We start from the raw sequence: 144,179 nt of genomic DNA, 5'->3' as shown, positions 1-144,179 counted from the left end.
TGCTGTCTGCCTATAAAGGGAAGATTCCTCAAGACCAAGACTTTTTCTGTACATCGTCGGGCAGAGCCCTGGGCCCCTCTGTGCCACTTGAACAGAGCCGGGGAGAGTGACTTCCTGAGTCTGTCCATGTTGGATTAAGACCAAGACCTCTTTGCCCAGGCCAAAATCAGCTGTGTGGTCCAGTCTGTGGTACTGGTCAGTTCTAGTAAAGTTACAAAAGAATTTTCTTGCCACACTGCGAGTAACATTCAAACACACACAATAATTCTAAAATTAAATCACCAAGCAGCAGGGCGCAGTGGCTCACACCTGTAATCCCAGCATGCTGGGAGGCCAAGGTGGGTGGATCACCTGAGGTCAGGAGTTTGAGACCAGCTTGGCCAACATGGTGAAACCTTGCCTCTACTAAAAATACAAAAATTAGCCAGGCAAGGTGGTACATGCCTGTAGTCCCAGCTACTCAGGAGGCTTAGGCAGGAGAATTACTTGAACTCAGGAGGTGGAGGTTGCAGTGAGCCGAGATCACACCATTGCACTCCAGCCTGGGCAACAGAGCAAGACTCTGTCTCAAAAAAAATAAATAAATAAAATAAAATAAATCACCAAGCAATATAGTTGCTAAAAATATCGTCTAAGCTTGGAAAGAAGAATTTAAAGTAGTATGTAAACTAAGATTACGACTGTGTAAAATATGTATTCATGTAAACAAAGAGAAACTGAAAAGCATAAATGGCAATTTTCTTAGGGTAGATGGACCATAAGACATTAAAAAATAGTCTAATGATATTATTTATAGTAAATAAAATATATATTGTCTTGATGTGCTGTTATTTCTAGGTAATTATTTTCCTTAATAGAAAGCAACATGATATCCTGTCTTTTCCATTACGGCTACCATTTGATGAATATCTCTGTCATCTGGAGTAGCCTGTTTGTTTAAAGGAAACCACATATTAACTTTTAATGATACACGGTTTATGTTAACAATGCGGCTAGCCTTGTGTCCACGCTTTGGTTCTAGCAGCTGTGTGTACAGAATCAATTAGTCATTTGTCAATAGTAGGGCAGTGAGGTCACTGCAGCTTCTAATTTGGTCCTTTTCCTGCTGTCACAGTTTTGCTGTCCTCAAAATATTTGCAGTAGGCCTTGAAATCTACCTTATTTTACTGAAATACTGAAACCCACGATGCCTAAAGTTGTCAGTAAACAAGAAAAGAAATTCCAACTCGTGAGTGGAAGTCAGGTCTTGATTTCATGTTTGACGGTTCACTTGAAGCATGCATCACACTCCCGTTCATCCACTGGAAACAAAATGAACAGCACACTTATCTGTAGACATTTCTCAGAATTTAGCACTTGAACTTCCACCTTCCCTGTTCACTGAAGGACGCCATATGGTACAGTGGGTGGTTGAAGCAATAAACTAAGAATCAATGAGAAGGTCTGATTCTTGGTCTGTCATAAGGAAGCTGTGAGATCTTGGGGAATAACCATGCATTGCAGAACCTCAGTATTTTTACCTAAAAGATACACTAGTTACATTAGATGGCCTCCAAAAGTAGAGGCTTTTTAGGCTGCCTAGCTTATTTGCAAAGAGTGATGCCAAAGAATCCAAGAAGTCATCCTCAACAGAAGATCCCTCTCCTTGCTATCAGTCACCTCAGCCATCTCTGTCCCAAGTGCACAGCCCTGGCTCAGGAGTGACGGGCTCACCATGGGGCTGCTGCAAAAACAGCCTGAACTGCAGGTCCTACCCATGCTGCAGTAACAGCTGGGTCTTTATACACAAAGGAAAGCATGTGCTTGTTGGAAAGCATGTGCTTGTTGGAAAGATTGTCTTAAACGAATCTCAGTGCTCCTTTTTTATTTAAGATAGGAGAAACAAGGCACAGAGATAAACCCAGATGTAATTTACTTCAAAAGTACATTTCTGAATAACACAGTCAAAATAAAGAAAAAAAGAGGAGGAATATTTCCTACCAGCTATTGACATAGTATCAAAACACTGCAGCATTGGCAAGAGAACAGACAAGTAGGCCAATGGAACTGAATAGACCCAGAAGAGAGGAGGAGGTGTAAGTGGGAACTTAATATACCATAAATCAAATGGGCAAGAAAGGACTGTTTCATAGATTCCATTGGGAAAACTGGCTCGCTATGGGGGGAAAATCAAAATTGAACACCAGATGAAAAGGTGGATTCCAGATGTATTACAGCTCCAATTGTGAAAGGTAAAATTACAAAGTAATAGAAAAAAAATAGGAGAGTATCTTTTTACCTAGGGACAGGAAAAGTCTTCTTGAAAAATATTTGAAAGAACAAACACAAAGGCAAAACAACAGATAATATTATGGCATCCAAGTTAAAGGTTTCTGTTCAATAAAGCACAATTGTGGGTAACTGAAACATGACAGGATGAAAAAAGATATCTACGATATCTAAAAGTGATATGCAACTTCCAGTGTCTGGTCCAACATATAAAGATGTTGAACATCATCCCTTCTGTCTTCAGAATGAGGAAAAAGCTAAACAAATGGAAAATCAACAACTTTTCTTAGCTCCATAAGAGAATTGAGGTAACAGGACAAATTGCCACATTGAAAATTGAAGAGACAACCAGGCAGATACAGAGAATCACAGCTTTCTGGGAGCAGAAGCTGTCACTGCAGCCTACAGCTAGCATATGGAGCTTGAGTGTGGACTAGCTTGAGTGACAGGATCTCCTGGGGACCTAGGCTTGCTTTTGCCCCTAGAAGCCCCACCAGGTTATCAGGGTGAAGGTAGAAAAAAGTCCCCTCATGCTCTGGCAGAGGAGGGAAAACGAACTGAGTTGAAACCCACCCAGAGCATTCTGTGCTCCTTCACAAAGACCTCCTGCAAGAAAAACCATCTTGACAAAGCCCAAACCACCTGGGTTTTGCCAGTACCTAACTAATGTGGGGTGGGAAAAAAAAAACCACAAACAATTCCAGCCTTGTCTAGCCTTCAAACTGAGAAGAGGAAAATGCTAAACACCATATCCCTCTAGCCCTTCTGTCTGCCTTCAGGAAGAGAAAAAGTTGAGAAGCACTTGTGAAGATCGCAGTCCAGGGACACAGGCTCATTGAGAAACTGAGACTTGATGACAGGTATGTGGAATTATTCTCTTCCACTGCACACTCTCCTACCACAGCAATGGGTTCCTGCATAACAACAGGGATGACAATGGAGGAGCTGCAAGGCTAGACTCAATACTTAAGAAGTCTTTAGAGAATCCCAAGACAACAGGGGAGACAAAGACATGGATGCTAGAGGAAATTTTGGCCTCTGACATCTATAGCTACTTAAAGAGTAAACACAGCCTAACTCCTAGCCGTGAAGACACTAAAAACCTATGTACCTCAGTTCCTTTTGCCTAATACATCATTTCTAGCTCTCAACCAAAAATTACACAGCATGCTAAAAGGCAAAAAACTCAGTCTGAAGAAACAAAGTAAGCATCAGAACCAGACTCAAACATGACAGACATTTGGGAATTGTCAGACCAGGAATAAAAATAACTATGATTAATATGCTAAGAGCAAATGGAAAAAGTGGACAACCTGCTAGAACAAATGGGTAAGGTAAGCATAGAGATGAAACTGCTAAGAAAGAATAAAAAGGAAATACTAGAAATTAAACACATGATGACAGGAATGAAAAATGCCTTTGATAGGCTCATCGGTAGACCAGACACAGGTGAAGAAAGAATCAGTAAGTTTGAAGATACATCAGTGGAAACTTCTCAGAGTGAAAAGCAAAGACAATAAAAAGAAAAAAAAGAGAGAGAAACGGAATATCCAAGAACTGTGGGACAATAACAAAAGGTGTAAAACTGATACTAAGTTGCTATCTAGAACATAAAAGAAAATTCTGCAAATCAATAAAACAATAAAAATAATAAAGTATCAATCTCTATTTTTAAGAAACTGGCAAATTATAAGAACTAGAAATACAGAAAGGGAAGATGACACAAACAAGAACATGAAGAGAGGCCCAAATCCATTAGTCGTCACTAAAATTGAAATATTTTTAGATGAAATATCACAGTATTTACTAGATTGGCCAAGACTAGAAAGCCGCATAATGCCAAGTGTAGGCAGGGATGTGGGGATGTAGAAACATTCATGCAGGAATGGAGGAAAGTGGACTGGTGCAGCCATTCCAGGAGTGAGCTGGTGGTGCTAAGTCAGATGAAGAATATACGTATCACACATATTGTACTTTTACTTATACATACCAAAGGACGCGAAAGGACATGAGGTAAACGTGTATAGATATTTATTTCAGCATCAGTGTGATGGCAAGAAGGAAGCACAACCTGAGTGACATCATGGAAGAGGGGACGGGAAGACCTCTGTCTACATGTCATGGAAAGCCAGCGTGAATCCCACTGAAACAGAACACAACATTGCCTACCTAAATGAAAAGCCATGACCCCCCCATGCACATTCTTCAAGACACATACAGATAAAAATGTACACATTTACCAAATGAGAGTGGCTGATCCTGAGAAAAGTGGGAGTTGGCAGTGGGGAATGGAGGTAAAAGAACATTTTACAAAAACACAACAGAAGAGGACCTTCAAGCATCAATAATGATAATGTGGACTAAGATTAACTCGTCCATTTGCATCTGTGTTAAAGAGAAAATAGTTAACAAAAAGTTCATAACCAAGGCCAGTGAATACAGGGAAGGCCCCTGAAAGTTACTAGGGACTTGCAATCTAGAACGGAAACTGGGCTCAACTGTGTGTATCAATTCACATCCTTGTCCTCATTTTTTATTAAATGGGCCAAAATCACTCCTAGTGGCTATACTTGAAAAGAAAAAGATTAAAGGTTTCTAAAATTCAGCTGTTAAAGTAATTCAATTCAATTCTGTCTCAATTCCAAACACATGTTTCCAAAAACCTACTGGATGTTGTCACATGGATGTCCTGAAGGAACCTCAAATTCAATGCTCCAAAAATTGAACACATCAGCTCCCCTTCAAAGTGCTTTTCCTCCTGCTTTGGTGTGCCTCACTCACTGAGGCTCCCCTCTTCTTCTCCCACGTGCAATCTGTCTGCTGGAGGTCACTGAAACCTCCCTTCCTCTGTTCTCTCTGGCCCTCCCTGAAGACTCTTCTCTGGATAGCTACAAGAGCACCCATACAGGCTTCCTAATGACTTTAGAAACCACATTCACTCTTGTCACACCCCTACTTAAAAATGAGCTCCATTGCCTGTGGGCTCTTCAGCATATCAGAAAAGACTCTGTGATTTGATCCTACTCCCCTCCATAAACTTGCTCCCTCATTGCCCATCATACAGCCCCAGGGTGAAGGGAAGGGGAGCTCCCTGAAAACACCACACTCTCACATCTTTGTGCCCTCTGTCTGCAGAGAGGATGAGTCAGGGTAGACTGGGGAGCCAGGCTCTGCCGAGGCAACAAATCTCCAAGGGTTATAAAAACAAATGGTTTCCTTCCCACTCATGTCTCATGTCCTTCATGGGTCAGCTGCCACTCTGATTCCTGTCACTTTCACTCTAGAACAATGGCTGATGGAGCCACCTCTCTGACCCTTTTTAGTTAGAGAAAATAGAGAGTGTGGCAAGCTACAAGGTGGCTACTAGCACTTTCTTCAGAAATGCTGCATGCCATCTCTGCTTGCACCCCACACGTCCAGTCTAGCATTCATGAGATAGGAAGAAAGTCCCACCCCTGCCCCACGCCAGGAGGGGAAAGCAAATACTGGAGATGAATGGACGCCTATTGCACAAAGGTGATTTCCTTCTGACTGCAGTACTCTTCCACACTTACCTCTGCCTGTGAACACCTAGGCTGCATATTTTAACCTTTCCTTCCTCTGCTGCTGTATGTCCAGCTTTGCCAGGTAAAGAGAACTCTTTTATTCCTCTGTGTTCCTGTAGCATGTGGGATGTGCTTTTACACTAACATGTGTTCTGGGGTAATTGCATATTTCTCATGTTTGTCTCCCCATTCTGATTTTGCGCTCTGCAAATGTAAGCATGCAGTCTTTATCATTTTTGTGTTGTGAGCATGTGTCCTTTCATGTGGGCAGAGCATGGCACTTGGTGCCTAGTTGCTCAATAGTTGATTATTGTATTAATATTTATCGAACACTGTAGTAGCCATGAGAATGTGTCTGACAGACTTCCAACTACAGATGGTGTAACTGACCCAAGGACTTTTTCTGATGTGCTCTGAAATTCATGGCTGCAGTACACAGAGGCATACCTCTTATGGACGGCTCCCAGCCAACAGCTCAGTGCAGCAAGGATGCTAAGGCAGGCCCATTGCTGGGAGATGCAGGACTTCTCTGAGGAACTCTGCCTCGAGACTCCCCAGTAGCCTCACAAAACCTTCCAAGAATGGCACAGCATATGAGGAGGCTCCCAATCTCTCTTTCACCCAGGGTAAGTCTTGGATCATGGTCTGCCCATACTCCCAGCCTCTCTGGCCCCCGTCCCCAATTTCTTTCCCTGATGTTTCCTCCTAATGAAGTTCTTGCACATTTAATCTCCACTTGGCATCTGCTTCTCAGATGACCCAGCCTAACATAAGATTTCATTATTATAATTGCTACTGGTAGAATACGATAAAACTTCAGTGGGGGTTTAAAAGTGAGAGCTAGAACAATTGGTTAAGGAAATCAGGAAATTGCTTCATGCTAGAAGTGGATTTGAGTCAGGCTTTGCAACATGGATGTGACACTGGTGTTGGCAGGATCTATATTGGAAAGAGGAGGAGAAACTAGCAAGAAATGGGAAGGGGAATCATTCCAGACTTAAGCCTTCTTTCATTTACACATAATAGACATTATATTTTTTAAATCTCCAGACTCAGATTTGTTTTTAACATTGGGAAGAGAATTTTCTTTTATATATTAATTTCTTTTCTTTATTTTTCCCTTGAATTATTGATTCTATTCATTTTGTTTAGCTTTCTCCTTTGGGAAGACTAACTACTCAACATTCAGGTTGTGCAAACTTTACTCCCCCTCTAATATCTTTCTCTGTCATCATTTTCATTCATTCGCTCCATGTTCTGAGATTACTTCCCAGTTTCTTCCTTACATCAACAATATGACAATCTGCAGGGTCAATAACTATTCTCTCTTTCCAACAAACACTTTAATTTGGGTCTTATGATTTTGGTTTTCATGGAATCTCTTCTTTTCTCAGCTCAAAGTTGTTTTTTTGTAAGCATATAAAACAAATATATGTTAAATTTTTCTTCTGTTTCCTGCAGCAAATTTATTTCAGAGAAAGTTTTTCTTTTAAGTCCTTAAGTATCGTTCCACTTCTCTTGGGTGGTGGATCTTTTGCTGTTGGCCTGCTCTGTGGTAACTTGGCCCTGCCCTACCAGTGATTGAGGTCTATTGCTCTGGACCTGGGCTGAGATGCAGACAGGAGGAAGCCCCGCTTATTCACAGGCCTCAGTGCATGAAGACAAAGGAAGGGGAAACCTTTGTTCCTGTGGAATAAGCCTGTGTGAGAAGTCAAACAATGAAATGGGAGACCCGTGAGAGGAGTGTGTGATTAGGAGCCCAAGGGACAGAAACCAGATGAAAAAGCATCAGAGGTGGAGGCAGGGCCTGGAGAGCTCTCCTCAGCCAAAGAGTCTGTCAACAGTGACTTTTCACAGAGGGCCAGCAGGCTTGGCATGAACAGGAAGGAAGTGATTAGGAATACCAGTCCGGTCTAGACATGCATGTAGATCATTAGGCTTATTTATTCTGCCATGAAGAGAAATTCTTTCAGGCCACTTTTTTTTTTTTTTTTTTTTTAACAGTCATCATATATTGAGTCTCCTTAGCTCCCTCACAGACCAGCAGGTGTGGGTGAGGCCCTGGCAAGTAGTGACCAAATGTCAAAGGATCTTTCAAGCCCTGCAGACAGGCCCACTCAGATTTAAGCCAGGAAAGGGATAACTCACTACAGCAGTACTGCAGTTCAGCGGGACAGGAAGGCAGAAGAACATGTCATCCAGCAAAACCATGTCGAAGAGCTCATTCAGTAGAGCCCAACCACCAACCACTCCCACCCCACCTCTTATTCCCAAGATGCGAAAGGGCAAAGGTGTGCTTGATCCTGATGGGATTCCCTGGGTTCTTTCCCCCATTTGCCTCTCATTTCTGCCTTCCACCTCCTGTGTTCGTTCAGCTCCAATAATCAAAACATGGGTCTGTCTTTATACCCACTGCCTAGTATTCAGATCACTTCAGTTCTTTCCCTTTTAAGGAATTACAAAATTTTAAGAACATTTGCTGCCTTTATATTAATGGCACAGTTTTTATGACACTGGTTTGCAGGCCAAAAAACAGCCCAAAGTGCTGAGGGATAGACCCCTTTGCAAGTCCATGGTGACTGCCTCCCTAGTGGGGGCTGAGGTCAGGAGCTGTGGGGTCAGTCAAGGCTCCTCCGACTTTCTGACTTCACCGCTTTGGCTCAGGGAGCAAAACACATGTTGTCCATTAATGGTGTTTTTAAAATCTGGTCCAACTGGTGATTTATTTAGTGAAATATCCTCCAATTTTTGGTATATGTTGACTATTATCTTTAGTTTCCAATACTGATGCAGACTTTTCCCTATTTGATTTCATGAGTGTTTTAATGAAAACTGGATGACACCTTTTACTTTTATTTCCTAGAATTTGAAAATATTTTTATTAAAAATTTTATTTTAATGAAAACAAAGAAAAATCTGCTTTGAATTTTTTAAAAATGTCTGTTTTTCACAGAACTCTCAGTGCTTCATATTACTATATTACAAACCATTTGAAGGCAAGGGTTGAATCTTGGACAACTGACATGTAATGGAAAGACTTCTGCTCATTAAATTAGGAACACCGATTCTAATCTCTGTTCAAAGGCTCTTAATCTCCTGAGTTAAATAGTAAAAGGAATGGTATAAAGAGCTGAAATTTTATCTTCTAAGTTTTTCTATCAGACTGGCTGTCAAAACAACAAAAATTTGGAAAAGATAAGTGAAAGTTATAAACTGTTTTATTTTTATTAAGCCTCAAGAAGAAAGAATAACCATTGGACAAAATTCAACATTCTTTCATGATAAAAATTCTCACCAAAATAAATATAGAATTTGCCTCAACACAGTAAAGGCCATATATGAGAAGCCCACAGCTAACATCCTACTCAATGATGAAAAATTGAAAGCCTTTCTTCTGAGATGTGAAACAAGCAAAGATGCCCACTCTCATCACTTCTGTTTAACATAGTATTGGAAGTCCTAGCCAGAGCAATTAAGCAAGAGAGAAAAATAGAAGGCATCCAAACTGTAAAGAAAGAGGTGAAATTGTCATTGTTTGCTGATGACATGATCTCATATATAGAAAATTCTACAGAGTCCACCCAAAAACACCGTTAGAACTAATAAATGAATGCAGTCAAATTACAGGATACATAATCAACACACAAATATCAGGACACTAACAATGAGCAATCACAAAACTTAAGATGGGCAAGATGGCTGAATAGGAACAGCTCCCAGTGAGATCAGTGAAGAAGGTGGGTGATTTCTGCATTTCCAAATGAGATACCTGGCTCATCTCATTGGGACTGGTTACACAGTGGGTGCAGCCCACAGAGGGTGAACAGAAGCAGTGTGGGGCATTGCCTCATCCGGGAAGTGCAAGGGGTCAGGGAACTCCCTCCCCTAGCCAAGGGAAGCCATGAGAGACTGTGCCATGAGGGATGGTGCACTCTGGCCCAGATGCTATGCTTTTCCCATGGTCTTCACAATCCGCAGACCAGGAGATTCCCTCGGGTGCCTACACAACCAGGACCCTGGGTTTCAAGCACAAAACTGGGTGGCCGTTTGGGCTGACACTGAGCTAGCTGCAGGAGTTTTTTTCATATCCCAGTGGCACCTGGAACACCAGTGAGACAGAACCATTCATTCCCCTGGAAAGTGAGCTGAAGCCAGGGAGCCAACTGGTCTAGCTCAGTGGATCCCAACCCCACAGCGCCCAGCAAGCTAAGATCTACTGGCTTGAAATTCTCGCTGCCAGCACAGCAGTCTGAAGTCGACCTGGGATGCTCGAGCTTGGTGTGGGGAGAGGCGTCTGCCATTACTGAGGCATGAGTAGGTGGTTTTCCCTTCATAGTGTAAACAAAGCCACAGGGAAGTTCGAACTGAGTGGAGCCCACTGCAGTGCCACAAAGTTGCTGTAGCCACACTGCCTCTCTAGATTCCTACTTTCTGGGCAGGGCATCTCTGAAAGAAAGGCAGCAGCCCCAGTCAGGGGTTAATAGATAAAACTCCCAACTCCCTGGGACAGAGCATCTGGGGGAAGCGGTGGCTGTGGGCATAGCTTCAGCAGACTTAAACTTTCCTGCCTGCCAGCTCTGAAGAGAGTAGTGGATCTCCCAGCACAGCACTTGAGCTCTGCTAAGGGACAGACTGCTTTCTCAAGTGGGTCCCTGACCCATGTAACTCCTGACTGGGAGACACTTCCAAACAGGGGTCGACAAACACCTCATACAGGAGAGTTCCAGCTGGCATCTAGCGGGTGCCCCACTGGGATGAGGCTTACAGAGAAAGGAACAGGCAGCATTCTTTGCTGTTTTGCAGCCTCCACTGGTGATACCCCAGCAAACAGGGTCTGGAGTGGACCTCCAGCAAACTCCAGCAGACCTGCAGCAGAGGGGCCTGACTGTTAGAAGGAAAACTAACAAACAAAAAGGAATAGCAACAATATCAACAAAAAGAACGTCCACACACAAACCCCATCTGAAGGTGACCAACATCAAAGACCAAAGGCAGATACATCCATGAAGATGAGGAAAAACCATCACTAAAAGGCTGAAAATTCCAAAAACCAGAATGCCTCTTCTCCTCCAAAGGATCACAACTCCTCACCAGCAAGGGAATAATGAGAATAATAAGAGAATGAGTTTGATGAATTGACAGAAGTAGGCTTCAGAAGGTGAGTAACAACAAACTCCTCCAAGCTAAAGGAGCATGTTCCAACCCAATGCAAGGAAGCTAAGAACCTTGAAAAAGGGTTAGACGAATTGCTAACTAGAATAACCAGTTTAGAGAAGAACATAAATGACCTGATGGAGCTGAATAACACAGCACAAGAACTTCGTGAAGCATATGCAAGTATCAATAGTCAAATCGATCAAGTAGAAGAAAGGATATCAGAGACTGGAGGTCAACTTCATGAAATAAAGTGTGAAGACAAGATTAGAGAAAAAATAATGAAAATGTACAAACAAAGCCTCCAAGAAATACGGGACTATGTGAAAAGACCAAACCTACATTTGATTGGTGTACCTGAAAGTGACAGGGAGAATGGAACCAAGTGGGAAAACACTATTCAGGATATTATCCAGGAGAACTTCCCCAACCTAGCAAGACAGGACAACATTCAAATTAAGGAAATACAGAGAACACCAAAAAGATACTCTTTGAGAAGAGAAACCCCAAAACCATAATTGTCAGATTCACCAAGGTTGAAATGAGGGAAAAAATGTTAAGGGCAACCAGAGAGAAAGGCTGGGTTACCCATAAAGGGAAGCCCATCAGACTAACAGCAGATCTCTCTGCAGAAACCCTACAAGCCACAAGAGAGTGGGAGCCAATATTCAACATTTTTAAATAAAAGAATTTTCAACCCAGAATTTCATATCCCGACAAACTAAGCTTCATAAGTGAAGGAGAAATAAAATCTTTTACAGACAAGCAAATGCTGAGAGATTTTGTCACCACCAAGCCTGCCTTACAAGAGTTCCTGAAGGAAGCACTAAATATGGAGAGGAAAAATCAGTACCAGCCACTGCAAAAATATACCAAATTGTAAAGACCATTGACACTATGAAGAAACTGCATCAACTAACAGGTAAAATAACCAGCTAACATCATAATGACAGGATCAAATTCACACATAACAATAATAACCTTAAATGTAAATGGGCTGAATGCCCCAATTAAAAGACACAGACTGGCAAATTGGATAAAGAGTCAAGACCCATCAGTGGGCTGTATTCAGGAGACCCATCTCACGTGCAAAGACACAGACACACATAGGCTCAAAATAAAGGGATGGAGGAATATTTACCAAGCAAATGGAAAGCAAAAAAAAAAAAAAAAAAAAAGCAGGGGTTGCAATCCTAGTCTCTGATAAAATAGACTTTAAACCAACAAAGATGAAAAAAGACAAAGAAGGGCATTACATAATGGTAAAAAGATCAATGCAACAAGAAGAGCTAACTATCCTAAATATCTATGCACCCAACACAGGAGCACCCAGATTCATAAAGCAAATCCTTAGAGACCTACGAAGAGACTGAGACTCCCACACAGTAATAGTAGGAGACTTTAACACCCCACTGTCAATATTAGACAGATCAATGACACATAAAATTAACAAGGATATTCAGGACTTGAACTCAGCTCTGGACCAAGTGGACCTAATAGACATCTCAGAATGCTCCACCCCAAATCAACAGAATATAAATTATTCTCAGCATCACATCACACTTATTCTAAAATTGACCACATAACTGGAAGTAAAGCACTCCTCAGCAAATGCAAAAGAACAGAAATCATAACAAAGAGTCTCTCAGACCACAGTGCAATCAAATTAGAACTCAGGATTAAGAAACTCACTCAATGCCAGGCACAGTGGCTCACGCCTATAATCCCAGCACTTTGGGAGGCCGAGGCGGGCGGATCATGAGATCAGGAGATCGAGACCATCCTGGCTAACATGGTGAAACCCCATCACTACTAAAAACACAAAAAATTAGGCCAGCGTAGTGGCAGGTGCCTGTAGTGCCAGCTACTCAGGAGGCTGAGGCAGGAGAATGGTGTGAACCCAGGAGGTAGAACTTGCGGTGAGCCAAGATCACGCCTCATGCCACTGCACTCCAGCCTGTGCAACAAAGCGAGACTCCATCTCAAAAAAAAAGAAACTCACTGAAAACCACACGACTACATAGAAACTGAATAACCTGCCCCTGAATGACTACTGGGTAAATAACAAAATTAAGGCAGAAATAAGTAAGTTCTTTGAAACCAATGAGAACAAAGACACAATGTACCAGAATCTCTAGGACACAGCTAAAGCAGTGTTTAGAGGGAAATTTATAGCACTAGATCCCCACAGGAGAAAGTGGAAAAGATCTAAAATCGACACCTTAACATCACAATTAAAAGAACTAGAGAAGCAAGAGCAAACACATTCAAAAGCTAGCAGAAAACAAGAAATAACTAAGATCAGAGCAGAACTGAAGGAGACAGAGACACAAAAAACCCTTCAAAAAATAAGTGAATCCAGGAGCTGGTTTTTTGAAAAGATGGACACAACAGATAGACCACTAGCCAGACTAACAAAGGAAAAAAAGAAAGAAGAATCAAATAGACACAATAAAAAATGATAAAGGGGATATCACCACTGATCCCACAAGAATACAGACTACCAATAGAGAATACTATAAACACCTCTACACAAATAAACTAGAAAATCTAGAAGAAATTGATAAATTCCTGGACACATACCCCCTCCCAAGACTAAACCAGGAAGAAGTGGAATCCCTGAATAGACCAAGAACAAGTTCTGAAATTGAGGCAGTAATTAATAGCCTACCAATCAAAAAAATCCCAGTACCAGATGGATTCACTGCTGAATTCTACCAGAGGTACAAAGAGGAGCTGGTACCATTCCTTCTGAAAGTATTCCAAACAATAGAAAAAGAGGGACTCCTCCCTAGCTCATGAGGCCAGCATCACTCTGTTACCAAAAACTGGCAGAGACACAACCAAAAAAGAAAATTTCAGGCCACTATCCCTGATGAACACCAATGTGAAAATCTTCAATAAAATACTGGCAAACCAAATCCAGCAGCACATCAAAAAGCTTACCCACCACAAACGAGTGAGCTTCATCCCTGGGATGCAAGGGTGGTTCAACATATGTAAATCAATAACCATAATCTATCATATAAAAAGAACCAATGACAAAAACCACATGGTAATCCCAATGGATGCAGAAAAGGCATTGAATAAAATTCAACAGCCCTTCATGCTAAAAACTCTCAGTAAACTAGGTGTTGATGCAACATATCTCAAAACAATAAGAGTTATTTATGACAAACCCATGGCCAATATTGTACTGAATGGGCAAAAGCTGGAAGCATTCCCTTTGAAAACTGGCACAAGACAAGGATGCCCTCTCTCACCACTCCTATTCAACACAATATTGGAAGTTCTGGCCAGGGCAATGAGGCAAGAGAAAGAAATAAAGTTTATTCAAATAGGAAGAGAGAAAGTCAAACTGTCTCTGTTTGCAGATGACATAATTTTACATTTAGAAAACCCCATCATCTCAGCCCAAAATTCCCTTAAGCTTATCAGCAACTTCAGCAAAGTCTCAGGATACAAAATCAATGTGCAAAAATCACAAGCATTCCTATACACCAATAATAGACAAAGACAGAACCAAATCATGAGTGAACTCCCATTCACTATTGCTACAAAGAGAATAAAATACCTGGGAATACAACTCACAATGGATGTGAAGCACCTCTTCAGGGAGAACTACAAACCACTGTTCAAGAAAATAAGAGAACAAACAAATGGAAAAACATTCCACACTCATGGATAGGAAGAATCATTATCATGGAAAAGGCCATACTGCCTGAGTAATTTATAAATTCATGCTATTCCCATCAAGCTACCATTGACTGTCTTCACAGAGTTAGGAAAAATTACTTTAAATTTCATATGGAACCAAAAAAGAGCCTGTATATCCAAGACAATCCTAAGCAAAAAGAACAAAGCTGGAGGCATCATGCTATCTGACTTTAAACTACACTACAAGACTACAGTAACCAAAGCAGCATGGTATTGGTACCAAAACAGATATATAGAACAATGGAACAGAACAGAGGCCGCAGGAATAACGTCACACATATACAACCATCTGATCTTTGACAAACCTGACAAAAACAAGAAATGGGGAAAGGATTCCCTATTTAATAAGTGCTGTTGCGGAAACTGGCTAGCCATATGCAGAAAGCTGAAACTGGACCTCTTCCTTACACTTTACACAAAAATTAACTCAAGATGGATTAAAGACTAAAACCACAAAAACCCCGGAAGAAAACCTAGGCAATACCATTCAGGACATAGGCATGGGCAAAGACTGCATGACTAAAACACCAAAAACAATGGCAACAAAAGCCAAAATTGACAAATGTGATCTAATTAAACTAAAGAGCTTCTGCACAGCAAAAGAAACTATCATTAGAGTGAACAGGCAACCTATGGAATGGGAGAAAATTTTTGCAATCTATCCATCTGACAAAGGGCTAATATCCAGAATCTACAAGGAACTTAAACAAATTTACAAGAAAAAAACAAATAGCACCAATCAAAAAATGGGCAAAGGATATGAACAGACACTTCTCAAAAGAAGACATTTATTCGGACAACAAACACTTGAAAAAAAGCTCATTCATCACTGGTCATTAGAGAAATGCAAATCAAAATCACAATGAGATATAATCTTATGCCAGTTAGAATGGCGATCATTAAAAAATCAGGAAACAACAGATGCTGGAGAAGATGTGGAGAAATAGGAATGCTTTTACACTGTTGGTGGGAGTGTCAATTAGTTCAACCATTGTGGAAGACAGTGTGGCGATTCCTCAAGGATCTAGAACCAGAAATACCATTTGACCCAGCAATCCCATTACTGGGTATATACCCAAAGGATTATAAATCATTCTACTCTAAAGACACATGCACACATATGTTTATTGCAGCACTGTTCACAATAGCAAAGACTTGGAACTAACCCAAATGCCCATCGATGATAGACTGGATAAAGAAAATGTGGCACATACACACCATGGAATACTATGCAGCCATAAAAAAGGATGAGTTCATGTCCTTTGCAGGGACATGGATGAAGCTGGAAACCATCATTCTCAGCAAACTCACACAGGAACAGAAAACCAAACACTGCATGTTCTCACTCATAAGTGGGAGTTGAACAATGGGAACACATGAACACAGGGAGGGGAACATCACACACTAGGGCCTGTCAGGGGGTGGGGAGCTAGGGGAGGGACAGCATTAGGAGAAATACCTAATGTAGATGATGGGTAGATGGGTGCAGCAAACCACCATGGCATGTGTATACCTATGTAACAAACCTGCACATTCTGCATATGTATCCCAGAACTTAAAGTACAATAAAAAAAAATTAAGACAACAATCCCACTAACAATAGCTACAAAAAACACACTTAGGAATAAACTTAACCAAGAAGTGAAAAACCCATATGCTGAAAACTAAAAAATGTTGATAAAAGAAATTGAAAAAGACACAAATAATTGGGAAAATGGCCTGTGTTCATGAATTGGAAGGATTAATATTGTTTAGATGTTCATACGATCCAAAGGGATCTATCTACATATTCAATGTAATCTCTATCAAAATTCCAATGGCAATATCTTAAAAATATTCTAAAATTCATATAAAACCACAAAAACTCCAAATAGCCAAGTCAATCATCAGCAAAAAGAACAAAAGCTGGAGGTATCACACTACCACATTTCAAATTATACTACAAAGCTATAGTAATTAAAAGAGCACGGTACCAGCAAAACAAACAAACAGAACAAAACAAAACAAAAAACACACTGATCAATGGAGCAGAGTAGAGAACCCACACATGTACAATCAGTTGATTTCTTACAGAGGTATCAAGGATGTACAATGGGGAAAGGACAGTGTCTTCAATAAATGCTGTTGGGAAAACTAGATTTTTTTCATGCAGAACAATAAAATTGGACCCATATCTCACACCATATATACAAATTAATTCAAAATGGATTAAAGACTTAAACATAAGACCAGAAACTATAAAACTTCTGGTAGAAAACATAGGGGAAAAACTATACCACATTAGGCTGGGCAACAAGTTTTTTGGATTTGACCCCAACAAATGCCAGCGACAAAAGCAAAAATAGACAAATAGGATAATATCAAACCAAAACACTTCTGCACAGCAAAGGAAACAATTAGCATTATACAGAGATAACCTATGGATTGAGAGAAAAGTCATACATCTGATAAGGGGTTAATATCCAAAATATATAAGGAGCTCAAACAACTCAATAGCATGAAAACAAGAAACCCAATTTTAAAAATGGGCAAGGAGACGGAATACACATTTCAAAAGAAGGAATAGCAACAGAAAACAGGTATGCAAAAAGTGCTCAAAATCACTAATCATTAGGAAAAAAAAAAGCAAATTAAAACAACCATGAAATACCGTCTCACACCTGTCAGAATTACTTTTATCAAAAGACAAAAAAAAAAACTAAGTGTCAGCAAGAATGTGGAGAAAAGGGAATCCTTGTTCACCATTGGTGGGAATGTAAATTAGTACAGCCATTAGGGAAAACTATATGAAGGTTCCCCAAAAAACTAAAAATAGAACTAGTATACGATCCACATTTCCACTTCTGAGTATTTACCCAAAAGGTTTGAAATCAGTTTGTTTAAGAGATATCTGTCTGCATGGCCATGTTTATTGCAGCGCTGTTCATGATAGCCAAGTTACGGAATGAGCCTATGAGTCCATCATCAACAAGTGAATAGCTGGTCTGTATACACAGCAGAATACTAGACAACCTTAAAAGAGAAGAAAATTCTGTCATGTGTAACAACATGGATGGAAATGGAGAACACTACACCAAGTGAAATAAGCCAGGCACAGAAGGACAAATACTGCATGTTCTCACTTATATGTGGAATCTAAAACGACTCATAGAAGCAGAGAGTATATTAGTGGTTACAGAAACTGCAGGGTGGGAAGAATGTGGAGATGATGGTCTGAGGGTACTAAATCTGTTAGACAGGAAGAATGTGATTTTTTAAGTTCTATTGCACAATGTGATGAATATAGTTAATAATAGAGTACTGTACATTTCAAATTGCTAAAAGAGCAAATTTCAAATGTTCTTACCATAAAAACTGTTAAGTATTTGAGGTGCTGGATATGTTAAATAGCTTGATTTAATTATTCCACATTTTATTCAAAATCATAACATTCTATATCCCTTACATTTACATAGCCTTCCCTTGGTATCCACGGGGAATTGCTTCCAGGACCCTCCATAGATCCCCAATCCCATGGATGCTCAAGTTCTTTATATGAAATGGCATAAGTAGTAGCATATAACCTACACACATCCTCTTGTATACTTTAAGTCATCTCTAGACTACTTTTAATACTTAATACAATGTGAATGCTATGCAAATAGTTGTAATGGTGCATTTTTATTTGTATTATTTTTATTGTTGTATTGCTATTTTTAATTTTTTTCCATATTTTTTTGACCTGTGATTGGTTGAATCTTGGGTGTAGAACATTGTATTGCTATTTTTAATTTTTTTCCAAATTTTTTGACCTGTGATTGGTTGAATCTTGGGTGAAGAACACACAGATACTGAGGGCAGACTGAGCAATTATAAACTGTCAATTTACATTTTACAAAAAGGAAAAGAAGAAAAAGACCATAACCTAGCCTAGTGGTTTTCAAAGTTTGTTTTAAGAAAATCAGGTACGGGAGGAGTTTATGTATTTACTATACTTTTATCATTATTTTAGACTGTACTTATACAAAAAGCCTCAGGCTGATCCCTCAGGAGGTATCTGCGAGAAGGCATTGCTGTCATAGGAGATGATAGTTCCATGCCTGTTATTGCCCCTGAAGGCCTTCCAGTGGGACAAGATATGGAGGAGAAAGACAGTGATATTGATGATCTTGACCCTGTGTAGGCCTAGGCAAATGCGTGTGTTTGTGTCTTAGTTTATAACAAAATTATTTAAAGTAAAAAAAAAAAAACCCAAAAAACTTTAAATAGAAAAAAGCTTATAAAGAATATAAAGAAAGAAAATATTTTTATATAGCTGTACTATATGTTTTAAGCTAAGTGTTATTACAAAAGAGCCAATAAGATAAAAATAATAAAAATGTATAAAGTGAAAAAGTTACAGTAAGCTAAGGTTAATTTATTATTGAAGAAAGAAAAACATTTGTTATAAATCTAGCATAGTCTAAGTTTACTATTTATAAAGTCTATCATGGCCCAGACCTTCACATTCACTCACTACTCACCCACTGACACCCACAGCAACTTCCCCCGCTGCAAGCTGCATTTATGGGAAGCGCCCTGTAAGTGTACCATTTTTTAATCCTTTATATCTTATTTTTACTGTACTTTTTAATGTTTGGATGCACAAATCCTTGGCATTGTGTTACAATTGACTACAGTATTCAGTTCAGTAACATGCTGCACAGGTTTGTGGTCTAGGAGCAACAGGCTATACCACCATGGTGTGTAGAAGGCTGTATCATCTTGTGTAAGTGCAGCCTATGATGTTCACACAATGACAAAATCACCAAACAATGAATTTCTCAGAACATATTCCTTTGGTTAAGCAACACATGACCGTATTACTAATATGTTATTTGTATTTTCCACTCTCATTTTGTCATGAGTGATTGAGGGGGGTTTGCAAAGCCTGCATTATGTATGACATCACAACAGATTGAATGCAAAAGCAGATAGAAGAATCCAGTTTTATTCTGTTAAGCTAGACATTAAAGAGATTTGCAAAGGGCAGGGGCAGTGGATCACACCTGTAATCCCAGCACTTTGGGAGGCCGAGGCAGGTGGATCACGAGGTCAGGAGTTCGAGACCAGCCTGACCAACATGGTGAAACCCCATCTCCACTAAAAATACAAAAATTAGCCAGGTGTGGTGGCACGCGCCTGTAATCCCAGCTACTCAGGAGGCTGAGGCAGGAGAATCACTTGAACCTGGGAGGCGAAGGTGGCAGTGAGCCGAGATCGCACCACTGCACTCCAGCCTGGGGACAGAGCAAGACTCTGTATCAAAAAAAAAAAAAAAAAAAAAAGAGAGATTTGCAAAACTGTGAAACAATGCTACGCTTCTCACTAAATTTTTTGTTTAAAAAATGTAGTTTCGTAAAGAAAATTTATTTTACTATCTAACGGGTGTATTATTGATATTATTTAAATGAATTAATAAATAATTGTTTTAAGTTATCAGTTTTAATTTTAAATATAGAAAATATCAATACCTACAACCCACATAAGGAAAGACCCTTTGGGGTCTCCAGTTATTTTTAGGAGTATGAAGGAGTCCTGAGACCAAAAGTTTTGAGGACTGCTGACCAAGGCTAAAAGGTTTAGAATTAACCAAATATTAGATAGTTATGCAACTTCCAACTCTGAGATTCTAAAAGATCAATGGTCAATTCTTGCCCATTTAAAAAAAACTATTATTCATCAGGCATTATTGATTCAAAACTAATTGTTTATAATAACTAAGAGGGATGTGTTTTTCAGATTGTTCTGAGGCTCTCTATACATTTTTTAAATTACTATGTTATTACTTCCCCCAATAGTTATTACATATCAAGAAATTATATTAAGCATTTTAAATATGTAAACTCATTTACTCTTCATAACAACCAGATTAAGTAGGCAGCACAGATTTCCCTATTGTATATGGGAGAGAGCTAAGGATTAGTATGCTAAAGTGACTTGCCAAAGGTCATCTTGCTGATAAATGGTGGAACAGGGATTTCTTCTAACTAAAGTTTAGTCAATTTCAGTACCAGGTTCTATTTCCACCATCTTATCTTATTGTCTTTCAAGCTAGTATTATTGACTTTTAATGCCATTCATTATTCATGACGTATTTTAATTTCTTATTTATGGTCATCATTTGCCTTTAGACCAATACCGTATACAAACGCTGACTGAACTGAATGTCCTAGCATCATGTTTGACCATGGAAGCATGGGTCCAGCTAATGGCATTTAATCATTCATTCATTCATTTGTTCATTCCATAAATATGTATTGAGTGCTACAACCTACCAGATGCTGATCTGTTTTATTCAAACAGAGCGGACGATAAGCTCCACTTGCTTAGAGAGCTTACATTCTCACCAGGTAAGATAAATAATAAATACTACACAAAAGATAATAAATATACAAATCATATGGGGTGCTGGAAGTTATAAATTCTGAGGAATTCACAGAGCAGGCTAAAGGGAACTATTTTCGTGTGCAGGCAGGGCATGGCGGGGTCAACAACAGGGAGCCTGCGGGTTGAGTGGAGTGAGTGAGGAGGAGAACAGGAGGAGACGAAGTCAGAATCACAGGGAAGCAGTGAACCTGCTGCCTCACACCCATAGGAAGAAAGGCCTTGAGCGAAAGGAGTAGGATTTGTAGATGGCAGATGACATGGTATCACTTACATTTTGTAAGGATCACCTGGCTTCCCTGTTGAGAATACTGTGGACAAAGGTGGCAATTTAGGAGACAGTTTAGGGAGTTAATGCCAAAATCCAGGGGAGGCATGATGATTTGGCTTGGAGCAGGATTTAAATCCAGGGCCAGGGGTTTTATTTCACAAGTGGTGAGAAGGAAAGTAGTGAGAAGTGGTTGGATTCTGGATACATTTGAGAGGTAGAAGCTGTGAAACCAAGTTTCACCAAGGGACAACTCTAGGTATCATAGAGCAATTGACTATTACTAAAGTCATCCTTGTATCGTGTCATCTACCCTAAAATGAAAGTGAAATGACTACTTTCTATTTATATTGTTTTATTTCTAGAATGCTTTGCTTAGAATCCCTTAAGAGTTGCAGGTATGAAAACTCTAGGAGCTGGTTAATAGCTGTCAATGAGTCATTACTACATTATTCATGGATTAAAATGAATATGTGGCTTAGGGCGATTGAGCTCGACTTAAATGACTACCAACAAGTGATTGACAAATGATTTAGGAGACTTCAGTCTGATAAAACGTTTTCCTAAGACTTTAAATTGACTTCTCAGCAATTTTTGCAGCTACTCAAATCCAAGTAAAATTGTTAGCCCTGTCTAGAGAAAGGTCAATTGCTCAAGGTCAAAGGCAAGTAAATACATAATTTAATTGTTCTTGTTTGCTCTGAGTTTTTTAAAAGGGTAGCCTAATATTGATTTGAATTAATTTAATGAGCATGTGCATTTTAAGAGAGAACTAATAGTGTTAAAAGAAACGATTAAAATCCCAGGAAGTTAAACCACCAGGGTTTAATTCTTACACCATTCTTTACCTCCAACACATTATTTAACCTTTGTTTTGGTTTCTTCTTCTGAGAAGCAGAAATAATCATAAGAATAACTATGCCTTACAGGTTTTGAAGTTAAGCGAGCTTATGCCTGTACCAAACAAACAATGCACAATGTAAGTGCACAATAAATGCTATTGTTATTAGAAGGCTACACAGAAAATGTCAAAGAAAACATCTTCATTGATACCTAGTATAACACAGTTCAGTAATGGATCAATGACTTCTAATATCAATCACTATGAGGGCCATAAGGCAAAGGATTTATGGTTTATAGCTAAGAAACCCAGCAGTATTTTGTGTAAAGCAAGAAAAGCAACACTGTGATACTTACAATTCATTTATTGATATCTGAAAAATTTCGCTATCACTAAGAGTATTCCATTCATATATTGGAGAAACAGCACCATTCCAATCATAACTACAGTAAATGTCAAGACAGATATTCCTTCCATAGGAAAAAAAGATCTATGAAACTTAGATAATAGAAAAAAATAGAGGAAAACCTTCCAAAAGCTACATAATTTTCTAATTCATTCTTTTCTATCTAGTTCCACATTTGCCCTCTCTTGGAAAATACTTTTCCTTCACACCCTTGTCAGTTCAATATTTCTAGAGAAAATACGTCTTTACAAAGCAAAAGCAGATTCCTCTTCATATTAAAATTAGTTGTACTTTTAAAACAGTTTTTGTTTTCTGGCTGTGTAAATAATGTTCACCAGAAACAACAGAGAAAACTCTTAATGAGACCACATATTACATGTGTTTGAAAATCAGAAATAGCCCGGAATTTCCTGAGTATGTATTTATGACTGTCTATGTTTCTGCTATAAATACCCAGATATAATAAGTTATAGACATTATGTTGACATATTTATATGTAACATGCCATTGTGTACATGGCAATATTATTGAAATTATCCTTGAAAAATAAAAAAGTAAAACAACTAAACAACAACAGCAAAAGGGATGTTAGGAACGATAAACATGCTTACATGGGACCAAAGACAATTGCAGCGCAGTAAAACCTTGATCAGGAAAGAAAGCACATTTCTCCTGAGCAGCTCCATGAATGTACAACACAGTGGTGGTATCTTCTTTCAATTACTGCTGGTGCCATGAGCCAAAAGATTCTGAGTTTGTTTGAGCAAAGCCACAAAGGAACTGCTGTCAGGAATCAATTTCAGGCTGTGGAGAAAGCCCTCCAAAAGCCAAAGAATTTGGTCTCATGCAGGGTATGGGATTTTGAAGGCATATTTTGTAGTGTGGGAATGAGTTTATCCTGACATGAAGGAAATGGGGAGTAAATGGGAAAGTATTTTTCCTATGAGCTGGCTAAAACTTCAGTAACCTGATGCTTTTATAAATCAATCAGATGCAGCATCCTGTTTCTTCACATGACTGTTTTTCTTAGATGATTAGGCCCCCTTACCAAATGGATTTGAGTTTTAAAACGCAGTAAATGCTAAGTCAATTTGGTTGCAACAACCAGGCTTTTGTGTCTGCCTGAGCTGTTTAGTTAGCCTTGTTCCTTGTTCACTTGTTGAGGCCAAACTCTTTTCATTGTGAAAGACCAACAGTTTGGAGAAGAGAAGCTCAAATAGTACTTTCTTTCACCTAGAAGGTTATCCTTTGAAAAAGTCTTATTTCCAAGAGTAATGGCTCCCTCTGGGTGCAGGAAAGCCTACAGTTTTCTGGACTCTCTGGCTTCCTTCAAGTTTGGCAGACAACCTGGTTTACTTTGCGTCTCCAGTACATATAGGAAATGGAGGAAAGAGAATAAAGTGCTTCTGCCAACGCTGCTGCAAACCAGGGCCACTGACCTGCTGGCCTTGGCTCTGTGTCCTCCAGGGGGTGTGACATATGCATTTCAGTGTGAATGATGTGCAATGTTGTACTGTAAAATCCCCAAAATTTATAGCATGTCTCTCTGACAGTTATACAAAAGTGACCTAGTGTGAAAACTGACATTCAGAGTCATCAAAACGTATGATACTAATGATACTAGTGGCTTTATTTTTTCCTCTTTAGAAGTTCTCAGATATTACACTTACCCAGAGGAGGATTTGTGGTATTAATGTTTCCTGAAACATGTTAGACCACAGAGCCCTTCTTCTGTGGAACATTATGAGACTAATGTCCACAAACTATTCTTTGGGAAACACTGTTACCAGAATGCATGCACTTAAACACAAATAAATAGCAATGCAAAGATGTTTGTCTACATTACCCTTTCAGCAAGTTAGAGAAAATTTTCAAGTGCATTGGTCAAAGCAAAACATATGACAAAGCATTGAGTTAACAATGTAAAACACTCAGTTAAAATATTTCTATTTCCCTTGGGATCCTCTAGAGAAATTAACAATCCATATGTCTACCAATTTTACTTTCAACTCTTTCTCTAATGTCATAAACTGTTTGTGTCTTTTTGTCCTGAGTTAAGATGAAAAATAGAAAATTACTGAATGAGAAAGATTGAGTAGCTTCTCAGGGTGTCTCCACCACACCAAAACCATTAAAATGTAAAGTAAAATATCTGAAGTATCTGAAGGGACATCTTCAATGATAACATAAAGGCACAAAGTAAAAATGTCAGTGTAAAAATGAAAATCAGGAATTCAGTGAATATTTATGTAGAGACATGTTCCTCATCTCGTTATCTTGCATCTACACAGATGTTCTTTAATTTCCATTTAATTCTCGTAAGCTCTTGGAGTATGAATTTATAATCCTGAAGTATTGAATGATTCTTATTTTGTTCTTTCTACTGTTATTCAATTTTTTTCAATAGACATGCATTTTGTATAATTATGTGTAGATTGTATTTCTAAGCACCATTATATAAAATGTAGATTACAACAATTTTCTGTATCTGAATTGGGTACCATATATTTGCAGTTCTCTCGTCCCTAAAGAAGTTGGCAGACCAGAAGGTAAACAGCAGCTCTCTGGGTGGTGGGGACATGGCGGAATTTTGAAAATATTGTAACTCCTTTTAAATTTCAGATTTTATACATGTGTTTGTTACTTTTTCAACAGAAAAAAAAAATTTTAGCTTTCAAATGTATCACAATCATTTTATGAATGGACTATAAAGTCCAGATCGGTAGGGTGTGAATCTCAACTTCTCCCCTTCCTCTCTGTGTGGTCCTGGGCAAGTCACTTAACCCTCTGTATCTCAGTTTTCACATCTGTTAACATGGGGGGGAAATAACAGAATCTACTTCCATAGGCTGTTGTGTGGAATAAATGAATCAACACTTTGAAAGGACCTGGAGCAAAGTCAGTAGTCTGAAAATGTTATCCTTCTTGATAATTATTTTTTAACTGCTGAAGTGTTTTATTGATGAATTTGGAAGTATATCATTGTTAGAAGGACTTTCCCAAAGTAAACACTTAAATCCTGGAGGGGTGTAGTTCCTCAAAAATGTTGTACTGCAGCTTGGAATCTAATTCTGCTTAAATGTGGCTCTTTTGTCCTTGTTTTTCCTCTGACTGTGAGGTGCTGGGGGTGTGTCATGACTGCTGTGCCTACCGTGTTGCACCTCGCATTGTGTATGCAATAAACGTTTGTTAAATACATGGACCCAGGCATCAGAGAAGCCTAGGCATCTTAATCAATGTTTCAGGGAACAAGGGCCTTGGTCTCTGCCCCAGCAGTTCTGAAACATTTGCACACTGCAGCCACTTTCCGTGAACTGGTGGGACTGCAGCAGTGGCTTCCTCAGTGTGGTTCCCCTGTCCTGCAGCACCAGCATCACCTGGGAACCTGTTTAAAAATGCACATTCTCAGGATGCACCCCAGGCTGACTGAATCAAACACTCTGGGGTTGGGGCCTGGCAATGTGTGTTCAAAACAAGCTCTGCAGTTGAGTTTGACCCACATTAAGCCCCAAAGAGTCTGACACAGCAGGTCACTTCAAAGGCCCTGACCAAGCCCTGCTGCCAGGATGGCCACTGTGCCCACCAGAGGGAGGCAAAGGGCAGGGAGCAGAGGCAGGCGGCCACGAGGGAACACCCTGCAGCCCTGGCCAAGGCTGTCCCAAGCCAAGTGCAGATGCAGCCTGCAGATGGGAGGGGATCCCCAGGGTGGAGACCCGATTACTCATGGAAGCTGTCGGGTCAAGCTGGGGACACAGGGCATGGGTGGACCCAGGGAAGCAGAGCCCTGAATGAAGCCCGTAAAGCAAAGCACAGCCTATAAGACACAGTAAAATAATGACTGCAGGGTGTGGGACCCGAGTCAGATTTGCCTGTTTTCTCCTGGGGATCACCCCACCTCCCAGGGATCAACTGTGTTCATAAGCCCAGTTGCAGGACTTGTGTTTCTAATTCTTAACTTGATAGGTAACATCTGGGCTGGGTTTTGAAGTCATGTTCTTTCTCCCGTTCCCTCTTACTGAGTACTTGGGTGTCCAGCAGTGAGAAGGTTGCGAAGAATACAGTGTTGGACTGTCATCTGAAATTCTGCTTTCTACACCTTACCAAGTGCCTCCTCTGCAATCCGGGCAATGGTGCTTTAGTACCGTCATGCTTATCAAATGAGGCATGGATGTGAAAGTCCCTTGTAAACTGAACTTTGTCCAAATGGAACCTATATTTCAACCAGGGCTCTCTGTGACTCAACTTTGCCTCCCCATGTCCCCAAGATTGGTCCACCAATTCTTCTGATGGATGCATTTATTTTGTGAAAGGTGATGTGGTTATTAGAGCAGAAAATAACAGACTCAATTCCACCTTAGCTTCGTCAGTTACTAGCTCCATGACTCTGGGCAGATACTTACCCTCGTCAGCCTCTAAAATAAAGCAGAGATCATAAAATCTAACAGCGGGATTAAGTGGGAGGATAGGCCTGGCACACAACAACACTTGCTGCCTTTCTTTTCAATGACAAGACAACCGAGGTCAAGAAAGAGCTCAAAGAAGAAGCCAGTGATGAAGTTAAAATTTGTGCCGTTTCCCTGTTCGGAGTCCTACAGTGACTTCCCATCTCACCCAGAGTAAGAGCCAAGATCATTAAAATGTCCCTTAAGGCTATTCCCTTAGACAGTTTGGGCTCTGCTATCCCTGGCCCCATCTCCTACTCCCTCCACCGCCCACCTCCCAACCCCCTCAAGGCACTGCAGCTGCACTGGCCTCAACTTTACCCAGCTATCACCCTTGGGGGAGGCCTTCCTTGCTACTTTACCTAAAGTTCTCACCCTCCCCAGTATATATACCCCTCCTTTTTGTTCTGTTTTTCTCTTGCACATCTTTTTATCTAATGCACAAGTTATTTTACTTATTGGTCTTGTTTATTTTCTCCTCCCTTACTACAAGTTCCATTAGGTTGGGGAATTTTTATCTGTTTTCGTTCTTTTATCCCCAGGGCCCAGAATGTTGCTTGTCATGTAGTAGGCACTTATAAATTATTTGCTAGATGACTCAAGATGAGAGCTCTGTCAATTATACTATAAAAGTAACTAAGATTTATATAGCTGTCTGGATTGACAAGTGCTTTACATGCATTATACTGTTCTATCGAAGAGTGGATGTGCAATGATTTTGAACAAGAGTGGGCTAATTCAATGTATATAATTTTCCAAAACAATTCCTGTAAATCCTTGGCATTGTATTGGTTTTTGACTGGAGGAACATGCTTGAATGTTCAGGGATCATTTACAAAGGCTTCTGGTGTCTTAACTTTTGCTGCAGAGCAGAACAGGGGTGCTCTGGAATGTCAGTGTGGATCAAGTATGCTGCAGTGGGAATTGGAGTTCACGTGGCGTGGGCTCCGTCAGCTTAATTCTGAATCCCTAGCTCAGGAACAGCATCAATGCAACATCGCAAATACACTGAAGAGTGAGGAGGCTCAGGGGCACCCACACCTACAATCCTTCATGTAACTCATGAAACTCTACTCACTCTGCTCGACAACAACCATTTAATTTGTTGTTAGAAACTTTAAGTCCTACTTGGCCTGGACACCTATTCCATTCACTCAGAGCCTGTAACATCTCTATGTGAAGGCAGGGCCTGGCCGTTCTGCTGAAAAGCAGTCTTCAGGCAACAAGGACGATTAGCTTATTTTCCACCAGCAAAAACAGTATTATCTATCGTTTTTGCTTTGAAATACAGAGATTTGTTTAACTGAAATATCCCAAAATATCTGACTAGCTTTAATCTTTAGTATTATAAAAAGGCAAAGAAAACAAAGCAAAACAGGCCTCAGGACTCTGAAAACTCTGGCACATGTGACACTAGAAACTCAAAATTCATCACGTGATGGAAAAGTTGTGCAAGATTCCTAAATTAGGGCTCTCTGGCCAGCGGTTGTTTCCTGAGAAATATTTTCAAAATTTCCATTGCTCATTACTACTGTAAAGTCCCACACTGGGATGGTCATCTGCTGGACACCATAAACGCATTCTGAGCTCTCTCTCGCACCGTATCCAATGCCCAGTTAGCGTTCCCAGGCAGGTCTGAGAAGCCAGCTGCCCCAGTTAAATGCTGTGTGTCTAGGTGCTGGGCACCTCAATGGCTGCGCCAAGAAGCGTGCAAAGGAATCAGGTTCTGGGTCAGGCCACTGGGTCACCTTCTTCAGGTCAACATGAAAGAGAATGTGTGTATTTGTGTGTGTGCGTGTAACAAAGACAGCGAGAGAAAGTTTACACTTATTATAGCGCAGGGATCTATTTCCACTGGGAACAGGGTGATCGAGTGCAAGGTTTCAAACTACGTTCCTATCCATTTCTTAGGCCAGGGTGTTTTTGCCGCTTGAGGAGTCTTATCTGTGATCAGGATGTTTCCCACCAGAGATCCCCAGACGTCCATCTCTGCCTCAGGGTTGGCAGCCATTCCTGTCCGTCCACCACTCTCTGCCTCGTGAATTTCTCAGGAGGAGGAGAAATGGGAGAGACTACTCAGTCTGCACCAAGGCACCACATTGCTACCATCACGTGCTGGGTCACAACCCGAGGATTCACTTTGTCCTGTCTGTCTACCCTCCACTAAGCACAGCTGCACTGCGTGACCCCACTGAGTTGTTCGCAGGGTCTCTGGAAGAATGCTAACCCTCACTTGTTCACACCCCAGCCTGAACAAGAGGACCCCAGAATAATCTGTCTGCCCTTCTTATGTTCCGAAATTGTGCCAGGAACCTAATTAGCATGCGGTCCTCATTGGCTATGTTGGCTGCTTACCCTTTTGCTGTCTATCAGTCACAGTTATGAACCCAGGACTTGCGGCAAATTGTTTAATTTTTACATAGCTTTTGATTTATTCATTGTGACACTGTGGAAAATTTGAATAATACAAAAAGGGTAAAAATAAAAGAAAATAAAACAATCAACTACCTAGCATCATTCTTTATTTGGCTACTTTTCCCAATTGCTTTCTGTATATTTTTTGCACAGTTGAAATAATTTAACATACAGCATATTAAATTTTCTTCTTATCCTCATCCCATAAAATGTTTCCAAAGTAAAAAAAAAAAAAATTCTCAGGTACTATTTTCATGGCATCATAATATTCCATCAAGAAGTACTTGATAGTTTATTCAATTATTCTCTAATATAGGATATTTAGCTTGTTTCCAGCTGTTTCTGTGCAAATAATAATTAAATTTGTATTTAATCTTTGTCTGCCTTTCTGATTACATTCTTGTAATATTTTCTTAGAAGAGGAGTTATTACAGATAGGAGTGAAAACCCTTTTTTTTTCTTAGAGACAGCATGTCACTCTGTCGCTCAGGCTGGAATGCAGTGGCACCATCATAGCTCACTGAAACCTTGAACTCCTGGGCCCAGAAGATCCTTCCACCTCAGCCTCCTGAGTAGCTAGGACTACAGGTGTGTATCACCACAGCTGGCTAATTTTTAAAACTTTTTTGTAGAGATGAGGTCTCAGTATGTTGCTCAGGCTGGTCTCGAGCTCCTGGCCTCAAGCAATCTTCCCACTTTGGCCTCCCAAAATTCAGGAGTTACAGGTATGAGCCACCATGCCCAGGAAAACCACTTTAGGACCCTTTTACTCTGTGAAAGCCACTGTGATGGGCACTGGCTTCACGGAGTAAAAGAGTCCTAAAATGGTTAGGCAAAGATTCTCAGCCTCTTGGATACTATGTTCTAGCTAACTAGAAACTCTGTAAGTTTAAAAATAGGTATCTTTAGTGCAGGAGTCTTGCTTAGTGAATTGTGCAAGTTTTATTCAACACACATTTTGGAGGACCTCCTTTGTGCCAGGCAAGGTGTTAAGAGGCCAGCAAAGAGAGAGGCAGTTCGGCTAGGTGTGGTGGCTCACGCCTGTAATTCCAACACTTTGGGAGGCTGAGGCGGGTGTACCACCTGAGGTCAAGACCAGCCTGGCCAACATGGTAAAACCCCCCGCCTCTACTAAAAATACAGAAATTAGCTGGGTGTGCGCCTGTAATCCCAGCTACTGCCGAGGCTGAGGTAGGAGAATTGCTTGAACCTGGGAGGCAGAGGGTGCAGTGAGCCGAGATCGTGCCACTGCACTCCAGCCTAGGTGACAGAGCAAGACTTCGTCTCAGAAAAAAAAAAAAAAAAAGAGAGAGAGAGAGGCAGTCCACGACCTTGGCATTTATCCTCTAGCAGAGGGAGGTGCCAAAGGGATCTCACAAATGCAAGCAAGCTTCCTTGATAAATATGATGCTGAATTGCTGAATTACTGCATGGCGTCAAGGGACTTTATGATGGACGGAACTGACTTAGGTCGGGGCAGTGAGGATTGAATCGGGATTTGAAGGAGGTGGAGGATGTGTTGCCTTGCAGCAGATTTGAGGGAAGTTGCAGAGATGGGGATGCAAAAACTCTGGCCAAAGACTGTGCGGTGAGCATGAGGACAGGACGGAAGGTCACTGTACAGGGCATGAAGTGAGGTAGGGGACACAGCAAACATAGGGCCTGGTGAGAGTTCTGAATTTAATGCACACATTGAGGGTGGGAGCAGGGTGGGCGGAAGTGCATAACTTCCACCAAGGACATTATGATAGGCAAATCAGGCGCAAGACTCTGCCTGCAATTAAACCATTGCCTATCAGCTCCAAACCACCTCTCCGCACTCCGCAGTAGTGATTTTCCGGCAATGTCACTGCCAACTCAATTTCTCCTTTGCGGATTGTTCCCTGTTCGCTTCTGCCACTGGGACACTGGACCAGGCACTGGGAGGCGGGAGGAGAGCCGAGGGGACTAGGGCTGTGGCTCCCTGTCCTTCCTGGTGGGGTCCCTCCGCAAGGACGCTTCGACCCGGCAGCAGCGGTTGGTCATCCTCTTCCAGCAGTTCCGGAAGCAGCGCCTCTATGGCCCCTGAGACGTCTGGGGCCCGCCCTGGGCCTTCAAACCCGAGCGGTCCAGGCAGAGAGAAGCAGACGTGCCGCAAAGCCCACATGGTGAGCTTGACCCTAGGGCGCCCCAGCCAAGGCTCTCAGCCTCCACTGCGTGTTAGAATCGTGGGCTCGGGGCTGGGCGCGGTGGTTCAAGCCTGTAATCCCAGCACTTTGGGAGGCCGAGGTGGGCGGATCACGAGGTCGGGAGACCAAGACCATCCTGGTTAACACGGTGAAACCGGTGAGCCGAGATCGCGCCACTGCGCTCCAGCCTGGGCGACAGGGTGAGACTACGCCTCAAAAAAAAAAAAAAAAAAAAAAAGGAATCCTGGGTTCGGAAGCCTGCAGTCAGAATCCTAGGGCAGGAGGCCGGCCCTGTAGAGACAGGTGGGAGCCGGCCATCGGGGATGAGACAGGGTCAGCCAGGAGCCAGGCCCCCACCATTTAGCTGCCGTCCAGGCACCCTCCGGAAGCTTCCCTGCGCCTGCTTTGAACCCATGGTTGCCAAGCGCGGTTACTCATGCCTGTAGTCCCAGCACTTTGGGAGGCCGAGGCAGGCGGATCACGAGGTCAGGAGTTCGAGACCAGCCTGGCCAACATAGCGAAACCCCATCTCTACTAAAAATACAAAAATTAGCTGGGCGTGGTGGCAGGCGCCAGTAATCCCAGCTACTCAGGAGGCTGAGGCAGGAGAATCGCTTGAACCCGGGAGGCGAAGGTTGCACTGAGCCGAGATCGCGCCATTGCACTCCAGCCTGGAGACAGAGCAAGACTCCGTCTCAAAACAAACACAAAGACAAACAAACAAAAAAGAACCCATGGCTGAGAAATGCCGGCCGAATCTCAGCTCCTCTCGGCCCGCGTGTCCAGAAATCGACACGGATTCTAATCAGGGGTTGAAAGACATGAAGAGCCCACCCCCCTCCATCCCATCTGCCGCCAGCACCAGCCCGCACCGCTCTAGGAGCCGCTAACGCTGCGGCCACCGCTGCGGCTTCCCTCGCATGGCCGCAGGGCCTGGAACCAGTGCGCGCCTCGGATGCAGGCTTCGCGAAGATTCGGCAGCCGCAGGGCCGGGCGCCTGGCCACCAGCCTGCACTGCTCCTGCTGTGTTGTGCCAGCCTCAAGCCAGATTTACGTTGCTTCTGGAAAAGAAACGCGTCATTACTCATCCAGGCTCGGAAACAAGCGGCACTTCAGCCTCGTCGCCGTCCTCTGGCTGCACAGGGCGGGCGACTTGGGCCGGCGAGGCCAGGGCTGGACACGGCTCGGGATGAACGCGCCCTGACCCACGTCTGGCCTGCCGCCCACTCAGCCCTGCATTATGGAAGAGTCACTCAGCGTCGCTGCACGCCTCGGTGCCCCTATTCACAAACCTGCAGCCCAGTCCTGGGCTTCCTCGCCCAGATGGAGCAGGCAGGGCTCCAGGACCAGTCCTGTGTGAACCCCAGGCCAGGGAGGTGCAGTCCTGGCCCTCTTAGGAGGAGAATCCTTAGGATCACCTTCCTCTACTCTGCGCTCCTATTGAAAAACCGCACTGCAAGAGGGAAGTGGTGGGGCAGGGAATGGGGAGGCTTTTCTACTTTGTTTGAAATGGCATTACAGCTTCTCTGATTTTAAGAGTAATATATTATCATCGCAAAAAACTCAAGGCAAAAATAATTTCTGTGATATCAACTTCTAGAGATAATTTCTACTAGTATTTTATTGTATTTTTGAGGTACATATTCTGAAAAGAGAAAGAGGATAGGTGTATTTTAAAACCAACAATGATTTAATCTTTTTAATGATGTTTAAATGCTTTAATGCTATTTTGTTTACTTTATTTCCATCTGCTATAATCTTTTAACTACTGTTTTGTAAAAATACTCACTAAGATAACTCCTAACACCTTTTCTACTTTATATTTTGTGTGTATTTTTTCAGTGTTTGAAAGTTGTATGGTATATTTTAGAGGACGTGGAATAGATTTTTTAAAAGAATATGTATTGAATCAAATGGTGCACTTAATTCAGCCTAATGTCTTCAAGGTTTACCCATGTTGCAGAAATGTGTTAGAATTTCCTTCCGTGTAAAGGCTGAATAATATTCCATTATATGTGTATATCACATTTTCTTTTTATGGTAGTAAACATTTTATTTTTATTTATTATTTTTTAATTGACAGAAAAATTGTTTGTATTTATTATGAACAACATGATGTTCTGAAGTACAGTAGTCTTCCCTTATCTGCAGTTTCCTTTCTGCGGTCTCAGTTACTTGTGGTCAACCATGGTCCAAAAGTGTTAGATGGAAAATTCCAGAAATTAAGAATCAGTTTTAAATTGTGTGCCATTCTCAGTAGTGTGATGAAATATCATACTGTCCCGTCCATCACACCCAGGATGTGAATCATCCCTTTGTCCGGCGTACCTGGGCTGTTATACACTACCTGCCCGTTAGTCACTTAGCTGTCTTGGTGATCAGACTGACTGCCAAGTATAGTGTGTAAACCAAAAAGTATCTGAGAAAGGTCTCCATCAATTCAGAAGTTAATTTTGCCAAGGTTAAGGAAATGCCCCCAAGGGAGGTCTGTGCCTTGCTCCAAAGACGATTCTGAGGGCTTTGGTATTTAAAGGGGAAAGAGGGAAGTTGTGGTTACATGACTGAATCCATGTGTTGCAAGAGAAAAGGAGCAGGTAGGGGAATAGCCTATTATGTGTTCTTCTAGCTCTCAGTAAATCGGCGCTTCACTTAAGATAAGGTGAGGGTACAGTAGCTACCTGTGGAGATGTTTAACCTTTTATCTGTACTACTCTGCTTGGGAATAAAAGGAAGAGCAGCTTCTTGCATGACTCAGCTTTCAGCTTAATATTTTCTTTTAGCAGAGTGAAATTAGGTTCCTAAGTTTTTGTTTTCCTTTCGCAAGTATATGTAGGGTTTGGTACTATGCATGGTTTCAGGCATTTACTGAGGGTCTTGGAACGTATCCTCTTGGAATGGATAAGTAGGGACTACTGTATATATACATTGTGGAATGGCTAAATCTAGCTTGCATTATCTCACATAGTTGTCATTTTTGTGGTGGGAACACTTAACATCCTCATTCAATTTTTACACGCAGGTACTGAGTGTCTACCATGTACCAGATTCTGCTCTGATACTGGGGACAGAAGAGAGACAGGCCACACCCTGAACCCACAGAGCCAGGAGCGATGATGAATAAGAAAACGAACAAAAAAAATTGAGCAAGATGATTTCAAAGTGTGGCATTAGGTAGTAATAAACAAGATGATGAATGAGTAGGCAAGGGGTGGGAGAAGGTTATTCAGATAGGATGGTCTGGAAAGGTCTCTGTAGAGGTTGTGTTTGATCTAAGAGCTGAAGGATAAGAAAGACTCACGGATAGAAGGGACTTGAAATATTACAAGAATGGAAGGGAGGCTAAACTGCTGAAATACCCGTGTGCATGTATGTGTACGTGTGTGTGTGTGTGTGCGTGTGTGTGCATGCGTGTGTGTGTGTGTGGTGATGAAAGACAGATGAGGCTAGAGAGAGCCTTTTATTATTGTAAAATATTATGTTTGAAGAGTTTTAAGCTTACGAATGAGACAACCTGATTATTAGATTTAAAAAGATGGTACTGGCTGCTTTATGAATTAACATTTGTATAAAGTTTTACAGTTTACAAAGTATTTTCCCATTCATAGTCTCATTTTATCCTCATTCCAGACTTGTGAAAAGGTCTTCCTCATTCCCCTTTATTTTTCATTTGTGATAAGAACACTTAACATGAGATTTACCTTCTTAACAGATTTCAAGTGTAGAATACAGTATTGTTAACTGTAGGCATGACGCTGTACATCAGATCTCTATAACTTATTGATTTTGCAAAACTGCAATTTTATATCCATTGGACAGTAACTTCCCCTTCTCCTCTCCCTCCAGCCCCTAGCAAACACCATTCTACTCTCTGCTTTTATGAAATTGACAGTTTTAGATTCCTCATGTAAGTGAAATCATGCAGTATTTATCTTTCTGTGACTGACTTAGCATAATATCCTCAAAGTTCATCCATGTTTTCACATGTTGTAGAATGTCCTTCTTTTCTAAGGCTGAATAGTATTCCACTGAATGTATACACCAAACTTCCTTGATTCGTTTACCTTCCAATGAATATTTAGGTTGTTTCTACATCTTGACTATTGTTAATAATGCTGCAATGAACATGGGAGTATTAATTTCTCTTCAAGATCCTTATTTCAATCCTTTTGAATAAATACCCAGAAGTTGAACTGTTGGATCATATGTTAGTTCTATTTTTAATTTTTTGAGGCACTTCAATACTGTTTTTCATTATAGCTGCACAATTTTACATGCCCACCAACTATGTACAAGGGATTCAATTTCTCTGTATCCTCACTGACACTTGTTGTCTTTGTTTTTTTGATAATAGACATCTTAACAGGAGTAGGGTGATATCTCACATTGTGGTTTTGATTTGCAATTTCTTCGTGATTAGTGACATTGAGCAACTTTTCATATACAAGTTGGCCATTTGTATGTTTTCTTGAAGAAATGTCTATTCAGGTCTTTAGCTCATTTAAAAATTGTGCTACCAGGTTGTTTTTTTTTTTTTTTTTTTTTGCTATTGAGTTTTAGCAAATATTGTAGCAAATATGTTTCTTAAGTATTTTGGAAATTAACTCCTTATCACATGTATGGCTCACAAACATTGGAAAACTGGGAATAAATGTGGCTAACTCAGTGTATGAGTCCATTTTTGTGTTACTATAAAGAAATATCTGAGGCTGAGTAATTTATAGAGAAAAGAGGTTTATTTGGCTCACGGTTCTGCAGGCTGTACAGGAAGCATGGCACTAGCATCTGCTTTTGCTGAGATCTCAGGAAGCTTCCAATCATGGCAGAAGGCAAAGGGTAACCAGTGTGTCACATTGCAAGAGAAGAAACAAAAGAGAGAGGAGGTAGTTCCAGGCTCTTTTGAACAATCAGATCTTTTGTGAACTCATAGTGTGAGAACTCAAAGATGGCACCAAGCCATTCATGAGGGATTTACCCCCATGATCAAAACACCTCCCGCCAGGTCCCACCTCCAACATTGGAGATCACATTTCAACATGAGATTGCGAGAGACAAAACATCTAAACTATAGCACTCTGCAAAGATCACAGTGGTAGGATTGCACCCATGTCTTCTGACTCAAAATGTCTTCAAGACACTTTTGGACAATCACTACTTTCTTTCACATACTTATTTATTTCCATTACAATTTTAGTTATCTAAGTGAATGGACAAAAAATGTCAGTCAGCTGCCTGCTACTTTAACAGAACCATGTTAAATGCTAAATAGATACTTCAGTTCAGATGTATTTCTTGTGCTCAGTCCAGTTGGACTGTAGTTGGAGAGCCCAGACATATTTTCATGTATAATTAATGTGGGACTAAAACAAAAAGCATTAAGAAAGTTACCAGAGATTGTCAAGAGTAATTTTTAAGGAGTTCAGACATGAGGCCCGTTCTATAAAATGAGTACACATTGGACAGGTCATGGGATGAAGAAGTGCATTTTGGGAGATTTAAAAAATTGGTAGCCAAGAATTTAACATCCCCATCCCTACATTCCATACTCATAATACCCACAACTTCCCCCTCCAAAAAACTGAACTGCTGTATAAATAAAACCAACATGCCATCTTCACAAAAGTCCCCAGCTAGCAACCCTCAGTCTTTCCAGTCACAGAACTGTCCCAGAGTCTCTCCTTTATAGAAATTTTGGAACTACTAATGAACAAGCCAGGAATATTTGAAAACAAAAGCACTGAGGTTGAAATTTGTAAAATGCATTTGGAGGATGGGAAGGTAGATGACATTGTAAAACAGGTCGAGAGTGTTGAAGTGTGAGAGGAACATGCATGGAGCTCTGCTTCGGCAAGTTTTAATTCACAGCAGGGAGAATTCAGAATGTCATAGAAACTGAAATCATTTAAAGGGATAAGAGGTTTCTTTGAATAATCTAGGTAGTTAGAATGCAAGTGAAGATGTGAAGAAAAAGGACAAATTGGAGAATCATGTTTGTGGTCATGTAGAATTGAATTGGGAAGGCCTGTCGATTAATGGAGCAACACTCGGCATTCAGTTTTCCTTCAAGAAGAAGGCTACGTTGTCTCATGCTTTATGATGGCAGCAGTGTGTAAAGAACTTGGAACTAGTTCCTTCAAAAACAGGCTCATTTTTTTAAACTTGTTTATATGAGTTAGTTTTATTTTACTTTTATTTTAGGTTCATGTCATAAAGGAAAACTTGTGTCATGGGGGTTTGATGTACAGATTATTTGACCATCCAGGTAATAAGTATAGTACCCGATAGGTAATTTTTTAATCCTCACCCTCCTCTGCCCCTCCACTCTCAAGTAGGCTCCTGGGTCTGTTGTTCCCTTTTTTGTGTCCATGTGTAGTCAGCGTTTAGCTCCCACTTACAAGCAAGAACATATGGTATTTGGTTTTCACTTCCTGTTTTAGTTTGTTTAGAATTATGGCCTCCAGCTCCATCCATGTTCCAACAAAGAACATGATCTCATTCCTTTTTATAGCTGCATAGTATTCCATGGTGTATATGTATCACATTTTATTTATCTAGTCTACCACGGATGAGCATGTAGGTTTATTCCATGTCTTTGCTATTGTAAATAGTGTTGTGATGAACAAATGCATGCACCTATCTTTATAATGGAATGATTTATATTTTTTGGATATATACCCAATAATGGGATTACTGGGATGAATGGTAATTCTGCTTTGAATTCTTTGAGAAATCACCAAACTGCTTTCCACAATGGCTGAACTAGTTTATGTTCCCACCAGCTGTTTGTAAGCATTCCCTTTTCTTCACAAGCTCACCTGCATCTGTTATTTTTTAAATGTTTTAATAGCCATTCTGACTGGTGTGAGATGGTATTTCATTGTAGTTTTGACTTGCATTTCTCTAATAATTAGTGATGTTGAGCATTTTTTTCATGTTTCTTGACCACTTGTATGTCTTCTTTTGAAAAGTGTCTGTTCATGTCCTTTGCCCAGTTTTTCATGGGGTTGTTTTTTGCTTGTTGATTTGTTTAAGCTCCTTACAGATTCTTGATATTAGACTTTTGTCAGATGCATAGTTTGAAAATATTTTCTCCCATTCTGTAGGTTGTCTGTTCACTCTGTTGATAGTTTCCTTCGCTATACAGAAAAGCTCTTTTGATGAACTGGGTCCCATTTGCCAATTTTTGTTTTTGTTGCAGTTGCTTTTGGCATCTTTGTGATAAAATCCCTTATCCAAAATGGTATTTTCTAGGTTATCTTCCAGTGTTTTTATAGTTTTAGGTTTTACATTTAAGTCTTTACTCCATCTTGAGTTGATTTTTGAATACGGTATAAGGAAGGGGTCCAGTTTCAATTTTCTGCATATGTCTAGCCAGTTATCCCACCAACATTTATTGAACAAGGAGTCCTTTCTTCACTGCTTGTTTTTGTCAACTTTACTGAAGATCAGATGGCTGTACATTCATGGCATTATTTCTGGGTTCTCTGTTCTTTTCCATTGGTCTATGTGTCTGTTTTTATACCAGTACCATGCTGTTTTGGTTACTGTAGCCCTGTAGTATAGCTGGAAGTCAGGTAACATGATGCCTCTAGTTTTGTTCTCTTTGCTTATGATTGCCTTGGCTATTTGAGCTCTTTTTTGGTTTAATATGAATTTTAAAATAGTTTTTCTAATTCTGTGAAGAAGGTAATTGGAGTTTGATAGGAGTAGCATTGAATCTGTAAACTACTTTGAGTAGTATGGCCATTTTAACAATATTGACTCTTTCTGTCTGTGAGCAGGGAATGTTTTCCATTTGTTTGTGTCACCTCTGATTTCTTTGAGCGGTATTTTGTAGTTCTCATTGTAGAGATCTTTCACCTCCCCAGTTAGCTGTATTCTTAGGTATTTTATTGTTTTTGTGGCAACTATGAATGGACTTGTGTTCTTAACTTGGCTTTCATGTTGGATGTTGTTGCTGGACAGGAATACTACTTATTTTTGTACATTAATTTTATATTCTGAAACTTTGCTGAAGTTGTTTATCAGCCTTAAGAAGCTTTTGGGCCTGGACTATGGGGTTTTCTAGATATGGAATCATGCCATCTGTGAACAGAGATAATTTGACTTCCTCGCTTCCTATTTGAATGCCTTTTATTTCGTTCTCTTGCCTGATTGCTCTGGCCAGGACTTCCAGTACTATGTTGAATAGGAGTGGCAAAACAGGCTTATTTCTGTAAGGAAACAGACTTTAAAGGAGTAATTTGCATCATAATAGAATCCCTTATAATGTTTCTTAACCAGGATGAGGTAAAAACAATTCATTTTGCTTGAGGATCACTGTGAATTAATTGTTTAGATTATAACTGAGTATTATCAAGTTTTGAACTTCTTGCCAAAATTTAAGACTGAATTCTGCTTTTGAATACAATGACAGACTGATACTTGTTTTCCAAGGACCAAGACTGAAAGACACATTAAACAAATAGTAGTAGATGTTTTTTATAAACATTCAGTGTGGCCTTACCATGCCATACTGACCTTCATCTTTGACCTGCAGAGAAATGTGGCTTATGGTGGTGTGATGCGAAGCCAGAGGAAGCAGCAGCGGAGGCTGTGTGGAGAAGCAACTCACTGTGCTAGAATTACCTGGAGAGTTTTTGAAAAGCAGAGATTCCCAGAACCTACTTGCAGGAGTCCTGCCTCAGTGTGCCTGGTGTGAACCCTGGGCATTGGTGTTTAGAGAAGTTTTGCAGAAGCTTTCTGTGGTGCTGCCCAGTCTCTTGCTCACTCCCCCGCTGATGAAGCTGTCCTAAAGGCCTGGTTTGTAGAAGGAGAAAGTCTCCTTTTATATTTTTCTTTAGGTTTATTAAAACTTTCTATTAACCTGGAATCAAACTAGGCTTTTTTCCTGGAAAAAAATTTGCTCTTTATTCACATGTTTATTCATTCAACAAATATTTATTTAGCAAGCCTTTTTAAAAAGATACAGCGATCACTTTTAAGACTCACGGGTCAGTTCTTTCATAATGTTTATATTCCAGTGGGGGAAGATTCTTTCAATCAGAAAGAATGAAAGGAAGGAAGGAAGAAAAGAAGAAAGGAAGGAAAGAAGAAGGAAGAAGAAAGAAAAAAGGGAAAAGAACAGAGGAAAAGGGAAAAGAATAGAGGAAAAGGGACCATAAGGAGAAATATGGCTAAAGGAGTGTTTACTTTCAAAAGAAATATCTCCTGCACACAAACGTGTGTGTAGGAGAATGGTATATATTGGTGCAGTGTCCCCGAGTGAGAGGCAGCCTGGCTTGTATCATGTGTAGACCTGAAGGGAGGATGAGAGTGTGGCTACTTGAATCCAGAAAGAAGCTGAATCCTGTACAGTCGGCTATTTGTAGAGAAGTTGCATCCTTAGATAGAGGGATAGAGCCTGGTATAAACTGGAAAAAATTATTCCCAGCACATATATCTGATAAAGGATATATATACAGACTATACAAACCAGTCTTGCAACTCAATAATAGAAAAATAACCTAACAAATTTGGCCATTTCCCCAGTAAGTACACAAAAAGGTGTTTAAGAACATTACTCATCAGAAAACACAAATTAAAATCATGACTGATCCATTAGAAAGGCTATTTTTAAAAAAATCAAGCAATAACAGATAATAGCAAGCATGTAGAGCAAGTGGAACTTCATACATGGCAGGTGGGAATGTGAAATGGTACAACTGCTTTGGAAAATATTTTGGCTGTTTCTCCTAAAGTTAAACATACACTTGTCAAAGGATGCAGCAATTCCTCACCAAAGAATTCCCTCACTGCCCCCAAAATGAAAACTATCTCCATATAGAGATGCATATAACTTGAATGTGCATTGTAGCTTTACTTATAGTAGCCAAAACCAAGCATGACCCTAATGTCCACCAAGAGGTGAATAAATATACCATTTGTGGTATAGTCACATAATGTAATACTACACAGCAATAAACATGAAACAAGCAAACTAGTACGGCATGCAATTCCAAGGATGACTTTCAAAAACATTTTGCTGAGTGAAAGAAAACAGACATTGAAAAGCCCTTACATAGTATTTTAATCCACAGGACAGGATAAAGTCTTATAGGGAGATTATGTAGATAGGGAAGAAAATGAGTCCAGTATTAATTTTAGAGTTTCCCAGTACTTCCAGGCCAAGCAGAAAAAGATGATCCAAAAAAGGAGGCTATGGAGATACAGCCCAAGGGATAGGAGGAAATCAGGAGGGAGTGGCACCACTGAAATCAAGAGCAGAAGGAAGTGGTGGCCGTCCTTGTCTGCTGCTGCTGAAAGAGCAAGTGAAATCAGAACAGGGAAGTGACCACTGGATATAACAAAACGGGGCACATTGGTGACCTCCACAAGAGCTGCCTCATTGAAGAAATCTAGTCACAGTGTGACTAGAAATGTTAGCAGAGGAAATGTGATGAGAGGAAGTGGAAATGGCAGCTCCTGACAACACTGGCCAGCCGTTTTGAATTGAAGGACTGCGTAGAAATAGGCACAAGCTCCTGCGGAACAAAGGGAGGTTAATTTATGTATTATTAGCTTGTGTTTTGCTTGTTTGTTCATTTTAGAATTGGAGACACCAGCCCATGGTTGTATATGGGAATGATCTGGCAAAGAAAGAGAAAGAGAAGTAGATGACTCAGAAGAAAGTATAATTGCAGAGGGAAATAGAATGGAATTGCAACAGAATGAAGTTAATTAAAAATACATAGTGTCCTTTTAACGTATTGCTTTCCAATTAAATATTTACTTTTTAATACAAGTATTACACCAAAGTCCCCTTATCAATCATCTTCCAGAAAACTTTGATCTCAGTTACCTTTGGTTTATTCATTGTATAAACACCAATTTGATTTTACTTGCTGCAACAAGTAAGAGGGAGAGTTGGAAAATGAATTGATGCAAGGGCTCTTATGGAATTAAGAAAGAACAGGAAAGAACACTGCCAGAGAACTAAGTGACAACTGTCTTTCTCAAGGCAACAGGGAGATAACCATGAAAAAATCAGATAGAATAAACACAAGAGACAGCTACACTCATGTATACTTTAGCAATGATCACTTGTATAATATTTATAAATAACCAAAATGCAAGAAGATTGGAAAGAAAATAAACGTTTAAATAGAAAAAGCAAGCAAAGGCAAATTTAAAAGGTAAATGACAAAAAAAAAAAAAAAGAAACAACATGGTCCACAAAGGGATAATAAACTTGTAAAAGCTGTAACAAGTAAATAAGAAAAAAATGGATTCAATGATTGTTTAATGAATAGAAACGTGAAATTACTCATAAAAAAGAAATAGAAATAGTATGAAAAGGACCTTTTATTTACTACTGATGGAAGTGTAAGTTTGGGTGACTTTTCTGTAGAACTAATTACTACTATAAATCAAAAGCCTTAAAATGCCCTTAAAAGTTGACGCAATAATTCAATTTCAGGAGTTTTCCTGGAGAACTAATCAGATCTATCTATAATGATTTTATGTACAAGAGTGTCTGCTATAGGAAAAAAGGGAATAAATGTTCCAAGCATTCAATATGGTAAGATTCTACAGGAACATTATAAAATTATACTGTGGTGAAATATTCATGCCCTGTTATGAAGCAGAAAAAGGCATTTCACAAAGCAATATATGCAATATTATCTCATTTCAATGTATTTTACATATGCTGGTAGCAATGAAAAGTATATGTGACTAAATATTCATAACAGTTATTGCTGTATTATGGAATACAGTTAATTTTTACTTTTATTGTGCTTTCATATTTCTCTCCAAAGTGTTAGAATCATAAAAAATGCCACTTTAAAAATATTAACTTGTGTATCTATTTTTAAATCCAATATCTCAAATAACTATTGAATTAAGGAGGAAAAATAAAAATAATGAGAAAATAACATACTTTTTAGCTTTCACTTTGCCACAGTCATAGATGTCTTTATTATTCTGAATAAAAGGAGGAAAATAAATAAACTGCCCAACCAAGAAACAAGTGTCAACAAAGACATTTTTAAGAGAACAGGAACAAGAACATAATAAACCTAAACTGGAAATAATTCAAATAAACACAACATATGTAATAATTAATAAAAATTTACTTTATATGATGACTGAAAAAGTTTTGTAACAAATCTAGTAAAGAAAAAAATGAAAGTGCATATATGTAAAGAGAATTTTTAAGTTTACAAATTATAAAATAATATATCATATAATCTCAATTTGTATGTGTGTGATGTATGTGTAAACACAAATACCTGAAATGAAAACACTAAAATGTTAACAATTGTTCTCTCTCTGTGATGGTATTACAAGTTATTCGTTGTATGTTTATATTTGTGTTTATTTCCCAAATTTTACCATGACAAATATTTAAATTATATTTTAAAATAACATTATAAACACTTCTTCCTAACACAATGCAACTATATTTCTCATGCAGATGAATGAATACAAGTTCACTCTTTCCCCAAAGCAGGGAGCACAGGGTGGACCCCTGCGAGGAGGCGGCTGCAGCCACTGCATTCATCCCAGGGTGATGTTAAGTCCTCGTCTCTTTTAGTCACCATTGTATCTTGGACATTCTATAATCTAAAGGCTAGGTTGTAAAATTAACCACCAACACTCAGTGTTATGTACAATAAGCAAGGAAGAAAATGTGTGTAGCTGCTACAGTTTTTATTTTGGTAATAAAACTAGTTGATGGGTTAAAAAAATAACATTATAAGATACTTGAAAATACAAATTAAAAGTAAATACTCCATATAATTATAAATAATTGATTAAAATGTCTGAAAGAAATGTAAAATATAGAAAATATAGATTATCAAATATTAAGCATGATATATTTAATAATTACAGATAAAGATACCAATTTCTTAACAACAGTATTTCTGAATCATAAAATTAGATAATTTAAAATGTCTTTGCTTCATCTGAATTTTCTACAAGAGTCTCATACCACTTTTTTTTTTTTTTAACTGAGTTTCACTCTATTGCCTAGGCTGGAGTGTGGTAGACAGATCATGGCTCACTGTGGCCTAAACCTCTTGGGCTCAAGTGATCCTCCTACCTCAGCCTCCCAAGTAGCTGGAACTACAGACGCACACCACCACTTAAATTTTTTAAGTTTTTATAGAGACAGAGTGTTGCTATGTTGCCCAGGCTGGTCTCAAACTCCTCAAGTGATCCTCCCACTTCAGCCTCCAAAGTGCTGGAATTGTAGTTGTGAGCCACTGTGCCCAGCCATGACACATATCACTTTTTAATAAAGGAAAATAGTATTTATTGCTCCAAACAAGAAGGAAAAGTAAATAATGTGATTCCTTTTAAAAAACACATTGTATATTCTTACTTGTAAGTAGGATCTAAACATTGAGTACACATAGACACAAAGAAGGGAACAGTAGACACTGCGGCCTGCTTAAGGGTGGAGGGTGAGAGGATGGGGAGAACTGAAAAACTACCTATGGGGTACTATGTTCACTACCTGGATGATGAAATAATTCATACACCAAATCCCAGTGACATGCAATTTACTCATGTAACAAACCTGCACTCGTAGCTCTGAACCTAAAATAAAAGTTAGAAGAAAAAAATACTGAAAGAAAGTAAAAATAGCAAAAACTTCCCAAAACACCAATGTCAATGTTTTCAAAATTCTATCCATTTCCTCAAAAGCTACATTTGTATGTATGTATAGTATTGATGGTGTTATTATTGATATTGATGGTGAACGTGCTCAAACTTTCAAGAAATGAATAAATCCCATTCCATATAAACAGTCTCACAGAGCAGTAAAAGTTACTGTGTGTAATTCAGTTTTCACACATAAGCATTGCAAGTGTAAATCTCAGTTCACAGCTTTGACTATGCGAGAAATGAAAATTTTTGTTTTTCTTTTTCAATTCAGGATGGCAGCATTTTAATCCTGGTTTCCTCAGGATTCTGCTTAAATTCTATGGAGTTTACTAGGTACCACAGTGTCACAGGTGACTATTTGATTTAGCCCTCAATGACACTTATTAATGGAGGTATTGATTGATTGGTTCATTATCTGCTGTGTTCTAGGCAGCTGGTGGCATGTCCATTGCCTAGGCAGTTAGTTGTGTATGGGGCCTTCCCTCTTCCCCACCTGCATGGTCTTTTGGGGTTTAGTGGTTCTCTCTGCCACTCCCATACTGCTCCAGTGTGCTTGGGGATTATTCTGCTCTTCCTGGATCTTGCTGTCTCTCCAGGAAACACTGAATGTCTCAGATCCACAAATTAGCCTGGAGTTTCTGTCTTCCCCCTGGGGCATGGTCTGGGGAGGAGTGTGCGAGGTCACTCTTTCTTGGTCCTACTGATATTTTCATCTCAAAGTTTCCTTTCAACTCTATATATCTCCCTAATTTAAGGAACAATAATCTTGGTCGAGAATCCTTGCTGTTAATACTTTTCTTACCATCCCATAAGAACTTTCCTCTCCTTAAGGGTCCATTTTTTTCTCTCATTTTTGATATCTAATGCCTGTTCTTAAGGTAATGAGCACAGGTGGCCAGGGCATGACTGTGGGAGAGGGTCAAGGGAAATATTGAGACAATAAACTCTTCATATTGCAAAAATAGTTCCAACATAAAAATGTAACTGGCCGGGCATGGTGTCTCACACCTGTAATCCCCGCAGTTTAGGAGGCCGAGACAGGTGGATCGCCTGAGGTCAGGAGTTCGAGACTAGCCTGGCCAACATGGTGAAAACCCGTCTCTACTAAAAAATACAAAAATTAGCTGGGCATGGTGGCAGGTGCCTGTAATCCCAGCTACTTGGGAGGCTGGGGCAGGAGAATTGCTTGAACCTGGAAGGTGGAGGTTGCAGTGAGCCGAGATCATGCCATTGCTCTCCAGCCTGGGCAACAAGAGTGAAACTCCATCTCAAAAAAAACAAAAAAAATGTAACTGAGATAGCACAGATAAAAATGGAGTAGACTACTCAGGAGGCTGAGGTGGAAGGACTGCTTGAGCCCAGGAGTTCAAGGCTGCAATGAGCTATGATTGTACCATTGGACTCCAGCCTGGGTGACGGAGTGAGACCTCAACTTGAAAAAATAAATGGAGTTGAACAAGCAGAAGAAAGAACTTCAGTGCTCAAAGACAAGGCTTTCAAATTAACCTAACCCATCAAAAACAAAGAAAAAGGAATTTAAGAAAATGAACAAAGCCTCCAAGAAGTTTGGGACTATGTTAAACATCCAAACCTAAGAATAATTGGTGTTCCTGAAGAAAAAGAGAAATCTAAAAGTTTGGAAAACATATTTGAGGGAATAAGTGAAGAAAAGTTGCCTGGCCTTGCTAGAAATCTAGATATTCAAATACAAGAAGCTCAAAGAACACCTGGGAAATTCATCACAAAAAGATAATTGCCTAGGCACATAGTCATCAGGTTATGTAAAGTCAAGACAAAGGGAAGAATCTTAAGAGCTGTGAGGCAAAAGCATCAGGTAACCTATAAAGGAAAACCTATCAGATTAACAGTAGCTTTCTCAGCAGAAACCCTACAAGTTAGAAGGGATTGGGGTCTTACTTTTGGCCTCCTTAAACAAAACAATTATCAGTCAAGAATTTGTATCCAGTGAAACTAAGCTTCATAAATGAAGGAAAGATACAATCTTTTCCAGACAAACAAATGCTGAGAGAATTCCCCACTACCAAGCCAGGACTACAAGAACTGCTAAAAGGAGCTCTAAATCTTGAAACAAATCCTCAAAATACACCAAAATAGAACCTCCTTAAAGCATAAATCTCACCTATATAACAATAACATGATAAAAAAAGGTATTCAGACAACAAATAGCACAATGAATAGAACAGTACCTCACATTTCAATACTAACATTGAATGTAAATGGCCTGAATGCTCCACTTAAAAGATACAGAATTGCAGAATGGATAAGAATCCACCAACCACGTTTCTGCTATCTTCAGGAGACTCATCTGACACCTAAGAACTCACATAAACTTAAGGTAAAGAGGTAGAAAAAGATATTCCATGTCAATGGACTCCAAAAGTGAGCAGAAGTAGCTATTCTTATATCAGACAAAACAAACTTTAAAGCAATGGCAATTAAAAAAGACAAAGAGGGACATTATATAATGATAAAACGATTAGTTCAACAGGAAAATATCACAATTCTAAATGTACATGCACCTAACATGGGAGCTCTCAAATTTATAAAACAATTACTACTAGACCTAAGAAATGAGATAGACGGCAGCACAGTAACAGTGGGGGACTTCAATACTCCTCTGACAGCACTGCACAGGTCATCAAGACAGGAAGCCAAAAAAGAAACAATAGACTTAAACTACACCCTAGAACAAATGGACTTAACAGATATTTACAGAACATACTACCCAACAACTGCAGAATATACATTCTATTCATCAGTACATGGAATATTCTCCAAGATAGACCATATGATAGGCACAAAACAAATCTCGGCAAATTTAAGAAAATCAAAATTATATCAAGTAATTTCTCAGACCACAGTGGAATAAAATTCGAAATCAACTCCAAAAGGAACCCTCAAAACCATGCAAATACATGGAAATTAAATAACCTGCTCCTGAATGATCATTGGGTCAACAATGAAATAAAGATGAAAATTAAAACATTCTTTGAAATGAATGATAGTAATGACACAACCTATCAAAACCTCTGGGATACAGCAAAAACAGTGCTAAGAGGAAAGTTCTGTGAACCTCAAAATTTGAGACAGGTCTCAGTTAATTTAGAAAGTTTATTTTGCCAAGGTTGAGTACACTCCCGTGACACAGCCTCAGGAAGTCCTGATGACATGTGCCCATGGTGGTAAGGGCACAGCTTGGTTTTATACATTTAGGGAGATATGAGACATCAATCAATATATGTAGGAAGTATATTCGTTTGGTCTGGAAGGTGAGACAACTTGAAGCAAAGGCAGGAAGACGAGAAGCAGGGAGGGAGCTTCCAGGTCACAGACAGGTGATACAGGATTACATTATTTCAAGTTTCTGATTAGCCTTTCCAGAGGAGGCAAATCAGATATGCATCTAGCTCAGTAAGCAGAGGAGTGACTTTGGATAGAATGGGAGGCAGGTTTGCCCTAAGCAGTTTCCTTAGTTGAGTTTTCCTTAGTGATTTTGGGGGTCCAAGATATTTTCCTTTCAGTTCATAGCGTTAAATGCCTACCTCAAAAAGTCTGAAAGAGCAAAAGCTGACAGTCTAAGGTCACGTCTCTCAGAACTAGAGAAGAAACAAGAAAATCCAAACCCAAACCCAGCAGAAGAAAATAAATAACCAAGATCAGAGCAGAACTAAATGAAACTGAAACAACAACAACAAAAAAATACAAAAGATAAATGAAACAAAAAGCTGGTTCTTTGAAAAGATAAATAAAATTGATAGCCCATTAGAAAAGAGAGAAGATCCAAATACACTCAATTAGAAACGGAACAGGAGATATTACAACTGACACCATAGAAGTACAAAAGATTATTCAAGGCTACTATGAACAGCTTTATACACATAAGCTAGAAAACCTAGAGGAGATGGATAAGTTCCTGGAAATATACAATCCTCCTAGATTAAACCAGGAAAATATAGAATGTCTGAACAGACCAGCAGCAAGCAGTGAGCTTGAAATGGTAATTTTTAAAATGCCAATTTAAAAAAGTCCAGGACCAGATGGATTCACAGCTGAATTCTATCAGATATTCAAAGAAGAATTGGTACCAGTCCTATTAACACTGTTCTAAAAGATAGAGAAAGAGGGAATCCTCCCTAAGTCATTCTATGAAGCCAGTATCACCCTAATACCAAAACCAGCAAAGGACATAACAAAAAAAGAAAACTACCAACCAATATCCCTGAGGAACATAGATGGAAAAATACTCAACAAAATACTAGCTAACCAAATCCAACAGCATATCAAAAAGATAACCCACCATGATCAATTGGGTTTTATACCAGGGATGCAGGGATGGTTTAACATACATAAGTCAATAAATGTGATACACCACATAAACAGAATTAAAGACAAAAATCACATGATCATCTCAATAGATGAAGAAAAAACATTCGAGAAAATCCAGCAATACTTTATGATTAAAGCTCTCAGCAAAATTGGGATAGAAGGGACATACCTTAAGGTAATAAAAGCCATCTATGACAAACCCTCAGCCGTCATTATACTAAACAGGGAAAAGTGGACAGCATTCCCCCTGAGAATTGGAACAAGACAAGGATGCCCACTTTCACCATTTCTATTCAACATAGTACTAGAAGTTCTAGCCAGAGCAATCAGAGAAGAGAAAGAAATAAAGGGTATCTAAATTGGTAAAGAGAAAGTCAAACCATCGTTGTTTGCTGATGATATGATCATATACTTAGAAACCCTAGAGACTCATTCAAAAAGCTCCTAGAACTGGTAAATGAATTCAGCAAAATTTCAGGATATAAAATTAATGTACACATATCAGTAGCTCTGTTACATACCAACAGTGACCAAGCTGAAAATCAAATCAAGAACTCAACACCTTTCACAATAGCTGCAAAAAAAATTAAAATACTTAGGAATATACCTAACCAAGGAGGTGAAATACCTCTACTAGGAAAACTAGAAAACACTGCTGAAAGAAATCATAGACAACACAAATGGAAACACAGCCCATGCTCATGAATGTGTAGAATCAATATTGTGAAAATGACCATACTGCCAAAAGCAATCTACAAATTCAATGCAATTCCCATCAAAATGCCACCATCATTCTTCGCAGAATTAGGAAAAAAAAATCCTAAAATTCATATGGAACCAAAAAAGAGCCCACATAGTTAAAGCAAGACTAAGCGAAAAGAACAAATCTTTAATAGATGTTGGTGTGGATGTGGTGAAAAGGGAACACTTTTACACTGTTGGTGGGAATGTAAACTAGTACAACCACTGTGGAAAACAGTGTGAAGATTCCTTAAAGAACTAAAAGTAAATCAACCATTTGATCCAGCAATCCCACTATTGGGTATCCACCCAAAAGAAAAGAAGTCATTATATGAAAAAGATACTTGCACACACGTTTATAGCAGCACAATTTGCAATTGCAAAATTACGGAACCAGCCCAAATGCCCATCAGTCAATAAGTGGATAAAGAAAATGTGGCATATATATATACCATGTACTACTACTCAGCCATAAAAAGGAACAAACTGACGGCATTTGCAGCAAACTGGATGGAACTGGAGACTATTACTCTAAGTGAAGCAACTCAGGAATGGAAAACCAAACATTGTATGTTCTCACTCATGTATGGGAACTAAGCTATGAGGATGCAAAGGCATAAAAATGATACACTGGACTTTGAGGACATGGGGGAAAGGGTGGGGGTGGTGAGGGTAAAAGACTACACAATGGGTACAGTGTACACTGCTTAGGTGATGGGTGCACCAAAATCTCAGAAATTACCACTAAAGAACTTATTCATGTAATCAAACACCACCTGCTCCCCAAAAACCTATTGAAATAAAAAAATAAAATTAATAAATTTTAAAAAGAAAAAATAAATGGAGTAGACACCACTTAGGATGGCTGCCTGACTCCAATTCACTTTTCTCTGAAAACTCTCCCAATACACAGTGGTTGCTGCCAACCATCCTGTCTGTGGTAAGGAGCCCTGCCTCCTGCTAGAGTCAGTAAATATTTAACTCAAACTGAGCCAGTTGAATTTTGCGCCAGGATTGTGTAATTTGGAGCTGAGAATCTAGAAACGTATGAACCTACAAAGTGGAAATTATGGGCCCCTCAGTGTATCAGTAGAAGCACTCTATGGGGACAGCCACGAGCCCCTGAGTGGAAAACCTTGGAGCTGCCTTGGTTCCCCTTCCAATAAGTTCTTCCGTGATTCCATTCCGTGAGCCGTTCATTGCAACATACTCCAACTGGGGAAACAAACAAAAGGATGAACATAAACAAATCCAGGAAGATGCAAATCAACCTATTCCTGCAAGTCTCCTCACTAGGGAGAGGGGCAGTGCCATGAGCAGTAATAAAATTGATGACTTTATGTTCACCCTTTCTGGGGGCTGAGATTCAGGGTGATCATATAGTGTATTTTCTAAACTAGATCACTTAGCAAGTAAAAGTGCACTATTAATTATGTTGGAATAGGAGCTGCAGTCTGACATACGAGGACAAATGGTCACTCTTCCCAGACTGCACCTGATGCATCTTCCTCAATCCAAAATCTGTGGTAGAAATAAACCAACCTGGACCTATTTTCAACAAGTAGCTGCAGACCAAAGACAAAGGAGGGCTTACAAATGATGACCTTGTCTAGGAAAATTTCTATGTGAAGGAGTCTGCAAAAAGATGCAGGAAAGCGTAACTCCCATGAAATGAATAAAAAGCAGAAGCACACAGGCTTAGCTGAAGGCAAATCAGAAAAGGAAGCTGGAGGTTTTAAGTCTGTCTGGCAGGAAGAGTTGCTTTCTGCACTGCACCAGAGCTGAAAATGGCTGCTCCATTGTTCAAAATCGTTGTTCAACACTGTTCAACACCATTTTACTTTCTATAAACACAGCGACACTCTTCCTGGCAAGTTTCAAGGTGTGAGCTTTCCAATTTTACATCCAATATTCTGCGGTTTGCACATGCACATGAGCTAGCTAGAATTCAGGGTGGGGTGTAAAACAGAGACAAAAACCACAGCAATGCTCTAAGGAAGTCCCATCCAGTTCAGAGCTGTCCTGTGCAGCTGTCTCCCGAAGGCGCCCAGCAGGGCAGTGTGCCCAGGCTTTCTAACTTGTGACTTCTGGTAACACAGGAGAGATCATCTCCTATAGCGGAAGGTCTCTGATGAAAAAGATCCACAACCAACCCAGAAAATAATGTTCTTGAGGTAATTAAGGAAAAGATGACATTTCAAAAAGACTGAATACATGATATAGCTTGAGAAACGAATACTGGCTTCTCTTTTTTTTTATGCAAATAATTAATTCTTGTTCAAGGAGACATGCAGTAGAATTCCACAATAGATAATTAAGATGGTCTGTAGTTGATGAAAACAAATGGAAAAATGATAATCGTAATAAAAATAGGATTCTATATTGAGCACTTATGATGTTCCAGAGACCGTATTAAGCATGCTAGTTTAGTGCCTTATTGCTCACAGTGGTGAGAAGATGTAATATCTGCATTTTACAAGTGAGGAGACATTAAGTTCGCATAGCCAGTGAATCATAGGTAGAGCTGGTTTGAATTCGCACCCGGCCAGTCCAAAGGAGTGTTGATCATCATTCCAAACTACCACAGAGTCTTAGCTCAGACAGGGATCTAAGCAGAAGCTTCTCAGAGCCCCATGTGTGCACACTGTACACTTAAGTCAGTGAACTGTGCAGTAGGCATTACAGGTCCTGTGAAGAGGACTCTTAATGGGTAATGTATTAATTGGATATTACTCCAAAAGCAATGTGCACTTAATGTCAATAAATTAGAATCCCATTTACAGTAAGTATAATTAACCCACTGAATATCCATTACTAGCCAGCTTTCTGCAGAGAAAGATCATTTTATAAAATGTCTTTTTTTTTTTTTTTGAGACAGAGTCTAGCTCTGTCACCAGGCTGGAGTGCAGTGGCGCGATCTCAGCTCACTGCAACCTCCACCTCCTGGGTTCAAGCGATTCTCCTGCCTCAGCTTCCCTAGTAGCTGGGACTACAGGCACCCACCACCACGTCCAGCTAATTTTTGTATTTTTAGTAGAGACAGGGTTTCACCATGTTAGCCAGGATGATCTTGTTCTCCTGACCTCGTGATCCACCCGCCTCAGCCTCCCAAAGTGCTGGGATTACAGGTGTGAGCCACCGTGCCTGGCCTAAAATGTAATTTTTTTATAAATACACTTTTTGTTTCTAGGAGCCTACAGCTAATATCAAAATATTTTTAAGCAACTGTCAAGCAGCAGGTTCAATAAGTCTCCTATTCAGTAGGAGGGTGGAACTTTCTTTGTACTCAGTGTAAGTAAGCTAAGTATGATTTTCAAACTCTACATGGAAAATGGCTTTTCCCTGCTTACATCAAACAAGTAGACAATTTATCAACATATCACTTCTGATTACTTCACGTTTGAGCGAGAGCCAAGGTTTAAAACCCCAGTCTGAGGAATGCATACATACTCTCTGACAGTGGAATGAAGGAAAGGTATACCATTCTGACTTTAGTATACGTCCCCAGGAACGTGTTTACACTGAGAAGCATGTGGTATGATGAAGGTCACTTGGCAGTTTGGCCCTTTCTTCTCTTTGGCAGTGGGAGGCCATGAGAGCTGGAATTCTCACGAGCAGCAGCGGCCCTGTGGCCCTCAGCAGAGGGACAGACTGGAAGCAGATGTGGCACAAGTCTCCCCATGCGGCTTCACTGTTGACTCTCAGGACATCTACCCTGGGGACTTCCCGCACCAAGAAGACCCTGAGGTGAGATAAATAGGCATCTTTCTTTCAACATATTAAACAAAAGTGGATAACTTGATGGAGTAGCTGGAAGTCAAGGCCACTTGCTTTTAGAAATGTGGCCTTATAAAGTGTAGGTGAATTGGAACATCTGGAAATATTTTTGAAAATAAATCACTGCTCAACTGAAACATTAAATAGCTTTTTTTTTTTTTTTTTTTTTTTTTTGGCAAGTGATCTATCTTAGCATTACTTAGAAATGAACTCCTGGCAAACCACAAACTTAATGCTCTCCAATGAGATCAGCACGTAATTTGTTGTATTCTTAGGATTACTGTGCTTGAACTATTTCAAGAGTTTGGCCTGGCAGGAAATGACTTTAGGGTGAAGGGGGGATGACAGGCACTACAATTTCTCTTAGTAGATTTTTATCAATCAGTGTTCATAATGGAGACTTGCATAAAGTCAGGAAACTTTACAGGAAATTGTCTGTATATACTTGGTTAAGAATCTTATTCCCATAAAACCACAGTTAAAGTAAAAAACATGTGAAAAGCCATATTTGATGGAAGTAGAGACACTCTATAAAAAGAAACAGGAAAGCCCCAGAGTGGAATTAAACACACAAACTCACATTTACTTCAAAGAAAATAGAATAACTGTGTCAAGACCTCATATGATGGGAATCTCCTCTTTGCAGAAAAAGCAATGCTTCCTGTTTTGGGTTTTCATTATGTTTCTATAAATCCCTGAGAACAGAAAGTGTGATTTCTGATCATTCTTCAACTACCATGTTTATGATAAAAGGCGACATTTCTGTGTGTGTGTGTGTGTGCATGTGTGTGTGTTCTTCTCCGTGAAATGCTTTGGCCAACACAAAAAATTAGTGATATAGCAAAATATTTTTGTGTGTGTAAAAATAAAAAAATCATAAACAAAATGATACCAACTATAGTAACCATGCGAAGATATGCTAACATGAGAACAGCAGGGAAAAGGTGTTTACACACAAATGAGCCAGGGGCCTCTAGGAGGGGCTCAGGAAAATTGTATTGACATTATTTTGTTTATGTATTTTTAAATTAATAGCCCTTTAGAAGATCTTAGGAGTACTCTGCAGACTAACATGTATTCTGGAATTTCCTCTGTAAAGAACTCTGATCAGCAAGAATTATAGGTGTTTTTGTCTGTGTAGCAGCGTTTCTTCAATGATTCATTTCATTGTTTTGAGAGCCTCAATGAATTGGTAAGAAAATATTTAAGATGGATAAGAACTAATTTTCTTAGGAAGAAGAAAACATTTCTGGAAACTTGGAAACCCCATTGAGCATGTGTAAGGAAGTGAAATAATCTTTCATAACGTGTGTACCAGTAAGACACAGAATGATATTGTCCTTTGTTAAAAGGTGGCAGGAAGGATTCCTACACCTCACTGCTGAAGGAATATCTCACAATCTAAACAGATGGTTTAATCTGTCCTCCTCAGTAGAACATTTACCAGTAATAACGTTAATTGGCACCAACCATCTACATGACAGTCTAACTTCAGAGAACAGTGTGATTTTATTTATGTGTCCCTAAGAATGTCTTTATTCTAAAATTCAGAGTGTACTGCAATTTTGTAAGTGGCTTTGATCCCACAGTTGCTGGGATCTAAGTGAGTTCACCCATCAGATCTGAGAACTTATGTCCAGCACTGACTTTACTTCAAAACATTTCCACATCTATCTGGGGTCTTTCACCAGAGACCTTTAAAACCGAGATGAAAATCTATTTTAATACACTGAAATGTATTTGACTTTAGCAAATTAAAATGTATTAGTGGTCAAATTGTCATTTGTTTCACTTAGGCTGATTTCCTCTGTCTAGTTATCTGCTAACTCTGAAAATATTTGTCAACAGAAATATTAACTAGCATTTATTGAATGCTAAACCAAATGATAAGAAAATTGCTATAACTGGCTGGGCATGATGGCTCACGCCTGTAATCCCAGCATTTTGGAAGGCCAAGGCAAGTGGATCGCTTGAGCCCAGGAGTTTGAGACCAGCCTAGGCAACACAGTGACATTGTCTCTACAAAAAACAAACAAAAAATTAGCCAGGTGTGGGGTGTGTGCCTGTAGTCCCAAGTACTCAGTAGGCTGATGTGGAAGGATAGCTTGAGCCCAGGAGGCAGAAGTTGTAGTGAGCTGAGATCGTACCACTGTGCCAGCCTGGGCAACGTAGTGAGACCCTGTCTCAAAAAAATTGCTATAACTGAGTATTAAATTTAGCCAACACAAAAATATCGGGGGAACTAGCCCCCGATAATTCAACATAGGTTCTTTTCTATTTTCCCTACATGTTGGCCGGTCTGAGAAATAAAGGGAAAGACTACAAAAGAGAGAAATTTTAAAGCTGGGTGTCCGGGGGAGACATCACATGTCAGCAGGTTCCGTGATGCCCCCTGAGCTGTAAAACCAGCAAGTTTTTATTAGCAATTTTCAAAGGGGAGGGAGTGTACAAACAGGGTGTGGGTCACAGAGATCACATGGTTCAAGGGCAACAAAAGATCACAAGGCAGACGGTCTGGACGAGATCACAAGGTCAGGGCAAAACTAGAATTACTAATGAAGTTCCACGTCCCACTGTGCACACATTGTCATAAACATCTTAACAGGGTTCAAGAGCAGAGAACCGGTCTGACTAGAATTCGCCAGCCTGGAATTTCCTAATCCTAGCAAGCCTGGGGGTGCTGCAGGAGGCCAGGGCATGTTTCATCCCTTATCTGCAACTGCACAAGGCAGACACCCCCCGGAGCGGCCATTTTAGAGGCCCCCCACCGCCGGGGAATGCATTCTTTTCCCAGGGCTGTTAATTATTAATATTCCTTACCAGGGAAAGAAGTCAGTGTTATTTCTCTTACCCGTTTTTGGTAATAAGAGAAATATGGCTGTCCTGCCTGGCCCACAGGCAGCCAGACTTTAAGGTTATCTCCCTTGTTCCCTGAAAATTGCTGTTATCCTGTTCTTAAGGTGGCCAGATTTCATATTGTTCAAACACAAATGCTTCACGAACAACTTGTGCAGTTAACGCAATCATCACAGGGTCCTGAGGCGACATACATCCTCAGCTTACAAAGATGACAGGATTAAGGGATTAAAGACAGACATAGGAAATTATAAGAGTATTGATTGGGGAAGTGATCAATGTCCATGAAATCTTCACAATTTATGTTCAGAGACTGCAGTAAAGACAGGTGTAAGAAATTATAAAAGTATTAATTTGGAGACCTAACAAATGCCCATGAAATCTTCACAATTTATGTTCTCCTGCCATGGCTTCAGCCAGTCCCTCTGTTTGGGATTCCTGTCTTCCTGCAACATGAAAAGATGCCACAATAAATGTATAATGCTTATTGGAAGATTTTTAAAAATATCTTGAAGGAAAAAAGCATGTTTCTGGCCATATCCTTTAGACAAATATTGCCCTATAAATTTTGCTTTGACAAATATTTGAGTGCCTATTTGTACCAAGTCTATTGTGGGCAAAGCTGGATATATTGGTGTAAAAAATAGGTAAAACTCCTGTCCTTTTTGCATTTTGTAGGCAAACAACTAATAAAACATATATGATGTCAGATGATGCTATGAAGAAAAATTACAAGAGAAGTGACATAGGGTGAGGTGTGCTGGTCTCCAAGATGGCCTGGCCAGGCCACATAGGAGGGTGACATTTGAATTTCCATTGCGAGGGATGTGAGGGAGTGAACCATCTCGAGAAAGAACATTTAGGGTGGAGCAAAGAGCCACTGCAAAGGCCTGAAGCTAGTACAGTAATACAAGATCTTTTCATTTGATAATCTTCCACACTACCTATATGGTAATATCCTTCTAGAGAGTTCAAAATAAAGTTGAGCCTGTGCTATTTAATAGGAGTATCCTTCCTTAGATACCTGAGCAGATACTTTATTTGGGACTGGTACCAAAGGAAGTGGCTAGAAAAGTAAGACAGAAGGGAGGAAAGTCAGAAAAGGGTATGTTCATGAGCTCGTTCCTGGGTGCACAACTAGGTCTCTGTTCACCGGGACCCCATTCACACAGAGCATGTCTCGCTAGACAAAGGTGGCTGGTACTTATTTTTTAGTATCATTTTTTGCAGAGACGGCGGGGGGGTGCGGTCTCATCATGTTGGCCAGGCTGGTCTCGAACGTTTGGCCTCAAGTGTTCCTCCGGCACTTTGGGAGGCTAAGGCAGGAGCAACCAGCCCCAGGGAATTAATTCACTGCATTTTCTTTTCCATTGGTTGATGATTTTCCTGGGCATTTTACCCTCCTCCACCTCAAGGTTTGTCATGATTGAGTGTCCCCCAACTTCAGGGAGAGCCCAGAGGAAGCAGGGCAGAGAGATACCTGGCAGAAAACTGCAGGCGAGGGCTCACCACGCAATGCATCATGGGCAGCTGCTGCAGCAGAGAATAGTTACTGGTACTTTCTGCTCAGTGCAGATAGTCTGTTTCTAACAAGCAACGACATGAAACAGACAGTGTGACTATAGAGTTGACAGTATGTTATAAAAATTGGGGAGCCCAACTTATCTCTCTTGAGCAATAAGCCAATATGCAGACTTATCAAAGAGACTCTTTAAGGTGCCCACAGGCAACACCCTTTAATTTTAATTTTGTGCAAAAAATTCTGGAATTTGCTTTAAAAAGTTAAGAAAACCTTGTTGAAATCAAGGAGATTGATAGAAGAAACAGTTTTACTTTAAAACTTTTCAGAAAATTTCAATAGACTCCAGTTAGCTTTGAATAGTGTTAGATTTTCTCCAACCTCTTACAAGACCCTTAAAAATATACTTCAAATACCTGAATGTGTGATGCACTGAGTAAAGTGAGTTACTGGCTAACATCGGAAGATCCCAGGGCTCAGTCCTCACTCCTCTTCTTCTCTGTCTACAGTCACATGCTTGCTGCTGTCCCCATCTATGATGGCTGTAAATTCCATTTGCCTGCTGCTGTCCATGAATGGAAGTCTACCTGGGACCCTCTCCTGACCTGGAGACCCACACATCCAACTGCCTGCTTGGCAGCTCCCGTGGATGTTTCGTGATCAGCATTCCCAACAGTGAAATCCTGAATGCTCTTCCCCAAATCCACTCCACACACGGCCTTCCCTATCCCTTGTGGTGGCAACTGAGTCCACTGTGGGTCCATGGGCCCCCCTTTCTTTGACTCCCCAGCTCCAGTCCCCTAGCAAGACCAGCTGGATCTGCTCTTTGCATTGCCAGGATCTGCCCACGTCTCAGGGCCCTCACTGCCTGGCCCACACATGATGCTCAAAGACACGCTCACACACGTCCAAATATTTAAAATTTATAAATCAAACCCACAAACTTTAATTTGATAAGTAAAAAATGTTTAAATAAACAATTTTAAAAGTACATTTAAAAAGTTCTCTCCTCCTTCCTTGGTAGAGATGACTGCCTAATGATGTAGAAGGCCAAGTTCTACAGAGCTTGGGATTCCTGAATTTCCCCAATAGGAGGTGTATGGGAGGGGAGGCTGAGGGGGGCAGCCTGCCCATGGCCCACGCCCTGGCTCCCCTTCCCAGCTCTGTATGCACCCCTGGGCATCCCATCCACATGTTCATGTCCACGCACACGTTCCTCACCAGTCTCAGGGATACACACACTCACTTCAATCTTCCCCAAATTATAGTTGTTCATATAGCAGATTTGTTTCTCTCATCTTATTTTACATTTTCAATTCTCTATATTTTATTTCTGTTTCTTTTTTCTTCCTTTTTTTAAACTTCCTCTGAATAGTTCAAAATTTCTCTGCTACCCCTGAAAGTTACACATTCTGATTTTGTTCTTTTTTTTTTTTTTTTTTAAACAGAGTCTCACTCTGTCGCCCAGGCTGGAGTGCAGTGGCCCGATTTCAGCTCACTGCAACCTCCGCCTCCTACGTTCAAGTGATTCTCCTGCCTCAGCCTCCTGAGTAGCTGGGGTTACAGGCACGTGCCACCATGCCCAGCTAATTTTTGTATTTTTAGCAGAGACAGGGTTTCACCATGTTGTTCAGGCTGGTCTCGAACTCCTGACCTCGTGATCCGCCTGCCTCAGCCCCGCAAAGTGCTGGGATTACAGGCATGAGCCACCACACCCGGACTTCTGATTTTGTTCTTATATTTGTTCTTATATTGACAGCTGACTTTTCTGGCTTACACTTGTGCTTTTATTTCCCTAACATTGTTTCAAGATTATTGCTATTTACGTCTTTTCTCAACATAACTGAAGAACCGTAGCATGCTCTCATCTGGCGGGCAAGAGTCCAGGGGTTTGAGTTTGGGGTGACTGATGTGTGGACCTCATTGCTGGTGTGTGTGTGCGTGCCTGCACCAAGAGCCCATGCCAGCTTCTAAGCCCAGGCAGCACTGGGCAGGGCATGGGAGGTGATGCTGCCCAGCTCTGGATGGACCAAGCCCCAGACTCTGACAGCAGCTCTCTGCCAAGGCTCCTGTGGAAAACTGCACGGGGTACAGAGAACACTCAAGGCCACATCCCCAGGACGGTCAGCCCTTCTGTCCCCAAAACCTAAATTGGGATTGAATCATCTCCTGTGTCCGCCTTACTTTATTGGTTTATTTCAGGTGCAAAGCATTGTTCTGTACTTATGACCTGCCGCATTCTCTCTGGAATCACTGGAGACAGGTTGGGAGGAAGAGGTGGCTCTCTGTTTTACTTTAATTCTCCCCTACACAAACACTTTATACGTTGAAGATGTGCGGCCTGAAATGCATTGGGAATAAAACTATTAAATAAGCCACACTGCTTATAAGTAATAACTCCAAACTACTACTCTTGGTGGGGAGAATTAATGTTACTACCCAGAAAGTATTGCGACAAACTTTTTTTTGAGACATCTACTTCAAAATCAGTTTATTCAAAAGAGATTAACATGTTCACTCCCACCCCTGCTCTACATACTCATGCCATCAGTGTGACAGGGAAAGCCCAGGGAAGAAGTTCTCTGTGATCACAGATAGTCCATCGCGGTGAGAGACCCATCTCGCAGTGAGGAAAACAGTGCGTTTTATAGGAGCACAAGTCCCCTGGTAATGTTCACGAAGGTTGCTCTTCAGTGGATCTTTCAGCAAGTGCATACACAAGGATGATGGACTTTCTACAGTTACACCATGTTCAGTCTTCTGACTAGGTCAAGAGAAAAAAGAAAAAACAGACATCCCAGGTTATACGTCTGTCTGCACTGGCAGGATGCTCCCAGCGAGGGGACCTCCAGTTAGGGAAGCTCCCAGTGGGCATTGCCAGGTAAGCAGCTCCTCTTAAAGAATGCAGTCTCTACTGGGTTGTTTAGCTTGTGTGTGCCACACGTTGATACTCTGCCCAAACAACAGCTGTTTTAACTGAAGTGGAATATTCCACGCAACACTGATACAAAAACAAAATAACTCTTCGTTGTATATTTTCCTATGTGGAAAATATAGGTTTTGTCAATTCTATACATGCAGACAAAAATACAGAAAACATAAAGCCTATTGCATAAATTGGGAAGCCTGTTTATGTTGTGATATATTGTTACATTCAAATTATATAGGGAGTTCGCTGGAAACGTTCATTGCTGAGACCACTTTGTTTCTGAAGAGACCATGTGTGTCCAGAGTTGGTTCCTGCTGGTGGGTTCATGGTCTCACTGACTTCAAAGAATGAAGCCGCGGACCTTCATGGTGAGTGTTACAGCTCTTAAAGATGGCACGGACCCAAGAACTGAGGGGTAGCAAGGTTTATTGTGAAGAACGAAAGGACAAAGCTTCCACAGTGTGGAAGCGTACCTGAGCGGGTTGCTGCTGCTGGCTGGGATGGCCAGCTTTTATTCCTTTATTATTCCCACCCATGTTCCGTTTCTGTCCTATCAGAGTGCCCTTTTTTCAATCCTCCCCACGTTCCGTTTCTGTCCTATCAGAGTGGCCTTTTTTCAATCCTCCCCACAACTGGCTACTTTTAGAATCCTGCTGATTCGTGCATTTGACAGAGCGCCAATTGGCGTGTTTTACAGAGCACTGATTAGTGTTTTACAGAGTGCTGATTGGTGCGTTTTACAATCCTCTTGTAAGACAGGAAAGTTCCCCAAGTCCCCACTGGATCCAGGAAGTCCAGCTGGCCTCACCTCTCACATGGGCCTTGGCAAACCCTCAGTTGGGCGTAAGAGAGGCGATGGGCGTCTCAGGTTGGGCTCCACACCCAGGGTTATCCTGGAGGCAGCTCCTGCGGGCTCAGAGCACCAATTTTTAAATGCACAGGAATTCTATGAGGAAGCTGCTAAACTGTTTATAGCTTGAAATCAGCTATGGCAGGAATCTTTACACAACAAAAGTCAGCAAATGCCGCAAATCAGGGTTGTTGTTGTTTAAATTCAGAAAGCCTGTTTACACCACTATGCCACCTTCCAGGCAGAGGAGTGTAAAAGGTGGAGAATTATTACAGGGTGATTACACTGCTCAGAGGGGTAAGAGACGCTATCCAGAATGCAACAACATACTGTACCGGGAACATTTTTACAAGCTGCCTGGTAACATGTTTCGGTCTCTGAATTTGGTTGGATTATTAAAGATTCACATCCTGCATGTTTTTATAATTATTATTTCAAATTACAGTAATAATTTCGGCCTAAGAATTAGCTAGCCAACATTTGGTCTCCTATATGTCAGAAAACCTTTCCATGACTGGTTACCATGCTTTCAAAGAACATCTAGTGGAGAGGCAGCAAAAAAAAGCAGGCCAGGAAATTGCTCACATGTATTAGAAGAGAAACTTGTCAGCAACCTTGTTGGAAGTCCTAGTCATCTTCCAACTAGTTCTGACTCAGCAAGCCGCTCAGGATTGCACCCACTAAATGCAGTGGAAGGCCCGGGTAGGTAGTGAGGGAAGGTGCCAGCCTAGCGGGTAGCTCCTCAGCTGAGATTTGAATCAGGGAAAAACAGAAATATGCTCCCCTGACTCAGTCATACTGTGCTAAGGTAACAACCCAAGCGGCTAAGAAGCAAAGTGTGATTTTTCACGGAGAGAAAATATTGACACAAGAGCACGTGTAGGAATTTTCCATTTATCTCACAAATTATCCTGATCTAATTGACTCAGGCATCAAAAAGCCAGTGCTCTGAAGAAAGTTGCAGTCGATAACATAAGGGAGTGAATGAGATAGATTTGCAGACGTCAGAATGTCAAGAAGGATGCCAGGCCTGAAGACCCAGAAGAAGATGTAGAATAACTATCTAAACAAGAGGGATGCATCTGAGACTTAGCGAGGGGCAGAGGGTCCTTGAGTTACGATCCAAGGGCAAATCAAGAAGGGTTAGCGTCGTCATTCAAGTAACTTTATTCCAGGCAGAAATTTCTACATACCAAGAAATGTCTGGAAGAATGGTCCAAACTTACTCGGGGTTGCAGGGGTGTGGGCGGGCGGGGAAAGTAGTTGTTTTGTTTAGGTGCAAAGGAAAGACAGAGTAATAAACTGAAGCAAAACGTACAAGTGCAGGTGTGAACGAAAGGACTGGAGAAGACCCAGCCTGGAGCATGGCCCCGTGCCAGCCAGGAGCTGCTTGGGTCGGCATTGCACTGCGTCTGATGAGGAATCTGACTTTGACTACAAGTGCTGCCTCTTACCATAACCTTCCCTAATGCTGGCCTCTGATGGTTCTGATCTTTGCTGCCAGAGCTGCGCTGAGTTTTCTCTCTCTGCTTTTTAGATTTCCTTGAATATTTTAAAGAAAAAGTTAAAAAAAAATAAGATGCTATATCCTGTTCTGAAACATTTTCAGGAAGTCCACTACAAATTGCATTTGTAAAGAAATAATAAGTGGATTCAAAGGACTAGGCATGGTTTTATATTCAGCCCACAGCCTAGCAGAGCCAATAAAACCAAAGTCAAGTCCCATTTTCAGGTGGAGACCTCTCGAGTCATGACTTCCCTTTTAATGATCTTAGGTTTATTTATATACAAGAGGTAGATGGAAAAACGGGGTTTTGTGGATATTACTATTTTTGTTCCATGAGGAAACAGTTTTATATATTCCTTGACTACCAAACAACTGGGCTAAAAGCTTGAAAGTAGCAATCCTTGTCATAAAGACAGAAGGATACTACGCTGAAATGGAGGAGAGTTAGTATTTCATTAATTCAACAATTATGGAGCAACTGTTTTGAAACAGTCACACTGTCAGATATTAGAATACGTAAATCAATTAGACATATTTACCACTCTCGAGGGACTGAGGGACTGCTGATGAAGACATGTGGAAAGGTTGTTACAATCCAGGTCAGTGAGATTTCCTGTGAGTAACGCAGGTAATGATCACATGAAATGTGGAGTTATCGAATGCACATGAAGTTCTCATGTCACAAGGCTAGCTTACTGATGTGCAGTGTCAGCTAGTCATCAGATGTGGAGAAAATCAACTGTGTACTAAGTCTAATTCATTCGGATGAAACATAATAGGAACTCTTTTTTTGTTTGTTTTTGTTTTTTGAGACAGAGTCTCACTCTGTCGCCCAGGCTGGAGTGCAGTGGCGCGATCTCGGCCCACTACAACCTCCGCCTCCTGGATTCAAGCGATTCTCCTGCCTCAGCCTCCTGAGTAGCTGGGATTACAGGCACACACCACCACACCTGGCTAATTTTTGTATTTTTAGTAGAGACGGGCTTTCACCATGTTGGTCAGGCTGGTCTTGATCTGCTGACCTTGTGATCCGCCTACCTCAGCCTCCCAAAGTGCTGGGATTACAGGCGTGAGATACTGCACCCAGCAAAAGGAACTCTTAAAAGTTCATTAACAAAAAGCATCATGGAAATGCAGAGGGGAACCTCATGTGGTCTACAGAATTCGGAAGGGTGTCCTGAGGAAAATGATATTTTTGTTGTCAAAATAGGAGTTGGCCAGAGAGGGAGGATAAAAAATTGTAAGGTGTTCAGAAACGGCACAGTGAGTGTGGGGACTATGGGCAGTTCTGTGTTGCTGGATCATCACGTGCAAGGCACAGCTGGCAATGGCAGACTGGAGAGGGAGGACCCTGTGTGTGCTGGTAGCATACTTGGATTTCTTTCTTTTTTTTTTTTTTGAGACGGAGTTTCACTCTTGTTGCCCAGGCTGGAGTGCAATGGTGTGCGATCTTGGCTCACTGCAACCTCTGCCTCCAAGGTTCAAGTGATTCTCCTGCCTCAGCCTCCTGAGTAGCTGGGATTACAGGTGCATGCCACCACGCCCAGCTAATTTTGTATTTTTAGTAGAGATGGGGTTTCTCCATGTTGGCCAGGCTGTTCTTGAACTCCTGGCCTCAAGTGATTCTCCTCAGCCTCCCAAAGTGCTGGGATTACAGGCGTGAGCCACTGCGCCTGGCCTTGGATTTCTTATGTGGGCAATGGCAAGGCACTAAAAGGGGCTAAGCCAGACAAATTTCCATTTAAAGGTGAGTGCCCAAACCACAGTGTGGGAGACAGATTTAAAAGGGACAAGACTTGAGACTAGAGATGATTTTGGAGGCTTCTGAGTTGTCTAGGTGCGAGTGAGGGTTTGGACTGAAGCAGTAGGAGTAGACGACGAAAAGCAGAGCAGGCTGGAGAAATAATAATGAAGGGAAATTGGAAAGACCTCCAGGGGTAGAGAAGGTGATGGAAAAGACAGAACTTCTAGGTTTTGATAACTGGTGATAGTCCCCACCAGCCACAGCAAAGTACAGAAAAGGCAAGGGCTAGCTAAAGAGGTAGGTGATGATGTCATTGGAGACACCAGAAGAACAGTGATGATGCCCCCGAGGCAATTAGGTCCTTGTCTCTGCAGCCTGGGGAAGGGCAGAAATGGAGAGCAGGATTGGAGAGTCAGAGGAAATAGGCAGAGAATCCAAAAAGTGCTCATGACGTTAATTAAGGGGAGTGTGTGGAGGAGATAAGCAGGGAGCCAAGAATTTAAGGTCTGAGCCAAGAAAAAGAAAGGAAGCTATGGAAAAGCTAGAGATACCTCTAAAGTTCAGGGTCAGGCATTTGGGGGTGATCAGGGCTGCTGTCCTCAACTTCCTCGAAGTAGGATGCAGAGCAGCCTGCTAGCACAGATGAGGGGTGGCTGAAGGAGATACAGAAAAGTCTTAAATAGATACAATTCTTAATTTAAAAACAAATTTAAAAAGAAAAAAAAAGGCCAGGCGCGGTGGCTCATGCCTGTAATCCCAGCACTTTGGGAGGCCAAGACGGGCGGATCACGAGGTCAGGAGATCGAGACCATCCTGGCTAACATGGTGAAACCCCGTCTCTACTGAAAATACAAAAAATTAGCCGGGCATGGTGGTGGGCGTCTGTAGTGCCAGCTACTCAGGAGGATGAGGCAGGAGAATGGCATGAACCTGGGAGGCGGAGGTTGCAGTGAGCTGAGATCGGGCCACTGCACTCCAGCCTGGGCGACAGAGCGAGACTCTGTCTGAAAAAAAAAAAAAGAAAAAAAGGAAAAAAGGAAAAAAAGAGAAAATTCTCACCAAAGACAATTAAGAGACTGAAGTGAAATCATGAGGCCAGCTGAACGCTGAGAACGTGCATTTTCAGTGGCGCAATTCTGCCACGCTGTGTAGTGATATTTTTCACAAGCTGGTCATGAGCTACCAGGGTTGGAAGAGAGAAGGCTGACCTGAGCATGCACACCGCTGGATTCCACTGGGCTGTGTGAGGAGACGCAGGATGGTGGGGAGTGAGGGGAGCAGCTGGGTTCGGTGTGGGTGCAGAAGAACTCTAGGCGAGGCCAGACCAGACAGAGCGTGCTGCGGCTTACAATCACGGTACTTTTTAATTGGCTGTGTTTGTCAGAGGCATTTCCCTCCTTCCTCCTCATCTCACTTTCGCCTCTCCGACTTCTGTAAATTGTCCTTAGCTGTTTCATGGCTAAGAACTTTTTAATACTTATTTCGTTAATTTCATCCCATGATAATTTTCCTTTTATCTGGGGTTATCTCCCAAACACTAAGTTGCCTGATACATGAACAACAATTCCATTCTATGTTGCTCACCAAATATGTTTCTGAAGTCGTTAATGTGTTCCACCCTACAGCCAAATTAAGAATGTTAAAAAGTCTTCTAGCCACTTATCCCCTGTTACCTTAGTTCAAGCCATTTCATGTTTTATGAGCTCGGTTACACAACACGTAACCATCTAATTGGCTTAACTCCTCCTCTGAAAGAAACTTGAAACAAGTTTCTTTGAGGTTGGGACCTCCTCTTGCGTCTTAGTTCTTAGACAGAAATGTGAGTGAAGTTCAGAAGAGTGGTCACTAGGGAGGGGAGTAAGCCAAGTTCAGAGTGCAAAGGCTAACTAGGGAAACAGCCTAGAGTCTTGAGATTTCCAATTCCTGGGCATAAATGAATGACTTTGCAGACCTTCATCCCAAGACGACGACTTCTGCCCTTGCATCTGCCTTTGCATGTGAGAAAAGGCCTGGGCTGGGGTGAAGTTCTGTCCCTGAAATATTTCCTCAATGCCCCACACTAATTCAGAAACTCACTGAAGGCGCCCACCACCATGCCCGGCTAATTTTTTATATTTTCAGTAGAGACGGGGTTTCACCATAGTTTAAAACGTGCATATTTGCCAATACGTGGAAACTCTCCAGTCATGACCAGGTCGATGTGAACGAGTCTGAGATGAGAGCTCTCTCTTCCTAACTGCATTGGCCACCACGTCACAGACAGGCGGGGCTTGTGGTGGGCATTTGTTGTTCTTCTGTTAGTACAGTCCCATGGTTCACTGTTTTTCTAAAAGTGAGTTTGCACCTGTGAGAGAAGAAAGCTGAATTATCAGAAGCTAAAATATCCGTGAGCTCTGTTAGTGTCCAGCGCCCTGGTGCAGCCTGGGTTGTGCGGTGTTCTCACACTCTATCCCACCTTCAGTATGCATGGGACAGGGAACACCACACAGCTGCCTTTGTCCTGTTGGTGGCCCACGGGCACTGGGTCAAAATTAGCAATACTAGCACTTTGCCTCTTTGTGCCCACGATACTTCGATCCTCCTGATACTTCCTTCCCTTGTCGCTCTGCTAACCTTGGGCAGGTTTTGGCCTAGGTCCCTTCTTGTGTCTTGACTGGCATTTCAGTGGTTAGTCCCCACACTGGTACATGATGCCTGCCCAGAGCTGGCCATGCCTCCTTTTGATTGGCTCTCCCCTGAAGCCTGTGCTGCCCTGGCCAGCCTTGGTCAAGACTTACAGGCCTTGATGAGGCAAACTATCCAGATCTTCTCTGGGTTAATAGCTCATACATTCATTTCACAGACATTAATTGGTGGGATACCAGCTTGATGCCAAGCTCTGCGTTAGGCCTGGGGATAGCAAGATACATAGACAATGGTCTCTGTCTTAGAAGGCCTTTGAGGTACCCAGATTGCAGTGATAATGACCCATATTTGCACTTGTGAGAGTAGTCTTATTATTCTGGGGCTAGCAGCTGATATATTTTTTGATGTCCCAGCACATAATATCTTATGATTTTAGGCATCCTGCAAATACAAACTTAGAAGCTGCCAACAGGATCTCTTCAACATCCACAAAACCCAGTGCACTGATGGAGGCAAGGAAGTTAGCACAAAGAAAATTGGAAATACATGTTCCTATGTGATTGTGAGCTCTACCTCCTTGGCGGTGAGGACACCACGTAGCAATGGCAAGACTTGGGCATCTGCCTCTGTTGAAGATGGAGGTAGAACTGCAGCTTTTTAAAAAATAATCAGCTGTGAAAAACTGGGAAAAATAGAGCTTTTGAAATGCCACTCTGCCTTGCATAATTCTGGAATAAACAAAACAAAAAGTTTCCAGAACAGTGTTTTGGCATGTGTCCTTAATAACCTTGTTTATGAAAAGTACTTGAGATATAGCCTAGCACCTGGAGTAAATGAAAGAGTAAATAAATGTCTACTGGAGCTATTTTATGTGATACCACTGGCCAAGTCTATATCCTAGTATCACAACGCTGCTTCTACGAGAAAATTTAATTCTACTTCTATCAATTCAAATACAGCCCCTTTCTTGATGCATGTGTGTAAGACAATATCCTCTGGCCCAACATGTCCTTTTTGAGACAGACCTCAGCAGGGACATGCGTCCTTGGCCCTGCCTTCCCTAGACAATGGGGTCACCTCAACCGGATATCATTACCAATGAAAAAACCTTAAAATAAGTGCTCACCCAGGTCTAATACAGGGCAGAGTGGTCATTTGGCATCCCTTGAAACAGGGATTCTTTGTCTTGGTCCAGTGCTTTTCTAGAGGAGAAGGCTGGGTGCTGCCTGAGAGAGAAGGGAGAAAGGTGGTCCCTGTCAGCGGTTCTTATCTTTCTCTAAGACAGGAGCCTCTGGGAATCAGCCCTGCCTCCCTACAGACAGAATAGTGACCAGGTGTCACTCAAGCATGTTCACACTGATGGTTTAGCAAAGTATTTTTTTCAACAACATCAGAACGTCCTGAAAGACTTGTGATGACTGCGCTACACAAACATCTTGCCAGCTTTCCGTGATTATGGACTATTGCCCACAAAATGGTTTGGTGGCCCAGGGGGATGGGACCACAAATTGCTTAATCCAATACTGATGAGAAAATGATGTTCTGCTCAGAGACGAGGCTGAAAACAGACACTCTGCTTTCTCTATGCCCTGGTAAGTCTCAGGTTACACCAGTAAATAACCCCTCTTCTTTATTAAAGAACCACGCAGAAGTGCTCAGGAAATTACTGTTTAATCACGTAATATCCAGATTGCTCAAACAGTAATCTAGAGAGAGAATTTTTATGGCGCATTTAATATTTTGTTATTTCAAGAACATGCTGCCTTGTGTATAGCAGAATGTCTGCAAACATTTGTGGACTCATTGATTATAGAATTAAGCTATTTACATTTTTAAAAGAAACATCAAGAATTAGGCTTACCACATCAATGTTTTTCTGACTGTGAAAAATTTAAAGTTCTAGAAATTATCCTGCATCATTTTTAAAGGGCATGCATAAGGAAATACACTCTACAGTCAAAATATTAAAAATATCAATGCAAGGTGGAGACGGCATGACAAACATTGCAAAAGAATAAAGAAACGCAGGCCAGGGTCGCCCACCCACTCACCAGCTGGGGGCACTGCTGTTGGGGAACATGATTTACCCATATTGACAAAATTCCTATTATTGTTGTTACTCTAGTTTTTATCCACAAAATACACACCAGAGTCAATTGGTAAGTGGAAAATAATATTTTTTCTGGAAATCCTAATCAGTATTTCTCAGTGTTTACAAAGAATCGAGGAAGAACAAGTGGCTTCAAATACAACAGAAAATGTTTCATTCAATAAAAGCATTTGGAGGAAAATATTGCAGCATGGCCTTCCTGGCTTCAAGTGTTCTCAGGAAGAAAATGCACATCCATCTGTGATGGCTTGACAAAACATGTCTGCTGAGGAGGAAAAGAGGCCAATCTCATCAATCTCTTAAGGTTCCTCTAGTATTAAAGTGATCTTAATCCATTTTTAATTGGATTTTTATGAAAGTAGCTATCACATGGTTCCAAAGTTGTGACCAAGCACTCACATCATAAACATCTTAATTTGCAAAGCACCAACCCTGGTTCTTGGGAAGCCAGGCAGCCTGCAAATACAAACTTAGAAGCTGCCAACAGGATCTCTTCAACATCTGCGAAACCCAGAAATCATTTATAGCATGTATTGTCTTCGTGTATGCACATTTGCTGGAGAGAGGATCAGTTTCAAAGAGGCCCCTGACGCTAAATCTGCTGCCCTTGGGAATTCTGTGACCAGCATTGTGCTCTATTTGATGGCCCCCAAACAATGTAACCTCTTAAACCTCTGTGTCTTTTTTTTTTTTTTTTTGAGATGGATTTTTGCTCTTGTTGCCCAGGCTGGAGCGCGATCTCAGCTCACTGCAACCTCTGTCTTCTAGGTTCAAGCGATTCTCCTGCCTCGGCCTCCCAAGCAGCTGGGATTATAGGCATGTGCCACCACACCCAGCTAATTTTGTATTTTTAGTAGAGATGGGGTTTCATCATGTTGGTCAGGCTGGTCTCAAACTCCCGAACACAGGTGATCCACCCTCCTTGGCCTCCCAAAGTGCTGGAATCACAGGCATGAGCCACCACGCCCAGCCAACCTCTGTATCTTTCATTACGTTGAGAGGACCTCCTCTTCTTACTTCTGGGACTCATTAAATCCAAGAGTCCCTCTGAGTGGCTTCCCATGGCATCTACCCCAACCCCTCCACACGAATGGAAAGCTCTCTCCTCTGCCCATTCGGCTACTGTGGTGGTGCTTACCCACACTGGGGAGGATGCGTGTGTGCTGGGCTCCCGCTCACCTCTGGGCCCAGCCTTTTGCATGGTTTCTGGAACTAAGGCCAAATAATATGCATCAAATTGAATGGATTTGATGACTCTCCTATCCCCCCATTTCTTCCACACATAAAGCTGACCAGTTTCTTTTTCTGTTTGTTTTTTGCACATGCTTATTTTTTATCTTATTTTTTGTTTAACGTTTAAATTCAGGGGTTCATGTGTAGGTTTGTTATATAGGTAAACTTGTGTCATGGGGATTTGTTGTACAGATTATTTCATCACCCGGATATTAAGCCTAGTACCCATTAGTTGTTTCTCCTGATCCTCTCCCTCCTCTCATTCTCCATCCTCCAATAGATAGGCCCCAGTGTGTGCTGTTCACCTCTATGTGCCCATGAGTTCTCATTATTTAGGTCCCACTTACAAGTGAGAACATTTGGTATTTGGTTTTCTGTTCCTGCATTAATTTGCTAGGGATAATGGCCTCCAGCTCCATCTTTCTTCCTGCAAAGAATATAGCTGCATAGTATTCCATGGTATGTATGTACCACATTTTCTTTATCCAGTCTACCATTGATGGGCATTTAGGTTGATTCCATGTCTTTCTATTGTGAATAGTGCTGCATTGAACATACACATGTATGTGTCTTTATGATAGAACGATTTATATTCCTTTGAGTATATACCCAGTAATGGTATTACCGAGTTGAATGGTAGTTCTGTTTTTTGGTCTTTGAGGAATTGCCACACCGTCTTCCAAAATGGTTGAACTAACTTACACTCTCACCAATGTGTATAAGCATTCCTTTTTCTCCACAACCTTGCCAGCTTCCGTTATTTTTTGACTTTTTAGTAACAGCCATTCTTACTGGTGTTAGATGGTATCTCATTATGGTTTTGATTTGCATTTCTCAAATGATCAGTGATGTTGAGCTTTTTTCTTTATTGACAGCATGTATGTCTTCTTTTGAAAAGTGTCTGCTCATGTCCTTTGCCTGCTTTTTGATGGGGGTGTTTGTTTTTTTCTTGTACATTTGTTTAAGTTCCCTATAGATGATGCTGGATATTAGACCATTGTTGGGTGCATAGTTTGCAAAAATTTTCTTCCATTCTGTAGGTTGTCTGTTTACTTTGTTGATAGTTCCCTTTGCAGTGCAAAAGCTCTTTAGTTTAACTACGAAAGAGGTCCCATTTGCCAACTTTTGATTTTGTTTCAATTGCTTGTGGCATCATCATGAAATATTTGTCTGTTCCTATGTCCAGGATAGTATTGCCTAGGTTATCTTTCAGAGTTTTTACACTTTTGGGTTTTACCTTTAAGTCTTTAATCCATCCTAAATTGATTTTTGTACATGGTATAAGAAAGGGGTCTAGTTTCAATCTTCTGCATATGGCTAGCCAGTTATCCCAGCACCATTTATTGAATACAGAATCCTTTCTCCATGGCTTTTGTCAGGTTTGTTGAAGATCAAATGGTTGTAGGTGTGCAGCCTTATTTCTGGGTTCTCTATTCTTTTCCATTGGTCTATGTGTCTGTTTTTGTACTAGTACCATGCTGTTTTGGTTACTGTAGCCCTGTAGTGTAGTTTGAAGTCAGGCAGCATGATGCCTGCAGCTCTGCTTTTATTTTGCTTAAGATTACCTTGGCTACTGGGAAGTGAGGAGCCCCTTTGCCCAGCTGCTGCCCGTCTGGGAAGACAGGAGGGCCTCTGCCCAGCTGCTGCTCCATCTAGGAAGTGAGGAGCTCCTCTGCCTGCCCCCGGCATCATCTAGGAAGTGAGGAGCGCCTCTGCCTGGTGGCCACCATCTGGGAAGTTGGAGCACCTCTGCCTGGCCACTGCACTGTCTGCGAAGTGAGGAGCGCCTCTGCCCAGCGCCGCACTGTCTGGGAAGTGAGGAGTTCCTCTGCCTGGCCTCCACACTGTCTGGGAAGTCAGGAGTTCCTCTGCCCTGCCGAGGCCCTGTCTGGGAAGTGAGGAGCGCGTATGCCTGGCCGCCCCCCTCATCTGGGAAGTGAGGAGCCCCTCTGCCCTGCCACCCAACTGACTGGAAAGACAGGAGTGCCTCTGTCTGGCTGCCACCCTGTCTGGGAAGAGAGGAGTGCCTCTGCCCGGCTGCCCACCTTCTGGGAAGTGAGGAGAGCCTCTGCCCGGCTGCCCACCTTCTGGGAAGTGAGGAGCACCTCTGCCCTGCCACCCAACTGACTGGGAAGAGAGGAGCACCTCTGCGCAGCTGCCCACCTTCTGGGAAGCAACCCTCCAAGTGTGAAGTGACAGCCTTGTGTGTGATCTTTCTGCCCTCCCCAAGTTTGCATTTTTGACATTAAAGTTTACTTTTTAATTAAAAAAAAAAGTCCTTTGCTATTAGGGCTTTTTGGTTCCATACGAATTTTAAAAATAAGTTTTGCTAGTTCTGTGAAGAATGTCGTTGGTAATTTAATAGAAATAGCATTGAATCTGTAAATTGCTTTGGGCAGTATGGCCATTTTAATGATACTGAGTCTTCCTATCCAAGAGCATGGAATGTTTTTATATTTGTTTATGTCATCTCTGATTTCTTTGAGCAGTGTTTGTAAACTTCATTGTAGAGATCTTTCACCTCCCTAGTTAGCTGTATTCCTGGGTATTTTATTCTTTTTGTGGCAATTGTGAATGAAATTGCATTCCTGACTTGGCTCTCAGTTTGACTGTTGTTGGGCTTACCAGTTTCTGATCAGGACAATTTCTGGAATTGATTCTGTCTCTTCAAGTCCTTTGCACAGTAACTTTTCCTTAGGCCCCTTAATCTGTCACTGAAGAAAATTTTAAGAAAATACAGAATGGTGCAGGATTAAAATGGCCATCGATCCCACCTCACCACAAAGGTTTGGCTTTGTGTTTGCAGCCTGCTTTTCTCTTCCTCAATTGTTTTGGCACAACTGGCTGAACAAATAGTGTTTTGGAGTGTGAAATGATGAAATAGTGTTTTAACATGAAACTCGATGGCAACAATGTAATGCATTCACGGTAAGGGGCACAGTCATAAGATGTGACTCTGCCAATGTTTGATATTTTACTAGTGTGTACAAACTAATTAAACTGATTGCACTATAAGCATGACTTGATATTTCCATGTACTTTCCTCTGACAGAAAAGGTGTCAAATGTAAAATCTGATCTTAAATAAAGGCCTGTAATGACATTTACTTTCCTGACCTGTGTAGCCAAACTGAAATTTATATAGTTCTTCCTTGAAGCCAAAAGAAATATAGGTTTGAGTCAAAACTGCTTTTAGGACTCTGGCCTGAGGAGCCCAGGCTGAATTCATGAAGGTGAGGCATGTCCCAGGGGTGCTGCTCTTGCCTGTGGAAAATGATCTCCTTGTCCAGAGCCCAGCTTGAGCCACAGGGAGATTGCACTGGGCGTTGGACAACAAAGGACAGGGCTCTGACGTCTTCTGGTGAGAACAGCCATTTCTAGGACTGTAGGATTTTAACACCTGGATGTCTGTTTCTATAGAAATACTGAGAAACAACAGGCAGAGGGTGGGTGGTAGGCACTGGACCAAGATGATTTTAAGAATTTCAGTCAAGGAAAATACCACATAACTCGGGTCTCAGAAAATGAAAGGAGATTCAGGCACGAAATTAAGGACCCAACCAGCTTAGTTCCTGAAAAGAGCCAGCATTCTTCCTGGAGCTGCTGTACGCGCTGGGCCCTGGCCGGGTGTCTGTGTGGCACTAAGTCCCCAGAAGAGGGTCTCCCTCCGTGGCGCAAGAACTGCTTGAAACAGGGGGTACACCAGATGCCTCAGCTCCAAAAGGAAAAAGACCTACAGGGTCCTCATGTCACTCAGTGAAAAGCACTGTGGGGCCACCCATGGCTGTAGTTTCAGGCGAGAACTGCAGGAAGAATTCTGAACTCAGGTGGAGAGAAGACAAAATGTGTTGAACATGAAAACTCACGAGCACCAGAGGAAAGCAATGCCTGCCTTCTCCAGGTGCCACCATACCCCATGCAAGAGCTGATGTGCTTACTTAAGGGTTCTAAACTCCAACTTTACAAAAGCAACCTCAATCACCTTCAAGGGAGTCTGATGACATCTGAGATAATAGAATTGGGCTGTGTGGGTTACTGGACTCAATTTCAAGATTGTCTCAGAAATGTTTTTGATTGACACGTTTCTGAATCAAGTTCCTGTGGGTATATGTAAGAACTTATCACGGCTGCAATATTTTGAGACTCGATGGTCAGATGGCAACTCTCCCCTGCTCTTTGATGATTGAGATGGGGAAATGCCTGCAACAAAATGCATGGGAATCCTCAACGTCCTCTCAAAACCCGGAATGGCTCCAAGGCTCCTTTCACCCATTGCTCCTACTTCTATCCTCCATGGTCCTGCAGAGCGAGGCTGGCCCTCTTTCCGGTGACTGCCATTAAGGTGGCTACAGATGGTTGGCAGCGTCTCTGAATTCTCTCTTCTTCCGTGTTTCCTCAAAGGAGAGGATTTTGAGTCCTTCAACTGTCTTTGTTGCATTTTTTTCCCGAATGTGCCAGTCTATCAGAAAATATTTGGGCTTAGAATTTAACGCTATATTCCTCAATAAATAATCATGAAAAGCATCAGAAAGCCAGTCTGAAGACTGCAGAGAAGAGCAGGCCCACTGTGTGCAGACGTCTCTCCTGCTGTAGCATGTGGTAGGCTCACATCTATAGAGCTCTAGAAACAGCATAGTACCAGAGACTGACGCTCATGTGTTCTCTGCTAACTAGAAACTGAATTCATAACTTAAAAATTGCGAGCAACCAAAATGACCTTTAATAGTTGAATGAATAAGCAAACTGCAGTACTTCCAGACAACAGAATATTATCCACTGGTTTAAAAAAAAGAGCTCTCAAACCACAAAGACATGGAGGAACCTTAAATGCATATGGCTAAGTAAAAGAAATCAGTCTGAAAAGACTCCGTACTATATGATTCTTAATGTATAGCATACTGGAAAAAAAAAACTATAAAAATGGTAAAAAGATCAGTGGTTTCCAGGTGTTGAGAGCTACAGGGAGGAGCATACATAGGTTAAGCACAGGGGATTTTTAGGTCAGTGAAAATATTCTGTATGATGCTATGATAATGGATGAGTGATACTGGCATATGTGAAAACTCATTAAACTCTACAACACAAATTATACAACTATATAACAAAAGGGTAAACCCTAATTTACATTACAGATGTTAGCTAATAGTAATGTACTAACGTTGGTTTGTTGGTTGTAACAAAGGTACCACACCAATGCAAGGTGTTAATTTTTAAAAATAGCCAAAAACCAAAAAAACCAACCCCCAAACAAAATCGAAAGTACTCTTCCCAAACTCTTCTACTGCGTTTTCCTGTGGGTTTTGAACCCAAAAGGAGGCTTTGAGGCAGCCCCTGTCCCACCACATTGCTCGCTGCCCCGACAGGACAGTTTCTGACCCTGATTCTGTTGCCCGACACATGGCTGTTCTTTTGTACATACATGAGTACTTGCTAGCCAAATATTTGGTGAGCATGCTCTTTATTCATCCATATGCCATGAATATAAGTGAATGGAGCAATTTATTCAACAACTATTGTTAAGTAACTGGTAGGAAGCAGGCATTGCTAGGTGTCATTGAACAAAATGGCCAATAACCTCTGTCGTGGAGTTTAGACAGTCAGCGTGGCATCGTAATGAGGTAAGCAGTGACAGTACTGTTTGATTCACTGCATCATGTGACAGCAGGTGGAGAATGCAGATCTGAGTGGGATCCTACTTCGCCAGTTACTAGTGAAGTCTTCTTGAGAGCTGACTTTACTTTCTGAGCTTTAGCGCTCTCTTCTGCAAGTCCGGGGTCATTACTTCTGTGGAGAACTTTTCAAGCTTGGAAAAGACAATGTATACAAACTCCAGCAGATCGGGTTTTTTGAGGCAGGAATTCTCAACTGTTTCTGTCTCTGTCCCTGTGTTTCCATTTTACACCTTCCACCCACCCACCCACCCACACACACACACACACACACACATATGCGCGCACACACACACACATATTTCCTTCTATAGTTTCCTATTTCCTATTTAAATGAATGTTACTGGTAAAAGAGGAAATTTGCTCTTACATGCCATGCAGTGTTCCTAGGGTAACTCTTTAGTCTCCTAGTTGGTGACTGACACGTTTTAAAATCTGTTCCAGAATTTTTAACACTCACTATAACAACATTGTAGATTGGAGAATGCAGCATATTTGGATTTGCCAATTCCTATCTTCTACCACCCTGACGCAAATCCTGCATGCGCAACCAGAGAAACTACTGTAATGTGACAGGGGCCCTTGATTTCTGTGAGGCTGCAGCGGGCAGCTGAGGGGAGAAACTGAGCCTGGACAGACAGGGGCCTCCAGAGTTGGAAATGGGCGATGTAACTTTAGCGGATAGACAAGAAATTGTGAAACGTGAAATGCTGATGGGATTATCCTAAAATAATTGATCATTTTGCTCCGCTGGGTGATGAGGAGTGAAGTGAGGAGCTGGGGTAATAGATCCCAATGGTGCAAAGTGCAGGGTGACTTGGAATAAAAGAGTGGGGAAGGTGAAGAGAAAGAGTGCATGGTTTAGTGGGATTTAAGTTTATTATTTCAGAGGTGGGATAATCATGGTGCTGGCTTAGCTTAGGGTGTGGCCAAGAGCACAGACTACTCAAATAGCATGGAAGTGAATATTGTCAGAGTATAAGAGAAGAATGTTTTTAGAAAAATAATAACAAGGAATAAGTATCTGTACCTGATATCAAAACATACTGTAGCATCATGTTGAAAACAAAGAAATATGAATGAAAAATATAAAAACATATGAATGCAAATGCGTAGAGAGCCCAGAAATTGACCTAGATTAGTGTAGGACTACTATAACCTTGTAAAACAGCAAAACATCATAAATGATATTGGGTTAATGATACAGTGTTGTGGAAAAGAAATAAATATACAACTATATTCAAAATTTCCAAATATATCAAAGAACAAGCTATTAAGGAAATTATAGATGGGCCAGCAAAAAGGCAGAACTTCAAAGTGTTGGTAACATTCTAAGAATTAAGGCAATATAAGATAGAAGAGAAAAATAACAGATGCAATTACATAAAAATATACAATTTTTCTAAGTGAAAGAAAGGATAATATAAAAATTACAGAAGAAGACTGGGTAAGACATACAAGTAGAATGCAGACATGTAATGAGGCAAGTGGTATAAACAAATATAGCCCTCATGGAAAGTTAAAAGGCTATAAAAATATTTATACGACTCAGACCAGTATTCTAACTCCTAAGGATTTATTCTAAGAAAACAGTGGAAAGGAAAAAAAGTGAAGTCCATTGAAGTATTGATTGTAACATGATCTGTAACTGGAAAATAATTTAAAAAAAGTATCTAACAATAAGGAAATGGTTAAGGAAATTAGGACATAGTAGCTAAATGGCATATTTAGCTATTAAAATAGTAATTTAAAAATATGAAATTATATTATGTAATAATAAAATATTTGAGAGAAAAATTTAAGGCTATGGCTATAATTATTTATATGGTTACAGACATGAAAATAATAGACTAAAATGTAAAGTAATTACTTTGTGAGTTAGGTTTATGGATGACTTTTTTCCTACAATTTTATTTAAGAGTTTAAAATATTGTTTTATAAGAAAAGTATGGGAGCATGAAGCAGACAGCACGGACAGGAAAGAAAGCGGAGCCGGCTCCAGGTCTCACTGAAACCAGGACAGCAAGGCACCCAGATGAGGCACAGGCTGAAAAACGTCTAGACTGAGTCCGAGGCTCAAAGGCCATTTCCTAAACACTGAATTCTCTAACACTAGAGTTAATTTGTGTTACTCACAGGAGGCAGGTTTGCTCTAGGGTGCAGAGAATGGGGACTGGAGGAAGGAATGCTGGAGAAGTGTTGTTCTTGGTTTTGAATCTGACAGACTGCCCATGTCCTAACCACACACACACACACACACACACACACACACACACACACACACACGATAACTACTGGGGGCCATGGATGTGTTAATGTGAAAATTATTACACAATGAATATGTGTATCAAATTATCACATCTTATGCCTTGATTGTAACTGCCTTTTAAGTAGTTTGGTGGCTCAACTGGGTTTCTTTGCTATCTGAGCCATTAATTTCACAGAAGTCTGACAGGGGTGCAGAGTGCATGAGGGCCCTCTTCTGCTGTGGGTCCGTGCTGGGACAGTGTAGGCCACAGTTGCCAAGAGGGTGAACTTCTAGACAGCAAGGCCATGCTGAATGGCTAAGGGCAGTTTGGTTGGAAGGTCCTCTCTGCTGGGCTTTTCCCAAGGAAGGGGAGTGAAAGCAGAATCTTCAGCAACCGCATTGCAGGATAAAAGCTGCCAAGGGGAAGAGCATTTCGACAGGGAGAGGGATTGTGCGCCACAGAAATCGCGCTCTGGAGTAAGGCAATGAAAGGTAGATAAAATCTACTTTTGCCAAATGTTTGGTTTTAGTTCTCTTCTGGGGTAATACTTAAAATATTCACGTGGTTAGGACCTAACCATTCTGAATTAAACCATTCTGAATTCTGTAGCTGCTGGAAAGGGGAAAGACAGTGACAGGGTGACAGGGCACTAGGAAGGGGGTGGGCTTGGAGCAGTGGCCATTTACCAAGCAGTTGGAAACATCTCAATATTTTAACAAGAAGCAAGTCCATCTCAGTGCTTATTAGCCTTGGTCCTTTCTGTTCTCTTCTTCTTCTTGGTGGCTATAGCCTCTATTTGTTCTTTCTTTGCCTTTACCAGCTAAGCGCAATTCCCTCTCCCTCTGCTCATGAGTCACATCATGCACTTCCTGTCCTGAATGGATGTGTGTGTGGTAGGGACTGGGATCCCACATGTGGACTTACTGGTTAGGTGAGATGAGGGTAAGTGAGCAGTGATGCAATAGCCAAAGTAAGACCCACCATCACCAAGGAGGCCACGGTCTGTTCCTGTTGTGGGCAGGAAGCCAGAGGGCGCCATGGTGGCCAGCAGTGTCGACAGGGATGTTCCCAATGGGAAGTGTGCTCTGTGACAGGCACGGGTGCAGGCACCCTTACAAACCACGTCCCCCCAGATCACAGCAAAACCTCATTCTGTTTCATACCTGGCCAGGCATGGTCGGCAATGATCAGGATGTGAGTGCTGGAGTCAGATGCTTTGGGCTGCAGTATTGGCTCCCCAAGTAACTGCCTGAGTGCCCTTTGATTACCTCGTCACTCTGAACCAACAGCTCTAAAATGAGAACAGCAATTGTACCTACTGCCCTAGGCTGCTGTGGAGGTTAAATGAGTTAGTAAGGACTCAGTAAAGATCTCATTGTTATTATTGCATTCCTCCTATTTTATGCTGCAATTGCTGAGACTAGCTTGACTCCTTCACCCCAATCCTGTCTCAATTATACTCACATCTAGATCTTTAAAGTAGTCTACTTTGTGCTAAGATAATTTCTCAGCCTTTTTGATCAGTGCATACTTCTGATGAACATAAAAATAGTATGCCTAGTTCTCCAAGGAGATTTTGACCTACTTATCTGTGGGACTTGCCCCTACCACCCCTTTCCTCAACTCCCATCATCCCTTGGTGGATAATCAGGGGTGAGCGTAGTTTCTTTTTAATGACAAAATAATCACTTATTCAATTTGACTATGTCTACAAATTCCCAAGTACATGAATAATTTGTCCAATATTGGCTCCTAGTCTTCCAAAGAGAAAATGTTAGAGAACACCTCCACAAATGCACAGAGATTTGAAGAGCTGGACCTCCGTAAATGACCTGCATGATGAAGGCTGTGATAGACTCCAACTTCAGAGGACTGTGTTAGGGGAGGAGGAAGGTGGAGTTCAGGTTTAATAAACCCAGGAGGAGAGACGATGGGGTGTTGCACCAAAAACATGCAAAGCCCAACCTCAGATCTAGATTTATTCCAGGAATAACCCCCAGAGTCTGGATCCAGAAGAGAAAGAAGAGCAGAAGCAGCAGGTGGAGAATAAGCAGAAAGTGGAGGCTGGAACAGTGCTATTGCCTGGGGCTGGCTTTCACAGGGAAGCCTTGAAGGGGCCCGTGTCAGCATAGCAGACCTTGAAGGACCAGGGACCACAGGGGATAGTGGTCTGACAAGAGTTAACTCCTGGACATTCTCAAACCCAGCTGTGGATTGTGTGCCCATGATGGCACTTTAAAAGACCACAACAAAATCACTATTTGACAAATACCACAGGAGCAGCTGTTGCAGGCAAAAGTCATCAACAGGTGTTAAAACCAGCTGGGCAGGAGGGAAGTATAACGAGAAACAGGACATTTGCTTAGTTTTAGGGTAGCTCTCTACAAGATATTTAATAATTGCAACGGGAAAAACAGTAAATGTTATGGTGGAGAAACCTGCCATATACTACCTTAACCAAGGCATCAAAGTGTAAGATCATACACATTCTGATATGATGCATTTAGAAGGCACAATAGTCATGTTGCAGGAGACTGAGACATGACAACTAAATGCCACTTGTGGTCCTGGTCTGGATCCTGAAAAAGGACATTAGTGGGGCACTGCAATTTGAATAAGGTATATGGATATATTTCTAGTATTCTATCAATTCGAGTTCCTGGCTTTGATGATTATACTACAGTTATTTAGGATAGTGACATTTTGGGAAGGTACGAAAAGGGTATATGGGAATTTTTTGTAGTATTTTTGTAACTTTTTGTGTCCAAAATTATTTATTTATTTATTTATTTATTTATTTATTTATTTATTTATGAGACGGAGTCTCACTCTTTCGCCAGGCTGGAGTGCAGTGGTGTGATCTCGGCTCACTGCAAGCTCTGCCTCCCGGGTTCACGCCATTCTCCTGCCTCAGCCTCCCGAGTAGCTGGGACTACAGGTGCCCGCCACCATGCCCGGCTAATTTTTTTTTGTATTTTTAGTAGAGACAGGGTTTCACCGTGTTAGCCAGGATGGTCTCAATCTCCTGACGTTGTGATCCGCCTGCCTCGGCCTCCCAAAGTGCTGGGATTATAGGTGTGAGCCACCGCGCCCGGCCCCAAAATTATTTAAAAATAAAATGTTAAAAATAAAGAATAATTTTTAAAAAGACAAAAACAGCAGCACTGGAAATAATAGTAAGAGATTGCCAGGCTCACCATAGTTACCTAATGGAGGCAGTGGTGGAAATTCCCATTCACGACGGTGCCATGGAAGGAGGGAGGCCAGGACCCAGTCAGTAGCACGCAGAAGGCTTGTGCTCCAAAATCAAAGATCCTGACTGACCTGGAGAGAAACAAGAAATGCATTAGCCTTAGGGAAAGGGCTGCTACCTGTCCAGCCCAGCTCCATGCTAGAATGCTGACGTTTACGCAGCCCCAGGGTAGAAGCCACATGCAGAGAACTAGGCTTCAGAAACCTGGGAGGCAAGTCGCCCTTTCAGAGGACGCTGTGTGGCTGTCACAAAAGGCCCAGGCTGCCTGTATGCAGGCTGCCTTCCCATGCGAGGAAAAGACTTCTACCTTCTTTAAGCTATTGCTAGTTGAAATCTTTCTATTAGTTGCAGCTACTCCTCTGTTGCCATTTTGTCCTTGCTCAAAGATACTGCAGAAAACTGCACTCCCTCCACCGCCCAGGAGCCCTATTCTGAGTGGTGACATGCATACCCAATTCCCTGACCTCACATGCACCACTCATGTCATCTCCATTCCACACGACAACCCCCAAAGGCCATGAGGCCGGGCGCATGGGAAGCGAGGTGCACCTGGCCTTCCTGGAGGTGCAGTGGTCACACGCAAAGTCCTGTGGCAGACAAGGAGAGGCTGTGTACGGCCTTGGAGGCTGTGCAGTGCTTCCACCCCATCTGTGGACACCTCCTCCTCCCAATCTTGCACCTGTATCCTGTGCTCTTGGCACACTGTGCGCTTGTACTTCCCTGCATTCTGCTGGTTCTCTGATGCCTCTGAGCCTTTGACATACAATACAGCTTCTTCTGCTAGGAACATCCTCTATTCCACCTTTTCACCTGTGCCACCTATTTTATTCTTCAGGTTTCTGCTTAAATATCATCTCTTCCGAAAAGCCTTCCCTGACCTCGGAAGATGGGTTAGATGCCACTCTGGTGCATGAATATTTTCACTTTGTCTTTCTCCATCACAGCATCCACCACATCACATCACGATCACTTGCTGATTTGTCCATGTGGACTATGGAGCAAGGACAGTATATCTCTGGAACCTAATACAATACCTGGAATATAGTATGACTTCAATAACCAATTGATGAATGGGTCAATGGCAAACTTTATGAAGTCACACGATCATGACTTATCCCAGTGATGTGATATTGGACGGCCTGTAACACCTCTAATTTCTCCAAGTTACAACTATTGCTAGCTTTTGTGAAGACCACCCAGACCCCCACTAAGCCCAGCTGCAGCACTGTTTCATAGCAACAGATTCACTGGACCATATCCTAAAGTAGGGGTGAGATTGGAAATGGGAAGGCTTTCCCATGAGCCATTGATTTCGTTAATCGCATCCTCACTACTTGCATCATCCACTAGAACAAGAAAGTCAAGTTATCTGTGCTGCTGTCTCCAATTCAAGCTGGGAAGAAAAAGAAGTGTTTCACATTATAAAGAGAAACAAAGGAAAAATAACGAAGCTTTAAAAGAAGTTGACGATTTCAACACCTCCAATCCATTCTCATTCACTCAGTACTTTACTTAGTAAAGTAAGACAAAAAATGTCCCATTAAAGAAGCACACAAAACATTTGCATTTGAATGAGTAAAATTCCAAAACCCCAGTAATGTAAAGCAGCAGCTGTGGTGTGGGAGAAAAGAAGTTTTGGACTAGGAGATCTAGGCCTGGCTCTGCTTCCAGTAGCTCGGTGACTTTTCCAACTCAGCCGGTCTGGACTTGGGTTTCCTCTTTAGTACACGAAATGTTGAACTAAATAAACGACCTCTAATAGTCCCAGCCAAGTTTATCTCTTATCATTGTATGCAATAGACACAAATGGCAGTTTCCGATCATCTCCCCCAACCAGTCCACACCCAGGAGAGCCTGGAGGTTAGGGAGTGACACCCACAGGGAAGGATTATGCAGCTATACTTTCCCCAGTGCCTCCCTTAGATCATTAGTAGTGGTGGAAATGCTTTCAAACCTAGAAGTCCCTGGGTATAGGTGAGAGGTGAGTCTTAGAGTAATCTTATTTTTTAACTTTTCAATTTTTTTTTTTCCCTGAGACGGAGTCTCGCTTTGTCACCCAGGCTGGAGTGCAGTGGTGTAATCTCAGCTCACTGCAACTTTCGCCTCCCGGGTTCAAGCGATTCTCCTGCCTCAGCTTCCTGAGCAGCTGGGACTACAGGCACGCACCACAACGCCCAGCTAATTTTTTGTATTTTTAGTAGAGATGGGGTTTCACCATGTTGGTCAGGCTGGTCTCGAACTCCTGACCTTGTGATTCGCCTGCCTCAGCCTCCCAAAGTGCTGGAATTATAGGTGTGAGCCACCGGGCCTGGTCCTAATCTTATTTAAAGACCATAAAAATCTATAAAACTTTCTCTTTTTTTTTTTTTGCTTTGTGTAGCAAAATCTTCTTTTTCAGGAGCTGAGTAGCCAGAGAACATTTGGTGTGTGGTGCTGCTGTGTCTAGGTAGGGGTTTTCTGTCTGTAATTTCTTTCCGCTCCAGACAATCTGGGCTCCTTGAGGAATGGCTGTCAGCACTGTTCCTTGGCAGACAGGGTGGATTCCTCATGGTGTTTCTATTATTGTTTACTTAAACTGTTATTTTAAACTATTACTGATATTTTACTTTTCAATTATGAAAGTCTTGTGCTTCTAAGTTTTAATAATTATGATTTGATGAGAATCTACCATGTGCAAGTTTTGGGGACATATGCTTCATATGCAATATAATTGAAATGTCAAAACGTACCTTTGACTGAAGTGTTCCTCTTCATTTTACAAAGAAACCAAAACTAAAATATCTTGCCCCAGTCAAACAAATGGAGGAGCTGAAATCCAGACCCAGGTCACTGCAATCTTGGTTTCTCACCCACTCCCACTCCTTCTGAAGGTCAGGATTCATATCTTTCACTTCCATGGTTTTTATTCCCAAATTCTTTTACATTTTTTATATAGAAGAAATATTTACTAGCATAAATTGTATTTCTTCCTGATAAACTCTGTAATTTAAGTATAGTGAATGTAGAGCCATATTAATATTGAAGAGGTCCCACCTCATCTCGTCAAAGAGGCTTGAGGAGACTTGGTGACTGGGGCCCACTCCTCCCAGCTGGAAGCTGAGTGCCTTCTGAGCTTAGGGAGACCAGGCATGAGCCTTACAGTGGTTCCGGTTGGAATAAGATATATAGGAAGGAAAAGAGAAAAGATCCTAAGGAATTGCAGGCTGCTGGGTTGATGGCTGGATTCAGAGAACGGTGGTGAGTGAAAGGGTGGGATGCAGAAAGGTTCCCACACTTAGCATTGGAAAGTGAATCACATCCATCCCAATGTGGACATCAAGGAAGCACCTGGAGTTGGTGGTGGGGACGGAGGAGCTGTGGGTGACTTGAGTGTGAGGAACCTGGGGGGCTGTTGAGTGGAGATGAGTCCAGTTTTAGATATGGCTACAAACGTTATTGAGAAGTTTGACTGAAAGCCTATATTTAAGTGAAATTTGAATCTATGTGATCAGATGAGGTTAAAAAAAAAAGTGTCAAGTATAAGAGGAGAATGGATTAACTGGGGACTATCATTGATGTTCAGGAGGTGATCAAAGAAAGAAACATCACTTAAAAGCCCCAACAGGGAGCAGGAAAAGAGCAGCATCAAAATGGGGAAACATGGCGCTAAGGAGAATTCTAAGAAAAAAGTCGTCAGGAGTGTAAAATGTCAGAGAGGATAAGACTGTGCTAAACTAATCATTAGCTTGAGAAAATTGCTTTAAAGCTACTGCAACAGACTACTTGACTTGTAGAAACACACAGTGACCTAACAGGTATAATTTCTCCATTATACATAATTTTTTCAGTTCCTAAGAGACCTGAAACACAGATTATTACATTGGTGGAGAAAAGTAATTCCACTAATGGGCCATAAGATAGAGACTGCTAAAGATTTGTTTTGCTTACTTAATAGTTTTTATTGACATTTTGAAAACAAATTTTGTCCATTTTACAAGTCAATAATATCTATTCCAAGGTTGGTATTTGTGAAATGGGGGCAACCAGAACACTGACTTCATCTCCAGGGAAGTGTCTTCTAATAAGAAACCCTCCAGAGGTGCATGTGATCAACTGCTTGATGAGTATTTCATGTGGAGTATTAGTCATTCTCCTCAGCATTTAGCTCATCGTACACTTTTCCTTCATTTAACAAGTTTTTTCACTTTTCTAATTTAGAAGCATTTCAAAAATTGATTGTGATGCAGTAAGCATTAACAATGTTGACCTTATCACCATGGAAATGACTTCATTATCACTCTTGTTGCCAAAACCCATCCAGGGCAGTCTGTGATGCTGGGTTGAGACAAACAAAACAGTCAGAATGAGAAAGATTTTTCTTGGTATGAAGGGCAATTGGCCTATGTCTTCCAAAGAATCCCAGTCTCTTTGTCTGACAAAAATAAACATGCAACTTTGCTTCTCATACCGAAGAGTAATTTAAGAGACAGCACATGTTAACTTGACAGTGGTAATTCCATAAATGAAGCTGTGGGCAGCACAGGACTAACATGCGTGTCCTTTTTTTTTTTTGAGATGGAGTCTTGCTCTGTCGCCCAGGCTGGAGTGCAGTGGTGTGGTCTCAGCTCACTGCAAGCTCCGCCTCCTGGGTTCACACCATTCTCCTGCCTCAGCCTCCCGAGTAACTGGGACTACAGGCACACCCAGCTTTTTTTTTTTTTTTTGTATTTTTAGTAGAGACAGGGTTTCATTGTGTTAGCCAGGCTGGTCTTGATCTCCTGACCTCGTGATCCACCTGCCTCGGCTTCCCAAAGTGCTGGGATTACAGGCATGAGTCACCGTGCCCAGCCATGGCATGTATTTAAAACCAGGAAAGGAACCTCTAAGAGTTGGAGCCACATCAGTGGCTGCCCTCCTGCTGTGCCTTCTATGTGCAGTTACAATGCTGCAGTAAATTAGACACCCCCTCCCCATCGGCTCCAGGTCACTACCAAGATACCATTTCTAGTAAAGTTGGTCTTTCTCTCTGAATTTCAGTTACTTTTGAATCATGATTTTATTATTACTCATTCTGCTATTCTCCCATTCATTCAATAAATATTTTTTGATTGCCTTTCTATGTGCCTGGTACTATTGTAGTGGTAAACAAGATAAATGCTGTTTCTTAATGGGGCTTATATTTTACTGAGGAGAGGCAGAAGAGCATGGCCCCAGGGACTCACTTCCTCCCTGCCTTTATATAATAGCTCAGCAGAGTACCTGGTAGGCGCTGTACCCGAGCCTAATAGGAGAACGGGTCAGTGTCTGGTTGCCAGGTTCTGGAGGACATTCCCTTCCAACAAGGCCACTTTCTCAACTAGAGAACGTGTGTGGTCCCACAGATATCCCCTGCCCCCTTCTCTTAAATACACACCATAAATATACAGAGCGTCATGGGGACATTGTCCTTCCTTGCTGGTGCCTTGGCCCTGATGCACCAGACTGTCTATATCCTGTCTAAGTGCTAAGGAGTAACACGACTTAAGGAGACCGTGCAACCCACTACTTCTTGGCCTGTTTTCCTCCAGTAAACTCTGTTTTACACTGGAACTCTGTGGTGCTGGAACAAATAAATGAAGACAATTTTCAACAGCGCTAAGTGTGATGAAGGAAACGAAACATTGCTGTGGCTTAGACAGGGGCTGAGGCTAAGTGAGGACTACTTCAGTTGGGACAGCCGGGAAGACCTCTTTGAGGAGACGGTGATAGAACCAAAGCAGGAATGATAAAAGGCAGCAGCTGGGTGAAGAAAGAAGATTAGAGTGCAGGACAAGCAAGTGGGGAGGCCTGGATGATAGTAGGAGCTTGACACACGTGTGGTCGGAAAGAGCCAGAGCACAGCGAGTCGGGGGAAGAGAGGGAGCCGGGGGTCTTTGGAGGGTAGATTTGACTCCAACTACAGCAAGCAGCTACGCAAGAAGTGAAAGTGAAGAGTTAACAGGATGTGATGACTGTATTTAAAAGTTTAAGTCTTGGATGTTGGGGAAAATGGCACACAGGGCCATGAATGCAGGCAGAGAACCTAGCCAGGAAGCTGTCACCACGGCCCAGCAAGAGCGAAGGGCAGAGGAGCAAAGACCATTGACTGCAGTGAGAGGTAGAGGAGAGGACGGGTTCCAGATGCAGAGAGAGTGAGTGCTTTTAGTCCCTGTGTGCATGATCACAGAAAATCATGTAAAAATTGCCACTGACAAAAAAAAGAAATAAAAAGAAAAAAATATAGGAGGCAATATGAAATGAAGATGGGCAAAGACTAGAGAATCTCATGTAAAATGGGAAGTCCACAAGGCCAAGCTTTGACAAAGCAAGTGGTTCTGAAACATTCTTAGAACATTGGTAACTCTCCAGCTTGCTGGCTGTGGTCCCCCAGGGGCTCTAGCAAGCTGGTGCTCACTGCAAAAGCATGGCTGAATAGTCTTCAAACCTGGATTTCAAAAAGGTAGACAGACAAGATAACCAAAGCTTGTGAGAAGCAAACTCACTGCATTTATGGGTAAGATCAGGAACTGAGGCCCAGCTGACTTGGAGGGTTGCCACTAGAACTGATCTCAGAAACGGAGTTTATCGGGGGACCTGCCCTGATAATCATGTAGGTTCTTTTCTATTTTTCCTAAGCGTTGGCCGGCTTGAGAAATAAAGGGACAGAGTACAAAAGAGAGAAATTTGAAAGCTGGGCATCCGGGGGAGACATCACACGTTGGGAGGATCCGTGATGCCCCATAAGCCACAAAAACCAGCAAGTTTTTATTAGGGATTTTCAAAGGGGGAGGGAGTGTGTGAATAGGTGTGGGTGACAGACATCAAGTACTTAACAGGGTAATAGAATATCACAAAGCAAGTGGAGGCAGGGCGAGATCACAGGACCACAGCACCCAGGCGAAATTAAAATTGCTAATGAAGTTTCGGGCACCATTGTCATTGATAACATCTTATCAGGAGACAGGGTTTTGAGATCAACCGGTCTGACCAAAATTTATTAGGTGGGAATTTCCTCTTCCTAATAAGCCTGGGAGCACTATGGGAGACTGCAGTATATTTCATCTCTGCAGCCTCGACCATAAGAGACAGGTGCACCTGGGGGGGCTGTTTATAAGCCTATACCTCCAGGCGCGCATTCTCTTTCTCAGGGACGTTCCATGCTGAGAAAAAGAATTCAGCGACATTTATCCCATTTGCTTTTGGAAGAAGAGAAATATGGTTCTGTTCTGCCCAGCTCACCGGCGGTCAGAGTTTAAGGTTATCTCTCTTATTCCCTGAACAATTGCTGTTATCCTGTTCTTTTTTCAAGGTACTCAGATTTCATATTGCTCAAACACACATGCTGTACAATTTGTGCAGTTAACGCAATTATCACATGGTCCTGAAGTGAAATACATCCTCCTCGGCTGACAGGATTAAGAGATTAAAGTAAAGACAGGCATAGGCAAGCACAAGGGTATTGACTGGGGAAGTGATAAGCGTCCATGAAATCTTCACAATCCATGTTATTCTGCCATGGCTTCAGCCGGTCCCTCCGTTTGGGGTCCCTGACTTCCTGCAACAGGAGTTAGTCACAAGATTCCAGGGAAACCACAAACGAGAGGTGGGAAGCAAATTAATGACAGAGTGAAGCCCTCTGTGTCAGGCGCTTTGCACACATTATCCCTGGTAGTCCTCAAAAGCAGCCCTAGGAGAGAGGTCTGGTTTCGTCTTTTCTCTGGAAAACAAACTGAAGCTCAGGGAGCTTTGGTAACAAGCTCAAGACATTAGGAGTAGTGGTTGGGAGCAGAACCAGGCTGTAAGCCCAGGGTTGCCCTCTTCCAGCTTCCGCTTATCTCCCCACAGTGCAGGGAACCTGGGTGGGGCAGCAGGGCCATCAGGGCTGCAGGGTTGGGCCTTAGCGAGGGAAGCTTGTCAGGTCCATGCATGGCCCAGCTAGGAAGTTAGCCTTTACTCATGGTCTGAGGTTCCCTGTCTCCCGGCTCTTCTGTTTGTCAGTCCCCCATCCCTGCCCCACACCGCCCCCCAGCCAGTGACTGTGGTTGTCCTAAACTTTGTCCTCTGGTTCTTCAAGGCAGTGGGATGTTCTCCACGTGAGCTTTCACCATCCACGTGGCACAGACCAGGGGCTGCCCCAAGAGTACAAGTCGTGGAAATGGGAGGTTCACCAGCGCCTCCTCCTCCTGCAGGACCCCGCCCTTGGCCGGCCCCTGCCTGCCCTCTCTCCAGTCTGCACTTAGCTGCTCTGTACATGGAGGCTAGAGTCCACAGTTATCTGTAGAGTTCTAGAGTTCGTCTGATGGACACAACTTTGTAATTACCAAGAAATAATTTTTTTTTTTTTTTTTTTTTTTTTTTTTTTAAAGACAGTCTTGCTCTGTCGCCCAGGCTGGAGTGCAGTGGCACGATCTCGGCTCACTGCAGGCTCCACCTCCCGGGTTCCAGCGATTCTCTTGCCTCAGCTTCCTGGGTAGCTGGGATTACAGGCACACGCCACCACACCCGGCTAATTTTTGTATTTTTAGTAGAGAAGGGGTTTCACCACGTTGGCAAGGCTGGTCTTAAACTCCTCACCTCAAGTGATCTGCTCGCCTGGGCCTCCCAAAGTGCTGGGATTACAGGCGTAAGCCACTGTGCCTGGCCCAAGAAATACTGTCTTACACAAAACATTCTGAATCAAACGGATGGTTTCCAGGATGGATTCATTTTCTTTTCCCCTCTGCTAATAACCTGGTCCTAGGCTCCCTTAGGAGACGCAGTTGCTGCAGGGTTTCCCGCCTCCGAGCAGGTGAGGCCATTCACGCTTCTGCACTGCCCTCCAGTGGCTGACTGCCTGAAATGCGAATCAGATTCTCTGGGAAGCAAAGCGCTCTTCCCAGAGGTAAGGCGACTTCTCAGGGGCTTCCATTATGGAGTAACAAACTGCAGTAGACATGAGTCTCCCTAATAACGAAATAGATTACTGGATTGCAAACTATTTACATTTTTCACTTTTATTTGCAACAACAACAGAAAAACAAAAGCTCTTGAGATGTTTAAAGGATCTGTGACGTAGTTATTGAGTGTAGACAGTAATTAAGTATATTAGAGAAGACTCCCATAAGCACCTGGAGAAGAAAGTACTGAGGACAATCGTGTCAATGACGTGAAGAACTGCCAGGTGAAATGAGACTTTATTGAGAAAGACGCCATACACTTTTGCTTTCTCTGAGTAACACCGCCATCTTGTGTCTTTTCTCCATACTTCCGATAAAACTAGGCAAACCTTTTGCTACTTTGAGCACTTCTAAATGTTTTCTAATAGAAAACATTTTTGGAGCTTTGGGATTCCAAAGCATTTGGGAACTTTGGGATTCCAAAGCATTTGGGAGCTTTGGAATGTTCTTTCAAAGCTCAAACAGGAGAAAATAAATACACATAAACTCTTCTTAAAAAACTGCATGGAGGTGTAGTTTATATTCAATAAACTGCACCTTTATATCAGTTCAAGGGGTTTTGGCGAATGTATACACCCAGTCAACCTCAACACAGCATGTAGATTTCCATCGCCTCCCAAAGTACCCTTGTACCTATTTACAGGCAAGCTCACCCCAGCTCTTGTCCAGGCAACCACTGATCTGCTTTATGTCAGCAAAGATCCGTTTTGACTTTTAAGAATTTCATCTAAAAGGAATTATATAGCATGTACTCTTTTGTGTCTATGTAAATACTTGCTTTTTCCATTTAACATAACACTTTTGAGATCTATTCATTTTGTTAAATCTAACAGTATCTTATTCATTTTTCCTTCTCAGTACTATTCTCTTGTATGACTATACCCCAATTTATTGACCCAGTCTCCTGTTGATGGGCACCTGGGTTGCTACCAGTTTTTGACTATTAAGATTGCTATGAGCAAATGTGTGTAACAAATGTGTACAAATGTTCTCATTTCTCTTGGTAAATACCTAGAAGCAAATTACTGGTACAGTAAGTAGATGTTTAACTATAAAAAAACAGCCAAAGTATTTCCTAGAATAGTTATACCATTTTCTTTTTTCTTTTTTTTTTTTGAGACGGAGTCTTGCTCTGTTGCCCAGGCTGGAGTGCAGTGGCACGATCTCTCCTCACTGCAACCTCCACCTCCCAGGTTCAAGCAATTCTCCTGCCTCAGCCTTCCGAGTAGCTGGGATTGCAGGTGACTGCCACCACAGCTAGCTAATTTTTATATTTTTGGTAGAGACAGGGTTTCATCATGTTGGCCAGGCTCGTCTTGAACTCCTGACCTCAAGTGATCCACCTGCCTCGGCCTCCCAAAGTGCTGGGATTACAGGTGTGAGCCACCGCGCCTGGCCAGTTACACCATTTTCTATTCCCACGGCAATCAGTGAGAGCTCTGGCTGAGCCATGTCCTTGTCAATATCTGGTATGATCATCCTTTTGAACATTGATTCTAATGGGTGTGTGGAGGTGACTCATGATGATTTTAATTTGCATTTTCCTGCTAACTAATAATGCTGAGCATCTTTGCATGTGGCTATTGGCTATTTGTATATATTCTCTGGTTAAAGTCTGTTTAATTCATTTGCTTCTCTCACTTTATAAAATTGGGTTATTTATCTTCTAATTATTGAATCATAAGATTTCTTTATATATGATGCTCTATAAAAGTATCTTGTCACATATATATACTTATTCTTTTTCCTAGTTTGTGACTTGCCTTTTTATATTATTAATAGTACCCTTTGGGGAGCAAACATTTTAAATTTTGATAGTCTAATTTATCATTTTTTAAAGTTACAGATTTGTGGGCCGGGCACAGTGGCTCACGCCTATAATCCCAGCACTTTGGGAGGCTGAAGCGGGCGGATCATGAGGTCAGGAGATTGAGACCATCCTGGCTAGCACAGTTAAACCCTGTCTCTACTAAAAAAAATACAAAAAAATTAGCTGTGCGTGGTAGCGGGCGCCTGTAGTCCCAGCTCCTTGTGACGCTGAGGCAGGAGAACGGCGTGAACCCGAGAGGTGGAGCTTGCAGTGAGCCGAGATCACGCCACTGCACTTCAGCCTGGGTGACTGAGTGAGACTCCGTCTCAAAAAAAAAAAAAAAAATTATAGATTTATTACCTCAAAAATGTTTGCCTACATTGAGATCACAAAAATTTTCTCCTACATTTTTCCTAGAAGTTTTATAGTTTTACTTTTTGCATTTTCATCCATGATCTTTTTCATGTTAACTTTTGTGTACCATATGTTGGAAATACTAAAGTTTTTTTTTCCCATACAGATATATAATTGTACCAGCATCAGCTCTGTTCCTGTTCTTAGCTCCTGTTCTTAGAGAAAATAAGTTCAGTCTTTTGCCATTAGGTATGATGTTAGCTGCACATTTTTAAAAGTGCCCTCTATAAGCTTGAGAGTTTCTTTTTATTCCTGCTTTGATGAAAGTTTTTGTAATAAATGTGGCTAAATTTTGTCAAGTGCACTTTTTCTTCTAGTCCTAAGGGAAAAAAAAACATTTTCCCCTCCTATTAATATGAGGAGTTGCCTTGGTTTTTCAAATATTAAGACAACCTGGCACTTCTAAGAAATGTTCCACCTGATTTTAATATATTGTCCTTTTTATACATAGATGGATTCTATTCGTTAATATCTTGTTAAAGATTTTTGCATCTAGATTCATGAAGAATATTGGTGTAAAGTTTTCTGTATTTGTCTGGTTTTGGTATCAGCATGATGCTGGCTTCAAAAATTGAGTTGGAAAGGGTTCTTTTTATATTCTGAGAGAGGTTATGTTTTATTACAATTATTATTGCTTTTTTAAATGTTTGATAAAATTCACCAGTGAAGACATTTGGGCCTGGGAGTTTTGCTGTAAGAAGGAAATTATGAATTCAATTTCTTTAATACATATAGAGCTATTCAGATTTTCTAGCAACAATTTTTGCTGTACAATTTTTTCATTGCTTCTAAGTTATCAAATTTAATGGCATAAATTTGTTTGTACTGTTATTACCCATTTAATGTTTGTAGGACTGGTAGCACTGTCTTTTCTTTCATCCCTAATATTGGAAATTTCTATTTTTTTCTTTTTTTCTGATCAGTTTAGCAATAGATTTATCGAGATTGATTTTTTGAAGAATCCTTTTAGTTGTATTGATTTATCTCTGTTGTCTGTTTCTAGGGGTAGCGAATTTTTCTGTAAATAATTAATACATATTTTAGGTTTGCTGGCCATATGATTTGTAAGGCAGCACTAGACAACAATAAGTAAATGAATGAGTGGAACTATTTTCAAATACAAATATTCACAAAAACAGGTGTGAAGGCATATTTTTGCCTGAAAAGTTGTGATTTGCTGACCCTTGTTTTATTAAAAGTCTATCTTTACTTTTTGCTTCTTTCTACTTACTTTGGTGTTAATATTCTCATTTTTTCTAGCTTTCTGATGAAGAAAGTATAATTCCTTGGTTTTGAAGAACATTCCCAATGGATATTGAATTTGAGGTTCATACTCCCTCCTCTCACTCCCCACCCCAACTAGTGGTTTAAAGAGGTGATTCTGCCCTTAATTGCTTCCTATGATATATCTGCTCTTGGTTTTATCTTTAGTCCTCTGCATATATGTGTACTTTTTAAAATTTGGCTTTTTAAGATTATCTTTTTCTACTATGTCTTTTATGTAGGTTTTTTGAGCTTATTGGATATGTCAGTTTATAATTAGCCAAATTTGGAAAATTTTGTATTCATTGATGTCACATTGGCACCTTGAAATCAGCCAGAGTGGGAATATTTACATCATGAAAATTGGCCAATGCTATAGATTGAGGCTTTTTTCTCCATAAAGGTATTTGTTAAAATTTGCCAATATATTTCTGCCCACAGTTCACTAATGTTGGGCTCATTTTCAATCTCCTTTTCTCTCTGTGCTTCTACTATCATAGTTTCTATTGCTGTGTTCAAATTTACTGATCTTTTCTTCTGAAGTTCTCATTGGATGTTACACCTATAGTGGAAATTTTTCATTCTAGATATGTTTTTCAGCTCTAAAAGTTCTGTTTGGTTCTTGTTAAAACATTTTCTATTGATTTTTTCATTATGTTTAATTTTCTTTAAATCCTTGGGCTTATTTTTACAAATGATTTTTAAAGTCACTCACTTAAGTCCTTCCTCTCTGCTATCTCTGCATCTGCCTCTGTTGACTGATTTTTCTCCTGGTTACAAGTCTACATTTTTCTGCTTTCTTGCATGTTTTGTAATTTTGAGTGGATGTCAAACAATTTTTAATTTCAAGTGTGTAGCTTTAATTTTTTCCTTCCTTTTTTGTATAAGTCTTTACTATGGCAAATTTAGCCCTGTTACTAAGATGCCACCCTCCTGAGGTTTCCACTGAATGTCCCATACAGTCAAGGAGGACTCTCGACCCGGCTGGTTAGAACTCCTAGTCTCCCAGCCCTTGTGTCGTCTGCGAATTGTTCATCTTACAGCTCCTGGTCATTGTTAGCCCAGCCTCACGGTGTTGCATCTTACATAGGCACTATTAGTTTTCCTCAATAGACGCAATGGGAGCTCTTTGCAGATTTCTAGAGCTCTTTTTCCATTTAGCACCCTCCTCTATGCTAGTATGCCCTAGAAATTCCACCCATCTATCTTCCTGGTCACTAATAATTACCATTCTCTGCATATAATCTTCTCCCCTTACCTTGTGGCTTTGGTTTGAAAACTGCCTTTCAAGCAGAATTCTGAGGGGGTAGACTCACTCTATTTTTTTTACCCTCCCCTTATGAATCATAGTCTTGTATTTCCTGTTTCCCAGTGTCTGAAAGAGTTGTTTCACATATTTTGTCTAGTTTTCTCATTTTTGGTATTGGGAGTGCAGGTCTTGCTCCAGTTTCTCCACCATGGCTAGAACCTGAAGTCCTTGTACACTCCAGACCCAACCAATTATCTTCTCTTCCTTCATCGAGGATCTCCCAACCCCTTGGACAGAGCTGTTTTCTGTTTGTTTTTGTTTTTTAACAGAGAGACAGGGCCTTGCTCTGTCACCCAGGCTAGAATCATAGTTCACTATAGCCTTCAACTCCTGGGCCCGAGAGATCCTCCCACTCCAACCTCCTCAGTAGCTAGGACACAGGAGCATGTCACCATGCCCTGCTAGGTTTTATTTTTATTTTATTTGTAGAGACAGGGTCTCACTATGTTGCCCAGGCTGGTCTCAAACTCCTGGCCTCAATTGATCCTCCTGCCTCGGCCTCCCACAGCACTGAGATAACAGGGATAACTGAGCCACTGTGCCTGGCCTCAACAGAGCTGTTGACATCACTATCGGTCTTAGGTGGGAAGCTTTATGAACAATAAAAAGGGAGGAAATATGAAAATCCACTTAATTAATCCCAGTTATAACTGAGGAAACTGGGCATTGTAGCTGGGTGGTCTTTTGTACAGTGAATAAATTATGTCCTTCGTTGATACTCAATTCCTAGACTGAACTGAACTAACCTGAGGACTAGGTATTAATTTCCCATTTCTAAAAACAGATAGAAAGAACCATCCAGGGGCCAGTAAGGGATGGCAGAAAAGCATACAGATAAAATGGGGGAAAAAACATCTGTCCTGGGAGTTAGGAAACTTGGTTCAAAAGCATCTATATGTATTTTCCTCACTTGCTTCCATTTCTGTCTGTAACAGTAGGCAATTGAACTCTTTACAATAAACCTGCTGGCTCCTTCATTTTTCTACTGTTTTGGTTTCTCTCCCGGCTAGCATTACCCTGTTTTAGTGGGGTCATCTCGGTAGGCTGGAACAGCTATCCCCTTAAAGGTTAGATCACTCCCACTGCACCAACGAGCACAGGGTAGGTCTGAGAGCAATTCAGGGGAAGTGAATGGCATAGAAAAACAGGACACATCTAATAGCTTCTTGAAATAGTACAGACATCTCTGTGTTTTCCAGTTAAAAAGGACTCCTGAGTTAAAAGGATCACAAGATGGCAGGGCATGATATTTTAATTCCCCATCTTCTTATTTTTTTTGTTTGTTTTTGTTTGAGACGGAGTCTCGCTCTGTCGCCCAGGCTGGAGTGCAGTGGCGCCATCTCAGCTCACTGCAAACTCTGCCTCCCGGGTTCACACCATTCTCCTGCCTCAGCCTCCCGAGTAGCTGGGACTACAGGCACCTGCCACCACGCCCAGCTAATTTTTTGTATTTTTTAGTAGAGACGGGGTTTCACCATGTTAGCCAGCCCCATCTTCTTATTAAAACAGCAATGGCTGTGAAGTAAAACAGGCACCCAGAATTCACCTCCTCCAACATCTGATGTAATCAACAATAATTATTGACAGCAGCAAAAAGAGCAAGAGCAAGAACCCAATACAGAAACGTGTACAACTTCATGCTGCCATAATGAAATAAGAAAACAGAAAAAGAACATTCTGCCATGACTTGGCATAGCTCCCTATCATGGACCCTAAGCCCCCAAAACAGAGTGAATAAAATGTTGAGAATTTCCACAAATCGTTCCTGCTTTGGAGAAATGTTGTCTGAGGGGGTTGAGCTGGAAGCTCAGGCAAAGTCAAAACACAATCCAAGAGCAGAGACCTCTCCAGCAAGATGCAGAGCACGGGCCAGAGAGACGCTAGCTGGGGCCCTGGAGGAAGAGCCTGAGACCTGGGGTTGTCCCCACTGTCACTGTGCCCTGGATAGGGCCCTGGGTCACACTTCTGAGGAGAAAACAGAATCCATATCCTTTGCAAAGGAGCAGCTGGAACGAGGCCTAGCCATCTGTCTACATTAAAGCGAACACAAGCAAAGCACAGCTTACAGGCGAGAGTTCTACAGAGCACATGGGACTCCGGAAATGTACCAAGGGCACTGAGAGAAGCCTGGCCACACAGCAGAGAGCAAGGCGGAAGGCAGAGCCGCTTGCTCTGAATGTGCAAGAAAAGCCATGACAAGATTATATTCTCTTCAGTTTTGAGTTTTAAATTTTATAACATACATTTTTTTAAAGGATCTACTAAATTTAAATTATACAAATATGCCACTGAAAGATAAATACATCGAGAGGTGGCGGTCGCATGCAGAAGCCAGATGAGGAGGCTGGTGAGGAGGCAGTTCGGAGACAGGAGGCCTCCATGGCCACTCTCTGCAACCAGAAAGGTCTCAGGGCACGAGTCCTGCAAAACGCTTCTCAATCAGTGAACTAACCTAAAAATTGAATGAAACAGGATGGAAGACGGTCCCACTAAAGAAAAAATTAAGAACCAAAATGACATCACAAAATAAATTTAAAATAGCAAGAAACACAGTAGTTAAAAATGGAGTTAATAAAGTGCAAAAAAAAATAAAAAAACTTGAGCTGACCAAGGTGAGTACAGAGGTGTAATTAAGGTAAGACAATTAAGAAAATATAAAAGGAACAAAGAAAAGCTAACAAAAGGGTAGTCGCCTTAAACAGATACTCCAACAGATTAAACAGAAAACATATTACAAGAACACAACATTTCCCTGAAGTAAGAATCGAGCAGTCTTGGGAAAAAATGATATAGAATGTCACTTTTCATTGAGATCCTGTTTGTCACTGAATCTCAGTTGCAGAGAAAGAATCCTTTAATCACATCAAGGGGACAAGGATGGGACAATCTGAGGTAGCATCAGATTTCCCTTCTGAAACACTGAGTGCTAGGATGTAATGGAGTATTTATCTTTCAACTAGATTATAAAGAAAAGAAAGTGATGCCCAAATTTACATGCACCCACATCACTAAAGTATACAGACAGGCATATTCAGGTACGCATAAACTCAGGAAAAACCGTGTCCTTAAGCTCCTTAAAGAAAACCACTTGACAATAAAATTTAACTGATTAAGAAATAAGTATTAAAATGAAGTTTCAAAACTATGATCCCTTTCCCTCACGTGAGTACTCACAAAGCTCTCTTCCTAAAAGATTAGTTCTACATTGCAGCAATAGGACAGGACACGTCCTGATTTTTATATTCCTATGAGATTACTCTGTGTGTGTCCAAAAATTATACTCGCTTGAACTGTTAATATCTCTCTTAGGAAACAGGAAGGAAAAAAAGGCAATGAAAGCGTGCCTTCTATGTGGGTTTGTGAGGGCTGCCATAACAAAATACCACAGACTGGGAAGCCTGAACAACAGCGATTTATCCTCTCACAGTTCTGGAGGCGGGAGATCTGAGATCAAGATGCCAGCAAGGTTGGTTTCTTCTGAAGCCTCTTTTTTTAATTTGTGCATCTTGTCCTGGTGTCTTCACATCACCTTCTTTCTGTACATCTGTGTCCATAAGAACACCTGTCATATTGGATTATAGCCTACACCTCTGGCCTCAGTTTAACTTTTATTTATTTATTTTTTTGAGATGGAGTCTCTCTCTGTTGCCTAGGCTGGAGTGCAGTGGCCTTATCTCAGCTCACTGCAACCTCCACCTCCTGGGTTCAAGCAATTCTCCTGCCTCAGCCTCCCGAGTACCTGGGATTACAGGCGGTGCAACTCCATGCTCATCTTATTTTTGAATTTTTAGTATAGATGGGGTTTCCCCATGTTGGCCAGGCTGGTCTTGAACTCCTGACCTCAGGTGATCCAACTGCCTTAGCCTCCCAAAGTGCTGATTACAGGTGTGAGACACCATGCCCAGCCTCTCATTTTAATTTAATAACCTCTTTAAAGACCTTATCTCCAGTGGCCAAACCCTGTCTCTACAAAAAAAAAAAAAAAAAGAAAAAGAAAAAACATTAGCTGGGCGTGGTGGCACATGCATGTGGTCCTGGCTACTGGGGAGGCCGAGGTGGGAGGATCGCTTGAGCCCGGGAGGTTGAGGCTGCAGTGATCTGTGTTAGCACTACTGCACTCCAGCCTGCGTGACAGGGTGAGACCCTGTCTCAAAAACAAACAAACAGACAAACAAACAAACAAACACAGAAAAGACCTTATCTCCAAATACAGTCAAATTCTGAGGTCTTAAGAGTTAGGCCATCAACATGTGAATTTTGGGGGTGGCACAGTTCAGTCCGTAACATCCTCCATATCTCAAATAATGTAAAAAAGTGACTTCATGCCGTCATAAGTCATAATTCATCATACAGCTCCAGGGGATGTAGTGAAGAAGCCAGAACCCCTTACCTTGTTTAAACAAGTCAACGTGTTATAACAAGGTTTGTGGTCAAACTGGACTCTGTCAATGGCTTTGTCTTGGGAAAGGCACTGGGCTTCTCAGCATCTTGACAAAAGGATTGACTGGGGACGACTGCGGTGGCCCACGCCTGTAATCCCAGCACTTTGGGAGGCCAAGGCGGGTGGATCACCTGAGTTCGGGAGTTTGAGACTAGCCTGACCAACATGAAGAAACCCTGTCTCTACCAAAAATACAAAAATTAGCCAGGCATGGTGGCGCATGCCTGTAATCCCAGCTACTTGAGAGGCTAAGGCAGAAGAATCGGTTGAAACCGGGAGGCAGAGGTTGCGGTGAGCCGAGATTGTGCCATTGCACTCCAGCCTGGGCAACAAGGCTCAAAAAAAAAAAAAAAAAAAAAAAAAGATTGGTAGTGGAGGGAAAGAGTGCAGGAGCCTGATGGTGCTTCAGCCAGAGCATAAAGGAAGCAGTGAGATGACTCTAGTTTCTCTCCCTCTCCTAGGATCTTATATTTTATTTCTAATTTTTACTAATAGACTTTAGCTTAAGGGTAGTTTTAGCTTTTCAGAAACATTGAGTAGAAAGTAAAGAGGTACCACAACCTTTTACACATCCTCCCTGCACAGTTTTCCCTATTATTAATATAGTACTAGCGAACATTTGTTACAACTGATGAACCAATATTGATACACTATTATTAACTACAGTCCATAGTTTACACTAGGGTTCACTCTGTATAGTTCTTCAGGCTTTGACAAATGCATAATGGCATGCATCCACCACTGTAACATCACGCAGAATGGTTTCACCTGCACTAAAAATTCCCTGGGCTCCACCTATTCTTCCCTCTCTCTCACCCTCCCTCAGCCCCATCAAGACCTGGCAGTCACTGATCTTTTTACTGTCTCTATAGTTTTGCCTTTTCCAGAATGTCCTAGTTGGAATCATACAGTGTGTATTTTTTCAACTGGTTCTTTTACATAGCAGTATGAATCTGAGGTTCCTGCCTGTCTTTTCAGGGCTTGAGAGCTCACTTCCTTTTAGCATATTCCATTGTTTGGGTTTATCACAGTTTGCTTATTCATTCATCTGCTGAAGGACATCTTGGTTGCCTCCAAGTCTTGGCAATTGTGAATAAAGCCGCTATAAACATGTGTGTAAGTTTTTGTGTGAGCATAAATCTTCCTGTTATTTAAATACCGAGGAGTGCAATTGTTGGATAGTATGGACTACGTTTAGCTTTCTAAGAAACTGCCAATGTGCCTTCCACAGTGGCTGTACCACCGGCATTCCTACCAGCAACGGAGACTTCCTGTTGCTCCACATCCTTACCAGCACTTGATGTAGTATTTTGCACTTTAGGCATTCAAATAGGTTTGCAGTAGTATCTCATTGTTGTTTTAGTTTGCAATCTCCTGGTGACAGGTAATGGTGAGTACCTTTTCATATGATTATTTGCCATCTGTGTATCTTCTTTTATGCAATGTCTGTTCAGATCTTTTGCTTATTTATTTTTTATTTCTTTTTTTTTTGAGACGGAGTCTCACTCTGTTGCCCAGGCTGGAGTGCAGTGGCAAAAGATCTCGGCTCACTGCAAGCTCCGCCTCCCGGGTTCACACCACTCTCCTGCCTCAGCCTCCCGAGTAGCTGGGACTACAGGCACCTGCCACCATGCCCGGCTAATTTTTGTATTTTTTGTAGAGACGGGGTTTCACCGTGTTAGCCAGGATGGTCTCCATCTCCTGACCTTGTGATCTGCCCTGCCTCGGCCTCCCAAAGTGCTGGGATTACAGGCGTGAGCCACCGCCCCCGGCCTTTTTGCTTATTTTTTAATTGGGTTGTTTTCTCCTGAAATATACTAAGAACCTTAACATGCAGTAGCAGCACTGCACCCTGGGGAGCCTGAAACCCTGCACGGCTGTGTGGAAAGAACATGGCCCTGTGCCAGATCCGTGGAGACTTACTATGTGGAAAGAACACAGCCCTGCATCAGATCTGCGGAGACTGGCCTGGGCAGAAATCAGCACGGGGCCAGCCCAGAGGGTGGCTTTGTGTGTCCGAGCAGTTAGACTTCTCTAATACAGGCCAATGCAGGAAAAGAAGTCCATTAGGCAGATTCAGAAAGGTTTTTGTTTTTGTTTTAAGAAAATGATCATGAAGTAAAGGGAACAGTGAGTTTCAGGAGGAAGTAGTCAATTGAAACTGTTTACTGTAATTGATAATATAGAGTCACTGGCAACTAATTCTGTGATCTCTAAATCTTTCGAGTCAACTTCACCACCCTCTTCTGGTTACTGCATTTTTAACTAAATAAGATGGAATAACTTTTTTTATAGTACTTAAAACCTTGTTTTTTCAAAAAGGGTTTGAGGAGGGGAGAAAACTTTATCTGACCTCATCACATTTAACTCTTAAAATATTCCTGTCTAAAAGACTCTTTATATGTTTGAATCTAGGTCCAGTCTTTGATTTTTCCTGGGGAACTGCTGACACTTTCATAATTTCAACCACTGTGTCAGCTTCATTTTTAAAAAGATACAGCTCTTTCCACTTTGTCATCATACCTAAATGAAGTAATACAAAACAAAAAGACAGCTGCTATGGAGTCCTTGGTTCTCCATAGATCTTCTTAAACTTTTTCTTGCTTCAGGCAGAGATTCAAGAATATAAATGGAATATTAATTCAGCTTATCTCAAATGATGTTATTAATATTTCATGTATTTTTAAATGGAGAGGCAATTTAAAATTTCTGCTATATATACATTCAATTCACACTCAGTACAATTTATGTCAAAATTTTTAAAACTTGATTTGGTGATCTATATATTGACTTTGTTCCATCTTATAAACATTTTTAAACATACAGAAAAATTGAAAGAATTATTCAATGAACATCTTACACCACAACTAAGTCTACATTTAACATTTTGTTGTATTTGCATTATCACCAGTCTATTCCTCTAACCATGAACCTGCCCTTTTTAAAATCAAAATAAGTTGCAGATACCTGTACATTTCCCTCCTAAATGCATCGACAATTGTATAATTAACTAGAGCTCAATATTTGTTGAGTTTTTTTTTTTTTTTTTTTTTTTTTGAGGAAAAAGGCACAGACCTGCTGCTATGGATGGAATGTTTGTGTGCCTCCAAATTCATATGTGGAAGCCCAAATGTGATGGCATTTGGACGAGGGGCTTCTGGGAGGTAATTAGGTCAGGAGGCTGAAGCCCCATGTTAGGTTTAGTGTTCTTACGACCAGGAGGAGAGCTGGTCCTTTCTTTCTCTCTTCCTCCATCTCCCGCAATGTGAGAATGCAACGAGAAAGTAGCTATCTATAAACCAGTAAAAGCCTTCACAAGAACCTGACCATTATCTCTGATTTCCAGTCTCCAGAACTGTGAGAAATAAATGTTTGTTGTATAAGCCACCACTCTATGATACTCTGTTACAGCTGCCCACGTTGACTAAGACCCCTGTGAAACCCGAAGACCTGTTAAATTACAGAGCATTACTTTCACTCCCCAGTTCCCTCACCCGCCTTCTCAATCTGTAGCCCCAGGTAAACACTGTTCTGATTTTTTCCACCATTCATTATTTTTGCTTTGTCTAAAATTTCTTGCAAATGGAACTGCATACTGTGCCTTCTTTAGCATAGGCTTGTTTCACTCACCATGTTTGTCATTCATCAATGTTGTGGCAGAGAGTTTTCTTTCCTTAGCTATGGAGTACTATTCTGTTGTGGGACTGTACCTGTATGTTTATTCATTCTATTGATGGTACCCTGTTGCTTTTAGTTCTGTTATCAATAAAGTTACTACGAACATTCCTGTACAAGTCTTTTTGTGAATTTAGTTTCATATATCTTCAATAAGTACCTGGAATTGGAATTGTGGAGCCATAGGTGGTGTATATATGCTTCATATTATGATAAACTACTAAACTTTTCCCAAAAGGGTTATGCCATTTTACACTCCTAGTAACCAGGAATTAGAGTTCTAGAGTTCTGATTGTTACGTATTTTTGCACACATTTGCTGTTATCGGCCTGTTTTTTTTTTTTTTTTTACAGACGGAGTCTTGCTCTGTTGCCCAGGCTGGAGTGCAGTCGTGTGACCTCAGCTCACTGCAACCTCCACCTCCCGGGTTCAAGCGATTCTCCTGCCTCAGCCTCCTGAGTAGCTAGGGTTACAGGCATGCGCCACCATGCCGGACTAATTTTTGTATTTTTAGTGGAGACGGGGTTTCTCCATGTTGGTCAGGCTGGTCTCAAACTCCCGAAATCAGGTGAGTAGACAATTATAACAATACACTGTAATGAAAGTTATTTGAATGTGGCCTCTCTCAGATTACCTTCTGGTACACATCTCTTTTTGAACCAGATTTTCTTGGATAAGGGGAACCACTGTATGTGTTACTTGATTTTCTGTGTTTTGCTGAAAATACTGTCAACTCAGACATTTGGTGGTTGGGGTGAACTTGCCAACATGTGATTTTATGTTTTTTTTGGAATGAATTATTTTTTTGAAAATTATTTATTGAGCATTTACTGTGTTTAGCACTTTACTAGATGCTATATTATACCCACTTGGAGCTTATGGTCTAGTAAGGGGATTTACAGTGTAGGGAGACAGACCGAGGAATAAATAAATACATGTTAATACAAATGCTATGCAGCAAATGAAGAAGGTATTGTGAAAAAAGGAAAAAAGAGCATGAGATAGACAGGATTGCCTTAGATGGTCACTATAGGCCTCTAAGGAGATGACACATAGGCTGAAGTCCTAGGGATGAAGAACCAGTCAAACGCATCTCAGTCTGTTCAGTATTTAAAAGTGACTCTTAAAGCTAAGGCAAGGTATGTGTAGTGTGTATGGACCACCTACAGTCAGATATACGGAGGTGTGTGACCTCTAACCCTGACCCACTGAATCAATATCTGGAGGTTCTGGGGTTACAAATTGCATTTACTAAAAAACTTAGGAGATTTCAGTTACTGAAGAAGTTTAAGAAGCACTGAGAGTTATAACACCTCTTAATGTTCTATCAGCTATTTCTGAGTTATACTGTTCCTCAGATCCCGTTATGCTCCATTGCTAAAAGGAAATATGGCCGGGCGCGGTGGCTCACGTCTGTAATCCCAGCACTTTGGGAGGCCGAGGCGGGTGGATCGCGAGGTCAGGAGTTCAAGACCAGCCTGGCCAATATCGTGAAACCCCGTCTCTACTGACAGTTTCAGCCATCTGGCGGGGGGTTCCTGGAATGCATCCTTGTGGGTAAGTGGGGAGCTGTGTGTACATTACGACCATTCCCGTAACCAAACCTAGCGTTTGACAAAGGACGGCCTCAATTACAGCGGCATTCATTACCGTGAATGACAGCCAAAGTCAAAGTTTGGGGTGGGGATACTATTTTGAATTAGGCCATAACATTGTATTGCTCATAAGCTTCATTTCGACCAACATTATATGCATACAAAAAGTATGTACCGTAAGGACACACATCAAGCTGGACCGCAGGAAAAAAAAACACAACTTAGGATTTACCTAGTCAGCCGCTACTAGAGAGCAAGCACCGCGCAAGGCTGCTGGGGCTCGTGCTGTGGACGCGAGTGGGTTGAGGTCGGGCTGGTGGGGTAACCCGGGACCCAGCCGGGAAAAAACAGCTAACGCTAGACTCACACCCCTAAGGAAAGCCAACTCCCCACTAGCGAGCTCCGCAATGCATCTCTTCCAGGAAGCGTGGCCGGGACGCACGTCGCGCTGCGCTTGCGCACTGAGGTTTCGCGTAAGGAACCAATAGGACGGAGGAATGGGCGGGCTGTTGGCAGAAACCCGGATTCCGGTTCCGGTGGGCCTCCATCAGCAAGCTCCAGTGCTACGTGTCCCTGGCATTTTAGGTGTCGGTTGGGCAGGTGAGTGTCTTCCCACCGGTGCGTACAGGCGAACGGGGCGGCCACGCCTTTGCGACTCTTGGGGGCAGCGGGCGTGGGCGAGCCGGCGTGTCTTCCCGGGCGGCCGTCGCGGGGCGGGCGGTGAGTGGTCCCCTGGCTCAGGTCTGGGGCCGGGGTCTGGCCGCCGACATCCCACCAACTCGGCCTCTGGCGGAAGGCAGACCCAGGGCCGCGGACTCCCGGCGAGCTGGGTAGCCGGCCCTTGGGGCTCCAGGGCTTAGCGTCCTGCCCCGGCGTCTTCTGTGCTGCAGCCAAAGATGAGGTCCTGCTGCCCGATCCCTTCGGGGTTGGCTCTGTGTGCTGGTGTGGAGTCCTGTCTGGGAAGAGCTGTACTCACCTCTGGCCCTGCCGCCGCTCCCGTGGTTTAAAGTGAGAGCATTGGTCTAGAGTCTAGTTCGAGAGATCATAGTTGGTTTTTGGATCTCTACCCCGACACTGAGTACGGCATTGTGTGTAGCGTGCGTTTTTCTGGATAAAGAATTCTTAGCTTCCTTCGTGACAACTATGATTACAAAAAGTTTAAGCCCTTTGGATTTCAAGAGCAAAGTTAAGTGAAATACTGAGAAAACAGACATTACTGTGTTTTTGCCCCCAGAACGTTGCAGAATTCCTGGTGCTTCATTGACATTATTTCATTTCGTTGTCCACACCCTACACTAAGTAAGGAAACTGGGGCTTACAGAGGTTTACATTCCATAGCCAGTGATTTGAACTACCACCTGGCCACGTTTCTGAGTACTGGAAATGGAAGAAAATACAAGTAACACCCTGGCCGCTTTACTTACTATAGCAGTGGCTCTCAAAGCTAAGATCTGATAACATTTCTATTGGGTAATAGATTTCCTCAAAATAACCTGTATGGTAAAATATATAGCCCTGTTTCCTTAAAAGATGTGTTCAAGTCGAAAAGTTTGGAATTTAGCTAGTAGCTTCTCAGAATTTGCGTCTTCCTTTAGCCATTCTTTATACTTTAGAAAAGTATGTTGTATTGGCACGTTTTAGAAAAATCAAGATTGAAATTCACGTTTGCCTCCATTCTAGGCTCTTGCAGCACCATAGTTGGCATTCACTGTACAAGACACTGGCTTCTGCGTAGTTTAAAATAAAATATGGAAAGTAGTTGTTGGATCTCAACACTGATGGTTCCTTAGGAGCGGTGAGGGGACTGTAGAATGAGAAATGGATGGGACTGCAGAGTGAGAAAAGGAATGGATGTGTTACCGATTGCGTAACCTTTTTTAACCTTTTAATAGAGGTAGGCTTTTTATATTGCGTGTGCTGTTCTTTGTCAGTGAAGATATCATGAGTAAGATCTGTGCTTTTCTTATTGCCTTTGATAATTAACTGAAATTTGCAAAAATAATATCAATTTAGGCTTTGGAGTTTGTTTTTTGTTTTATTTTAGGAGGTGGAATTGACCCATGTTAGACCTGAATTCAATGGCTGGTCTCATTTACATCTTTATATAAATGAGCAAGTGCTTATTGTATGATAACCAATACCAGTGAGTATCTTTTTTGTTTTAAACAGGCAGTCATGGATCAGGTAATGCAGTTTGTTGAGCCAAGTCGGCAGTTTGTAAAGGACTCCATTCGGCTGGTTAAAAGATGCACTAAACCTGATAGAAAAGGTAATTGCTTGACTATGAGAGAAAAAACTAAATCTTTGCATTTTCTAAGCCTTTTGTTTGATTAACATCTTGATTAATAGCCCTTGCATTACTTTTATCAACATTTTTATTGATTGATCCTCCGCGACGGCTTTTTAACATTGTCACTTCTTCCTAAATTTCTTACTCTTGTCTAAATTTTTATGTATTTTCAAATGGTGTAAGATTATTTATTACAGCCTTATGTTCCATATAACATTTTAGTAACATTTTATGACTTTTAGTATCTTACATATTTCCTATTTGGAAAAGCTTTGAAGTCTCCCTACTCAGCTCCCACCCCAATGAGCAAAACCTTAACATGAAACCAACAATATAGTTTTTGCCAAACTAGAAGGTTAATTTTGTTATTTATCATGATTCATGTGTTAAATTTGTCTACTTTTATTCATTCACTGAGTTAGGAGCTGGTAATATAATAGAGAATATAACATGTATATAATGTAGTATATAATAAAGAGAATAGTCCTTGCTGTCATGGAGCTTAGACTCTTATCAAGGAAGACTGTCATAAACAAATTATTGCAACTATATTTTTTAATTACTGCTGTGGTAAGTATTATGGAAGATAACTAGAAGGAAGTCTGACAGCACATAATAGGAGGACTAACCAAGTCAGGAGATCAGGGAAAGCTTCTCTTAGGAAGTAACATAAAATGACAACATTACCAGTGTAATGTTTTATAAAATTGTGCTCAACTCAGACAGAGTCTCACTCTGTTGCCCAGGCTGAAGTGCAGTGACGCGATCTTGGCTCACTGCAACCTCCGCCTCCTGGGTTCAAGCAATTCTGCCTCAGCCTCCTGAGTAGCTGGGATTACAGGCATGCGCCACCACACCCGGCTAATTTTTATGTTTTTAGTGGAGCCAGGGTTTCACCATGTTGGCCAGGCTGGTCTTAAACTCCTGACCTCAGGTGATCTGCCCACTTCGGCCTCCCAAAGTGCTGAGATTACAGGCACAAGCCACTGGGCCCAGCCCAATTTGATTTTTCAAGTCTTATTTTTGGCTTCATCGTAATAGCAAAGGCACCGGACCCGTCGTTTATAATGTACCCAAAAAAAAGTATGTTTCTGCCCGTATAATCGATATGTTATGATAAAAATTACAATGTTAACATTTTAAAACTTAAGAAAAATAATGTATATTTCTTTCATCCATGACCTTTTTTTGTTTTTGGTATTTTCTGGTCATTTGCTAAGAAGAAAAAATATTTTTAGTACTTGCTGATGAACTCACTAGGACAGATATGCATTATTATTTGTTTCCTTAAATATCAACAAAACATGGAAATTTTAAAACCTGTCAAACAACTTGTTTACTGTTAATAGTCTCACCTTTTTATTTTTAAATTATGTATCTATTAACAGGAGAAATATATACTAGTTAAGTTCATTTATGTTGCTGATAGTTTTTTTCCCATACTTTCAGTGACAGTGCAAAAAATATGTGAATTTCCTGTTTTTAAATGCAGAATTCCAGAAGATTGCCATGGCAACAGCAATAGGATTTGCTATAATGGGATTCATTGGCTTCTTTGTGAAATTGATCCATATTCCTATTAATAACATCATTGTGTAAGTAAACTTTATGAAATAGACTAGGATTGAATGAAGCTCGAAACCATTTGAGATGACAGCCTGTTATTTCGTTAATATAGAGATGCATCTCTTGACTTTTTAGTGCTGTTGGAGTCTACTGATATTTACGATTACCTGATAATTGTGGGCTTTTAGATCTTACATGATCTTTCCAGAAATTCTGTGTGCTAGGCACTATTTTCTTTAATAAATAAAATTTTACAGAGTCAAGAAAGTATTAAAGACAGACACTCATATGTCACAAAGCCAGCATTGAAACCTAAGTCCTCTTTGTGCTGTTACCTTGTTAATTTCTAATGTGCAGAGCAAATGCTTCCCATCCAAAAATCACTGCTGTGATAGAATTCTAACTCTGGACCAGATTGCCTAGATCCAAAACCTTTTTCTTGTTATGCAGTAGCTGTCCTAGCGTCAGGCAATTTGCCTAACCTCTCTGTGCCCAGTTTATTCAGTGGGGATAATAGTTCTTACTTGGATTATGACTTTAAGTCATGTAAGGCCCCAGAAACAATTTGGGTAAGAATACACATGAAAGTTGTTACTGTAATGAGCCATTGATACTGATAGGAGAATATCATAACTTTTAAGTATGTTACTAGGCAAAAAAGGCTGAGAAACACTGGGATCACTTTATTCGTTTCCAAATAATTTTGCTTTTTAAATTCATTACAAGTCATTGGGACACCTTGTGGCATTGAGCAATTAGAGCAATTAGATAATTCAGTTTAGGGTAAGGACTTAGTATGAGTTTCAGTACTTACTTACTCTGTGATTTTGTATGCATTTAATCTCAGCCTCATGCACTGTTTGGAGGTAATAAAATCTATTATTACCTGATAATAATATCAGGTATATCAGTGCTTGTATCCATTAAAAGCACTGAGTAAGTGTTAGTTGAATTAAGTGAACAACCTCAGGTTCTTTACCTTTTCTGATGGTGATGGTGGCAATAATAATTAACATTCATTGAGAACTTCCATATGCTATTGAAATCTATCTAATATCAATCAGTAATATCAATTGATTTTATGGGGTGGTGAAGTTTGAAGCAATGATTTAAAAAATTTCTAAACTATAAATCTCCTAAATACTAGGTATTTTATCCCAGGTACTGGTACAGGTTGCCTTTTAAATGGCAAGTAACAATGTATATTGTCAGAGGGATTTCTTAAGTAGGTTACCATAGTTATTAAGGCAGAAGTGCCACAAAGTGATATTCAGGATCATAAATAGTTAGAACTAGATGGGCCCAAGTCACTGATATCTCATTTGTCAGTTCAGAAATCCCTTGTATTTTACCAGTGAGAAATGCCAACTGTAGAACTGTGGAATCACGGGGAGAATACTGAAGTAGAATGAGGAAATCAGTAAAAAGAAGTGGCAGAGTCTCTGTCAAGTCCCTTCTTTTTCATACTCGGTGCCTCTGCTCTTCCTGCTTCCCATTCTGTCATGAGACAGATTTATTGATAGGAAGTGTTTCTTTAAAATGATAACAAAATTAGTTTCCTGTGATAATCACCCTTCATTGTTCTTAGTTGTACCTTTCAGAAGAACACGTAAGCCCACCTTTTCCAATTTTTTGGTATACAAGCACCTTTCAAATTTTTTCCCCGGCCTTCACTTAACCTATATTTTTGTCCCTTTTGCCAGACATCACTGTCTGCCTTGGGTCATACTCAGGTCCTTCTTTTCATATTAGATTATGAGTTGTGAGGCAGGCCTGCCTTGTTATTTATATTGTATGTCTCTCCTATAGAGTCTGGTCCAGAGCCCCTTTGTATCCGTTCAAAGCACTGAATAAGTGTTTGTTGAATTAAGTGAACAACTTCAGGTTCTTGCCTTTTCTAATGGTGATGGTGGCAATAATAATAGTTAACATTCATTGAGAACTTTCCATGACTGTGTGTCAACTCATTTAATCTTCATGAGGAAACAGGCATGGGGAGGCTAAGTAATCTACTCAGATTGCATGGCTAGTGATAGAACAACATGGGAAACCTTTCAGAAGCTAGTTACTTAGAAAACTTTTCTTCTAGTTAAAAAAAAAAGGTTTCAATGTTTAAGAAGTTAAAAAATCTATCTTTAGATATTTTTTACCTTAACATGAAGGCCAATTAAAACATTTTGTGAGAGACACTACAGAAAACTTACTCTTTTCTCATGTTATGCCAGGACAGCTGTAAAACTGAAAGGAATCTTGCTTTCCCTGCTTGAAAGAGGATAATCATTGTTTAAATCATTTTGAGACAGTAGCAAGGGAAATAACTCATTGGGTTGAATTATCAGTTTTTTCTTATGATTTTTTTCTTCTTTTTTTTATAAGTATAGCAATCAAAATTAATATTCACAGTATTAGAATTTAAAATAGGCACTTGCTGGCCTTTTAGTTATAGCAATACTATTTAATAGCATAAGCATTTAAAATGCTAACCATTAAAGTATATGCTCAGGGGTATTTTATATAATAATTTTCTCTTTTTTTTGAGATGGAGTCTTGCTCTGTTTCCCAGGCTGGAGTGCAGTGGTGCAATCTTAGCTTATTGCAGCCTCCGCCTCCCAGGTTCAAGTGATTCTCCTGCCTCAGCCTCCTGAGTAGCTGGGACTACAGTTGCACCCCACCATGCCTGGCTAATTTTTTTTGTATTTTTAGTAGAGACAGGTTTCACCATGTTGGCCAGGGTGGTCTCGAACTCCTGACCTCAGGTGATCTGCCTCCCTCAGCCTCCCAGAGTGCTGAGATTACAGGTGAGAGCCACCGTGCCTGGCCCATTTTATATAATTTTCTTCTGGTAATGGAATTATTTTGCTTTAACATTACTAAAATGTATATCTGACTATGCAGTTTTAATGTTTTTGCTTTTAAAACTCAGAAGTTCTTCTGTAGAAAGGTGATTTTTGTTTTCATCATGACTAACCCAGATTTTGGAATGATTATGGTAAGATGCAGTGCCTGAGTACCTTGTGCTCATCTGCAGTCTATTTTTTGCTGGTGTGTTCTGCTGGTGTGTCAATGTTATCAACTTGAAAAGCTTCTCAACTAACCATCCTGTCATGTAGTTGATATTTTTTGTTATGTTCAGAAAGGCGTTATGCTAGACTGTTCCAAAATGGCATTTCCTGAATGAGCATTGTGAGTTTACACATAGACCTCTTCCAGTAGCCACATCATCTTTTCAGGTCCAGGATTTTAAAGTTCATTGTGCCATTCTTTTATGCCATCTTTAGATAGTTAGGTGGGATTCAAATAATTGGTCTTGAGCAGTTAAAGTTATAGCATATTGCATTTCAAATAATAATAATTATTAAAATCTTATCTATGCTCAGAAGTAATAATTTTTCTTTCTTTTACAGTGGTGGCTGAATACATTTTGGAAGAGAGTTTTTCATCTTAGAGATTGGTGAACCAAGTGTGAGGGTGTGAGAAAGTCACAGAATACAAATTTGCCTGTATGTTTTGTGGGGTTTTTTTTTTTCCTTTCAAGATGTTTTCTATTTCTAAATTAAAGTAATTTCAAAGTAAATGAATATCTCTTTTTTCTGTCATAGATACTTATCACATTTCAACGATAAAAAATAGTAATTTCTTTCTCTGAATAATTTGGTTTATAAGAGAAATGAAAGGGTTTGGTGAAATATTACACTTTCTGAGAGCTCTTCTGTTTTAGCCCCTTTATGCTAGTATTACAAAATACCTGAGACTGGGTAATTTATAAATAATAGAAATTTATTCTCACAGTTCTGGAGACTGGGAAGTCCAAGATCAAGGTACCAGCAGGTTTGGTGTCCGGTGAGGGCCTGGCCTCTGCTTACAAGCTGGTGGCTTAAATATTGTGTCCTCACATGGCAAAAGGGATAGACAGGCAAAGGGCCTTCATCCCATTCATGAGAGAAGAGCCCTTGTGACCTCCTCACCTCTTAAAGGCCCTACCTCTTAATACTATTACATTGGAGATTAAATTTCTTTTTATGTATGTATGTGTGTGTGTCTTGCTCTGTCGCCCAGGTCATAGCTCACTGCGACCTCAAACTCCTGAGCTCAAGCCATCCTCCTGCTTCAGCCTCCCGAGTAGCTGGGACTACAGGCGCATGCCACCATGTCTGTCTAATTTTTTGTAGAGATAGGGTATCGCTGTGTTGCCCAGGCTGGTCTTGAACTCCTGGCCTCAAGCAGTCCTCCCACCTCGGCTCCCAAAGCACTGTGATTACCCGGCTAAGCCACTGTGCTTGTCTGGAGATTGAATTTCAGCATGAATTTTTGAGGGACATAAACATTCAAGTTACAGCATCTGCTATCAGGTAAATGTTTATCTATGGTCCAAGACGAAACAGGAAGTAAAAGATGGTGATTCCCTATTAGAATTTGAGGGCAGGGTAGGAGTTTTTCTGTAAGCACTTAATTTTTTTTTCTTTTTTTCTTTTGAGATGGAGTTTCGTTCTTGTTGCCCAGGCTGGAGTGCAATGCCACGATCTCAGCTCACTGCAACCTCTGCCTCCCGGGTTCAAGCAATTCTCCTGCCTCAGCCTCCCAAGTAGCTGAGATTACAAGCATGTGCCACCACGTCCTGCTAATTTGGTATTTTTAGTAGAGACGGGGTTTTTCCATGTTTGTCAGGCTAGTCTCAAACTCCCGACCTCAGGAATTTTAAATAGATAGTCAAAATTATTATAGTTTAGACGCTACTTGAAATAGTTTCCTAGAGTTATGGTTAAAACTTAAAAGTGAGAGGTCCTCTTATAGATGTACTAAATCAGTCACTCTATCTTGAACACTGGAGTTCTGAATTTTATTAAGAATTCACTGATAAGAGTCTGAAATGAAAAGGGGACTTACCCTCTTTCCCCTTTAAAAAAAAAAGTGAAGCCAGGTGCAATGGCTCACATCTGTAATCTTAGCACTTTGGGAGGCCTACACAGGAGAATTGCTTGAGACCAGGAGTTCAAGACCAGCTTGGGCAGCATAGCAAGACCTCAACGCTACAAAAAATTTTTAATAGCCTGGTGTGGTGGCATGCACCTGTAGACCCAGCTGTTTGGGAGGCTGAGGTGGGAGGATCTCTTGTGCCCAGGAGTTTGAGGCTGCAGTGAGCCATGATTGCACCACTGCACTCAGCCTGGGTGACAGAGTGAGATCTTGTCTCTAAAAATAGAATACAAGCAGTAATTTAAATTTGAGTTTATTCCCCCTTTTTTAAAAAAGCAATTGCATTGCTTCAATTTGTTCATTCAGTGTTTAGTTATTGAGCTTTATTTCCCTACTTCTAATATTTTTTAAAAATTTGTTAGCAAAACACATGTTTACATGTTCTTTCATCCTCAGTAGGGTGGGGAAGTGTCTAATTAGTGTGGCTGGGCAGTATTCCTCAGTTTTGGAATCCACGGTTCAGAGATTCTGGTCTGTTTTTGTAGTAACAGTAACAAATTTTTCTGCCTACTTAATGAAATGTTGACAGTGTTTCAATCTTGAATGAATTGATGTCTTCAAAGATAAAAATACAGTGAAAGGCCGGGTGCGGTGGCTCACGCCTCTAATCCCCACCCTTTGGGAGGCAGAGGTGGGTGGATCATGGGGTCAGGAGTTTGAGACCAGCCTGGCCAAGATGGTGAAACCGCATCTCTACTAAAAATACAAAAATTAGCCGGATACAGTGGCGGGCGCCTATAATCCCAGCTAGTCAGGAGGCTGAGGCAGGTGAATCCCTTGAACCTGGGAGGCAGAGGTTGCAGTGAGCCAAGATCGTGCCACTGCACTCTAGCCCGGACCACAGAGCAAGACTCCATCTCAAAAAAAAAAAAAAATACAGTGAAAATTTGGTCATCTCTAAGCCTAAGGAGACCATATGGTCACATTTATAGCTATTAGCTGCTTAAGGGCCAAAATTGTATGTGCATATATATGCAAGTGCGTGTATACTTGTGTATGTTTACATATATGTATATATAGATAGACATTTACATACATGCACCTATATACGTGTATATTTTAAACACGGTAGAGATTCTGAAATGTAGACTTGCTGCTGGCAAATGTGTATTATGTTGTTGATTAAGGTGATTCTGAGCATTAATATTTTTTGACATAAGATAATTGTAAATTCCTATTATAGCATACATTTAGGCTGATTATTTTGATGACTTACTTGGTTCTTGACACATGAGCGGATAAGGTATTACATACATATTTTGTATGTATACATGCAAATGAAATGAGGGTTGACCAAGAATTCTGGTGATAGAGCAGAGGAACCTTCACAAGCAACAGTTGCATTTCTTAAGTAGGAAAGAATAAGTATATTTTTCTTAATTCACCCTACTCCTAGCATATATGAGAGCTGGCACATTGTGCTGTGAAACAGTATTAAACTTCACCATGCATGAATCACCTGAAGGAATTTCTTAAACATTTTCTGTTTTTTAAATACCTGTAGCAAAACATACTAATGCACTTCCTGTGGCAGTTCCCCAGTTTCTCTTCTTTGCAAGCAAAGTCATCTCGTTTTTCTTCAGGTTGTGTACCACGTGTATGGGTACGTGAACAACACGTTTTTGTTCACTTGTTTTTAACATCATATAATTGGAATCATGCTGTTTGTATTCGTTTGTGACTTGCCATCTCTCTAAAAATAGTATTTTTGAGGTTCATGCATGCAGATAACATAGCTGCAGTAACTGTGGTCCATTTATTTGCACTGGTATATAACTTACTGTTATGAAATTATTCCATAACTTTTTCATTTGTTTTATTATTGATGGACATTTGGGTTGTTTTCAGTTTTTTGCTTTCAACAATTGTTTTTCCAAGTTTTCTGCTAAGAATGTGGGTATACATGTCTTCTGGTATAGCTGTGCAAGCATTTCATTTGGTCTCATACCTAAGTAAAACTGCAGTGTCAAATTATGTCCATGTTCAGCCTTGGTAATGCCCATCATTTTCTGAAGTCATGCTAATTTCTACCCCTCCAGTAAGAGACTCCTGCTCTACATTCTCCTATTAGTACATTGTGCCTGTCTTCTTTTGTTTTGGCAGGTGTTTTCATTTACATTATGGTATTTTGGGATGAAGGAATTCTCAATGATAGTAATTTTACTGTATGAATATTTTCACCTAACATTTGTAACTTTTGTGTTACAAAACTTTTGTGTGTATTATTATTAATATTGTCAGTTTCTTATAGGATTACCCAGTCTCATCTTCACTGACCAGTGCTTTCCACCTTTCTCAAATATAAGACTCACCTGGGCACTTGCCCCACCTTAGATCTACCACATCAGCATCTCTAGATGTTGGGCCTTGGATTCTTTGCTTTATAAAAATGCTCTTAGATGGTGATTCTTAACATCAATTGAGATTGAGAAACGTTACCCAGCCACACAGCTCGTCTTTTCAGCTAAAGCCCAGCTGGAGGTCACTAGCTTGTTGTACTATGACTTTTGTAGTAGAAAATGCTCCCATGTAGCTACTCAGAAACATGGACAGCCTCGTTCAGAAAAGAATACTTCTGAAGAACGACTGCACAATTCTCATTCTAAGTTCATTAAATGCTGAGCTAAGGCCCACGCAACCAAGCAGAGCAGGATAGAGGTGAGTAAAATAAAACTCTTTGTATTTCTGATTCTTTTTTAAGGCAACTACCAATGCATTATTTACTCAGACCTCTCTTATCTCTGAGGAGTTAATTCTAACTGACAATAAGTCATCTCCTGTCAACGTAAAAGAATAAAGTGCGGCTGGGCACAGTGGCTCACGCCTGTAATCCCAGCACTTTGGGAGGCTGAGACGGGCAGATCACAGGGTCAGGAGTTTGAGACCAGCCTGGCCAATATGGTGAAACCCTGTCTCTACTAAAAATATAAAAAATTAGCCGGGCGCGGTGGCGTGCGCCTGTAGTCCCAGTTACTTGGGAGGCTGAGGCAAGAGAATCACTTGAACCCGGGAGGCGGAGGTTGCAGTGAGCCGAGACTGTGTCACTGCACTCCAGCCTGGGTGACAGAGTGAGACTCTGTCTCGAAAAATAAAAGTACTTTAATTTGTTTAATTCAATCTCAAAGCATCTGAACATCAACTAGGCATCAAAATAGTTCTCCTTTGTGAATAATTACATACATATAACTGACAAACAATGAAAGCCTGGTGATATTGCAGTTGCTAAAATGGGGAAGATGAGAAGGGTAGATGTTGGAGAATGGCTAGGAGTTTGCTTTGGGGAATGCTGGTTTGAAATGACTATTAGTGAAGTAGATGTTGAATGTGCAGTTGGATATACTGGTCTGGAGTTCCGAGGAGATGTTTCAACTAGAGATACGGATTTGGGAATCATGAAGCCAGAAGAAAGGTTTCCAGGAATCAGTGAGCAGGTGAGCCAAATGCTGCTGGTAGGTTATGTGAGATAAAGATCGAGGTTTGATACAGGCTTAGCAATGTAGAGGTTGGTTATAATCTGGAGGGCCTGGCTGGGGTGGTTCAAAAGACAATGAGGGGAGTTGAGGAGTATGGACAAACTGCTCCTGTGATTTTTGTAAAGGGCAGTAGGTTAAAGGGGTATTCGGGTTGAGAGAGGATTTATTTTTAATATGAGAACTAGCAGTGTGTTTTTATGGTGATAGGAATGGTCTGAGGGGAAAATTGATGAGGGGGTGAGAAGAAAGGGAGTCTGGTTCAAGTGGTAGTGGGAATAGCTCATTCTTGCTGATGAGGGAGAATATGAGTACAGAATCAGACTCTTTCCAAGGAGGAGAAGACGGGAGGAGGCAGTGAGGTTGAGGACACATGTCAGAGAATGACAGAGTAGTTCCATGGAATTCAAGCTAGGTAAGAAATAGAAGGCAAGATGTGCATGAGGGACAACATAGACTGTGCGTACCAGAGAGGTACAGGTTTGTTTAAATTGGGGTCCTTAGGAGAATTAACTAGAAAGGTAGAATTGCTGGTTGCAAAGTACAATGCTTGGAATCGAATTATGGAGGGCCTGTAGTTATTGGTAATGACCAGTTGTAACATTGGAAAGACCATGGGATTCAGTAGCTAATACAGGTTGAAAATCAAGATTCTTGGAGGTGAGGAAGTCAAGAAGCTGGGAGGCCAGTGTATTGAGAAGGATTACGTTTGTGGGTATTAAATTACCGTGAATTACCATAGAAGTAGGGTTGGAAAGAAGGACAGTAAGCCCGGAGCCAAAGTCTTCTGGGGCATGGTGTGAGGGCACAATGACCGGAGGTGAGTGCTGTTTCAGATGAATACTGTTAGGAGGGATAGTGGATGCTGCTGACTGATGATACACGTGTCAGAACTGGAGCGTGGAGCTGTGAGAAGAGGATGATCTCGAAGTTGCTTTGAGGAACAAGGAGAAGCTGCCTGCCCTCCAGCCCCAGCCTTGTGAGTAGGATGGGAGAGGGAATGAAATCTCCATGGATAGGGCTGCTGGCTATACAGTGCTGGAACAGCATAAGGGGAAAGGAAATGTTCTGAAATGAGGTTGAAGTGTTTGAGATTCTCTGTAACTTACCGTGGATTCTGATGGGCAGCATGGAAGGGTTTCGGGAGTTAAGGAAGGGTGAAAGATGGAATCAGAAAAAGAGAAATAAGAGAGCAGCTTATAAGGGATGGTCAGGAGTCTTGGTCTTCTGAAATGAGTAGGAATTAAGGGCATGATGGTTTTTGCCCTTCTTTTCCTGAGAGTAGTGAGGCAAGGTAGTGAGACTCACTGAGGCAAGGCAGTGAGACTGGAGGATGGGAGGGTGTGATTCTGAGGCCCACTCTTAATGTGCTGGTGGTGCTAGGAGCAGAGCTTCCCACACTGCAGTGTGCAGATGAACCACCTGAAGGTCTTGCTGCAGATCCCAGATCGGGAAGTGTGGGAGGGGGCTGAGATTTCACATTTCTATAGAACTTGCATGGACTCCCAGGTGATGCTGATGCTACTTTAAGGAACAAGGGTAGAGGAGACAGAAGATTTAGTTTTATCGAGAGCCCATTGGCTCCTGCATTGGAGGCATTCGTGAGAGTATTCTTAATACTTAAACCCGCTTGTGTGTATCGGGTGGGGTGAGAAAGGTTTTCCTGAGGAGCATATATTGTAGAGGAAACTTTAGGATACATTGGATTTCAAAAGGCAGATACCAGAGGTAATACGGGTGTTGTCTCAAAGGATGGGTACATGTTTTGTTCCTCAGAGTTTCCTAGAGTTGGCACATTGCTTTAAGAGAAGCTGTGACAATAGGACAGTATCAAGAAACAATCAACTTTGTGCTTTTTATACCTGATCATTTGAAAATTTACTTTTCCCAAGTCAGTCAGAGGCAACACATTGCCTGCCAAAGAAGGGACTAGTGTGGAGTGAGTAAAAGGAGCTGTACAAAGTCAAAGTTCAAGTTTTATTCAACGTACAGGACAGGGCTTTTGAGAATCAAAGGTAAATCTTGAGGATAGGAAGGCACAGGGTAGTATATGGATAACAATAGAACTAGAAGGAGGTAGGTGTGTAGAGGAAGTAAGAGACCACTGTCATCCTCACCTGCTCTTGGGTTTGTGAAGAAACCAGTGGATCCTAGAGGAGTTGGGGTGTGGGCTAGGAGAGGAGGAGGTCTGACCTGGTAGGAAGTGAGGGAGGGAATGAGGCTCCCTCTTAGACAGAGGCCAGTACTTTTTGGGCCACACCAGGGAAGCACCCAGGGAGAACTTAGCCCATATTTGTAGACCATTTCCTTGCAGGGAATGAATTTGGAGGGAATAACACAAACTGTTCTGGAAGAAAAACTATGTGGCTCTGCCTCATCCTGTGGGGTGTGGGCCTTCCATGGATGCTGTCAGAATAATGCCAGGTATTACCTGGCAGGCATTTGACTATTTGTGCTTCAACTCTCTCCTGGCCCCCATGTGACCTACCCTATGAGGATGACTCTCACACTTTTGTAAAAAACCAGAACACTCATAAGCTCTCCTAGGATGGCAACCTTGGACCGCCGAATGCAGTAGAAATGTGGAAAGGGTGGCACACAGGTATGTTATAACTACTGTAGTTACAAAGTTAATCCCTATTAACATTTTAAGAGGCAATTTTAGGGTGTAAACTCTGCAAAAGCAGAGATCTTTGTTGTTTTCATGGATGCATTCCACAAACAAAATAGTGCCTGACACAGGATATAGGTTCAAATATTTATTGGCGAATAAATACAAATGGTTACCATATTAATTTTCTTAAAATCCCTTGCATGTTAGAGAAGGTAGTACTGAAAAATGCTTCAGTGAATTTCCAGCCGGTTTATATCATAATGAAAGGTCCACCGTAAGAGTGGATGTTGGGGAGATGTCTGGCGTTGGTCTCAATGTAGGTAGGCATAATGCAAGACAAAGAAGCATAGGTGACTGCAAAGATAGGACATGAGAAAGTTCCCCTATAATGAAATGAAAATTATTTTAGCCAAAAGCTTCCTTTTGTCATAGTAAGTGGTGATACATTGCCAGCCACAGGAGTCTAATGGTCTAAGAGCTAAGTGGAAGTTTAGCTTAGGTAGTAATAAAAGAACAACATATGTAATTTCGGTGATGGGTCCACTTGAAGCCCAAACCTCACCATTACACAATATATGCATATGCAACAAGTCTGTACATTGTGAACCCTGAAAATTTGGGACAGGTCTTAGTTAATTTAGAAAGTTTATTTCCTGGTTTCTTTTACGTTGTTTTATATATAACCTTTAAATATGCTTTGAATTAGACAAAAATTTTTAATCTTTTTTTAAAAAAGGACACACTTTTTTTTTGCAAGAACATTTTCCTACAATATATGTTTATTGGAAAATACCCAAATAATGAAGTATCTATTATTTAATTTAATATAACTTTATATTCTAAATTATGACCGGTTTGTCTGTATTTATCCCATTACATGTACCTAGTTATTTTAATTGGTTACCTAGATTATTTATGAAAACTCTGATAATCATGAATTTAAAGTTATGAAACTGCTATTGCAAAATTATAACTGAAAGTGAAACAAGATTTGACCTAACTAACTCCATCTTGCTCTTAGCCTCCACAGTGTACTTCTTCATTCCTGAGCATCAGCTGAACTAACTTTGGGAGGAACTTAGTTTATAGCTTTGAAACAAAGATAACAGTGCTTTCTCAAAACAAACCTCCTTATTGCCAATGGACTAGACTGCCTAAAGCCCCAGGCTTAGAAGTTATGGTAATCTTACTAAATTCAAGATGCAGCTATTTTCAATAAACCCCTATCAATGTCTTATTTATTAAAAATTACACAAACATTCTGTTTTGGGCTGGGTTTATAGGTTTGAAACCCCTATGACAAATTTTGACATCTTACAGTATTTGTCAGGGATAAGTATGAAATTGTTTGATTAATAAATGCAAAACAAAAAAGGTATGTTGGCAATTCTTAAGACATTTCTAATTTTTTTTTTTTTGCGGGGGGACTAAGTTTCACTCTTGTTACCTAGGCTGGAGTGCAGTGGCACTATCTTGGCTCACTGCAACCTCTGCCTCTTGGGTTCAACCGATTCTCCTGCCTCAGCCTCCCAAGTAGCTGGGATTACAGGCATATGCCACCATTCCCTGCTAACTTTTGTATTTTTAGTAGAGATGGGGTTTCACCACATTGGTCAGGCTGCTCTGCAACTCGTGAACTCAGGTGATCTGCCCGTCTCGGCCTCCCAGAGTTCTGGGATTACAGGCAAGAGCCACCGTGTCCAGCCTCTAATATTTCTTTACCAATCATTTTAAAGCTAGCGTATTTATTAAAGAATTACTGGCTGGGTGTGGTGGCTCACGCTTCTAATCCTAGCACTTTAGGAGGCTGAGGTGGGTGGATTACCTGAGCTTAGGTGTTCGAGACCAGCCTGGGCAACACGGTGAAACCCCATCTCAACTAAAATACAAAAAAAAAAAAAAAAAAAAATGTGGCGGCAGGTGCCTGTAAATCCCAGCTACTCAGGAGGCTGAGACAGAAGAATCAGTTGAACCCAGGAGGCAGAGGTTGCAGTGAGCCAAGATCACGCCACTGCACTCCAGCTTGGGCAACAGAGTGAGACTTCGTCTCAAAAAAAAAAAATTTTACTTGTTGGCCAGGAGCGGTGGCTCATGCCTGTAATCCCAACACTTTGTGGGGCCAAGGTGGGCAGATAACCTGAGGTCAGGAGTTCGAGACCAGCCTGGCCAACATGGTGAAACACTCTCTACTAAAAATACAAAAAAATTAGCCAGGCGTGGTGGCGGGTGCCTGTAATCCCAGCTACTTGGGAGGCTGAGGTAGGAAAATCACTTGAACCCGGGAGGTGGAGGTTGCAGTGAGCTGAGATCCCACCATTGCACTCCAGCCTGGGAGACAAAAGTGAGACTCTGTCTCAAAAGAAAAAAGATTTTACTTGTTGCATAAACATGAAAAAGCATGTGACTAGTCTTTTTTAGTATCTGATTTAGGTGCTTTTATTTTTCTTGAAACCAGTTAGAGCTCTTTTATATATTTTTAGTAGTATACAACACATAAATACATATAAAGATGTATTAGGCATGCTGACGGAAGTACATTTTATAGATTTATAAAGTCACCTCCCTTTTTTTTTCTCTAGCTTAGACTTTCAGATTCTTGATAACCTCTTTCACAACCCTAGGCAGTTGTCAGCTAAATAGCCCTAAATTTGCACGTTAAACAACTCAGTTTGTGAAAATCAAATAGCAAATTTTACCTCACTTAAGGTACAGAGAGAAAAGGTCTGGTGGTGCTAGAGGGAGACGCTTTTATTTTTCTTTCAGCCAAATTAAACATAAAATAAAACTACACTCTTTCTTAAAAACCAAGAGTACCCTCTGTTGCAATAACTATTTTAGTCAAAAAAAAAAAAAAAAAAAATCAGGTGAAAACAGAATTCAGTCAAATGAAAAGAAAAAGAAAAACTTTTGCTCAAAAAGAAAGACAAGGTCCTAGGAGAGTAAAATCTTTAATAAATAAGCTAGCTTTTAAAACAAAGCCATAAAGGCCTTTCAAATACAAACATGCACACATGCGCGTGCACACACACGCATACATCTTGGATGTTAGCCTTTTGGTTGAGCTGACTTTTAACCATTGAACGCTTTTTAAAAAAAGCTTTTTAAATCTTGTTGCTATATTTCAGCTAGGACAAAATGCTGCTAAACGAACAATGATCACACAAATTATATGATTTCTGAGCCCTTAAATGTAAGCAGAAATTAACACCAGCTGGTGTTAATGCTACCTTTAGTCATTTAAAGGGAATTTGCAAGACAGAATCCCAAACCAGTTTCTTACTAGTGATGGGTCTCAGGCTGTAGACTGCTCTCTACCATCTTAGAAACAGAGAAAAACAAAAAGCAAATAACTCGTCTTCCCTGTTGGAAGACAGCTCAAACTCTGTAAAGGAGTTACTTGCCTTCCATCATCACAGAGGCAGGAAAAACTTGTCTTCCTTGTGTTGGAAGCAAGCAAAGCTCCAAAAAAAAAAAAGGAGTTGTACAGCAAAATAAACTTTAGATCTCAAATTTTGGGAGATCAGGGATTCTCTGGAGGGGTTGCGTTCAGACCTCAGCAAATTGTCCTTTTGGTTTGAGCCATAAAGTTAGCTCATGCTGGTACCAAGCACCGATGTGAGATTTGTCAAAGGTCAGGGGCATCTCCACTCAGAATCCCCCCGTGGTTACCAAAATGTGAACCCCGAACTTTTGAGACAGGTCCCAGTTAATTTAGAAAGTTTATTTTGCCAAGGCTGAGGATGTGCCCATGACACAGCTTCAGGAGGTCCTGACGACATGTGCCCAAGGTGGTTGGGGTACAGCTTAGTTTTATACATTGTAGGGAGACATGAGCCATCAATCAATATACAGAAGAAGTACATTGGTTCAGTCTGGAAAGGCAGGAGAACTCGAAGCAAAGACAGGAAGACTGGAAGCAGGGAGGGGGCTTCAGGTCACAGGTGGGTGATAGAGGAACTAATGGTTGCAGACTTTTGAGTTTCTGATAAGCCTTTCCAAAGGAGGCAATCAGGTACTCATGTATCTCAGTGAGCAGAGGGGTGACTTTGAATAGAATGGGAGGCAGGTTTGCCCTAAGCAGTTTCCAGCTTGACTTTTCCCTTTAGCATAGTGATTTGGGGGCCCCAAGATTTATTTTCACAACATGTACCCCCAGAATCTCTAATTTAAAAAAACAAGAAAACCAAAAAACCTCCCCCAGGTGATTCTAATGTGCAGACAGGGCTAAGAACCACTGCCTACTTCTCACTGAATTTGGTTCACAGCTACACTTTGTTTACTTAAAATGAATATTTTATTATTTTTGAATAGGTAGAATTACAGATTTTATAAGTAAAAACAATATTAAAAACAACTAACTAGAAAAAAAAAGACAACCCTAAGATTGGAGACCATAAATAGTACTTTGTGATACTTAATGTTTCAAAAAGGCACTAGGAACTCAGGAGGGGGCATTTTTGTTAAGTTTTCTGAGAGAAGATGGACCCTAGGCACGCAGCCCAGGAGCTTTCACACGGAGGGTCCACGCGCCTCAGGGAGTCTCAGTTGTGGGGCGTCTGGCATGCTGCAAAGGTGTGGCTTTCTTCTGCTCCAGTCTCTGTGGTGCAAAACGGTCTCCCATGCCTCCTCGCTTTTTTTCCCCTTGGCTATTTTTCTGGTCTCAGTTGAAAAGTCACGTCTCCGGGGAGAACTTCCCTGACTGATGGATGAAATTGTGTCCTTTCCTGTGTACTACTCTAGAACTCTGTTCCTTTCATGATAACCCACAACACGGCTTTCTGTAAACATGAGTTCGTTTATGTGTGTGTGGTTTTCTGCTCCCGGGGCAGGCCCTTTGTCACCCTTTCTCCTCCCCTAGTGTGTCCCGGTGCCTTGTGTGGGGAGATGCAGGGAAACAGGGCCTTTGACAGACTAGTTTGGCTTCAGTTCCCAGTTTCTAGTTCCTGTGGAGCCCACCTCCATTTCTGCTGCTTTCTATGTTTCCATGCAGCTTGATAGTCTTCCTTACAATAGACGCCTTCACCTGAGCTGGGATGAGTGGGTTGTCCTTCTTTGTAACTATAAAGCCCTAGTAAGGCAATTTAGGAATGGATGCTGTCTATGGATAGACAGAGTTTCTGACCATCCCACCAGTATTCTGGTAGGAACAGAGGGAAATCCCATTTTCTTTGAGAGTACATGATTGGACACATTTTTACAAGAAGTGTGAAGTATACAGTGAGCACACTGCCCTCTCCACTAGTTCCCGTCCCTACCCTAAACCCACCAGAACACGGAAGATTGGACGTGGGGCAGGTATTTGCCTTGTTCCTCATTGCCATGGCTTGCCATTCTCCCTAAAATCCCCAGCTTCTACTCATTCCATGGTAGACTATTACCCACACTTGTCATCCTGTGATAACAGATTTTTGTGTCTTTATTTTTAGAATTTTGAACTAATTTTAATCCCACAACTCTGAATGCCCAGTTTACACATACTTTCTAATTACATTGGTTAAAAATTCTTAAATCAGGGCCTAAAGATTGCTGAGAAGAGCCCCCTCCTCACTATGCAAGCCCACTTAGACTAGGCCTTTGCTTTAAAACCACACGTTATTGAAAGTAAGCTGCTGCTCCCAGCAGAAGAGCCTGCCTCTGGGCAGCTGCTTAAGGGCCTTGAGTGTTTCTGTAGGGTCTTTGACTACTGGTGACATCCTCCGTGAAAGATAAGGGTCTTGGTAGATGTTAGAATCTTAATGTTATACGGTATCACACACCTTTTTATAATTGGGGCACATATAACTATGCATGTCAGAAACCATTAGTCTGTGGTTTCAAAAGAATATACAGACATCCAGATGGTTTTGATTCTTGAGTCAAATGCAGAGTTATGAAGACCACATTGTCATTTGTGGAAAAAATGGTTTGGGCATCAGGCATTCCTAGGCTCTCTAGGGTTCTGTGGAGTCAGTTTCCTACCATTGGCGCCGCAAATTTAACATTGTCTTCATATAGAAACCCCTCTTCTCACATAATTTGTGCTGTGCAACTGATCTTTGGTTTCTCAAAGCTTTCATTCTGGCAAGAGAGAAATCCAGGCCCCTCTTCAAATCTGTTTCTCAGGAACACACCTTTTGTCCATGCAGTCCCTTTCCCCACGGCAGTGTCAACTCTCAGGCCCATCTCACAGCACTCCCAATGGCTCTTTGTTGTGTGAAATATATGGGATGGTTCTAAGATTTGCATATATGATGAGAAGCTTGTGAATATTTAGTGAAGAGTACTACTGTCTTTATGTTCCTGTGCCTATAACAAGGAATTGGAATAATTGGTTCCTTGGTTCACACTTGCTTAGAAGACTCAAAATTTATCCTTATTCAAAATTTAGGGTTGTTTCTATTTAGTGAATAGTTCCATTTTATGAAAAGAGATATTTTCGTGATTTGGTAGAAAGTGTAATGAATTAAGTCTGAGCTTCAAGATTTACTGTGTGTATATGTGTGTATATAGAATGTTGGTTAATTAAGTCCAGATAAAATTCCTAATAAGTATTATGACACTGTATGGATAAAAAAAATAAAATTTGTATAATCCTTCATTATTCTTCTAAATTGTTTAGTGTTGTGTAAATATACTGTTCAAACCAGTAGAAAAGTATCAATGTTTTACTGGACTTTTAGTAAAAGTTTTCTATAGTGATGAAAAATTGTCCACTCTTTAAAACCCATTGCTGTCTGAATTTCATTTATGCAATGTTTTCTCAAGAGACTACCATATTTTTACATTTATCTTCAACTAATTTTAAATCTATATTTGCAGTTTCATTTTTTCCTCTCTGTGGTGTATACAGATGGAGACATTCATTACAGGATTCAATTTATTTGCTATTTACTTAATAGCCATTTTCACTTAATGTGACCTTTACTTGATAAGAAGGAAATAGAGCATCAATAGATTCTTTCATCAATAGGATACAATTACCTTGGTGATGATTTAATGGAAGAATAATATCAGAAGAGCTGTGTTGGAAGAGCTATTTTAAGACCAAAAGACAGCTTCACGCAAAAAGCACTCACAGAAGACAGGGATTTCATTAACCTGTACTTGGCAATGAGCAGTGACCCTCTGCTCTCCTCTTTTCTCTTATTTCATGCTTAAGCAATCATCAACATAAATGATATGGATGATAAATATACTTTATTTCTACAAAATCAGATAAAGAATGTTGAGTTTAGAGAAAACTTCACTTCTTTATTTTCTTTTTTTTAAATTATACTTTAAGTTCTAGAGTACATGTGCACAACATGCAGGTTTGTTACATAGGTATACATGTGCCATGCTGGTTTGCTGCACCCATTAACTTGTCATTTACATTTGGTATTTCTCCTAATGCTATCGCTCCCCCTACCTCCACCCCATGTCAGGCCCCCATGTGTGATGTTCCCCGCCCCGTGTCCAAGTGTTCTGATTGTTCAATTCCCACCTATGAGTGAGAATATGCGGTGTTTGGTTTTCTGTCCTTGTGATAGTTTGCTGAGAATGATGGTTTCCAGCTTCATCCATGTCCCTGCAAAGGACATGAACCCATCCTTTTTCACGGCTGCATAGTATTCCATGGTATCTATGTGCCACATTTTCTTAATCCAGTCTGTCATTGATGGACATTTGTGTTAGTCCCAAGTTTTTGCTATTGTGAATAGTGCCTCAATAAACATATGTGTGCATGTGTCTTTATAATAGCATAATTTATAATCCTTTGGGTATATACCCAGTAATGGGATCACTGGCTCAAATGGCATTTCTAGTTCTAGATCCTTGAGGACTTGCCACACTGTCTTCCACAATGGTTGAACTAGTTTATAGTCCTACCAACAGTGTAAAAGTGTTCCTATTTCTCCACATCCTCTCCAGCACCTGTTGTTTCCTGACTTTTTAATGATTGCCATTCTAACTGGTGTGAGATGGGATCTCATTGTGGTTTTGATTTGCATTTCTCTGATGACCAGTGATGATAAGCATTTTTTTCATGTGTTTGTTGGCTACATAAATGTCTTCTTTTGAGAAGTGTCTGTTCATATCTTTTGCCTATTTTTTGATGGGGTTGTTTGTTTTTTTCTTGTAAGTTTGTTTAAGTTCTTTGTAGATTCTGGATATTAGCCATTTGTCAGATGGGTAGATTGCAAAAATTTTGTCTCATTCTATAGGTTGCCTGTTCACTTTGATGGTAGTTTCTTTTGCTGTGCAGAAGCTCTTTAGTTTAATTAGATCCCATTTGTCTATTTTGGCTTTTGTTGCCATTGCTTTTGGTGTTTTAATCATGAAGTCCTTGCCCATGCCTATGTCCTGAATGGTATTGCCTAGGTTCTGAATGGTATTACCTAGGTTTTCTTCTAGGGTCTTTATGGTTTTAGGTGTAACATTTAAGTCTTTAATCCATCTTGAATTAATTTTTGTATAAGGTGTAAAGAAGGGATCCAGTTTCATCTTTCTACATGTTAAGCAGTGTGTAGAGGGAAATTTATAGCACTAAATGTTCACAAGAGAAAAGAGGAAAGATCTAAAATCGACACCCTAACATCACAATTAAAAGAACTAGAGAAGCAAGAGCAAACAAATTCAAAAGCTAGCAGAAGGCAACAAATAACTAAGATCAGAGCAGAACTGAAGGAGATCGAGACACAAAAAACCCTTCAAAAATCAATGAATCCAGGAGCTGGTTTTTTGAAAAGATCAACAAACTTGATAGACCACTAGCAAGACTAATAAAGAAGAAAAGAGAGAAGAATCAAATAGACGCAATAAAAAATGATAAAGGGGATATCACCACCAATCCCATAGAAATACAAACTACCATCAGAGAATACTGTAAACATCTCTACACAAATAAACTGGAAAGTCTAGAAGAAATGGATAAATTCCTGGACACATACACCCTCCCAAGACTAAACCAGGAAGAAGTTGAATCTCTGAATACACCAGTAACAGGCTCTGAAATTGAGGCAGTAATTAATAGCCTACCAACCAAAAAAAGTCCAGGACCAGATGGATTCACAGCTGAATTCTACCAGAGATACAAAGAGGAGCTGGTACCATTCCTTCTGAAACTATTCCAATTAATAGAAAAAGAGGGAATCCTCCCTAACTCATTTTATGAGGTCAGCTTCATCCTGATACCAAAGCCTGGAAGAGACACAACAAAAAAAGAGAATTCTAGGCCAATATCCCTGATGAACATCAATGTGAAAATCCTTAATAAAATACTGGCCAACTGAATCCAGCAGCACATCAAAAAGCTTATCCACCACGATCAAGTCGGCTTCATCCCTGGGATGCAAGGCTGGTTCGACATACCCAAGTCAATAAACATAATCCATCACATAAACAGTTCTTCATTTTCTAGAAACTTTGCAGAAACAGCAGCCAACAACAATAAAGCTACGATGTGCTTTATTTTTGGTGTGATCCTCCCAACTCATTCTCTTCCATGCAACCTAACACATCTTGTGGGCAATTCTGTTGAAATGCATGGAAATAGCTATATTGCCTTGATCTGGACAATCATAACACAAAAATTGTGCTATAATATGAAATGTTTTATGTTTGTAATAAAATCAGTTAACACTTTAGAGTTTGTTTCACTTTTTTTCTACAATCTCCAGTCAGAATTTATGAAATGTCAAAAACCTGAAAAGTTACAACCTTTGATGATCATTGCTGAAGCCTTTGTTTGGCATCAGTACTAGAGTGGTATCATTGTAAAATGCCAGATTTAAAGACCCGTAGGTAAAGAACTGAATACATTAGAATGTGGGAAAGCGCCTGGTGGGTTTTCTCAGCCAGAAATCTATAGATTATTTTCTTCTACTTAAGAAATTTAACTGTATAAAACCAAGTTGTGGTGTAAATGTGAGAAAACTCACATCAAATTCAGTAAATCTTTTCAGAAATTGGCTGAACAAGTCAATTACTTGTACACCTTTTAACCCAAGAGTAAACCAGTCTCCAAATGCCAATGTATCTGAGTTTTAGAATCAATTTTTAAAACATTCATAATTGTTGAAATTATTTTTTCTTTTAGTCACATCAGCTTAAGACTGTCATTCTACTTTCTAGGGTTTTTTTCCTTACAAATTATGATGTAAATTTTAAGATAATTGTCCAATTGTCTTTTTCAGTGGCACAGCCAGTTACTGGTCATTAGCTAAGTGTCTCAGTTATTTATTATTATGTAACAAACCACCCCCAAATTTGGTTGCCTCAACACTAAGAATTTATTATTTCTTACAATTTCATTGGTTGACTGGGGCTCAGTTGGGTGATTTCTCTGATGGTCATGTTTGAAGTCTGTTATGCAGAAAGCTTGGCTGGGACTGGAATATCCAAGGTGACCTCTCATTCTACAGGACTTCTGTCCATGTGGTCTCATTCATTTAGTACTCTAATATGGATTTCCTTATATTCAAATGGCCAAGCTCCAGGACAAAAAAGTGGAAGTTATAATTATATTAAGACATAAGCTTGTAAGTCCCAGAACCTCACTTCCACTGTTTTCTATTGGACAAGTCAAGTCACACAACCAGCCCAGATTCAAGAGAAGGGAAATAGATTTCATTTCTTGATGAGATGAAAGGCATGCTTTTACAAGAAGAGAAAGAATCGATGTCTGCTTTCATTAAACACTCAAGTACCCTAGGGTGGTAATATTTATTTGTTCATTGTAAAACATTTATCAAGCTCTGGGATACAAGATGGAGATAAGAGTTAATAAATTGATGTAATTCGTATCTTTGTGATAGTTAACAATGCTGTAGAGAAGATTCATAATTAAACATGTGCACAGTATTTGCATTTCTGGCAACATAGCAGATAAAATAACAGAAACGCAGAATAAATTTTGACCAAATTTGTGAATGCATAGCCAGGAAATTTCAAGTAACATAAATAAAGAGAATATTCATTTAAAGTATGTTAAGTAGGCCGGGTGCGGTGGCTCACGCCTGTAATTCCTGCACTCTGGGAGGCCGAGGACAGGTAGATCACCCGAGATCAGGAATTCGAGAGCAGCCTGGCCAACATGGTGAAACCCCGTCTCTACTAAACATAGAAAAAATTAGCCAGGTGTGGTAGTGGATGCCCATAATTCCAGCTTCTCAGGAGGCTGAGGCAGGAGAATCTCTTGAACCCAGGAGGCAGAGGTTGCAGTGAGCCGAGATGGCGCCATTGCACTCCAGCCTGGGCAACAAGAGCGAAACTCCATCTCAAAAATGAAATAAAATAAAATATGTTAAATATGCACAGTGATACTGTGGTGGCTCACAAGGACTTCAGATAAGATATGAACTTTAATGCTAGAGGCAGGGGTTTGAACATGCACACAGGACAGGCAAGGTGGAAGGTGGAAAGTGACATGGCTGCATGTTTCGTGTGATTGGTCTAAAATTTCTAAGTGAGCAATAAGGAAGGTTACCTCTGTAAAAAAAATCCAGTGAAATATTGAAACTATAAACCTGAGCAACCCTTGGGCAGACAGACAATAATTTATGAGATAGAAGAACCAAAGCTAAAAAGTTAACACCAAAACTGGTTATATCTGTAAAATCCTAAAATCTTTGGGGCATCAGGCAGAAATTAATACAAATATTTTCTGTGAGGGCACCTCAAATATACAGAGCACAAACAGTGCCCATCATAAGAATAGTTCTTGACTAAGCTGAGCTCACAATAAAAAATTAGACACCATGGGTGGTAGTTCCTTAAGCTACTCATCAACATGTCTGTGTTTTCCCTTTTTTAGGCACTCAGTGTTAATGCGTTCCTTCATCCTCTTAAATGAAACGAGACTTGCTTTAGCCAATAAAATTGCTTGGAAATGATATGTGTCACTTCTGGTGGAAGCACTTAAGAGTTTGTGTGCTATTCTCATTCTGCCAAGGTGGCTGATTTCGGAAGCATGTATTGAAAAAGAATGTCCACCCCTGTCCTCATGTGAAGGGTATTACCAATAGAATGATTTACACTCATATCCCAATAGATAGGAGTTTTAAGAACATTTAAACTTTCAGATTATTTGCTTCCAAGGCATAACTTAACATATCATAATTAATAAACGACATAAGGAAATAATCTATTTTAAGTGAGAGTTCACAAATAAAACATGTCCACGTATAGTACTTAGAAGACCTGAGATAAAAGAGAGTCTAAACATGTCAGCGAAGTAATATTATTTAATTTTGAAATACTAATTTTTCAAGTGGTTATAAATGTAAAAGAAGAAATAGGCACTATAATGAAAGAAAAAGACAACATAAAAAAGACAGTTTTTAAAAATAGCCAATAGAATTTCTAGAAATACAAAAACATAGTTATTTAAATTGAAAACTTGGACATCAGTGTGGGGTAATGGGCATTTCTTAAGACAGCTAGAACAAGTACTCCAGGCAGGAGTAAGAGAAAGAAGTAGAAATATGAGTTGTAGTAAAATTGAAATGTCCACCAACACAAACATCAGCCTTCATTGCATGCTGACACCGTGGAAGGAAGCAGCAAGAAGTAATGCGTTCTAGAGTGTGGAAGTGCTGCTATACTTGTAAGACTAGACTTGTCCATGGGTCCACAATGATTCTAATAATGACCTATGTTAACATCCTGATGAAGAGTATTGTGCTCATGATAGTGCTTCAATGTTCACCAAAGGGTCTTTTTAAACTCAATTAAATGTTCAGACTCATAGATTACCATAAGTCACTCTCAGCAGCATAATCACTTAGGAAGCATCGCATGCTGTCACTGCAGTGCCAGGTATTTCTCTTCTGTGGTATTCCTTGCAATAGTCCATAAATTTGTCTGGTGAAAATATTTTTGGTCCCTGGTAACATCTTTGGTGCAAAGAATTAAGATACTTATTGATTAACTTGGGTGAGCCCTTGGCTTGAAAGCCTTATGAAGCACAGGAGCTAAAATATCGTGTAATATTTGCACTGGCATGGCTTCTATGGTATCTGCAAGGGAGATGCCCAGTTTCAAGTCACTACATTTATGGAAGCCCAAACATATCGTTTTTCTGGGTACTTGTAATTCTCCTAGTCAGGATGCATTTTTACTATTTAGGAGTTAATTTTTACCATAAGCTGTATTGTCTTGGAATTGGTTGACATTATACCTTTATCATGTCTCCAGATAATCAGATCTAGACATTTTACTAAAGGTCAAATTCTTATGCAGAAAAGGGAAGAATTTGTTAACCATTATTTATGCCAACTCATATTAGCAGTGATACTAGTCCAACCACTCACTATCTTTGGGCCAAAAGGAGGTAACAATGTTGACTCCAAACTAGATTATAGATGGAAAACTTCAAAATTCAATAAAACTAAAACTAATATAGTAAAACTTAACATATGCAAACCAAAACTAAAACTACAAATTTTATCTAAAATATAGATGCATAAATTTCTTAAATATGGATGCATACATTTCTTAACTAATAAACTCAAGACAATATTGTATTTTAAGAATGAAGTTACCATAACCAAGTAGGCAGTAGAAGAATGGCTTAATGTTGGAAAATCAATGAAAATAGCTTATTTAAATATAGGTCAAGGAAAAACAAAGTACATGATTTTCTCAAAGTCAATGCCCTTTTTTTTTTTGAGACAGAGTCTCTGTCACCCTGGCTGGAATGCAGTGGCATGATCTCAGCTAACTGCAACCTCTGCCTTCCAGATTCAAGCAATTCTCCTGCCTCAGCCTCCTGAGTAGCTGGGATTACAGGTGCGCACCACCCATGCCCAGCTAATTTTTGTAGTTTTAGTAGAGATGGGGTTTCACCATGTTGGCCAGGCTGGTCTCGAACTCCTGATGTCAGGTGATCTGCCCACCTCGGCTTCCCAAAGTGCTGGGATTACAGACAGACGTGAGCCACCGTGCCTGGCCTCAATGCCCATTCTTGAAAAAAATTAGCATAAAATGATGGTAAAGACTATATATTTCTCTAAAAAGAACATACTTAATGGGGTAAAATGCCATAATATTTTAAATAAATTTGAGATAAAATCAAGAATGCTCTTTATCCTCTCCATACTTTCATAATTATTGAAGAATTTCTAAAATCTAATAAATTAAGAAACAGAAATAAGAGTAATACTATCCAAAGGGAACAGACAAGTAACATCGTTAGGCTCACATCCAGCCGACAATCACAAGAGAATCGATTGAAAAACAATACAAATCATTTAAATTAGTAATGTACAAGATTAAGATATCTCTAAAAGTACATGACAAAATCAATAGTTTTCTTAAGATTTCTAAGGTAATCATTTAGGAAATGTAAAGCAAAATAAAAACTCATTTAGTATAGGGACAAGAATATAGGATACCGTATAAATCAGGGAAGACTAGCTGCTGTAACAAAAACAAACAAACAACATAGAACCTCAGTTGGTGAACAACAGAAAGGTTTATCTTCCCTGTCATAATGCAAATGAGTTTGGGGTGGATAGTCTTTCTCATAATGGTTTATGGAGGTCCAAATTCCTTCCCTCTAGCCGCTTTGCCACTCTCTAGGGCTTTGGATCTTCCATAGGATCTTCAGCATCCATCCAGGAGACTACACAAGACCAAGGGTTAAGTAATGAGAAGTGTCATGATCTTGGGTAGAAAGACCTAATATTGTAAAGATGTATTTTTTACCTAAAAGTATAAAATAAAATAATTAAAATATACAACTTAATGTAGTTCTCGTAAGGATACCAGTAAAAATTAAATTTGTTTTGATACTTTGAATATTATCCTAAAGTTCACCTATAAGACTGCATTGGAAAGATAAGCTGAGACACTTTTGCAAAACAGGAACAATGAGAATATATTTGACCTTTGGTACAAAACATGTAATGTAAAGGCAAACATAATTAAACACATAAGGTGCATGAATGAAAGGATTATGGAACCAAATGGATAGCATGGAAACTGGCCCTACTCACCAGATGATAAATAAGCTATAAGAGAGCAGTAAGAAAACGATTGTTCATCTGATAATTATTCCATAAAAATTGTTTGAAAAGGTTTGTATTTCTTCCCATCACATACACAAACACAAGACCAGATACCTTAAGGCAAGCATCAGCATCCTACTACCCGAAGTCCAAATCCAGACCATCACCTGGTTTTGTAAATAAAGTTTATTGGTACATGGCTGTATTAGTTCATTCTCACACTGTTATGAAGAAATACCCGAGACTGTGTAATTTATAAAGAAATAGGATTTAATTGACTAAGAGTTCCACATGGCTGGGGAGACCTCAAAAACTTAAAATCATTGTGGAAGGCACCTCTTCACAGCAGCAGGAGAAAGAATGAGTCCCAGCAGGGGAAATGCCAGATGCTTATGAAACCATCAGATCTCATGAGAACTGACTCACTATCACAAGAACAGCATGTGGGAAACTGCACCCATCATTCAATTACCTCCAATGAGTCCCTCCTATGACATGTGGGGATTATGGGGATTACAATTCAAGATGAGATTTGGGTGGGAACACAGCCAAACCATATCAATGCCCATGCACATTGGCTTATGTGTTGTCTATGGCTGCTTTCCTAGATGGAATTGTCACATACACTCTATGGCTCACAAAGCCTCAAATAATTACTATCTGGCCCTTTACAGAAAAACTTTACTGAACCCTGAGCTAAAACAATTAAAATTATTGAAAGAAAATGTGAATGAATGTTTACTTGCTTTGGAATAAGAGTTTCTCAGTATAACAAGAAACCACAAATACAGCATGGTATATATTGGGCATATTAACTAATTCAACAAATAAACAATGCTCTAAGTCAAATGAAAACCTGGGAAATATTTGCAGAGATGATCATTACAATTTCTCTCATCCTATATGCATGTCCCCATGACTTCATTGTATGTCCCAGCCACAGATAGACTCTATTTCCCCTCCATTTGAATTTGAACTGGCTCTGTGATTGCTTTGAACAAGAGAATTTGGTGAAGTGAGGCTTTGTCACTTTGGAGCCTGGCCTGAAGAGACTGTACAACGTGCAGTTCAGCATTGGAATACTTGGAGCACTGCACCTTCTGCATGAGCCCAGGCTGGCTCCTTGAGGATGCTCCTTGAGGATGCAGCACAGTTGCATGACTCAGCACAAGTTACATGACAAAGGGCCAGCGTTCTTAGGAGATAAATATTGTTAGAAGGTCAACGCTGTTTTCCTTTTTCCTTTGTCTAGAATTGCTTCTGATGCTCACCTGCATTTCTAGTTTGGATCTCGCGGATATGCCTTCTGAATCGCTTATCTTTTCTTCATTCTTCTGAGTGGTAACTGTGGTTGGCAGTTGTGAGGGCATTCACACATGCTTCATTACACTCAGTGTTGACACATACAGGGGTTTCTTTGTGATGGTGTCCCAGTCAATCTCAGTTATTGAATCTTTTCCCCTAGTGTTCCTCCTCCCTTTACATGTTATAAATGGACATATAACTTAAATGCAGTCAAGTGCACACTTCTTGAGTATACAGCTCAATTAATTTTTACATATATATTTGCTCAGATAAACACCACTCAAATCAAGATATAGAACTTTCCCAGAATCCTATCTGTTTCTTCAGAGATGATGTTGCTTCTAAATTCTCAGTATAGCGTGCCTGTTTTTTGGTGTTGTACATTATCCTCATATGATAGTGTGTGTGTGTATGTGTGTGCGTATTTTCTTTGTAATCATCCTTGAACACAGAGAGAATAAATGATACCATTTGGGAGGTGACCATACAGTCACCCCTATGTCTGGTGCTTCCTAGAGGGGCCTCCTATCCTCCTCAGAGCATGGTGGGGTGAGCATGGGCACACACAACCAGATGTCAGACCATGAGCAATATTGCTGAGAAATTCACGGAGGAAGCCACGGGAGAAGATCAGTGGAACTCTGACTGGGAGCCCAAGGAGGACTGACCTTTTCCTATGATAATCCAAGCCACTTAAATATATTAAAGAATGAGTATTTGAATAGAGGGCCAAAACACATGGTATACTTCTGGCAGAATGGTTAATGACAGAGACATAGAATTGAAATGATTAGATCATGATTTTGAAAATAGAATACTGCATTAACTGACCTAATATTGGAAAGATTTTTCTAAAATGAATATCAAGCATATCCCTAATTCGAGTTGTGATGCCTTGGATCCTTTACACATTTTGTTGGCAACATTGCATTATTAAAACTCCATATATATAGTATGTCACAGAATCTCCCTTTTACATTTTTCTCACTTTGAATGTAGCTGCACACATCTTTAGAAAACATAGCTGATATTTATATATTTATTCTCTTAACCTGAATTTCGCTGCCATTGTTGAGGGAAAAAATATTGATGTTTAGGTCTTATTAACAGTCTATTATTGTTTATTAGCTACTGTTCCATCTTCTTTGCCTTGGCAGATAAGTATCTGCTCTCCCGTTGATGCAGTGTGATTGACGTCTCTCTCTCCGTGCATAATTAGTATTTCATATAATAAAGGGCTTTCCTCCCTAAAACTCAGGAGAGTCTCACATGCGCCGGGTCACTCAGACAACGAAGTTCTGAATTTCATTATCTGCTACTCTTTTCTGAGGTGGCAGGGAACTTGAAGAGATTTTAAGTCTTAAATATGATGCCCTTTGAGTGACCTTGGACGTATTATATTTCATACCCCGGGTGGTGGCGTACTGTGTGCAGGACACACGGAGAGAGCCGGGCGGAGGCATCCGTCTAACAGAACAAGCCGTGAGGCTGTGGTGTGGCGCAGCATCGGCAGGAGGGAAGGGATATTCTTCTCATCCATCCACCCGCAGAGGCCATCCTGTGTTCTCTCCAGTCTTACATATTCTAGCTCTGCTGTTTCAATTTAATATTTTTTCAGCGAGCAAGTTATAATGTGTACTAATAAAAACATGAACTTTAAAATACGCAAAAACGTTCATGTAGGGAGGTGGGTGGATTACTTGAGGTCAGGAGTTTGAAGCCAACCTGGCCAACGTGGTAAAGCCTCATCTCTACTGAAAATACAAAAATTAGCCAGGTGTGGTGGCACGTAGTCCCACTTATTCAGGAGGCTGAGGCAGGAGAATCGCTTGAACCCGGGAGGTGGAGTTTGCAGTGAGCTGAGATCGAGCCACTTGCACTCCAGCCTGGGCTACAGAAGGAGACTCCGTCTCAAAAGAAAAAAAAAATTCACGTTGGAATTTTGATTTTACCATGTATTAAAAGCTTGAGTTTTGATAAGTTAGGATATGGACACCTGTTTCACATTCTTTTAAAAATACACTTTAAAAGTAATTACAAATGCTCATAGGAAATAAGTAAGCACCCCCCAAAAAGGGATGACAAATCTCTCAGGATTCCACTCCAGAGGGTAAACACAGTTGAGCTTGGTGTGAATACTTCCAGTATTTTTTCTTTGCCTACACCTGAACTTCTAATTGCTTTAAAATTAGGTTAGAGTATACATGTGTTTACTTTTAATTCAACTTCATTTTTACTGACTGTATCTTAGGAATGCACTGTAATTTATTTCACTAATTAGCTATTGTTTCACATAAATGCACAGATATACACACATCAAACAATGATTTTTGCCTGCTAAATGTATTTTTCCAAATGGTTTTCTCCAAATTTATGTCCATAACTGTCATATGTGAGTGGTATATAATAGATGTTTATTGCTGCATATTATGGTTCTTTAAAGAATGTATGCTTTTTGATAAATAAAAATATTTCTTGGTTGCTATAATTTGCTTTTCATTGATTAATAATAGGATTAAACTTGTTTTTATTTGTTTACCTACACTAGTATTTCTTATTTTGTGAATTTCATGATTGTGGCTTTTGCCTATGCTGCTGTTCTTAAAAAATATTTTTCTTATTTAGTTTGTTAGAGTTCTTTACATAATAGAATTGACGTTTCCATGTCCTGTGTTCATTTCAGGGATTATGAACCAAAGATTAGGAGCCTTCTTCTTGCAGAACTCTTAATTTATTCACTGCTTTTCTGTAAAAGGCAGAGAGGATTCTGGAGAGTGACTTTTTTTTTTTTTTAATGGTCCTTTACTTTTTAGATAAACAGCATTAACGATTGGCTGCAATCTGTACTGGCTTTATAGCTTTCTGTTGGCAAGGTGTATTTCTTTGGTCTATTTCTGACCCATGCAAACTTGGAAACTACTTCTCTTTTCAGAGGTGGGGACAAACATGAGGTGGGTCAATGGTAAACTTTCGTGGACACAATCCCGTCGCTGCTTTTTCCCAAGATGAAGTGACCTGCCTTTCTCTATAATATGTAGGATGATTGACAGTAATGGCATCCAATTATGGCATTTTCTTTCTCATACAGGGTACAGAGGGCTGAACTTCTTTCCTACTCTAATGGAAACATTATAACAAAACATGCATGATGAAGACATTTTCTTTTTTTTGTTTGTTTTTGTTTTTGAGACAGAGTTTCGCTGTGTTGCCCAGGCTAGAGTGCAGTGGCGTGATCTCGGCTCACTACAAGCTCCGCCTCCCAGGTTCACGCCATTCTCCTGCCTCAGCCTCCTGAGTAGCTGGGACTACAGGCGCCTGCCACCATGCCCGGCTAATTTTTTGTATTTTTAGTAGAGACGAGGTTTCACCGTGTTAGCCAGGATGGTCTCCATCTCCTGACCTCGTGATCCGTCCGCCTCGGCCTCCCAAAGTGCTGGGATTACAGGCGTGAGCCACTGCGCCCAGCGATGAAGACATTTTCATCATATAGAAAAAGCTATAATTATTTTTTATCTCATACTTTCATTCTTTCTCTCTGTTTTAACTTAATACATAAGCCTGTGGCACAATCAACCCCCAATGTCATTTTTCCAGGATTTGCTTTTTTCTGGATAAAGGAAGAAAGTTTTTCATTTGGAAAATGATCAAAGTCTTTTCAGGCCCAGGCAAGATTTCTCTAGGTTCTCTGGCACAGTAAATTGGAAATATCATTTTTCAGTGTATCATTTCCCCTTTAATTTTGTTAACAGTGTATTTCCCCATAATGTCATTGTGAATATTTTCAAACATCCAGAAGTAATTAACTAATACAGTGAATACTTGTATGTCCTCTACCTGTCTTCACTAATTGTTAACCATTTTTTCATATTTGTTTGGTGTGTTCTCTATGTATTTCTTTAAACCATTGGAAAATAGGAAAATAATTTGCAGAAATTATATGTCTGTGAGAATACTGAGTTTTCTACATAAACACATATCATTGTTATCCTTATATCCAGTCAAAATATGGTATTTTTTGACATATATACATTCATGTTTTAAAATCATCAAAGCTACAAATCTTTTCCTTTGAGTTTCGTTTCTTTGATGATATGCTTTAAAAACTTCTCTACCTCAAGAATTAAAAATATTTTGTTACACATATCTGCATTCTTGTCCTTATGTGATCTTTCCTCCATTTGAATTTCTGATTTATCTACATCCATTTGGATGTGTGTTACAAGGTAAAAAATCAAATTTTGTTTTTTCCATACCATTAGATGATTATCTTAGCACGAGTGACCAATTCATATTTCCTCTACTGATTAAAAATGAGATCTTTCTAATTTACAAAAATCAATTATGTATTTGGGTCTCATTTCACCATCCTGTCATTTCCTGTGCCAGCGATGCACACTTACAGTTTTGTAGCTTTTTCTTGAGTTCTAATATTAGATATTCATTATGCTTATTCCCCAAATCCCTGTCAATTTCTATCTCTAGTCCTCTCACTGCCTTCAACTTGGTTTGGTCATACTTTTTGTAGTGACGAGGCATCCTTGAATATAAAATGTCAGTCATGTCTGCCATGCACAAAATGTTGGGAGTACCCACATTCACCGTGACAACTGAAATTGCCCACATGAATTTCCAAAATGCCACCTAAGGGGTCCAATTTGAGATCATTTAGTTGGAGGCTCATTTTATTTAAAATGTCATTAAGCATCATTTCATTAAGCAATGCCATTCTGAAATAGAGGCTGAGTCCTTCCATTGCACACACCAAAGCACATCTGAATTCCCTCATATTAATCATTCTAAATTTGTCTTGGTCATCGGCACCTATTACATACAGTGTCTGCCAGTTGGTGTGTGTCCAATAAATATTTGTTAAGTGGCTAATGAATGGAATAACAATATATAAACTGTACTGGAAAAATAACATTGGCAGCAAAAGCCTATATGATCTAAGAAATGTGTGAGAGCTGTATGAAAAAAATAAATTATTACTAAAACATAAAAGAATACTTGAATTAATTGAGGGAAGCAAATTATGGCATAAAATATCAAATATTATAAAGATTTGGTTTTAATGCAATTTGGATTTTCTAATTTTATAACATTAAAATAAAACTATCATTCAATAATTCTAAAGATCTTTGGAAAATAAACAGATGAAACTTGCCAAGCAATATTAAAAAATTAACACTGCAAGATGGTAGTGCCAGAACCAATAAATAAAATATTTTAAGGAAGCAGACCCCCAAAGGGCCCTGTTGTGTTTGAGTACTGGGCCTCAAACACAACAGGAGGGCAGAGCCCATCTAGCACATGGCTTTGGAAAAAGCGGCCAGGTATCTGGAGTTTAAAAAGATAGATGCTTAACTCACATCATACAATGAAATAATTTTAATATGGAATAGTGAGCTAAGTATAAAAGGTAATAAATAAATATTTTATTTATAATTCACCTCCTGCCTTCTAATGAAATAGATGCAAAATAAGAAAGGATGGTGGGTAAATGTGCAAAGTGCTGGGCAGAGTGATGTGTGAAACCAGAGAGGTCAGCTGGCCTTACAAATGCCTTACATAAGAAGAGAGGCAGTGAAAGTGCACAGTCAAGAGAGAGAAAGGGGAGGGCAGAGACAGAGAGGGAGAAGGAGAGAGAGAGAGAAAAAGAGAGAGAGAAAGGGGAGGGGAGAAAAAGTTGGGCAGACCCAGATACAGAGAGAGAGAGAAGGAGATAGAAAGAGGGTGGGAGAGAGAGAAAGAGGGAGAGGAGGGAGAGAGAGACAGAGAGAGAGAGAAAGGAAGAGAAAGTGAGAGAGAGAGAACCAGAGGGAGAGAGATAAACAGGGAGAGATAGGGGAAAGGGAGAAGGAAAGAGAGAAAGAGGGAGAGTGGCAGGGAGAGAGAGACAGAGACAGAGTGGGAGAGTGAGAGGGAGGGGGAGAGAGAGACAGAGAAGGAGAGAGAGGGAGAAGAGAGACAGAAAGACAGAGAGACAGACACACAGAGAGAAAGCTGGGGAGAGGAAGATAGGCAGTCAGAGAGGGAAAGAGAAGAAAAGTAGATACCAGGGTAAGAAGGAGAGTGGAGGCTGAGGATGAGAAATCCCTACATCACTGAAAAATTTAAAGAGAGTTTTCAGAGAGGTGTTTTGCTGTGCATCTGAATTTGTGAACACACACACACACACACACACACACACACACACACACACACACACACACACACACACACACACACACCCCGTGGACAGCGCTCTGGAGCAGTCTCCGTCATCATGTGTCTGAACAGTTACCTTTCATCAGATCTCTCCACATCACCCACTGCAGCTGCAGCAATCCAGAGTGAATGTTAAACACTCCATCTCTCCATGCGGCTCTGCTGCTGAAGGAACTGTAGCGGCTTCCCATTGCTCTTAGGATAAAGTCCAACGGGCTTAAATGACTTCTGAAGTCTTGCCTTGACTGGTCATTGAGAAGGTCTGCAAATGCATCTCCTGCTACTTTGTCTTTTACTCGACATGCTCCAGCTGTATCTGAATATTTTCCTGCCCTTCAAAAGGGTCATATGTTTCTCCATTTCAGCACCTTCACCACATCCTGTCCTTCTCGTTTGGAACAGTCTTTCTTCACTCTCCACCCAGCCAGGTCCTCTTCCTCAGATTGACCTTCAAGGTTTTCACTGGACGTGCAGCCAGGTTGGGTCATGCCCCTGTGGAGCGCCTGTCACAGGGCACAGTGCCTCCATCCCTCCTGGCTCAGCATTGTCACTATCACCAAACAGCAGACTCTTCAGGGAGAGGAGCGTTCCTAGTGTATCCCTGTGCTTAGCAATGTGCTCAGCACCAATGCAGTGCTCACTGAATTATTATTA

General features: G+C 40.8%; 1 protein-coding gene and 1 long non-coding RNA gene across 4 annotated transcripts; one reads left to right on the top strand and one right to left on the bottom strand.

Moving 5' to 3' along the window:
* Nucleotides 1-60,982: 60,982 nt before the first annotated feature.
* On the bottom strand, nt 60,983-106,581 carry LOC109027827 (uncharacterized). Of its 3 annotated transcripts, none has more exons than XR_002006911.3 (3): nt 106,363-106,576; nt 82,644-82,761; nt 60,983-61,286 (listed from the first exon to the last, which is right to left on the bottom strand). It is a non-coding gene; the product is annotated as an uncharacterized lncRNA (long non-coding RNA). The 3 variants fall into 3 exon arrangements; XR_008667254.1 differs by having other exon boundaries at nt 60,991-61,286; nt 82,635-82,761; nt 106,363-106,581; XR_010134676.1 differs by lacking the exon at nt 60,983-61,286 and adding an exon at nt 66,903-67,896 and having other exon boundaries at nt 106,363-106,570.
* Nucleotides 106,582-106,604: 23 nt separating this feature from the next.
* SEC61G (SEC61 translocon subunit gamma) lies at nt 106,605-113,560 on the top strand. Its single transcript, XM_019031629.3, has 4 exons — nt 106,605-106,730; nt 108,300-108,399; nt 109,913-110,015; nt 113,391-113,560. Exons 2-4 carry the CDS (start codon nt 108,306-108,308, stop codon nt 113,398-113,400), a joined length of 207 nt encoding a protein of 68 aa, XP_018887174.1. The 5' UTR covers nt 106,605-106,730; nt 108,300-108,305; the 3' UTR covers nt 113,401-113,560.
* Nucleotides 113,561-144,179: the final 30,619 nt, after the last annotated feature.

Source organism: Gorilla gorilla, chromosome 6 (genome assembly GCF_029281585.2).
Source record: "Gorilla gorilla gorilla isolate KB3781 chromosome 6, NHGRI_mGorGor1-v2.1_pri, whole genome shotgun sequence".
Lineage (NCBI taxonomy): Eukaryota > Metazoa > Chordata > Mammalia > Primates > Hominidae > Gorilla > Gorilla gorilla.
This window is presented reverse-complemented; position numbering and strand designations above follow the sequence as displayed.

Bases quoted from the DNA above. Each gene is read 5' to 3' on its own strand.
- SEC61G (XM_019031629.3), top strand. From the start codon at position 108,306: ATGGATCAGGTAATGCAGTTTGTTGAGCCAAGTCGGCAGTTTGTAAAG. The intron at 108,400-109,912 runs GTAATTGCTTGA...TTTTAAATGCAG, and splicing joins CACTAAACCTGATAGAAAAG to AATTCCAGAAGATTGCCATG.